The 128,722-nt window shown below is 33.7% G+C and overlaps 8 protein-coding genes and 2 long non-coding RNA genes across 10 annotated transcripts in view; 6 read left to right on the plus strand and 4 right to left on the minus strand.

Moving 5' to 3' along the window:
- The first annotated feature begins 16,130 nt into the window (after positions 1 to 16,130).
- LOC133180084 (uncharacterized) lies at positions 16,131 to 23,542 on the plus strand. The gene is made up of 3 exons (XR_009720272.1): positions 16,131 to 16,174; positions 18,986 to 19,001; positions 23,479 to 23,542. It is a non-coding gene; the product is annotated as an uncharacterized LOC133180084 (long non-coding RNA).
- Positions 23,543 to 23,756: 214 nt separating this feature from the next.
- On the plus strand, positions 23,757 to 29,649 carry LOC133179716 (homeobox protein 2-like). The gene is made up of 4 exons (XM_061314408.1): positions 23,757 to 23,784; positions 25,004 to 25,189; positions 26,196 to 29,481; positions 29,622 to 29,649. Exons 1-4 carry the CDS (start codon positions 23,757 to 23,759, stop codon positions 29,647 to 29,649), a joined length of 3,528 nt encoding a protein of 1,175 aa, XP_061170392.1.
- On the plus strand, positions 29,628 to 34,729 carry LOC133179819 (putative mediator of RNA polymerase II transcription subunit 26). Its single transcript, XM_061314497.1, has 2 exons — positions 29,628 to 32,792; positions 33,123 to 34,729. Exons 1-2 carry the CDS (start codon positions 29,657 to 29,659, stop codon positions 33,422 to 33,424), a joined length of 3,438 nt encoding a protein of 1,145 aa, XP_061170481.1. The 5' UTR covers positions 29,628 to 29,656; the 3' UTR covers positions 33,425 to 34,729.
- Positions 34,730 to 37,352: 2,623 nt separating this feature from the next.
- Positions 37,353 to 47,892, minus strand: LOC133179821 (uncharacterized). The gene is made up of 9 exons (XM_061314500.1): positions 47,659 to 47,892; positions 47,328 to 47,405; positions 46,206 to 46,313; positions 45,655 to 45,793; positions 45,120 to 45,173; positions 44,160 to 44,255; positions 39,733 to 39,867; positions 38,180 to 38,216; positions 37,353 to 37,621 (listed from the first exon to the last, which is right to left on the minus strand). Exons 1-9 carry the CDS (start codon positions 47,807 to 47,809, stop codon positions 37,487 to 37,489), a joined length of 933 nt encoding a protein of 310 aa, XP_061170484.1. The 5' UTR covers positions 47,810 to 47,892; the 3' UTR covers positions 37,353 to 37,486.
- A 647-nt stretch (positions 47,893 to 48,539) lies between these two features.
- On the plus strand, positions 48,540 to 63,511 carry LOC133179823 (CDC42 small effector protein 2-like). Its single transcript, XM_061314502.1, has 5 exons — positions 48,540 to 48,657; positions 60,492 to 60,794; positions 60,990 to 61,091; positions 61,450 to 61,557; positions 62,403 to 63,511. The coding sequence occupies exons 2-4, from the start codon at positions 60,735 to 60,737 to the stop codon at positions 61,555 to 61,557; spliced, it is 270 nt and encodes an 89-aa protein (XP_061170486.1). The 5' UTR covers positions 48,540 to 48,657; positions 60,492 to 60,734; the 3' UTR covers positions 62,403 to 63,511.
- A 4,994-nt stretch (positions 63,512 to 68,505) lies between these two features.
- LOC133179822 (uncharacterized) lies at positions 68,506 to 81,821 on the plus strand. Its single transcript, XM_061314501.1, has 16 exons — positions 68,506 to 68,577; positions 68,899 to 69,002; positions 70,301 to 70,510; positions 72,182 to 72,415; positions 73,608 to 73,771; positions 74,559 to 74,681; positions 74,874 to 74,985; positions 75,732 to 75,889; positions 76,364 to 76,462; positions 76,612 to 76,686; positions 77,669 to 77,792; positions 78,059 to 78,168; positions 78,750 to 78,929; positions 80,077 to 80,173; positions 81,095 to 81,203; positions 81,650 to 81,821. Exons 2-15 carry the CDS (start codon positions 68,906 to 68,908, stop codon positions 81,175 to 81,177), a joined length of 1,866 nt encoding a protein of 621 aa, XP_061170485.1. The 5' UTR covers positions 68,506 to 68,577; positions 68,899 to 68,905; the 3' UTR covers positions 81,178 to 81,203; positions 81,650 to 81,821.
- A 33-nt stretch (positions 81,822 to 81,854) lies between these two features.
- LOC133179717 (uncharacterized) lies at positions 81,855 to 98,857 on the minus strand. The gene is made up of 13 exons (XM_061314410.1): positions 98,854 to 98,857; positions 97,377 to 98,363; positions 96,893 to 96,976; positions 94,498 to 94,531; positions 93,936 to 94,057; positions 92,731 to 92,825; positions 90,116 to 90,215; positions 87,747 to 89,863; positions 87,091 to 87,233; positions 86,300 to 86,448; positions 85,323 to 85,645; positions 84,745 to 84,847; positions 81,855 to 83,131 (listed from the first exon to the last, which is right to left on the minus strand). The coding sequence occupies exons 1-13, from the start codon at positions 98,855 to 98,857 to the stop codon at positions 82,932 to 82,934; spliced, it is 4,461 nt and encodes a 1,486-aa protein (XP_061170394.1). The 3' UTR covers positions 81,855 to 82,931.
- Positions 98,858 to 100,041: 1,184 nt separating this feature from the next.
- On the minus strand, positions 100,042 to 101,970 carry LOC133180085 (uncharacterized). Its single transcript, XR_009720273.1, has 3 exons — positions 101,887 to 101,970; positions 100,742 to 100,836; positions 100,042 to 100,115 (listed from the first exon to the last, which is right to left on the minus strand). It is a non-coding gene; the product is annotated as an uncharacterized LOC133180085 (long non-coding RNA).
- Positions 101,971 to 108,301: 6,331 nt separating this feature from the next.
- Positions 108,302 to 115,430, minus strand: LOC133180086 (gastrula zinc finger protein XlCGF29.1-like). The gene is made up of 5 exons (XM_061314672.1): positions 115,285 to 115,430; positions 112,447 to 112,545; positions 111,720 to 111,846; positions 110,684 to 110,878; positions 108,302 to 108,987 (listed from the first exon to the last, which is right to left on the minus strand). The coding sequence occupies exons 1-4, from the start codon at positions 115,382 to 115,384 to the stop codon at positions 110,686 to 110,688; spliced, it is 519 nt and encodes a 172-aa protein (XP_061170656.1). The 5' UTR covers positions 115,385 to 115,430; the 3' UTR covers positions 108,302 to 108,987; positions 110,684 to 110,685.
- Positions 115,431 to 127,279: 11,849 nt separating this feature from the next.
- Positions 127,280 to 128,722, plus strand: part of LOC133179825 (uncharacterized) — a 7,471-nt gene continuing 6,028 nt past the window's right edge. Inside the window, exons 1-3 of the mRNA XM_061314503.1 lie at positions 127,280 to 127,344; positions 127,431 to 127,710; positions 128,269 to 128,364. Of these exons, the coding sequence (XP_061170487.1) occupies positions 127,288 to 127,344; positions 127,431 to 127,710; positions 128,269 to 128,364 (433 nt within the window). The 5' untranslated portion in view covers positions 127,280 to 127,287. The remainder of the gene's footprint in view (positions 127,345 to 127,430; positions 127,711 to 128,268; positions 128,365 to 128,722) is intronic.

A 128,722-nucleotide genomic window follows, 5' to 3' on the forward strand; every position in this document is an offset into this window, starting at 1 on the left:
TAATATCTAAATGTCAGACAGATGTAATTCTCTGGTCCCTATTTCCTGAGCCCTATAGCTGACTGGTCCCTGTTTCCTGAGCCCTATAGCTGACTGGTCCCTGTTTCCTGAGCCCTATTCCCTATTTCCTGAGCCCTATAGCTGATAACCTTACGTAGTGTACTTTTAAAAAAAAATCTTGAGATCTGGGAAACTAAAACAAACTTTATGCATGATGATTATAATCCCCCTCCCCCTAATCGTTGAAAATCGTTCATTTGTTGTAAGATTTACTTCTTTTCCATTGTTAACTTTCCTTACTTTTGTCTTAATATTTCGCTATCATCTACATACGGGGTTACCTCTCCCAATTATTCAATTCTCAAGAACATGCTCTCAGTACGATCAATTTTTAAACCGAGGCAAGCTACTGTGAGTGAAGTTGGTGTTACAGGAGTTTCAACACCTCGTTTAAAGTCAGTATCTATGGTCGTTAATGACCTCGATAACTAATACATGGATCGTATTTTGGCTGAGGTGTTTCAAACCAATTGTTAGGCCTTGTTTTTATACTAAATTTGACTAGTCTAATTTTAAAGATGTTTAAAAGTTTTATTATTTATTTATTTATGCATTTATTTATTCATTCATTCATTTGTTGATAATGAACATAAAATAGATATATTTTTGTTTATAACAAAATATCGAGCTCCTCCTAAAATTGTAAAATTTATATTACATAGGTAAAGAGTTTTTCTTTAGCTAAGCAGGAACTTTTGTTTAAATGTATTTAATTTTTAGCAGTCTCCCAAATTACAAACAAACAACTCGCTTACAATGATTTATGAACCTCATCTTAATTTTGAAAGTCATGTCCCCTGAGTGTAGGGTTCAGGTCTGAGGATGTGGTTAGATTTGAAATGGTTTTAAACATTCAAAAACCTCTTATTCATTGCGCCCAGAAATAGAGAAGACAATTTTTTGTAAACCAGTGTGGAATTTTGGATTTTTTGATTGATTGTTTAACGCCGAGTCGGCAATATTTCAGCCATATTTCGGATTTTTTGATGACTTAAATGTAGTATTTGATACTTGTATATAATAAAGAGGTGTCATATAGTTTTATAAAGCAGTATTTTAGGGATTAATAGATTTCCTACTCTGGGAGTCTCCAAGCCTGTTTTGTCAATATATCACATTTTTGTTTCCACCCTTGCACACATGAATACATAAAGCAATTTTGAAGATGAACATATTTTTGAAGAGTTTTTTTTCCCTGTTTATTCTATTTTCAAACTTGTTATATATTTTATAATTATTTGTTGCAAATTTGAAGTAACCTTGAAAGTCTTATGTATTGCAAAGTTAAAAGATGAGCTTGACTATTACTCTCATTTGTGTAATACTATTAAACAACACTTTTACGACAATATAAACTTATATATTAACTTATATATTAACTTTTTGAAGCGTTGGGAATCTTAATAAGTTCAAGAACAGGCTAAAGGAGTTTAATTCACGTATTAAATTCTTTAATCCTTCAAATATTTTAATAACATTCTAAATATTCAAATCATATTACCATAAAAAGGAAAACAAAAAACGTTGGACGTTCTCCCTTAATTTTCTGATTAATTTTTTAAAAAGTATAAAAGAAAATTGAAACTATCATAAAATAATCAAATATTTGAAAGCATTCCAGAAAAGTTATTAAAATCATCTTACCGTAAAAATGGGAGGGGGCACAGTGTTTTAAACAGTGTGATATGAATTAGAACATAACAGAGTCTCTGCGGGAATGAAATAAATAAAAACCCACTTAAATGTATAGTACAGAAATGTTTCTGTTTGAAAATTCTATAACATATAAATCATTGTAGACTGTCTTTATAAATAACCTCTACAATATGTCTATTTGCAAAATAACATAAAATCTTATTTAACTAAAATATATACTTTTAAGAAAAGTTGTTTTTTCATAAAACAAGAAGTCTGTGCGCCAATGCTCACTAATAATACCCCCGCTCTGATGTGAATACACAAGTTCAGTTATGGACAAACACAGTGATAATCAGGAAATTGACATCGGATTTGTAAAAAATAAATTCCAACATATGGCATGCCTAAACAAAGATTGTGCTAAAATTTCAAGCATCTGTGATGAGTAGTTGCTGAGAAAACTACGACCAAAATTTGCTATGTATGGTATGGACAGACGCATGGATAAACAGGAAGTTGACATCGAATTCCTACAAAATTTAATCCCAACATATGGCATGGCTAAACAAAGAGTGTCTTGAAATTTCAAGCACATGCGATGAGTAGTTGCTGAGAAAACAGCAACCAAAGTTTGTTATGTATGGTACGGACAGACGCACGGATAAACAGGAAGCTGACATCGGATTAGTACAAAAATTAATCCCAACATATGACATGCTAAACAAAGATTGTGCTAAAATTTCAAGCATATGTGATGAGTAGTTGCTGAGAAAACTACGACCAAAATTTGTTATGTATGGTACAAACAGACACACGGATAAACAGGAAGTTGACATCGAATTCGTACAAAAATGAATCCCACCATATGGCATGCCTAAATAAAGATTGTATTAAAATTTAAAATACTGCACTGAGTAGTTGCTGAGAAAACTGCGACTAAAATTTGTAACGGACAGACAGACAGACACACACAGACAGACAGACAGACAGACACACAAGGGTAAAACAGTATACCCCCTCTCCTTCGGAGCGGGGGTATAAAAATGGTTGACTTTAATGTAGCTTTTTTCTTTTTAACTTTTATTTTTAAACCATTTCACTGTCATTTTCCAAAGACGTAAAATAAATAAAATCAGAGTTAGATATGAAAGTTTTGCAGAACTACCTGAAATAAATCAATATAAACTTGCAAATTTGACTGTTTTTTTTTATATTCTGACACAAAGTGGCAGTGGGACTATTTTATGAGTTAGCTTCAAAGTGTTTAGGCTTTTTAAAATAAGCTCTTCTTGATTTGGGGAACATTAAAGTCGTCATAATGCATTTGATGAGACTTATGTCATATAAGAGTAAATATATATTTATATATAAGAACAAGTACTTTGAGTGTCAGGCATATGTAATGTTGTAATAAAAGTTTAAGAAGTTTATACTTAAACTTATCAGCAGATTACAGAATAGACAAGAAAACTCCACATTCAAAGAAATGAAGAATACTATTGCCAAGGTTGACCACGAACAAAAATTTAACATTTCATTGACACTATTTTTTTTATTACCAAATTCTAGTCTAAGAAAATAAAACAACTGCAATGGTAAATTGGGTGTTTATAAACGTAAAATAGTACGCAGAGAGAGAGAGAGAGAGAGAGAGAGAGAGAGAGACGTTCTAAAATTCATATCTTAAGTTATGTCAACCCGAATTGTGTATCTGTTCTTAAACAATTTTTACTTAATGTTTATGAGTGACTCTTTCTTGGAATTATATACAATGTAATGGTGACTCTTTCCTTTTATAATGTACACATCATGCGTTTAAAAATTTTTAAAAGACAAATTTTAGTATTTTAAAAAAAAAAATTAAATCAATATGACAGACATAATATGCCCCTTTGAAACAGTCTTGCCCTGTAAGAAAATTCTGTTTCCAATATGAATAATTCATCTATAACTTTTTGGGGAATTAGATGTCATATAAAGCCTCGTATTCGACATGCATACACGATTTTTACAGATATCTATAAATAAAATGTTGAATGTGTAACTACAATGTTAAAGCTAGTATTCGGATTTCAAATCTTTCTCGGCAAGCTGAAGAATAATCAGGTTCGTATGAAAAGACATCACATTTACAATAACGTCTTGATTATGATTGTTCATTAATTTCATTCATTATTTAAATCAATATTCATCATTTTGCACCATAGTCTATTATCTCTCTCAAATGAATCTAAAAAGGTATATTCTGCAAAAGGAATCATATAATGTAATTTTTTGCGTTTTGTTAAATTTTTCATTTAAGCAAGCGCAATCGTTTAGAATTTTTATAAGCTATTCTCTAAGTAGGAATTTTCTTTTCAAAATGCATCCAGTATAATAATGTTGAATGTAAAGTTGTATTTATCTATAGTCTTGAATGATAAAAATGTGATGCAACAATCAAAGTACATGTTTGCATAAGAGAATGATATCAGCTATAGAGATTTTTTTAATGACAAAATGCTTAACGTAATATAGGCTTGGCTATTAGATATGATATTGATGCTTTGCCACCACAGAACTATATTTAAAAAAAAAAAAAAAAAAAAAAAAAAAAAAAAGACAACAGAAAACGTCGTGTCATACGATTAGGAACTTAGCTCTTTAAAAGCTTTATATCGTTAAATTGAAATATTCAAATCACAAGTCTTTATAACAGTTTTCATTTCTTCTGCGTGCCGTTACCATATGATTAATGGTTTTATAGTTAGCTTTTACTTCCGCCGGAAACTCTAATCTTTTCAACAAGAGTAGAATAAAGTTCTACTGGCTATCGTATCTGACTTGTATTCTGCTTTGTGAATTCTGCTCTCTTTGGTTTTGACAAATACTTCTACTAGCTGACGCTCCTGTAACTTTCCAGTGTTAATTACATGTTAGAATTATTTAATGGATTATAATGAGCACATTACGGTTTAAGATATGTCAAAACCTGTAAAAAAAAAAAAAAGTATGGTAATAATGCTTGCCATAAATTTAACCATGTTATACCACAAGACAAGTCATACCTCTGAGAGAAAAAGGAGGGATATTTCTTTCAGGAATTCCAATATGCATACTTCTCTCGGAGACATGTCACCTTTATGTTAAACTGATAAAGGATATACACATCTCCGCAAATAAGATTTCATTCTGAATGATTAAACTTTATGATAAATTAAAAAATGTATTTTACTTAGCGACATTCAATGACAAGTAAGAACGTCAGATAGTACTGTATTTCTCGATCATCGGAAAAAAAGTTGAAATAAATCAAATCCATGATAAAACACAAAGTCAAATGGAAACACGTCAGAACTTCATTACTGTACTGTCTTTAATTCAAGTGAAATACATGGAGATAACGAATAGTATTCAAGCTCAAAAGTCCATTGAAACAAATACAAATCAGGAGCAGAGGAAACACGGACCTTTAAAACATAAGAGGTGGGATCAGGTGCCATGGAGGAGTAAGCATCCCTTCCGACCCGTCACACCGGCTGTGTGCTCCCTGTCATGACCGGGAAATAACAGAAAAATTTAAAAATTCATTGGTTAAAATATGACACTCTTTAGTTTTGCTTTACTTTTCCTGCACTTTAATGCATCCAAACAATTACTTATAATCCTTTTATCTTGCTGTGATTCAAATTTTACTTATTTCACAGTGTGAAAATAAACCAGTGTGAAAGTAAAACAAGTGTAAAAGTAAACCATTCTGAAAGTAAACCAGTATGAAAGTAAACCATTGTGAAAGTAAACCAGTGTGAATGTAAACCAGCGTGAAAGTAAACCAATGCAAAAGTAAACCATTCTGAAAGTAAATCAGTATGAAAGTAAACCATTATGAAAGTAAACCAGTGTGAATGTAAATCAGGTGAAAGTAAACCAATGTAAAAGTAAACCATTCTGAAAGTAAACCAGTCAAAATATCAACTTTATTTAACTTAAAAAATTACAGTATTTCAAAGTAGAAAACTAATGAATATGATTTCCTCTCTTCAAGACAAAATTATTTTATGAATAAAAAAAAATATTTTTGCACAAAAGAAATCCTCTTTTTTTATCTGAGCCCTTTAAATATGGATTTGGCTCCTGGTGTGAATTTGCTAAAATAGAAATAACAATTAAAATATGTTTTATTAAATTTATATTCTTTATTTGGATTCTGATTGTCGCAAAACATTAACGAGTCCAATGTTGCTTTAATTTGAATTCCGTTCATTTTGCAGCGATAAAATAGTATAGTGGAAAGTGTTTCAAAATAATTGCTTGATAAATGCACTATGTATTTAAATATTCCATACATAAAGTCAAGTTTCAGACCGAATAGAAGCTCAAACAGCCCTCCAATCTTTCTTCCATTTTTTTTAAATCCATGCCTGTTTTATTTTTAGCATAATGAAAAACAAACAATTTAGTATCATATCGTACCAGTACTTCAAAGTTATCAAAAAAGGTCTTGTTTATCACTCTTTTTAAAACATTTCCTGACATTTAAGGGTTCTAACACGGAGGGCGTTGTCAGTATGACATTTTACATATGTCACGACTAATTACCCGATTGTATGAATGGTCTCAGACAGGTGAACTACTGTTATTATTTAAATAAGGCACATTAAGTTCCATTAACTTTTAACTTTTAAGATTTAAGGAATCTTTTTTTATATTATATAGGTAGCTAAGGGTCTCTGTCGTCTTTTTGCTTCTGTGAATTTGTTTTAAAATGACTAATGAAAAGCATTTAAAAAGTTTACATTTCCTACGATAAGCCGACTTTTTCCTTAAGTACTGCTGGTAAAATTTAACTATTGATGGGACGGATTTCATTGCATGTTATATTTAGTGTAAATTATCAAAATTTAGTTTCATTTAGTAATTCCTTCTAAAACAATACATTTTCAGCCATCTTTAAATTGTTAAATGAAGGACTAAGCAATAATCGCATTTTTTCTTTTTAAAAAAGAATAAAAACTTGCGGTATGTTTCAATTTTTTCAAAGATTGTTGTGAATCTCTTTTTAAAAAAAATAATATAACAAATGTAACATTTTATTTGGTCAATCCATTGATATATCGGCCTAACAGAAAAAACATATCGCATCGACGGTGCATGATATGCTTTTCTGTTAGTCTTTATATCGATATATTTATGGATCGACCTCATAAAAAGGCTTTATTTGTATAATATGCGTACCACTTTCGCATAAAGTTCTTTTAACCTAAAATAATTAAAACATGATCAACAAAAGGGACAATGCGCAAAACAAGGATTAAATTAGAAATGAAGAATGATAATTTTTAAGTTCTAAAATGTCAAAAGAAAATTATGCTTATGATTTGAAAAGGAAGAACTCTTGAGGTTTGTGAGAAAATGTTGGCTTTTTGCATAGTCTTTGTATGACTTCTGTTTGACCTTCTTTGACATAATGAGATTGGATAATATTTTTCATGCAGCCATTTTGACAGATGAAATGTATCATTTGAAAAGAGTGAGATGTCAAAACTATTAGCACAGTCTTCATTTTTATCTGAAATGCAGAATTAGCTGTCTAATCCAATAACATGTATAAAATGAAGTCAATTTTTAAATCATCTAGATCTTACTTAAAGATGACTTACTTTTGACATATTTTAATACATGACACAGATCACCCCGGTCAAAACATTGACATTTCCATGAACTGAAATTTAGATGAATTACAGTATTCTGCCTAAATCCAAACTAAGTTTCTGATATGATTAATCATAATAGAAGAGCAAATTAGGCATAAGTTTAACAAAAATAACCAAAAAAAAAAATGAATTTTTTAGATCATTTTGTTTCTTCATTGTCAGTTATTCATGTGATATGTCTATCATCAGGAATGCAGTTGCGGAATAATCTCTCTCTCTCTCTCTCCATACAATTTCACATTTTACGTTTTAAAGGCGTGAAAGTTCGCTTTCTCTCTCTCTCTCTCTCTCTCTCTCACACACACACACACACACACACACCCCCTCACACACACACACACACACACACACACAGATAATTCCACATTTGATGATACTAAAAGGTTTGTACATGTAACTTTTGATTTTTTTTTTTTTACGATTTTGTAAATCCTAGTATTAGTAATATCCTTGATAGAAGTATAGAAGAAACAGTAGAAATGATGACCAAGTCCCTCCTTTAGAAGATTTACACCATTTTCTATTTTTCTTAACTTTTAATTATTTTTGTACGCATATGCCTTTCTTTTTTATTTTTTAGACTTCTTTTTATCTCATTCTTACTTTAATGATCATTGCTTGCAACACTTTATCTAAAAACCAACATTCTATCGTTATTCTAAAGTTATTGTACTCAGAATCAAAACCTTATGAAAAGAATTAATTTTAAACAATGTATGGTTACTAAATTTAATATTTTTTAATTCAGATGATAGAATATATGTATCTTTGAACAACATCTTGACCTCATAATAATAATGCTTTCCTCTATACACAACAGGAAGATAATACTTATATATGGCTTTTGAATATTCGTAGAAATCATTAAATGTGACTTTACTGGAAAAAAATAAATAAAACCCATTAACATGAAGACTTATGGCAGAAGCATTTGATGTATTATTGTATGAACTTATTCTTTCCCGTAGTATTAACCACAGCAAATTAATTAAAACGAAATCAAATCAAAACATTTTGATTACCCTTTTTTTAGATTATGAAACAACTGTTTGTTCTTAGCAAAAAAAATCACCTATTATGATGAACTCCTTAATGACTATTTACGCAGGTATGTTTTGATTTCCAATCACTAAAAAACTCCTTTCTCTTTTATATAGTTGACGGTTTTTATGTGAATTATGACAGCTGAGGTATTGAGTCTGATTTATTGGAATAGAACATTTTGTGAAGACACACAAAGATATTAATAAACAGACCATAGAATGTTGGCAAATAAAACAAATATACTAAGTGACACCGCAGGCACATTAACTGTTTGTTTCCTTCTTCTAACAATTCAACTGTTAAGCAGTTCTAATGTTAAAGATATTTGGGAAAAACACATTTTTTGAAGATTTTATTATAGGGACAAGATATTATCTTTTAAATATCTGACTTTTTTTCGTTTAAGTAATGTTACAAACAGAAAGGCAAAAGACGTATTTTCCACTTTTCCTATCTAACATTTAAAATCATGTTTAATAAAAATGTAACCAAAATCTCATTCGATTTTCCCCTAAATTCATGAGTTACTGAAACTCATATGACGGTATCCCCCAGAAGTGAAAAATGAAAATTCTCATTATCTCGCATGTCTCTCTCGCGCATCTGTCACAGCCTTGATTCTCCTATGCATGCAGTGTGTTTGTCCTTCTAATAGTGATATTGTTTAACCCTTTCGAGAAGGCAGTCTGTATTTGATTGAGACCAGCTTGGACATTTTAAAACCCTGTCGTCCACGTAGTCCCACAGACGTTTGATGCGAAAAAGATGGACTTGACGGAAACCAGTCAAGTGGATAAATGTGATCCTTGACAAACCCTGGCAGCATCAGGAGGGGGGTTAACATGTCCCCAAAAATAGGCAAACGACGAACGCATGCGCGAGAAAGAGGAACACTAAGGTAAAGTTGACGGGCTCTCAAACCAAAATCGGGCTATCGATTTCCTTCAGTTTTGGGGTGAATGTAGCAATTAACAGCCTACTGTAATAATAGCAGTTTTTTTGGGGTAATATGATGGTGATTATACAGGTGGCAGGATGAATAGCCCGATCTTGACGTGGCGCTGTACGCGTCAACGTCATCGTCACGGTTAGTTGGAAACCTTTCTACGCCCTCTCTGAGGACGGGTAAGACGTTCTGTTGTTGAAAAATTCACAACAAACTGCACAGAAATCTGTCGTTGCCTTTGTCCTTACTTAGGCAATGCAATAGTCAGACCCCATGGTACTTCCGTCAACCGTACCTTGATTTCAGGAAATAAAAATTGACTGTAAATGTCGAAAAACGATGTGTATAACTTAAGCGCAGCAAATGGTACTACGAGATGTGTTGAGAACATGTCGTCATCGATATGCACATGTATTCGGCTTTTTACCACTTTCCTTACATGGCGTCATACATTTCACGGTTGAGTAGTTCTGAACATTGATTTTAATGCACAGTAACCAAGATATCGCTCTGAACAATTTTCATAATTTTCGGTAATACAGTCAAAACATTTTCGCATATTATGTTACCCTGCGTTTCTTTTTCCTTTCAGTATAGTTATATTCCTCCATGGCTCGTGATCCCACCTCCAATGCTTTTTGTGTGCTTTACTGACTATAGATGATAAGAGCCAACTTACAACTTAATTGTTTAACAAACGAGATGACCTCAGCTTTTCTGAAAGTTCCTATCTCTTTTCCTTATTTATTTATAATATCCCGCTATCACCTGAACATGGTGTTTACGTCTCCCAACTTATTTGATACTCAAGAGCATGCTCTGATTACAATCAGTTTTTAATCCTATAAGCAGGCTAATGACAGATAAGTTGATGTTACAGAAATTTCAACAACCTCTTTTAAAGTCAGCATTTCGTAAATTCTATGGTCTTTATAATGACCTTGTTAACAAATATAAACTATCACTGGGTCGTATTTTGGCTGACGTGTTTTATACTAATTGTTCAGATTTTGTTTTTATATATTGTACTAAATCTGTCTATGGAATATTCCGTCTACCTGATCAATACATATAGGGCTCACGGCGGGTGCGACAGGTCAACAGGGGATGCTTACTCCTCCTGATCCCACCTCTGGAATTTCCGGAGTTCCCTGTTTTATGTCCTGTTCAAAAATTCGCATTGTTTGTAGATTGTAATTTTTGTTGTTGTTCATTGTTCACTGTTCCGTTATCTTAAACTTTTTTTCATTTTAGAGAAATATGTTTGGTGTGCTCCCAGTTCGTATATCGTTGAGGAAAATAGCAAGATCCCAGTTACCCAAGCCCAGAAGTATGTCCCGCAGCAAAGCTCCCTCAATGACCTTCTTTTAAAAAGAATTATTTTATTCTAACGATGCAAATTTAGAAGCAGAGATTAGCTCACTTGTCTAAAAAAAAAATCAGTAGAGTTATAATTTTAAAAAGTTATATCTTTGACCTATGAAGTAAAGATGGTACTTTGCATTGGTTCTTTGTGTACGTTTTCTAACTGTTCATTTCCTAAAAGATTAAACTAAAACATGAGGTAATGGATATTAACTTCAGGAATTAGCAATCATAAGTGACAGTAATACCCACAGTCAAGTGTTAGACTTGAGGGTTTTGTCCATTAAAAGTATTCTGATTTATATCCATTGTCCAATGAAAGTTAATTTCTGTATGCAATACAATTTCGTAACTGAATAATGTAAGACTTGCTCGGCTTAAAGACGCATTTAAATAAAGCCCTATTAAAATTGTTAACCTGATTTTTCATGTGTTAAATGTTGTACGCATTCAGCATCAGAAATAAGAATACTAATATGCGTCCCTATATTCATCACTTTTTAATGCTACACTAGGTTCATGTGACTTTAACTTAGTTGCAACATATCTATAAAGGTTCATGTGATGTTTCCTTAGTTGCAACATACTAATAAATGTTCATCTGATTTTAGTTGCAACCTATCTGAAAAGGCTTGTCTGATGTTAGCAGAGTAGCAACATATCTATAAAGGTTCATCTGATGTTAGCTTAGTTGCAAGATACCTATAACGGTTTTTTCGAGGTTGCCACAAGAGAATAAAAAAAAACTTCCAAACTCTCTCCCCTATTCATTAACGAGTTGATATAACGAATACTTCGAAACTTCACTATTTATTTAGACTTTTGGGGACCATTCGGACACGTATAGAACTTAAAATCGTATAGGAACTTAAAATCTTATTATTTATTGAACTTGAATACTGTTCGTTATCTCCATACATTTCATTCCACACCTACATCATATAACCAGATTTTGGCGACACCTTAAAATGTACAGGAATGATGCTTATAAGAAATTGAGAGAGACGAAACAATTGGTTGTGATGTGTAGAGCAATATGAGCATATGGTACATATACATTACACTGGATGAAACTATGTCATTAAGTTAACTTAAAGGTGACTAAAAGCTTACTGAAAGGTGACCAAGTTGCAGAGCTCTGTCATTAAGCCACCTCCTCAGATATTTCAGTGAACATTCAGTTGAATGCCCCATTTGCATCCTGTGGTAGGTTATGACATGTACAATAGGTTATAATATATTCAGTATGTTATAATTGATTGATTGTAAGTTGTTTAACGTCCTATTCGATAATCATTTCATTCATATAGAGACGTCACCAAATACCAGTGAAGGGCTTCAAATTTAGACCTATACTCGACACTCAGGGTCATTTGACCAGTGAGAGTTTTTTATCGTGCCAACGGCTACCGTGACACGGGACTTCGGTTTTTAAGGTCTCATCCGAAAGATCTCTGACTCTCACTTCTAATGACGGGCGCTTGGATAAGGAAGAGTCACTACCTATGTTTACGTCTTAGGTTTGACGCGGTGCGATGAACAAGGATCGAACCCAGGCCTTCCGATAACGCCCTACCACTAGGCCACCATGACCGGCTGTGATATATGTACAGTGGTTTATAGTAAACAAAATGAACAGTTGATCGCGATATCTGTACAATTGGTTATGAAACGTTTTTGGTGAACATATTTTACCTTTTCCCAGTACATAGGTATTTGTGACTGAGTGATTTTTCATCTCCTTATATGTCAATGACACTATAAAAATGCTAATTAATTGTTTGCTTGTGACTTTTGTTACCTGTGATTATCAACATTGTTAGAGAAGATTAATGAGGCGTTTAAGATTTCCAGTCATGAAAATAAAAATATTTCATATTTTCTTATTTAGTTCGTATGATAGTTTTTCTTATTTTTTTCATTTACATCATTGATATATAATATTTATGTCAATCTTGATGGAATTCCATATTTTTGAATAGTATTTATCTCAAAAACATTAATTAGTACCTGAAAGAAATGAAAGACTTATGAACAATTATGCTTTACGAGAAAAATAGGAGCCTTTACCTGATTTATTATGGATATTTACAATGCCTCATTATGTCTGTCATTTCATGCATCTAATATTTGTATCTTACAATTTATAGTTATACACAGAATTATAATTAATTTTCATTTAAATTTACAAGTAAATTTACTCTTAACTTACACTTAAATAGGCAGAATCTACTGTACTGTCTCTAATTCTTCTCACATTAATTGGTTATGAAAATGTATAAAATTGACCAAATAATTAATAACAAGTTCACTTAAAAAGTTCTTTCCTTTAAAAGTAGTATATTTAGTCTTTAAGTCGTTTTAAAGTGACTAGACTACTTCTACTTAGCTTTGTTTATCCGTCATTAGCTTACTAGAGATTTTAAGGTACATTTTATCTATTTGTATGTGCAGATTGAAAGAAACCGTCCTATAAATGCAAGTATTTTTTACCAAAGTCAAGTGATGTTCTGGGCCTCTTTTTTCTTATTTGCACCATGTGTTCTTTACTAGTAAACAGAAAAACCACACAAAAATAAGTTTGACATATTATGTCAATTTCCTTTCTTCAGAAAAGTTCATGCGTAAAATGTGAAAATAATCTTCATTATTGACAGCTAAACTACCGGTGTTTGTCAAACTCTTCAAAGACAATTAATTAAGATGTGTTTTGATTTCCAATTAACAGAAAAATATATATATAGTTATGTGTGTGTGTGTCTTTCAATGATAAGATTTTGATTTCAATATTCTATTGATGCAATAAAGCCTTAAACTATTTACAAAAGAATATATGTACATTTTTTCAGTATTCATAGATACAGTGTATACAGTTCGGTATAGTTTTTACGTAATATATTTGTTTGGTCTTCTCTTTACATTTTTATTTCGCGTTCTGTTCGATTCCTAATTCAATGGCAATTTATGACAGAGTACTTTACAACAAGGAAATTGATGTTCTTCAATTATTTGTCTGTAACTGACCTATTTCTTGTATTCAGGATGAAGTTAAAAACTTTTACTCATCAAAATTACCATATGCAAAATTGCATTGCAATTGAAAACAAATGTTAAATTAAAAGAAATCAATCCGCTGGAATGTTTATTCAAACTTGAAAATTATTCATAATTAAACAATCAAACAATCCTGGTGATTCTGATGAATTATCACATTGGCCCCTTATTACTAACATTAAGGTCATGGGAAGTATCGAATTATGTTGAAATTCATCTTATGACAAGCTTACCTCTTTCACTTTTAAGGAAATTTTCAAAGATATCGATTTGTAATTTAAATTTTGCTGGTCTCTCTTGTCCAATTTTTCTAGATATTATATACATCCTGAATATGTTAAGACAGTGTTAGTAGTATTTTAATAAAGTCCGTATTTTAATCATCATAGCATTAAAAATGACATCATTCCACTAAATTTGATAAAGTTTTACATAAATGAAGGAGTACTTTTCTTTAAAGCTAATATAGTGATCTTTTTTTATGATGTGTCACTCCAATTTATATCCTGTCCTGTTTACGTGTAATATTATAATGATTTTGACAAGTTAAATCAATTTCCTTCTCTAACTCCTGATAAATGTATATATACCAGCAAATAAGTAAAATATAAATGAAAAATCATTCGAGCGTTGTAGATGACGAAAGTTTTGTTCCAATAAATCACGTTATAAATAAATTCATAAGCTGCCTCCACCTTCTACATATGTTTGCAGAATTAGAGTTTTAACTGACGACTCTCTGACGGGAAGACAAATTATTGCAGTTCCCACTAGTTGTATCACAATTAGCTTGATGAGAACAACTAATTAGAATTTACAGATTATAAAAACACCGGCACTTGAACGTGATTGATAAAAACTAGTGAGACACTAACAGGATACTTCAATATATTTTTATCAGGAATTTTGATTACATCGGTCAGGGGGTGCCAGTTTTTATATAAATATATGGATTTCCACTTGGAATATTAAAAGTCACAGTTCCTTCTTTCTGGATTCCTCTGGTGAATTTTTGGCTGCATGAAACATATAGTGAAATGCTTAAAATCTGTTTAAGAAGAAAACATTGATGATTTTTTAAGCGTTATATTCATAATTGGTTTACCTTCCTTTAAGATAACATATCCCAATTTGAAATTCATCTTTCATAGCAACTTTAATTTGCCGAATAGAATAATATCCAAAGGATTGGAGTTGTGATATTTTCTCCCATTTCTTAATCCACAGAGTCAACGCATTTGATTTTATTCCGTCCAGTCTCATTTCAATCCAAGAAAGAAACGAGTCTCAAAAACACCCGACAATTCAATCTAAGAAAGACCTGAGTCTCTGATATATACTGTCATTGATATCAGAGTGTGACGATTAATTAGTCTCTGTAGTCAAAGGATTTCATAATTAAATTCAGGAACTAGACATCAGAAATATACCTACCATAACATCCCAATCCCAGGAAGCTTAAGATTTAGTGGTAAATTTTATTCGTGGTCGTCTGTGATGTTACTTCGTTTTTCTGTGAATGGAAATTAGGATTTTACACGAGTTTCGCCGACGCCCCTTTTCAGTCAGAGTTAGGAATCATTAGACAGACTTGATAAATCTGAACGTCAAAAACTAGACAGTAATCTGCTAAACAGAAACAGGCCTCTTATCGGGATGGATATCTGTAAAGTTTACATGTAGACTGGAGTGCTTCTTAATTATTCCACCTGTCTTGGAGTTAAGAGGTAATTTGTCCTTTTATTTTTTTTTCTTTGAAAATTTTGCAGAAACGGAAGTAAACATTTTTGTCGTTATGCCTTATAGTGCATACAGTCTAAATATTCTCCGATACATGCATCTGAATTTCCTGATATCTTGTGGCAAAAACATCGTAGTGATGCCCTCTGCACTAAAGTACCTGTACGGGTTTTTCATGTATGTTTTGTTTTTAATTCTTATATTAGTATAACTGTATGTTTTTAACCTGGTCATGTCCTGTGGTGTTTACTGTCTGCGTTTTGAAAATTCAGTGCATAATCAAAGGGAATCTGCCTTTTTGGCATGAAATAAGAAATGACCTTGACATCAGCAAACTCTTTTTTGTCACACTGATTGCAGAAGAGCACTTAATACTTAACCAAAAATGATAGTTAAAGATTATTTAGTTTAAGATGCATGTTAGAATATTTTATGGTAATCAAAACTGAATGCTTTAGTTGATATTGTATCATTATTCAGTATTGTATATCCTTCATTAATGATCGAAAATTTTATAATACAGAATCCCTACAATGATCCAAAATAAAAAGTTTCCATTCTTTTCAGATTAAATCAGAAGAAAGGAAACAAGATGGGGAGAATCGTTGCCACTGTAGCTTGCGTAATCTTCCAGGTAAATAACTACTCTAACATTAAAGATTAAAATTTTACGCAGTTGCAATTAGTTTTCAAAAAATTTTAAAAAATCATGCTCATTACCATAAATGTTTATTTGCTTAGGAGCATCCTTATATTACTTTTTTTTTGTTTGTTAAACTGTTTGAGTTGCCTCAATGGTCTTTGATAGTAGGTACTATATTTTTACTCGCAATCTTCAATTGTCGGCTGTTCATACAGTATCTGGTTGAATTCCTTAACAAAAGCTAGCTATTGCTCTTTGAGCAAGGCTTTCTATTCCTGTGTATGGTTAACCGAATCAATTCGTCATGCCAAATGATTTAGACCACAGCTTCTTGGTTATTTTTCATTAACTGCAAAATATGATGTTGGTTGGCTTGAAACTATTATAACTTATAACATAAAGTGAAATACAACGATAATGAACAGTAATCAAGCTCAAAAATCCATTGGAACAATACAAATCGGGAGCAGAGCAAGCATGGACCTCCAAAACCAACAGAGGTGGAATCAAGTGCCATGGAGGAGTAAGCATTCCCTGTCGACCGGTCACACCCGCCGTGTGATAAAGATAAATTTATTAAAGAAAATGCCATCACGGTTTGTTAAAGATCAAAGTATGGTTATCAAATAGTTATGTGGGAAACTTTCTGTAATATTTATCCTAAGCAATGAATTAATTTAAATTTTATTTGTTTTCACATCGCTAGAGAGCATAATTGCACGTGGGTAAATAATGTTTAATGTGACATAGAGATAAAAAGTCCAAAAAAATATTTATATTCTTAAATTCTTCAAAAGTTGTAAATACAACTTACACAATTCCTTTTGATAGTAGTTCTCTAACTTTTTTGTGGGACAAAAACCCATTGTGCACTTTTCATCCTCATCCGAGCAAATTCATTTGTCAAATTGTTTTATTCATTATAATTTGCATGTCCAATGTCCATTACATGCTGCAAAATTCCAATTAATGTGATTTATACAAACGTCATATACATAAGTCTTTTTATAAGCTTCATAAAGATTAATTCATGTATCTTTCTAATGTCTTTACCATGCCGTATAGAAGTTGTCAAAATTAAAAAGCAATAAAAAGTGTACTACTTCCATCTAGTATGTAAACAGAGACTAAGTAAAGAAGTGTTTTGCATGTACATATAGCACTATAGTTTAATTACACTGCAAACATTGAAGTAAAGCTGACAGGTAGAACGTGATGTTTAGAAGATGTTAATGTTGACAAAAATGTTATATTTAGATAAGTAAAATACTTTTCTCTTCTTCGTTTCTTTCATTTATTTGAGATTAATTTTAAGGTGCAAAAACTGCTTTTCCTCGACAGAAGGTGAAGTAAGAGGAAGGACATATATTACAAAACGCCATTAAATCCAGTACGATAGAACGTATTTAGCACCTTCTATTTGAAAGCTTGGTACTTTTCAAATAAGGTTAAACACCACTCATTTTATAGCAGAGGGATTTTTTTTTTTTTGCATATTTGCATGCGATCATTTAAGCATTTGAATCTCAAATACAAAGCACTATGACAATGTCAATTCCATTTGTAATCATATCATTGTCTTTTATAAATCTATATGTCAAAACAGATTCATTATATATGGCCCTAGATTACATTTCTCTCCAACATTAATACTTTGCTATTATATTGTTTTTGTTGATTTGTCTTTTGAACAACAAATTCACGTCATTGAAAAGTTAATTACGAGAAAGGTCCTTTCCTGATAATACTGATGATATTACTGGGGACAGTACTGATGATAAAACTGATGTTGGGATCAGTCTGGTTTAAGCTACAAAATCTTATTTTGACACATTAAATTGATACGTGATTTCTACTTTGTTGTTGCATAAATCCTTATAGGGCATTTTCAGAAGACTAGTTGGTAACTGTCAAGACTTCACTGATTTAACATTGGTTTGTGGGTGGTTAGTTTATCCTCTGTTTTAACCTATTGTGAAAGAGCATATTTAATTAAAACCTTTAAAATCATAATGAGACGAAGAGGTCTCCATTGATATGATAATGATATAATTAGTGTTGAAATAAGTGTTTTAGGTTATCTCCATTGATGTAATAATGATATAATTAATAAGGAAATAAGTGCTTTAGGTGGTCTTCGCCATCAAAATGAATTGTGTTCATGTCTGAATGAATATTACCTACTGTTTAACGTACTGATGCCATTTTCATAAGAGTTTACCAATAACTGGGAATCACACATACCTCCAATGTTTTCTTGTTAGGCTATTATTTATACACTGAACTGTCTACTGATTTTTCCGGTTTTGGGTTTTTTTCCGATCATGACAAGGAGCACACGGTGGGTGTGACCGGTCGGCAGGGGATGCTCATTTCTCCATGGCACCTGATTCCACCTCTAAATTTTGAGGTCCGTGTTTGCTCTGCTCCAAATTTGTATCGTTTCATTGGACTTTCGAGATTGAATACTGTTCTTTATCTTCAAATTTCATTCTTGTTTGTTGCAGCGGAAATTGAACCCGAGTCTTTATCTGAAAATTAAGACTGAAATTGACAACACGGTTTAGTAATCTTGTCTAAATGACTTTTTATATACCTTATGTTTTGATTTTGTTTTCTGCCAGAAAATAAAATGGAATTTATACTTCCCCACAACTACTTCTAACAAAATGTTCATTTTAATCCTGCTAATCCCTTTTCTTTTGTAGTAGATATGTATGATCTTTGAATTTGCCATTCAAACAGAAACATTTCTTCAAATGTGAAATAAAATATCATATCCATTTTCTTTATTCATTTCAGATAAGTTATGCAATTGGTAAGTACATGCAACGAAATAGCACTAAATCTATGTATCTAATATGATAAAATAATTTAATAAATACAATAGAATCTTTTAAAGAAACTAAAAACAGATGCACGTTGCAATTTTTTAAATATCTTTTACATTGAATACATATTTATTTTAGACAAACAAGCCTGACAATTCACAAATTATAATTGATCATATGTCAGTATATGTTCTGGCATCAAATAACACGGTTTATCGTGGTCTAACCATCTATCACGAATTTTCGCCCCTTTTCTTACATATATATAACTTATCAACGAACAAAATATTACATAGTGTAAATTTGCAGAGGTCAAAACAGGTTGAATATAATTAATTTAAATGTGGTTATCAATCAATTTTTATTAGATCACACACTTAATAAGCATAATCTATATTGATAAAACATAATAAATTCACCCCAATGACGTCTTTATCAAATAATCTTTCAAAGTTGTGATTAAAATGATAGAATATTTCTTTTTCATCCTACATTAGCGAAAACTCTCTCTCTCTCTCTCTCTCTCTCTCTCTCTCTCTCAAGAAGCACCATTTAATAACTACTCTCATTTGCTAATATTGCTTAAGATGATAAATCCTATCATAATGCTTTAATCTAAGACCAAACAATTAATTAAGTAAAACATTTAAGTTACAGGTAACACAACATATATTAGGAATACATATGAATCCGGAAATTCAAAGTAAAAAAAAATGAATGACATGTTATCTTTGTCCTTAAAATGTTTCACTTCTCAAAGCGTCACACTCTGAATTGAAATAATTTAATAAATTAATTGTCTACATCTGAAGACCTACTTTAAATTTTTGTAGGTTAAATTAAATACCAGATTTTAGTATAAGTAATGGAAAAATTCAAATGTATGATTGAAAGCATCGAAAATTCACGTGAAAATGATCGATATTTTCTAGGATTTCCATTTATTATTAATCAGAATTAATGAATAAGTCTTTGAACCATATACTGATTATCTTTAGATTCTCGAGTTCAATATACGTTTGATGCAATATCTTTATTCAAATTCAATTTTAATAAAGAATACATTAATTTTCCAAAAGGGCGTGAAACTTATCAGAATGGCATTCTATTTGACATTAAAATTAACGGCAAAGACAATATTTATCTTAATAAAATACACCAAAAAAAATTCAGTAATGTTGATCCCTATCTTAATGCCATATTACAAGTAATAGTGAAGCCAATTCCTATCTTAATACCATACCAAAACTAATATTGAAGCCAAAGACTATTTGAGTAAAACTTACAGTGATGACAATCACTATTTTTATACCATACCAAAACTAATACTGAAGCCAAATCCGTATCTTAATACCATACCAAAACTAATATTGAAGCAATGCGTAACTTAATACCATACCAAATCTAATATTGAAGCCAAACCCTATCTTAGTCACTTACCAAAACTAATATTGAAGCCAAAGCCTATTTGAGTAAGGTACCAAAACTTAAAGTAATGACAATCCCTATTATTTTACCATACTTAAACTAATACTGAAGCCAATCCGTATCTTAATACCATACCCAAACTAATAATGAAGCAATCCGTATTTTGATACCATACCAAAACTAATATTGAAACCAGGCCCTATCTTAGTAACGTACCATAGCTAATAGTGAAGCCAATTTCTATACTAATACCATACCAAAACTAATAGTGAAGCCAATCTGTATCTTAGTAACGTACCAAAACTTATAGTGATGACAGTCTCTATCTGAAAACCGTTCCACAACTAATAGTGAAGTCAATCCATATCTAAATACCGCACCACAACTAATAGTGAAGTAAATTCCTTTCTTAATACCTGACCAAAACTTGAGTAATAGAGGGTTTTCCATCTGTAACCAACATTTTCTCGCTCCATTTCTTGATAGTATCATATAATGCGTATCATTATTTTTTTTTTAATCAGATGTAAAATTAAAAAATAACAATGAGTTTATAGTGTTCTATTAATCTTGGTAGATATGACTTTTTCAACCAGTACATTTTCATATCAAAGAACGTTGAATTTTGTTAAGAAGTTCCAATCTAATTATGTGATAAAATATATCAGTTAATTCCTTGCACTTCCTTTAGAAAAAAGCTTCTGTTTAATTTTCCTGATCAACCAATACAGATGCATATCTTGACTTGATAAGATTAACTTTGCTTAAAAATTAATAAACGACATCTCTGACAAGCAAATAAATTTCCTCTTAGATTTCCGTGTCGTAAAAACTTTAATTCAGAAAAGTGATTAATTACTATATGTTAAAAGGCATGTATTCAATAAGAAGACATGGACGATTTACACAAAAGATGCACTTGTTTAATTTACATCGTTTTAACATGAGACTGTCACCGAGCTAAGATACTGAGGAAGTTTGAAGCAGTGATAGCCAGAGATGATCCGACTTTAAATTGCAAAGACAGTTTTTATGAGTATTTAAATTCATTTATGCGTTTCCTGAAGATATTACATTTCAATAGAAGTTATAAAAATGAGAAAATTATTGTTGTTAGGTGTTCGTCTGCTGCAATAAACATAATATATTTGAAAATAAATTTCAATTCATTTTATATGACCTCTACAGAGTGTATATATCAACTCAAGTTCTCTGTTACTCTGTTATCAAACTAAGTAGTGTCATTGCAAATTTGATATTAAACGGGATCTAGCAAATTCTCAAAATTACAGATACATGTAGTTGCATATTATAAAATTTGTATCCATTCAAAATTTACAACAACGGTGATAAGGCAATGGCTTTAATTCTGAACACTGTTTTCCTTGTATACACTTTGTATGCACCGTGTCATTGGTAAGAAATAAAAAAATTGATTTGAAAATCAAGACTGACTTGTGAGTAAATTAAGTGTAAACAGACTTGCATTTTATATAATGTGTCATATTATTTAGGCTACAAAATTTTGGAAAAAAAAACGTAAAGGTGAATCTTATGCTTTCTTTGTTTTTGATTTTTTTAAGAATGTGGGGTATTTTTTCCTTAACATTTCAACCAAATAACTTTAATGTGCACAAAACACAGAAAATTTCTGGTGACAAATTGACTTTTTATGCATTGCATTCCTTCAAAAACCACGAAATCGTGCTCAGCATTATATATTGATATAAAATTAAACATGTTAGATAATTTCAGAAGGAAAAGATATTTTTAGTCATTCAACATTGATAAGCTTTTATCAGAGAATGCATCTTTCATGTTGCATTTAAATACTTATAACCTTCTTCATTGTTTGAAACGAAACAATGCACAATGTATCCCTTCATTCCTATACATATCTAACACTAATTAATGCAAGAACAAATGTGATATTGCTAAAACAAGGATATAATACGATAACAAAGAGGTCCTACTCGATATTTGGGATTTAATTTGTAAATTCATAATTTTTGAATTTCTAGATTCGAATCTTGCATTTCAAACTTCAAAGCTCGAGTGTCTAATGAGTCTTCTGAGCTTTCGTAGATAAATGGTGACAATAGATAAAATGGATTTCTGTAATCATCGAAAATATAACAGCTGTACGTAATTAAATTTTTGTAAAGGAAAAAAAGAACTCACTTCCTTGGGTGTTCTCAAAAAGTTAATACTGCAGATAAATCCATCATCTTTATTAAACACAGCAGAACTATTAAAAATAAGTAAACTAGATTCTGCAAATAAACCAACTTAAGTTCTTTTTTTGACATATCTACTTAGTATTTTTAGCAACGCAGAATGTAATACTTAAACAGGCAAAACATCGGAGAAAAGATTAAACAATCTGCTTCTTCAAAATAAAGTTTGGATGACAAAAACATACATGTTGTATGCTGTGAATTTATATTTAGTGTGCTATTGTCCATTGAGAACACAAGCCTTTTCTTCTTTTTGTGTTTCTATCCTTAAGAACATCATTTGGACTAAATGATAGCTGATACGTGACGAGACTAACAAATTAAGTTTCTGTCTGTTAATGAGTAAATGTTATGTGAAATACAGACACCTCGCATAATGTCATTAACTTAAATTGTGCAGTTATGCTTTTTTTGTTAGCTACGTCAAAATAACTCGTTCTTGTATTTGAAAGATGAAATATTCGTGTGCTTTCCAAGTGGAATGATTTTGTTGTTAATATTAAACGGTGTGGTGAAATAATTTGACATTTGTTTAAAAAATTCATTTTCAAAGGTGAATGTCTTTCGCTTTAAAGTTTTGCTCAATTAAACATTTGAAAATATAAATCTTCCTTCTATTAAATTTTAAAGTAAATTAGTTAAATTAATGTCTTTTTAAAGAGTCATCAGATGGAGAATTGTGTATTTTGAATTATGCATTACTCAGTTAATCAGTTTACATATGGCATGTTCTCTTACATTAACCACCCGTGGTGAAGGATATTAAACTGTTCTGTTAACCACCCTTGTACATTTGTAGGACAGTTGCAGCCATTTTGTGAGGATCCAGCAGACCGAGGGCCGTGTAACAAGCTAGAACTGCGCTACCGCTTTAACGAGGACAGCGAATACTGCGAGACGTTCTTATATGGAGGCTGCGGCGGAAATAGAAATAATTTCAAAACCGTTGGCGAGTGCGCGAAAGCGTGCGTGGATGGTAAGTGCGCATGCGTCGAAGTCAAATGATGTACATGTACATGGTCCCAAATTTTTTATAAACAACAATTATGTCTTCCATTTAAAACGATAAAATAGAAAATGCTTGATAAGGCTTTCAATCCAAGAGGTTAACGAAATAACCAAAGTATATGTATATACAAAAAGAATTCTAAATTGAATGGTTAAATTTTTGTCTTTGGGCAAATATTATAACTGACACACTTACGACTTATCTTAATCTTGTCAAATTGATGGTATATAAGATATTTTTGTTTAAATCAATCTCACTTCTCTCCTTTAAAAGAATCATAAACTATCTTTACATTAACTATAAAAAAAAATTGGGCGGTGCTTCGAAATTCAAATTCGTAGAAAAAATTAAAATTGGAATGAAAACGCTAAAAGATATTAATAAATTGAGAAATAACAAACTCCATATATAGTACTTTCTGTGTTTTAAATCATTAATTTACATAAAAGATAGAAACTAAGAAAAATAAAAATGTCATATTTACACGTGAAGTCTTTCATTCAGGAGCTCATATGTGAAATTTATTTCAAAAATACATGAATTCTATAAATGCACAAAGTCGTCAATCTTAACAGCAAGACACGAATGTATCAAAAAAGTAAATGAAAATGTGATATATTTTCATCATTGCATATAAAGGACTCCATTGTCGACAAAAATTGCATTTGGTAAAATCATGCACTGCATTTCCCCTATTGATTTATGGGGGAAATGTCAACATTTTACACAGAATGTTTTCTTCATATGTGACTAAGTTCATCGCTAAATGACATAAAATGTGGAATAAAATATGATGAATTGGAAAGAACATTGGAATAAAATACAATAAAACATTGGAAGAAAATAATAAAACCTTGGAATAAAACATACAACATTGGAATCGGATATGTATAACATTCATAGGATACAATATAAAACGCATGATAGAAGGCTGGGTGGTTAACAAATAACCTAACCGATCCAGCTAAAAATATATAATAATTTTTCTACCCATAAACTATCGTCAAATGATGAAGAGAAGCATATGTTCAAGCTATAATATTGAATCCAATTTCCTATACATATTTTTATTCAGAGCTCTTCTTAACCAGGAAAAAAAAAGTCTAAAGATCGAATGACCATCCAGCTCTCCTTTTATACATATACTTACAAGACAATTTCTGTCCTTTCCAATAAGTAGATGCTGTAATATATCGTGGCCCTTTACAAACCTGTCAAGAATTGACTCCCTGCATGTGTTATATGCATGCACTCGACCAATCAGATCGACTGTAATATTCTGAAGGATAATAAAACATATTATGGCCCTTTACAGAACCAAAGGGATCAATATGCGAGCTACCACCTGACGCAGGCTCATGTTTCCACGCCACTCTTCTACGCTATTATTATGACGAGGAGACAGAAAGCTGCAAGATATTTTATTACAGCGGTTGTCAAGGAAACGAGAATAATTTCGTCTCCGGAGAGGCCTGCAAGACAAAATGCGAGGCGTTAACCAGTAAGAATTGCACATAGTTTAGGCAACAATGCGCACTTGAAATTCACGGTTTTTATTTCAGATGTTGGTGCGTGTATTCACCTGAAGATTGATATACTTTGGTAGAAAAAATTATCAACACCTGTTGTACATTCAGGGATTGTACCTGGCGAACTGATGAAGTGGGACAACGAAGATGTTGCGCATTTAGTTTTGCAAAATTTCTTTAATAACACCATTTTTCAGATATTTCATTTCAAAATCATTGCATTTTTGCGCTATTTAATTTTTTTTCTTCACTTTTACGAATATTATGATTGAACATTGCAATTAAATTGTGATCTTTACTGAATCGTTAAATTTTCCTTACTATATTTCTATTAACTTATAACAAAAAAACAAAATATGTATCAACTAGTCCTTTTAATGAAATATGTTTTGAAATTGTATATGTAAGAAATGTCTCCATGCTGCAATTAACGTGTCTTGGAAAATTGTGCAAATTTTATGACACTAATTACGTGCTGACTTGAGCATTGTATATGCATGCTATTCTGTGCACTAACTAAGTATTTTACTGCCTTTTTGCACTATGTTGATATGCTGTCTATATTTATACATGTAGTTTGTTTATTGTCTGTGTTTTAAATGTTGTATTGATTCTTACCAATTAACTTTCTTTTTTAATTTAATTTCCATGAAACCTTCTTTTCTTCTCACATAACATTGCACTTCAAGTTACAAAACGTTTCTTATGATACGAACTAAGACACTGGTTAGGAAGTTCCGTTAACTTTAACTCTAATATTGCCAGTGGCAAGAGCAATGCACTTTGTCGGCATTTAAAAATAAACAGACAAAATGAAAAATTTTCTACAAGCTTAATTCTTCAAGTATAATATTTCATTCACGGTTAACTTTAAATCTAATAATAATTTTTAAAAAGGGAATATATGATACGACCTATAGTTCTGCCACAGTTGTCTTTGAGATATTGAAGTATTTAACTTTCTAAATCATTTTACAGTTGAACCGTTACCTGCCGGATCCAACCAAGGATCAGGATATCAATGGAATGATCCAGGGACCGGAACTAGCCCCGGAAATAGCTGGAACTCTCCAAACTCTCCAGCTCCTACCAAAAGTGTTAACTGGAATAATCCTAGACCCACCAACGTAGTGAACCGAGGGTGGGGCAGTCATTACAAAAATAACAATAATAATCATCACAATAATCATCCCAATAACAATAGACCACCAAACAACGCACCACCAAGGCAAGGACCGCCACAACAGTATGACTTCAACAGTGGAAATCCACACAATAGGAACCCTCACAACAATCACGATCACCACCAAAATAACCATAATAACAATCCGCAGAGATACAATACACCAAATCATAATTATAATCCAAACAACAATAACCAGCATTCAACTCACTCTGCTCATAGTGGGGGAGGGGGTAGCTCATTAACCTTTGTTGAGAACGACCCAAATAATCAAAGACCCAACAACCTTCCACCCGGGGTAAAGACTCCGGAATTGAGAGAATACAACGGTAATTCTCCCTGGAACAGTGGAGGTTGGAATAAAAATAATGGATGGAATCCAAACCATAATGTCAACAGTGGAAACAATAACAGTGGTGGAAGTTCCTGGCGATCCAATGAGACTAGAAATCCTCCAAACCAAGGCAGTGATAATAATAACGGATGGAACAATCCGGGCAACCAAGGGGGAAGTGGAGGAGATCCTTGGAATCACTCGATGTCGTTTAAAAGAAGAGTGGGAGCACAACATAATAATCGTCATTCTAATAATGCTGATCCATCAGCTGCAGGCTCTGATACAAATCTGCCGAACAACCATGCGTCATGGCAAAGACCATCAAATGGATCGCCATGGGGTACATCCCAGTCAAATAGCTGGAATTCTCATGGTGGAAACAACCAAATGGGCCCGATGTCTCCTGGTGCTCATCTCAGACGACCATTTGGGGACAATCCCTACGGGTTTCAAATTCAGACAACCACATTGGAGGATGATATCATTCTCACCACTCCAACTCCCCCGGAAACAACTCCGCCTTATAATTACAACTATAATCAACCATCACAAGCAAGTGATAAACACAATCATATCTACAACTGGGATAGCCCCCCAAATCAACCACCCACTAACAATCCTCCTAACACTGTACCCAAAACTCATAACAGGAATGACCCTCCCTACTCTCTCCCAAACAATGGTCAACCGTTTCCACCAAAGAAGAGTAATAACTTCCAAAATCAGCGTGTCAAACCGCCTCCACCTGAACCAAGTTATAACTATCAGCAATTTGATCAAAGCAATACAAACCAGAAAAAGTCATCCAGAAGAAAGTTTGCACCAGACTGGTTCCAGCCTGACGAGAGGTCTTCCTTTAATCAGCAGAGTCCTAATCCCCCTACAACCACTCCATCACCCCCACCCCCTCCTAGTCACAATCTTCCTCTTCCAGAGAAAACATCCTGGGATAACATGTTTCGAAGAAAAAATGAAATGACAGCAGACATTAAGCAGGCAGAACCGACACAGGTAGCGACGTATGATTTCGAAGTTGGTTCACCTGCTAAATCAAATGTCGACAGTGGAAGGCACCAAACTCATAGTCATGAGCAGACAGCTAGAACAGAGAAAAACACACCAAAGCAAATTGAAAGCATCGGTGCTTCAAATCCAAACGTGAATCAATATGATTTTGAAGCAAATGCCGGACCAGTATATGAAGACGAAAGTAAAAGGCAACATCATCAAACAGCAAATATTCCTCAAGATTCCAATCATAATGTAAACAATTATGATTTCCAAGCTAATTCAAATGTTGCATCAGAAGAATCAAATTTCCGCAAAGTAAGGGGAAATACTAAATCAAATCAGGACTTTCGACGAGAAAATGCCAAAAGAATGTTTGATTTGCACCTACAGAAAGGGGATACAACCGTTGATAATTCTCAGAAGCAAAAAGAATACGTTCAGCCCACGAACTCTCCAGTCAATTCTCGAATGACCTCATTCAATAACGTGCAGCAACCATCTCATGAAAATCAATCAGGTAGACAGGAAATGAGTGGACATAGCGAGAGAACAAATAGTAATTTCGATAACTTTGTGAAATCAAAACAAAACAATCTAGAAGCTTCTAATAACAATGGATGGAATAATCCTGTTAGTAGTTTCGATTCTTTCTTGAAGCCAAATCCTCATGGATCAACATCTAGTTCATCTTCTGATAGAAATTTCAACTCTATCTTGAATTCTCATAAAAATGACATACCGACATTTGATAATTCTCAGGGACATGAGTTAAAGAGGACCAGTGCTGAACATAATCCAATTCAAAACATTAATTCTAACAACAATTTCGACGGTTTTCACAGAAGAAATACAAATGATATACCGAAATCTGAAAGTTCTAATGGACGTGAACTGAACAGAAACAGTGCTGAACATAATCCAATTCCAAACATTAATTCTAACAACAATTTCGACGGTTTTCGCAGAAGAAATACAAATAATATACCGAAATCTGAAAATTCTAATGGACATGAACTGAACGGACACAGTGCTGAACATAATCCAATTCAGAACAATAATCCTCACAACAACTTCGACGGTTTTCGCCGAGGAAATTCAAATGATGTACCGAAATCTGGAAGTTCTAATGGACATAAACTGAACAGAAACAGTGCTGAACAAAGCCCAGTTCAAAACAATAATCCTCACAACAATTTCGACGGTTTTCGCCGAAGAAATTCAAATGATATACCGAAATCTGAAAAATTTCAAAGACATGACCAAACCAGAAACACTGCTGAATATAATAAAATTCAAAACACTAATCCACACAACAATTTCGACAGATTTCGCCAAAGAAATAAAGCACATGATCCCAATTATAAAAACCACGGAGACAAATCATTGATGCAAAATGAGCACCATACTGCAGAGTTCAACACTGTTGGTGACAAAAAGCAGCAACTAAAAGTCATGGAGCATACAGGAGCAAATAGCAACTCACATTCGCATGTACAGCAAAGTCATACACAAGTACCAGTGCAGACTGAGAGACATGTTGATCATAATAGCATGTATCAAATAGCCAGTTCTCCTCAAACTCAGTCGGAAACAAGTCAGGACACATCACGTCCCAGAAACGTATTTGATTTATCGGGAACTCATACTGCTCAGTATCGACCAACACAAGCACCTACCAGACAAACAGTATTGTCAGGTGGAAATCATTATGCAGAGGTTTCACCTTCCCTAGGGCAAGGTCAAGCACCGACTTCAAGACCTGGATTTGGAATATCTCGTCCTTCAGATGAAAGCGTGAGGGACTCTACAATTCAAATCCCCAATACAGAACCATTTAGTTTAACGACAATAAAACATCAACCACATTTCTCAGGGCACTCAAACGACCACTTGCAGAATAATGATCAAATGATTCGTCATCAAAGCAATTCGTGGAATGATCAAATAACTCCTCTGGACTCTAATTATCCCCCTCCAACTGAAATTCCTGTTGACTATATTGAGTCAACAAAACAACCTGTCACGCAGTACAATGATCCTGGTATTCAAGACACAATAGGGGTAAATGTAAACGGTAGCAGTAATTTGGAGAAACTACTCGGCCAAATGATGCCATCAAAAGGAAGTACAAAAATTCCTATAGGATTTATTCTTACACATAAACCTTTTACCGATAGCATTGAAATGCAAAAAAGGTTCCCTTTGTTGTATGAAAAAGTAATCAAACCTCTGAAATCAGGAGGAATGGCAGCAAAGAATTTTCAAACTAATAATAAAGCAAATGAAAACTATCAGCAACCCAAAATAGACAAAAATGCTGAACGTCATTCAAGAAATGGTCAAAAATCGATACATATGGATAACAATGGAATACCAGAAAGTCAAATAGTATACAATGAAGGGCCTTCTGATCTTCAACAAGATCTTACGCGATTCAGCAGAGATAGGACTAATGAGCAAAATCAGCAGCCTTCCAATCAACATATCAGCAACCACCATCAGAGGGCACACGGCAACCAAAATATACAGCAGCAGCACCAATCGCCTCACAAATTTGCTAAACATCAGTCCTGGGAAAAACAAAGTCATCCAAGGGGTAATCATGATCAGCAGCAACATTCAAATCAGCACGCTGAGCGACAGGTATACAGGCAACAGCAACAACAACAGAAAGAGCAATTGAACATGTTTCAACAGCAACAAAAAGGATTACCTGAGCAGAGTCCCCAAGGTCGACGACAACAATTTATGGAAGCAACACGTAATCAACATCAACAATTTGAAAGACGTCAACAACAATTTAATCAACTCGAAAATCAAATATACCAAAAAACAACTGCAATTCCAATACAACCCACTACACAGGTGTATACTAAAAATACATATCCACCAATATTTAATATGCTAGTGAGAAATTCAATGCCTCCAACACAGACACCTCAACCGGAAACAATGCATCACAAGCAATCAGAAAATTTACAACCAGTTACTAAACATACTGAAGTTACCTACTCAACTAAGACCAGCAATAAACTTGACACACCAGCGGCATCCTTTGTCAGGCAAAACTCTCTAAGACTTGGTGGTCCTTCCTTCAACCCTGTACAAGAAAACATAAAATTCGGTAATCAAATAGGACCAATTTTGGACAGCGTACCAGAGCTTCAACTTTATGAAACAAGAGAACCTGTTATACCATTTGCAATGATCTCTAACAACAAATCGAAATTAGCAGATGGTAATGTACAGCATTCCCAGAATATCATTATGGACAAGGAAGAAAGGAATTCGATGAAAATGTCGAGCATTGACCCATATTATTCAAAAGATATTATGTCTGGGACAAAAGTAGAAAGAATATCCACATTGACACCAGCAAAGACCGAGGCTACTTATTCAGTGGTTCCTACTACTCCAACAAGAAGTCCTCCGCTGACGGAAAGGATGCAACATGCCCCGAATAATCACCGAAGTGTTCAGACTAATCATGAATCTGCCTTCGGTCGATTTGGTGATGTAAACCAATACAGACAGCAAGCAAATAACTTGAAAATTGATCAAAAGGTAAACACGGGACATCATAATCAAGATAAACATGATCAAAGTAATCTAAGTACACACAATAACAATCAACAAGAACAACTAAGCAATGTGCCGAACTCCCATCAGACTGATCAGGGAGATAATACGGGAAAACGTTTTCTACAAAATAGGCAACATCAAATTCGAAAAACGATGCATATTACTGTGTCTCTTAAGAGTACACAGTCACCATCTTCAACTGTTCTAGGAATCCATGATCAAAGACACTCTTCCGATTCACAGGGTCAGAAATCTCCCGCTTCTAATTCAGCTGAGGGTCAAAGATCTGTAAAAGATATCACATCAGATCAACACCCGATTAGAAATTTCCAGAGAATGTCTCACCATCGATGGAACAATCAGAAATCAAATTCAGGATTTGCCATAAGCCCTGTGAAACGCATGCGAGATAGCATGCTAAATCATAAGTCCCACCAAACTCACCAAACAAAAACCTCAGAATCAAACAATCGTCAAAGTCTTTTGTCTCAATCACACGATAAGGTTGCTTCTTCTGCAGCGCTGAATCAACAAAACGGACAATTCAAAGATCAGGTAGCTCAAACACACTCTTCGGTCAGAACACAAGATCTGCCGAGTGTAAATCGCCAACAATCTCAATCAAATGCCAACCAAGTCAGGAGAAATTTTGATCAAAACGCAAGAGACACACATAATAACGGATATATCGATCAACAAAAAATCGGAGTGCCTCCAAAGAAAGATCCTTCAGCAGATACGGGATTTTTCATTTCGTCTCCAAGGCATCGTGGGACCTCTTTAACGGGATCAGGAAGACAAACCAATAATGAAATAAATAAATCCATTTCAAAATCTGAGTCCTCAGTAGCAAAAACACCTGCTCCAGTGCCCACACAAGGGTATCTTAATTTTATGGCTGACTTTGGGGGTATGGAGAGAATTTTAAATCAAGGTAAGGGAGCTATAATAAACAGTGGGTTGTCGTCAGAGAGAAATGTACAAAATCATAAAGCTGATACTGGACCAAGGGGAACGTCCTCCTCAACAAGACAAACAAGCAGCCTGGAATCTACACAAAACACGGGTCAAAACGATCACCGAATATCAGCGTCTCAAAACCGTCCCTCTGTTAATAGTAGACAACAACTTTTCAGTCGATTTCAAAGAAGACAAGGTTTATTCGGAAGTTTCCAGAGAAGGCAGATGAATGTTCCCGCCAAAACCACTACAACGACGACGACGACAACAACAACAACAACAACAACCACTGCTGCTCCTGTACCTCACCAACAACAAACGTCCCAGACAAGAAATCGTCAGTGCTATCTTCCGAAGGCTGAGGGTCACTGTCGTAGATATCAGATGGCTTATTACTTTGATGTAGCGACCAGTCAGTGCAAGACCTTTATGTATTCGGGTTGTTACGGCAATGCCAATAGGTTCAACACCAGAGCCCGCTGCGAGCAGGCGTGCCTACAAAGTAAGTTACATGTATAAAATGTTGTTCAAACTGGAAATCAGTGAGTTGAAAAGGGATTACAAAAAATTCTTTTATTTCACTTTTTTTGGTCCTATCTCGAATGTTTTCTATCGATCTATATAAAAAGGGAAATACTTTGATTTGAACTGGTCATTTAAGATGTTGCAAATATCATTGGGCTTTATAAACATTCCTTAAGAACCAGAAATTATTTTTTAAAAAAAGAAAGAAACAAAGAAAAGGAAAAAGAAGCAAAGAAAAACAACAATAAACAAAAAACAAAAAAACCCATTATTTTAATTCCAAAATGTTTTTTTTTTTAATTTTTAGATCAAGTCTCGTCAAGCTCCCAGACTGCAAATTCTCAGATTACACATTCTCAAACGTCAAACTCTCAGACTGCAAATTCACAGATATCAAGTGCTCAGATATCAAATTCTCAGACATCAAGTTCTCAGACATCCATTTGTAAAATGGCGCAAAACCGGGGCACGTGCCGGAAGTGGACGACTAGATACTACTATGATCCTAAAATACAGAATTGCCGCTCCTTCTGGTATGGGGGGTGTGGAGGAAACGAGAACAATTTCTCAACAAAGACGGAATGTCAGCGGCGGTGTTACGGGTCCTGATAAAAATGACGATGTTAATTCAGACTTGACTTTGTGCAATCAATATTTACAATCAAATACATCTCTCAGCACATTTCGGTCGATCCGTACCTCTTGCTTGATATAGGCGACGGAACTACCCGAGGTTTGCCGATTGTCACACATACTAACTGTCCGGCTGTTTCTGTATTTGGATTGGAGAACAGTCGAATTCTGGGGAAATAAGATACTCGATCATTTACATTTGCTACCTCATAGAAAACATATTACATGTGTCATCATATATCAAGAAGTATCATGATAAAGCAACAATGAAGAATTTAATATGCCATGAAGTATAATTTAAATTATTTAAACTCATTTAAACTAAAGAAAATTGAATATATTACATTTAGCAGGTTTTATCTAAAAGTTGCTATGAAACATTGAATTGGAATTCACGTTCATTGGACACATGACACAAGCATTTTTTCGAACAGTGAATTTTTATGTGTCTCATAAATCATATAATCAGTCATAATTCATCTACATACATTTAATCCTTAAAAATTGTAAATTACTGAAAAAAAAGTTAGAAAAGGTATTGTGAGTTCTGTCAATTAAACGTAATCATTAATGTAAAACTGAAAGTTTTTTTCCCAAATGTAACTGCATTTCGTCTTTTCTCTAAGATGTCATACCACAGAGAAAACAAACGTGTCGCAATATTTAGGACTCTGTTATATCTAGGGCAAATTTTTCTCCGTCAGTATTATTGATGTAAATCAGGCTGATTGAGGTTTTATGACATTTTTCTCTAAAATATAAAAAAATCAATCATATAGTTATAGATCTCTTTCATTATAGATCTGTCTTGGATCAGAGATGTTTTATACGTTTTTTCGAACTAAGTTTCTTTAATGTCAACAATATGATTAAAGCACCTGGTTTCATATTCTGCCACTAAAATTATAGCACAGAATATATTTTGATTGATGCAAATCTCACACAATTTTGATTTGTATATGAGTATAAGTAAAAAATCAGATGTTTAAATGAATGCTGTGATTTTGCCTTCATGATTTATATAGCAAGAAGCAGACAGTCTATTTTGCGAGGACAAGAATCATGAAAAATGCTTTGAGATTCTTTTCTGAACTTTTACATGCGTCATCATCTTCAATTTCAGGTGAATTTGTTTGCTTCTATAATTTTCTATACATATAATAGATGAATGGCTGACATTATAAATCACGTGTACATTGTTGATAATTTATTTTGTAGCTTTTTCAAATTGTTTTGTTGGTTGAATTTGTCCTCAAAATAAAGTGAATTTAATAAAAAGAATTTTTTTTTAAAGAATGCATATCTCTAAACTGGTAATGAAATTAATTCACATACCTATACTTATATTATTTTGTTTCTACACTGTCTACAGTATCATGTTGTAAATTTTGAATTTACCAGGGGGAGGTAAATGCAAAATTTACAACATGATAACTTGTAAATTTTGCATTTACTTCCCCAGAGTAAATTCAGAATTTACAACATGATAGCAACATATACTCTTCAAAAAAAGAAACACATAATAGGAGTAATACAATGAAAAATGTAAGATGGTTTTGTGATAATTTTGTTTTAGATGGATATGATTCATTCGAGTAAAATGCGTTATTTTTAACGCATTTGTTAATTGTACAGCTACTCTACAAATCTCACAGACAAAAAGACCTGATTTTGCAAAATGCTACAAAAATCTTTTTTTTTCTCTCAATTTTCATTTGTTGGTTTTTGATGCAATTGCTTCAGGCACCAAAGGGCTATCAAAAACAAGGGTTCTCGATATTTTGATTGTGGTTTTATCTGAAAATTGACGCTATTTCAAAACGCTGCATCTGAATGTTGCATATCGCAAAAAGGAAAATGCGCAACTGGAAGCAGCTGTACCACAGTCTACAATTGCAAGAGGTTTTAATGTTACACACATGCAGCTCCATATCTAACCTATAAAAGATATACCATTACCTTGGAACACCCAATGTTCCCAAAAAATATGGCAGACCACACGTGACATCAGCAGCACAGGATCGCTTCAGTGGTTTACTTAATTTTCATGAATGTTTCACAATGACGTCATCTACAGCATGAGCTATCCCTGAACTACACAGAACATCTAACAAGACCATTGCTGTTGACTATGGAATGCTGGGATTATTGCCAGAGGATTATTCATACCATTATTCTGACCCCACAACACCGCAATTATCGACTCCAAAGATCTCAGATCAACAGAGTATGGCCACAGCAACACCACTGAACATTTTTGTTTAGCTACTATTCAGAATGTTTATCGCAAAGCCTGTTATAAGTTGAGTGCATAAGATTCGTAATGAACGTTTTACAGAAAACTGCCTGCAGGACGTAGATAGATTAGGTGGTGGTAGTGTAATGATATGAAAAATGGTATTACATAAAAGTAAGACTGATTTGGTTCATATTAAAAGGACTTTGATGGAAAATGGTACTCCAACGATGTTCTACCTGCATATGCCTTTCCAATATTGCAGCATTCTGCAGTTGTACTTCAATCTGACAATACAGAACCACATACGGCTTGTTTGACAATCGCATTCTTGCAAAGTTACAGCATTTTGTTTCTGCCATGGTCATCTAAATCGCCAGATTTAAACCCAGTTGAGCATGCAGGGACAAAATGGATTGCATGATTTGCCAAAGACAATCGCGTCCCCAGACTCTTAACTGTCTTTGATTTCAAAATTCTTGAGCAATTATGACATTTAGATTGTAGACCTATTGTTAACCACATTTCTTTATTGTCAATACATCATTTTACTAAATAATCTTTATGTTCAATGTGTCAATGAAATTCTATGTGTTTCTTTTTTTGAAGAGTATATATCAAAAATTTGTTTCAACAAGCTGGATGTCCCTCCGTTTGAGGACAAAATAAGGGGACACAAGACCTAAAAAAAACAAGATGAAGAAAGAAGGATTGACCTTGACCTTTCATCTTTTGGCTTCAACTTCAGTACGGGTCTTTTGTAAATTAGAAGGATTCATTACCGAAATGTTTTATTGCTTGAGTTATTGGGGAACTAAACGTTATCTGTAAACTATTTGATTCAATACAGTAAATAAATTTCTGACCTTGGCCTTTGACCTTTCGACCTTCAAATCAATAGGGGTCTTCATTAAGTCATAGTGAGACATGATAAAAAATGAAGTTGTCAAACATCAAAAAGAACTAAAAGAACCATCTGGAAACCATTTTTTGCAATGTGTGAGCTTCTGTTCTTGGCTTTTTGATCTTAAAATTAAAATAGGGATCTTCTTTGAGTCACTACGTGCTACGCAAACAGTTAATCACAATTTCTCAAAGAGAACTAAAAGAACCATCTTGAAACCATTTTTCGCAATATATGAATTTCTGACATTGATTTTTGTCAAAAAGATTAATTGACAGACAGAAATTAATATACGCCTCTCCTTTTCAGAAAAATGGCACAAAAAAATCTCAATCAGAATGGCAGCAACTAGGTCAGAACACAAGTAGGTCAGATTATTGGGTCACACAAATATACAAGATACCAGACACTGCTGCCTTATATGTAAACATTTTGCATTCAGCTGTATATTCTATTTAGTGCCTTTCACAGAAAGCAACCTCCAGTATATCAAGTAAATAGCTAATTTTTTGTATACATGTTCATATAAAGCACTTTCAAAAAGCACAAAATCAAATTTATCCTAACTTGTTAAAAATTTAATTTCCTCTATACATGTGCCAAATAAAATACATTTACAGTAAATTATAGTTTAGTTGTATTTCTACATGATAGCTAGGTCAGCCATCATCTCTGCTGGTAAATAAATTATTCTCAAAATGTACTTTTCCAGATTTATTTCTATTGCAGTTTTTCATACTCATATAAAGAGAGTTAATGCCCCACAAAATTTTATGTTTATTGCACATAGATATAGCACAGTTATCTTTCACTTCATCTTACATTCAATCATTCAGAAATATAAAAAAATAGAACAGAAAATTTAACATCTGAAACAAAATTAAGTACATGATAAAGGTTATTCCTCTTTGCCATGCTTTTTGGCATTCCTTGAACATGTCGCCACAACTACTGCCAAAACAAAAGCCACCACTGCCATCACAGCGCCACCTATCAACAGGAAGTTGCTTCCTTTTGGGTTTTGTAATTTTTCCTGAAATGTTTATACAAAGTTGTAAACATGACATTTTGGATGAATAATCATATTCCACCTTTGAATTCATAATTTGAACTGATAATTCAATGTTTTGAGAGAAGCATTTTGTTTATAACAGAAATATTGTAAACCAACTATTACTCACGACAATTTTTATTCGTGATTTGTCAGTTTGAAATCTATCAGTGACAGCTAATTTTTGTGACTCGGGAATTATTCTTACATAAATAGGCAATAAAATAAATAGTTCATGCCAAGAAATATTTGCAAGTAGGAGGTCGCTAAACTTGTGGAATTTTCATGCATGCCAATAAAAGTTGGTTTACAGTATTACACAAATGGCATTTGGAACCATTTTTTCCTCACAGTAAATCTAATGATTTTCTTAATGGAAAGTATATTATTCATTATGAGAAATAGAAATATATTAACCAATTATTTATGCTTTATTTTTCATAATCTTCATCCAGTTTCTATTCATCTGAATCTTTTGCTTTGATAAAATACGGATATTGCAATTAAAAAAAAAACAAGTTCAACAAGTCACTAACTTACCTTTAAATAATCAGCAATAGACTCTGTCAGTTTATCACTGAAAATTTAAAAGAAAAAAAGTAAAAGCAAATTATACTTTATGCAAAATCAATGCTACTATTTAAAAAAATCTTTTCACAAACATTACTTATGATATAATTAGACCAATCTGAGTCTTTGTCTGTCTAAGTCGTGAGAACTTTTTGCACTCACAGAACTGTAATTTTTCTATAGTGGTCAAAAGATAGGGTTAAAAATGAAAATCAAGCAAAATCAGTGTATTAATACAACAGAAGGTATAATGTTTTTTTTTTTTTAAATCATTGACATAGATAAAAATTTTGAATGGGAAAAGGTTGTGAGTATTACTGTTATATTACTCTGTAACTTACAAAGCTGTGGGTATTACTAGTACTCTGTAACTTACAAGTCTGTGGGTATTACTGGTACATTACTCGTAACTTACAATGCTGTGGGTATTACTAGTACTCTGTAACTTACAAGTCTGTGGGTATTACTGCTACATTACTCTGAAACTTACAATGTTGTGGGTATTACTGGTACTTTACTTTGTAACTTACAAGTCTGTGGGTATTACTAGTACTCTGTAACTTACAAGTCTGTGGGTATTACTGGTACTTTACTCTGTAACTTACAAGTCTGTGGGTACTACTGGTACTTTACTTTGTAACTTACAAGTCTGTGGGTATTACAGGTACTTTGTAACTTACAAGTCTGTGGGTATTACTGGTACTTTACTCTGTAACTTACAAGTCTGTGGGTATTACTGGTACATTACTCTGTAACTAACAATGCTGTGGGTGTTACTGATACTTTACTCTGTAACTTACAAGCCTGTGGGTATTACTGCTACATTACTCTGTAACTTACAATGCTGTGGGTGTTACTAGTACTTTACTTTGTAACTTACAAGTCTGTTGGTATTACAGGTACTTTGTAACTTACAAGTCTGTGGGTATTACAGGTACTTTGTAACTTACAAGTCTGTGGGTATTACTGGTACTTTACTCTGTAACTTACAAGTCTGTGGGTATTACTGGTACATTACTCTGTAACTTACAATGCTGTGGGTGTTACTGGTACTTTACTTTGTAACTTACAAGTCTGTGGGTATTACTAGTACTTTGTAACTTACAAGTCTGTTGGTATTACTGGTACTTTACTCTGTAACTTACAAGTCTGTAGGTATAACTGGTACTTTACTCTGTACAAGTCTGTGGGTATTACTGGTACTTTACTTTGTAACATACAAGTCTGTGGGTATTACTGGGACATTACTCTGTAACTTACAAGTCTATGGGTATTACTGGTACTTTACTCTGTAACATACAAGTCTGTGGGTATTACTGGTACTTTACTCTGTAACTTACAAAGCTGTGGGCATTACAGGTACTTTGTAACTTACAAGTCTGTGGGTATTACAGGTACTTTGTAACTTACAAGTCTGTGGGTATTACTGGTACTCTGTAACTTACAAGTCTGTGGGTATTCCTGATACTCTGTAACTTACAAGTCTATAGGTATTACTGGTACATTATTATTATGTAACTTACAAGGCTGTAGGTATTACAGGTACTTTACGGCCCTCTACATTTTTGTACCAGGATGTCACAAAGGAGACAAGGGACTTAACTCTGTATACATCTGGTTTATCAGAGATGTAGGAATACATTTTCCCATGATGAAATCTGAAAAAAAGTAAATCCTGACAGATAATAAACCATGAAATAAGAACAGCTTGTGATAGGCTTGAAAAATATGATTGAATATCAGTTAAAACATTATTTTGATTTTGTAGCAATCTCTTTATACAAATACAGATAAATGCATTATGTAATATATGAAGCAAAATATGAAACATAATTTCTTTTAAAAAAGAAAAACCCTCTACTATATTAAGCAAAATTTACCACAAGTCATTAGGTACATGTATATAAAAACATTGTTTTAAAGTTAAACTGTATTAAGTGTAATTGATGTGTCTGAAATTTTCTAGTAATTTCACACTTCAAATGAACAATATGTCTTACAAATCTAGACAATCAATCAATTTTTAAGAATTTAAGAAATTTGTTAAAATATCTGTGATTCTTTGTTTTTGGTTGAATATCACACACTGGAGAATCACTCAAATGTTCTCCTCCACGCGGCTAGGATAAGGCTGTCCGAAGAATGTCACAGTGTACCAGCCGTAGTAACTTCTCTGAACTACCTAGATATGATGTCATAATGGCATATGACGTCAAGTCACTGCATACTTGAGCTGACATGACGGGGAAAGTGTCATAACTTTTACATTCCTTTAACATCACATGTAGAATTTTTTTTACGTTGATGTTTAATTCATGTGCCTGGATTGTTGTTTTAAGGCTGTTATGATGGTGAATATTTGCAGTATAATATCATTATTACTTTTTCTTATCTAACATGTACGTATTCAAACAATTAAAAAAAATGTGAAATGCCCCCCTTACATGTCTGTAAACAGAGTTAGAATTTATAAATGTTATAATTTATATATTAGACTGGCACAAGTGAATAATAAGGATTAATTGAATATATTCTGTGTGAATCTACTAGAGAAATATGTCCTCTAACTGAATTTTGCTGGGGGATTGTATGTAATTTATCCTATTTTGTATAAATTGCGATTAAGAGTGGAAAATGACCCCTTGTATGTGGGTAAGTTGAATTTCTCGTGAAATATTTTCTTATGAAATAAAATTCAGACTTGCCTCCAGCACTTTATATATACCCAAGAATACGTTTAATTGATTTATGTAACAAGCCGTTCACAATAATTTTGTTTTTCACTTGTACCGATGCGATTATTGTGCAACATTTTAGAAAATTTATATAAGTGTCGGTCACGTGATCAGTACAGTCATATGACATCACAAAAATGCTTTTTTATAATACCTTATTCAACTTTCTTTACAACTTAACTGTTTATATATACAAAGATAACAAATTGACATCAAAACATAGCTCAATATAAAATAGTATATATTTAATGCATATTAACGTAGAACCTACGTTGTATGACGTCATATTGAGTATATGAGTCTAGTCCGTCTTTTTGGTGCTAGATCCATTATGACGTCATAATTAATTTAATGTTACTTTTTCCCGTACTTTACGGCTTTAATCCAAGACTGTCTCATTAACCAAGTTAAACAACTGTGTTAATGTGAATAGCATGCAACTATCTGAAGAAATGCAAAAAAAATCCTAAGAAATCTAAATAATACAATATTTTGATGAAATGTGTCTGAGTCAAAGATTTGTTAAAGATTGCTTGTAAATTTTGTAATGTCTATCATGGAATGACGTGCATTCCTTTTCATAATTATTTGTTAATTATTCATAATGGTTGGTGTATAATAATAATAATGTTTACCTAAAATATTATCTTTTTAAATAAAATAAAATTACATTTTTTGATAAATATTCACATTGTAAATCTGAATGTAACCCCAAAACAGTCATTTAATAATTATCCTGTGTAAGTGCAAAAAGGTCAACAAAAGAATTATTAATAAATAGAGTGTCTCTCATTAGTTTGTGGGGAAAGGTTTATATTTTAATCACTTTTTATAATTATTTGGGTATGTACTTCATCATATTAAAAATTGAAAACATTCTGACAAAGACTTTTGAAAAATATTTACAAATTTAGGTGGTATATTGACTCAAAAAAATATTGAGCACATTTGCCTATATCAGTTGAAATGTGGACTTAATCTTTTATGTCAATTGAATAAACAAGAGGCCCAGGGGCCACATCGCTCACCTGAGCACTATGGCTAGGAAAAAGCAGAAATCACTTCAATCTTGAAAGGTTGAAAAGTTTAAATATAAAAGTGGTTGGGGGGGGGGGGGTGTCATGAATTGAACAAATTTGAATCTACATTATCTGAGGATGCTTCCATTTAAATATGACCAATCATGGCTTTGCTGTTCTTGAGTAGAAGATTTTTAAAGATTTAACCTATGTATTCCTATGTAAAACTTTGATCACCCATTGTGGCCCCACCCGACCCCCAGGGGTCATGTTTGAACAAACTTGAATGTACACTATCTGAATGCTTCCATATAAATATGACCAATCATGGCTTTGCTATTCTTAACAAATAGTTTTTTTTAAAGATTTTTACTATGTGTTCCTATGTAAAACTTTGATCGGCCATTGTGGCCCCACCCGACCCCCGGGGGTCATGATTTGAACAAATTTGTATGTACACTATCTGAGGATGCTACCATATAAATATGACCAATCATGGCTCTGCTATTCTTAACAAATAGTTTTTTTTAAGATTTTTACTGTGTTCCTATGTAAAACTTTGATCGCCCATTGTGGACCCACCTGACCCCCGGGGGTCATGATTTGAACAAATTTGAATGTACACTATCTGAGGATGCTTCCATGTAAATGTGACCAATCATGGCTTTGCTGTTCTTGAGAAGAAGATTTTTGAAGATTTTCCCATATATTCCCATGTAAAACTTTGATCACCCATTGTGGACCCATCCGACCCCCGGGGGTCATGGTTTGAACAAATTTGAATGTACACTATCTGAGGATGCTTCCATGTAAATGTGACCAATCATGGCTTTGCTGTTCTTGAGAAGAAGATTTTTGAAGATTTTCCCATATATTCCTATGTAAAACTTTGATCGCCCATTGTGGCCCCACCCGACCCCCGGGGGTCATGAGTTGAAGAAACTTGAATCTACACTACCTGAGGATGCTTCCATGTAAATATGACCAATTATGGCTTTGCTGTTCTTGAGAAGAAGATTTTTAAAGATTTTTTCCTATATATTCCTATGTAAAACTTTGATCGCCCATTGTGGCCCCACCCGACCCCCGGGGGTCATGATTTGAACAAACTTGAATCTACACTACCTGAGGATGCTTCCATGTAAATATGACCAATTATGGCTTTGCTGTTCTTGAGAAGAAGATTTTTGAAGATTTTCCCATATATTCCTATGTAAAACTTTGATCGCCCATTGTGGCCCCATCCGACCCCCGGGGGTCATGATTTGAACAAACTTGAATCTACACTACCTGAGGATGCTACCATATAAATATGACCAATCATGGCTTTGCTGTTCTTGAGAAGAAGATTTTTAAAGATTTTTCCTGTATATTTCCTATGTAAAACTTTGATCGCCCATTGCGGCCCCACCCTACCCCCGGGGGTCATGATTTGAACAAACTTGAATCTACACTACCTGAGGATGCTTCCACATAAGTTTCATGTTTTCAAGCACAGTGGTTCTTGAGAAGAAGATTTTTTAATGATGCCATTAATTTTTCACAAATTCTCAATTATCTCCCCTTGGAAGAAGGTGTGGCCCTTCATTTGAACAAACTTGAATCTCCTTTACCCAAGGATACTTTGTGGCAAGTTTGGTTGAAATTGGCCCAGTGGTTCTTGAGAAGAAGTCGAAAATGTGAAAAGTTTACAGACGGACAGACGGACAGACAGACGGACAGACGGACAGACGGACTACAGACAAAATGTGATCAGAAAAGCTCACTTGAGCCTTCGGCTCAGGTGAGCTAAAAAGAATTTATTCTTGAATACTATTGCCTAATACGGTACAGTTAATATAGTCTATAAACGACAATGTTTGAAGAAGTATTTTTATGATTTTCTATATTCTCTCTATGACCAGTACCCCTAAAAATAGCTGAAAATATGTAGTCGCAGTGTAAAATTGTCATTCCAAGTTGCACAGGCTGCACTACATTTAATAACAAGGAAACATACCATATATTTTTAACTGATTGATAAGCGAGTGCTAATTTATCATTTTGAAAAGTTTGAAAATCTTGTGACAAAGACTTTTCCGACATGGGTTCTACCTTAAGCCTTCGGACAGCCTTAACCTAGCTGCACATGCTAGATTACATCTTAATTTAAATTTAAATTTGGTTGATTAAAACAGGTAAAATAAATTGACTTACAAATAAGTTTCAGGACAATTCTTTATATTAAATCTTTTGGCAGTTTCAGGACTGTCATCTACATTTACTTGGGCTACATTCATCTTCTGTCTGACTCTAAAATAAAAGCAAACAATCCCTGATCACAAAAATAGATTTTTTTTCTGTATTATGACAATTTTAAACAGGATGGAGATAAAGAGAAATCTGAGGATACAAGGCACAATCTGAAACAAATCTTTGTCAAAGATGAAAATATATTAGAGAGTTATCTCTCTTAGAATAGTTGCATATAACTCTTTAACAAATAAATCAGGTAATTTTATGATGCAAAGGAAATAACCAAAATATGATGATCTTGAAGAACATACATGTTTTAAAAGATAAACTTCAAAATATATCATTTAATGCTGGAATTTCCACTACTGCATCAGATGATTTACGTGTGATTTACCCTGTTTCACATAGTTTTTTTTCAAATATACTAAAAATATTTTTTCTCTAACACTCTTACTGCTTCCCTATTGTTTATTTACATATCCTATAAGCAAAATATATATTTACAACATTATTCAGGGTTGTCACTAAGAATTGAAATAGCAGGGTACATTAAAGAAGTAGAAGGGGCATTGGGGTTCCTCCACTAACAAGGAGTCTAGGGGGAATATCAGAATAACCAAGGGATTAAGTCATTATAGGTGGGGAAATTCCCCAGCCCCTGGATCTTAGGAACAACCCTGTTGTTGAAATCAGGGCTTTCAATAAGGGGTGGCAGGAGGTGACTTATAGCTGTTTCAATGATTGGAAATTCGATGCGTCAATTTCATAATTGGCAAAATACACTGTTGGAAATAATTAAAAAATCAAACTATTCAAATGTTCAATTCACCTCTTCACTCCAAAATTACTGAAAGTCCTGGAAATCCATTAATGTTTGACATGTAGCATTTAATCACAGGACCAGAGAATTATACTACTTACAGGACCCCTGTGCCCTCTATTGCGGGTAAGTAATCTCTGCAGGAATCTTTGTAACTGTTAAGAAGAGAAGGTCAATATTAATACATGTATATAATGCATATTTCATCAAGTTTGTCATAAAGTTTGTGGCAGTTGAAGAGTTACGCCACCCATACTTGACCTTAAATCGTGTGTATTCTCCATTTATAATAGTAAAACATGGTTGTAGGGAACATGCTTGATAAAATAAATTCATGCTTAAAAGTACAGCAAAGCAATTCTCAATCCGTGTAGTATCAAAACGTGTAATAAACTTAATAACAGCCTGAGATTATTTCAAGTTTATAACGAATCAAAATTGTTCCTCCCTGGTACTTCACTATAAGCAGGTTTTACTGTACTTCACTATAAGCAGGTTTTACTGTACTTCACTATAAGCAGGTTTTACTGTACTTCACTATAAGCAGGTTTTACTGTACTTCACTATAAGCTGGTTTTACTGTACTTCACTATAAGCAGGTTTTACTGTACTTCACTATAAGCAGGTTTTACTTACAATATGACCAGCCAGTCACCAGTTGTAGCCCCTGTAGAGGCCTGGGTTAAATGTTCAAAAGAAGAATCATCCAGACTTTGCAGATTTATTTCCCTTGCCTGTTCTACCCAGATCTGTATGGCAGGGGCTGTCAGGTCACCTACAAACAGGATTCACATTAGGAAAAAGCCAATTTGAAAACAATATTGTGACAGACTTACTTTAATAACAAAATACCTGAAAAGTTAACATACATGTCTATATTGATCAAATATGTGTATTTAAACACAGTCATGTTTAATACAATCTGTTACCTATTTTCAAAATTAGACTAATGCTAAGTACATTGAATACATCAATTTGTTTCACATATGTATGGTTTTTGTTTTTTAAATTTTGTTTTGTTTTGTTTGTTTGTTTGTTTGGGGTTTTTTTTTTGTTGTTGCTATTTTAATAGTGTTTAGTTTTAATTTTTGTTTCTTAATTTGTTAATTTTGTTTCTTTGAGTGTGTGTTTGTGTGTGTGTATTTGTATGTGTGTACAAGCCTACTTTGTGTGATTGTGAGACTTACCATCATACAGAGCTGGAATCTTGCTCCGGTAGAACACCAGTTGTGGTGAGGCCTTTATGCCGAGGCTGGTAGCCAAAGTCTGGTCATTACATGTTACCTTTAATACCTCTGGTAATGAGAATTTGTATACTCTTTAGAGAGGAATACACATTATCCCTGAATTTCACAATAGATAAATCAAAATCTCAATATATCACCTGCCAGCTTCCAGATACTCAAAGTTAAAGCATTGATAAAAGTTGAGTTGAAAGTGTAACTCATAATATATAATAAGATCCACAGACTCTGTTACTTTGGCATTATATGCAACATATTCTTATTATTTCTTATATCACTTGTGTATTGCTAAATCTAAGACAATACTATTGAGAGATCTAATGTAAAAATGCCTACAGAATCTAGGGATCTAAGATTTTTATGTCTAAACATTATAATTGATTATGATATGTTCTTATAAAACAGTTGCTTCTTCAGGTCATTCTTTATGAAAGAAAATTCATATTTGGATAAACATTGTACATGTACAGGGCCATGCCCTAAGCATGGGGGAAAATTAATGTGCCTACAGTACACAAGACCCAGTGATGGGACATTGGTTAATTTTCATAATTGATCATCGGTTAGAATCAGTTACTGCTTCCGATGCGATTTTACCGATTATAATTAGATGTCATAGTTTTGTATATAAAAAGCAGCTAGACTATTACAAGTATTTCATAATATTTCTTTCACATGAATATATAAAATATATAATATATGGTTTTCTTTGTTGTTTTGCTTCTTTTACACTTTCTACATATGCACCATTTGGTTCTTGATCACCTCTGCTTTGTGCAAGTTGGTTTTGTAAGACATAAGTATGATGCATAAGCCATTTTCTTTTTTTTATGGGAACGGATAATTCCAGAATGCATTTTATAAGATAAAGAAGTATGTTTCCGAAGATCGATTATGAAAAATTTTTTCATCAACAATCGATGTTCTCTGATTATCGGTACAACACTAACAAGACCTTTCTTGTACAACAATTTATTGTATGTAGCACTATGTAGGTCTCTATGTTTGATATTTTTCTCGTTTTTTTTTTTCTTGTATAACGATTAACACCTGGTACCTTCATACCTTGATCGTAGAGGTCTGGTGTCTGTATCTGTTCAAATTCAGCCACTGCTCTCTGAGTGTCTTCTTTATTTCCATTAACTGTAATGTAAAAATCAATCTTCATTTCTCCTCTATGCAACAGCTGTACAAATAATTCATATACATATGGAGTGTAAATATCTACAGAAGTTATAAGTAATTTATATCTAACATTACAATGCTAATAAACAATGTTACTAAACGAACAAACGTTATTTAGCAACAAGAAATTGTAAATATATTTTCTTATATATAATAAAATAAATATACAATACAGATAGACCGCATTTCCTCAATTTGAAATAAACCTTACCAAACAGGACAAGGACATATTTATTCTGCTCCAGGTCTTTTTGCAAGTCTAACGCAGTCTTCTCAACAACTGAGTTGACTTTGCCATATAGTACAGTTAAACCAAGTAAAACATGACACAGAATCGGTCCCCACATACACGTGTCTCTCATTATTTCTGTTTATATCGTGATATAAGCGGCCTCAGCTATCGGAGCACCTCTAAACAATTCTCTGGCTTTTACCAATTATAACTGCCTGAATACATTGAGCATACAAATGCACATAAATATATTCAAAAGCATTTAGGGTTGATCATAAAAATTATTTCACTAATGCCAAGTAAGCCTAGATGTCAATACAAAGTATAAATCTTTCGTTCGTATTTTTTAAATTTCCCTGAAATAATGGCAATATTCTCGGGCCTTTCCGACGAGCGGAAAATGGCAAAGCGAGCGAACATCGGAACCAATGATCAAACTTCGGCGGAACAGTGTAAAGACCTGATGAGTGTAATGACCTGATTGACCTGATGAACATATTTTCAAAAAATAAATAATGATAAAATACCAAATAAAGTTAACTTTTATTATTTAATTTTAAATTTTATGTCATTTTCTATTTTAAAACAAAAGTCATTTATGTGCATGAATGGAAAGTTATTCCAATCAAATTAGTGTAATGACCTGATATTTAGTGTAATGACCTGATGAACGTTTATTTTGTTTTGTTCAATATATATCCATTTAAAAACTTTTTTTTCTTAAATGTTAGTTACTATTTGTATAATGTTTTAGTAAAAACATAAAATTTTGCTTATATATAAATCTTCGGCAGATTCCGTAACCTGCCTGTAAGGTTGGCCGAGTGCAAGCAGACACTGATTCGTTGATATAAGCGGTCCTGAACTCTCTCAACTTGTTCCTATTTCCGGGGTAATAATCTGAATATTTCCTTTTGTCGTTTCTCGTGATCTACCTCGATAACAGATTATTTCCCTCTCCAGTGAGTAAAAGTTAAGGTAAGCCATTTTCAATTCATGAAGTTTACGGTAGTTGTAAGGGAGATCATCTGTCAGACTCAAAAGGCAGAGGAAAGGTGGTGCTCTATGTCGCCATTTTGGGTAATAGCGGTTTGAAAGCAGGTTGACTCATTCCTATCTCGTCAGTCCAGTTATTGGGTCAGTTAAGCTTGTGTGTATTGTTTAGTTTAATACACGCCCTTTAAAAATTGCTACTTTAAAAAAGCTAGGCGAATGTTTTAAAGGAGTTGTGGGAAAATGCCGGTGTAAAAATATATGGGCGGATCTACAAAATTCTACTCAGGTTTCCCATAGGTATTTTGTATACTTGCGTGGGATGGGGTTTATTATGTAAGACATGTTTCTTCATGAAAGTGTCCTTTTATCTGGGTCTCAAATACACGAAGCTTATACCTTAACCATTTAATGTTAACGACACTTATTAATTAAATAAAAGTTCTTCCACCAATCAGGTAGGTGGTCACCGGTACCTAGTTTAAGAGAAATGGAACTGTGTCTCGGAATAAGCGCTCATTACAGTTAGAATAATTAGCTGTATAGCTGCAATGAAGCAAATCTGAGCAGATCCACTCTAGACAAATTTTGAAGAATACAAAAGGAGTTGCACTGAAAATAAACACCAAATTATCATGATCATGATGATTATAATCATAGCAAACTTTTAAACTTATATATGCCATCTACAACAAAAATATGATACATAGAAAGAAAAAAAAAATAACATTTTCTCCACACTTTATTCTCATTTTCAAATGCCATGTTGATATTTGGAACTTTCTGGATTGTTTTGGTAACTGTACGATTTACATCATGTACATTGCTACATTGCCAGTGAACACAGAGAATGAACTCTTTCATTAAACTGGACTATATCATTTAATATTTAAAAAAAAAAGCCACACACACACATTCTATGTAGGTGTTGTCATAATCTTGATAATCTGGACGTTTCCAAGAAGAGAGGTAGCTTTTAAATAACACTTTTGTTAGTGCAATTTGACATCATTGTGTAACCATGCTAAGTTGTTTACTACATGAACGTGTCAAGGAGCATAATGATGATCTTTTTGAAGAAGTTGTACGTGAATTTAGAATTAATCTGTATAGAGAATACATACACAAGCCTGTACTTCACAGTGATCAGAAATAATTATCTATACAATAAGCTTATTTTGCTTGGCATGTACATGTAATTGTTGTACATTAGAAATACAGGTCAAAATTTAATTAGACTAATTTTCAAGACCCATAAGCATGGTTAGACAATACATGTATACAATTTAAATAAAGCCCCCTCCCCCCCCCCCCACCCCCCCCAAAAGGCCCCATTTTACAATTGTCTATGAACATGATGAAAAGTCAAACAATTTGTTGAGCACACATTATCTGGAATAAAAAATATTAAAATCTTTCTTACTGAACAACTGTTACAGATGAAAAAAAACCCATTGGTGTTGCAATTATTGGTATGCAACTTGGGCACTTCTTAAACAGTCTCAAATTTTCATTCCTTGTAATAATTGTTTTTGTTTTTCAATTGAAGTTTTGGCAAAATGTTGGTTGAACAAATTTATCTTAAATTATCTTAAAAGAGTAGTATTTCTGATCAGTGAAATGCTTGCATACTTCTTTTTACCAAAGCATTTTTTCAAAACAATGAAACAAATACAATGTATTAAGTGCAAGATCCAAGTTTTAAAGGCATTCAGTTTTATAATACAAAGTCAAGTTAAATAAAAATGTTTTGTTGTTATTATATATTGAATGTTGACAAGACTGTAGAGTTTCTGGATAAAAAACAGTTAAATCATGGTAAAACTAATATTTTACTAGACTGAAAATTACTTGCAGGACTTGACATTAATGCTTGTCTGGTACCAGTGAAAAAAAAGTAAGGACAAGTATGTATTTCTGGACACTTGTCCAATCACTCATCCAATTGGACAAGTACATTTTAATGGACAGAAGTCTCCAAATAATAAAAAGAATGACTGTTGAAAGTTTATCGGTAGTTTAATGACGGAAACATTACATAAAAACCAAACTTTGATCCTGATATGCATTGCTATGTAATTGAGTTCACACTCGATCAGGATTGAAGTTCACTAATTGCATACTACTGCAAAGGCATGGAACTTACATCGTTAGGAAGTTTGGATTCTGTTTGATGTTGACAGTTTCACTTGTGAAGATGTGAACATTTATGTTGTCAGGACAAGAAGTCTAGGTGAAATTTTGTTTTATACATTTGTTGTATTTATCAATAACACCATGAATCGATGAAGCACATCTAAAGGGCTTTATTTTAGTTTTTATGTTGACAGTATTAGATCTTTATTGAAAAATTTTTCGGACAACTGAGGTTGAAGTTCGGACAAGTAAATGTCTTGGACACTTGTTCAAAGGGACAAGTAGGGAAAAAAGTTAATGTAGAGTCCTGACTTGATGTCATTGATATCAGCGTATGTTTCCGTGTTTACTTACAGTTGATCTCAAATACCATGGAAATGTCAAAGTCATCAAGAAGTCCCAATCACTCTTTCTATTTAAAAAAAATGTCCTTGGTATATCAAATTCTTGGATATCTCGTAAGTTTTTCCTAGGTCCCATTGAGTTCCAGATAACAAGGTTTGACTGTAGTTACATACTGTCAAACCATTTGTCAGTTTGTGTGCAACCAAAATTTTACTCGTTTGTGGTCTGTATACTGTCAACAAATACACTGACAAAGTTGTTGTTTGTGAGAATGTAAATTTGTGGGTAAGGATGACCCACAAGATCCAGGAACATTGATCTCCCCCCCCCCCCCCCCCCCCCCCCCGAACAAAAATGATTTCACAGCCCTTTCCACAGTATTACCATAATTACTAGTATAGTGATGTAATAGATGGAGTGTCATATATAACCATTTCCTGTGAGATGTAACTATTTGGTGGGGTAACTGTAAACAAACAAATATTTTTCTTAGGCCTATAAGCTTCACCACGTGTGGGTGTTTTCTGGATTGGAATTTTAATAACAACTTTCTTTCGGTATTTGATATCCATGATTTCTGAATAAAATGCCAGATCAAAAAAAAAGTGCAGATTGAGGCAATGGCTTTTCCTTCAAAATTGTACATGTGCATTGAAATCTTTTTGCAGCTGATCTTCTTTTTTAACGTAAAGTTGCACATATCGGTGCTCATGTTTTGTTTAAGATATAATCAGAAAAAAATGTATTATCAGACAAAAATCATACGTAACCTTGCTAGGAAATTTGATTGCACAGTACTATAAAATTTTTAAGTGAAATGATTCTTCCTCTATAATAGATATAAAGTTCAAGATTTATGATTTAACAGCATATTGTTGACAAAGTAGGAGTCATTTAAATCGTTTAGTGTGGGTACAGAGTTCATTGTCTTTAACATTTTAAGTTGATTGATTATAGTACATTACAGGTAGTTGTGGGGATGTGTGGGTTGATTGATTATAGTACATTACAGGTAGTTGTGGGGATGTGTGGGTTGATTGATTATAGTACATTACAGGTAGTTGTGGGGATGTGTGGGTTGATTGATTATAGTACATTACAGGTAGTTGTGGGAATGTGTGGATTTTATTGGACTCAGTGATCTTGACAATATGACAAAATTCTTGTAGATCATGTAGATGTAGAGGATTGAACATGTTGTAAATTCAGGTTTTTAGTTTATTTTACAGTTATTTGAAATGTCTAGCTGATAATGTTAATAAAATAAATGGGAAGACATTTATTTTTGTAGTGATTTTTGTGCTGTTAAGGTAGCTATAATATTCATTCATTGAATTAAATTTCATGTCTAACATGTCTAAGTACCTGATAATTGATAAATACATGTAGACTCCTGCCAGTTCGGTGTGGCGTAATATTAGTTTTTAGCTGTACTGGTCAGAGTCCAAAAGAGCTTAAAATGCAATGGTAAGATGTATGTTGTCCGTCCATCTGTCTAGACTATCCTAATAGACTGACAGTAGGTGCTCTACCCAGGGTTGTCCCTAAGACCCGGGGGCCGGGGAATTTCCCCACCTATAATGACATAATCCCCCGGTTACTTTGGTATTCCTCCTCAATCCCCTGTTAGCAGAGGAACCCCAGATCCCCTTCTACTCTTCTAATGTCCCCTGCTATTTTAATTCTTAGGGACAACCCTGCCTACCACTAGTTAGATATTCCCCTTATATTGTTGGCAGGTGCCCCTTAAAATTAGACAATCCCTGGTACTTATGACAGGTGCCTTAGCACTGGACTATCCTCTGGGACTGATGGCAGGTGCCCCAGCACTAGAACTAGACTCTTTCCTGGTATTGATGGCAAATGCACAAGCACTAGACTATCCTCTGGGATTGACATTAGGTGCCCTAGCACTAGACTATCCCTGCTACTGTTGGCAGGTGTCCTAGCATTAGACTACCTCCTTGTATTGATGGCAGGTGTCCTAGCATTAGACTACAGGGTTCTCCATCATTTGAAATTTTACTGTGTTGCAGACTTTATGTAAACTACTAATATTTGCGGTATTTCTGCGATCAAATTCACAACCAAACCACTATTCATTATAATTACAAAAACACACACACACACAACTTTTTTGAATCACCAATTCGTTATACAAATGGTATGATCGTACATATTAATAAAAAATAAATGAATGGAATGGTTATTTAAAACAATTAGAATTTTTCCATATAATAATGTACATACAATGTACTATAAGACAAACCAACTGTAACCCCCCCCCCCCCCCCCCAACACACAACTTAAAAAAATAAGTATGATTTTAAAAAAACTTAAATAATATACTTGTATCACTGTCTACAAGTTGTACGTTTATATCAAACCTTGATATTTTTGTATATTCAATGTATATGTAACTTCATATTTTACACATGCTCTGAAGAGCAGAGGAAATTCTGGTCGATAAAATCGATCTACTTCCCCACATTAAAAGTAAATTTGCTGTGATTTTATACGAATCTTAAAAAAGAAACTTTAGAATAGTAAAATACATTTTGGGGGTGCCTTTAAATTCTTCAACAGTGCATTTACATCAGTGAAATAATTACGGTACCATAACGATGTTTGACTCACAGTGCTAACATAATTCTAGAGACGTGGTTCTGAAGTATAAAGACATATATTTGTAATAAATTTTTAATTTTTAAATAATATTTAAAAATGCAACTAGCAGTTATACAGTTACATGGAAGTGTGAAAACAAATTATTTGTCTTTGTTCCTTCATGCGTAAAGTCCAGCGAGGATCTAGGAGATATGCATGGTGAAGCATGACAAAGTGCCCTAATTAAGAGATAATTGAGTGCTCTGCCTTAAAAATTGCAAGACGGTAGATTTGTTTGAATAAAATTTCAGTTAGAAAGAATTTATGTCCTGATTATCACAGATCTTACTGTGTCGCAAAATTTTTACTGTGTCGCACGCATAAAATTTGAATCGTTATTGTGTCGGGGAAAATTTTACTGTGTCCGGGCCGTCACAGTAAAACAGCTCATGGAGAACCCTGGACTACCTCCTTGTATTGATGGCAGGTGCCCTAGCTTTAGACTACCTCCTTGTATTGATGACAGGTGTCCTAGCATTAGACTACCTCCTTGTATTGATGGCAGGTGTCCTTGCATTAGACTACCTCCTTGTATTGATGACAGGTGTCCTAGCAGTAGACTATCTCCTTGTATTGATGGCAGGCAGGTGTCCTTGCATTAGACTACCTCCTTGTATTGATGGCAGGTGTCCTAGCATTAGACTACATCCTTGTATTGATGACAGGCGTCCTAGCATTAGACTACCTCCTCGTATTGATAGTAGGTGTCCTAGCATAAGACTACCTCCTTGTATTGATGGCAGGTGTCCTAGCATTAGACTATTGATGGCAGGTGTCCTAGCATAAGACTACCTACTTGTATTGATGGCAGGTGTCCTAGCATTAGACTATGTCCTTGTATTGATGACAGGTGTCCTAGCAGTAGACTACCTCCTTGTATTGGTGGCAGGTGTCCTAGCATTAGACTACATCCTTGTGTTGATGACAGGTGTCCTAGCATTAGACTATTGATGGCAGGTGTCCTAGCATTAGACTACCTCCTTGTATTGATGGCAGGTGTCCTAGCATTAGACTATTGATGGCAGGTGTCCTAGCATTAGACTATTGATGGCAGGTGTCCTTGCATTAGACTACCTCCTTGTATTGATGGCAGGTGTCCTAGCATTAGACTACCTCCTTGTATTGATGGCAGGTGTCCTAGCATTAGACTATTGATGGCAGGTGTCCTAGCATTAGACTACCTCCTTGTATTGATGGCAAGTGTCTTTGCATTAGACTACGTCCTTGTATTGATGACAGGTTTCCTATCAGTAGACTACTTCCTTGTATTGATGGCAGATGTCCTAGCATTAGACTACCTCCTTGTATTGATGGCAGAAGTCCTAGCATTAGACTACCTCCTTGTATTGATGGCAGGTGTCCTAGCATTAGACTACCTCTTGTTTTGATGGCAGGTGCCCTAGCATTAGACTACATCCTTGTATTGATGGCAGATGTCCTAGCATTAGACTACCTCTTGTATTGATGACAGGTGCCCTAGCATTAGACTACCTCCTTGTATTGATGACAGGTGTCCTAGCATTAGACTACCTCTTGTATTGTTGGCAGGTGTCCTAGCATTAGACTACCTCCTTGTATTGATGACAGGTGTCCTAGCATTAGACTACCTCTTGTATTGATGACAGGTGCCCTAGCATTAGACTACCATCTTGTATTGATGGCAGGTGCCCTAGCATTAGACTACCTCCTTTTTTGATGGCAGGTGCCCTAGCATTAGACTACCTCTTGTATTGATGACAGATGCCCTAGCAGTAGACTACCTGTTGTATTGATGACAGATGCCCTAGCAGTAGACTACCTCCTTGTATTGATGACAGATGCCCTAGCAGTAGACTACCTCCTTGTATTGATGACAGATGCCCTAGCATTAGACTACCTCCTTGTATTGATGGCAGGTGTCCTAGTGTTAGACTACCTCCTTGTATTGATGGCAGGTGTCCTAGCGTTAGACTACCTCCTTGTATTGATGGCAGGTGTCCTAGCATTAGACTACCTCCTTGTATTGTTGGCAGGTGTCCTAGCATTAGACTACCTCTTTGTATTGATGACAGGTGTCCTAGCAGTAGACTACCTCCTTGTATTGATTGCAGGTGTCCAAGCATCAGGGCTTAATTAATATCCTTTGCATGCAGGTCTGGTAAAAGGACCCTGTCCCAATTGACTCTTTTTTCCCAAAATTAAGATAAAAATTTCCAACTGACAAGCAGTTTGAATTTTTCAGTAATTTTATCAATGATCTTGAATATTTTGAGCTTATATAAAGATATGCATGGAGGAGAAGCCTACATTCTGTCTCTATTGTTCACTAAAAAAAATATGTCAATTTTAAATTCCCAATTGAAAGGGTACAGGACCCTGTACCAAAAAGGGGTCAATTAAGCCCTAGCACTAAACTTCCTCCTGGTACCCATGGCAGATGCCCTAGCACTAGACTGTCTCCTTGTAATGATGGCAGATGCCCTAGCACTAGACTATCTCCTTGTAATGATGGCAGATGCCCTAGCACTAGACTGTCTTCTTGTAATGATGGCAGATGCTCTAGCACTAGATTATCCCCAGGTATTGATGACTGATGCAGTAACATGAGAGTGCTAAGTCCTGATGCCCTTAATCTAGATTATTCTGTCATGAAAAGGGCTTAGCACTTAAATTATCTCTGAGGACCTATTATACATATAAAACCAGATCAGCGCTAACTGAAGGATATACATATTATTTTAAAGTATTTATTTATTAAAAAATTTAATTGACATTATTCTACTTTTATAATTTTACAATTTTCTGTCCTAATACAAGGTGTATTAATAATAACATTAAGTAACAATATAATCAGGATTTTTTTCAGTCCCCTACTGGTGAAACCGGAGGGGACTATAGGTTTCCTCTGAGTCTGTCCGTCCGTCTGTCTGTCTGTCCCTCTGTCTGTCTGTCAGTCTGTCCCACTTAGTTTTCCGCACTTTTCTTCTACACGCTTGCAGATATTGAGCTGAATTTTGGTATGTAAGTGTATCTTGATGAGTTACAGATCAAGTTTGCATTTTGTTCCGCTTCATTGATTTTTGACGGAATTATGGCCTTTTCAATTTTTAAGGGTTTTCCACAATTTTCTTCTAAACGCTTTCAGATATTGAGCTGATTTTTGGTATGTGACTTTACCTTGATTAGTTATAGACCAAGTTTGCATTTCGTCCCGCTTCATTGATTTTTGACGGAATTATGGCCTTTTCAATTTTTAACGGGAACCAGATTACACTTGCCGGTAGGGGACTAGTATTGCTAATGCAATACTCTCAGAATCCTTGTTTTTTTACAGATGACTCAGGTAACCAATCATAACAAGCATTCTGAGAGTATTGCATTAGCAATACTAGTCCCCTACCGGCAAGTGTAATCTGGTTCCCGTTAAGAATTGAAAATGCCATAATTCCGTCAAAAATTAATGAAGCGGGACGAAATGCAAACTTGATCTGTAACTAATCAAGGTAAAGCCACATACCAAAAATCAGCTCAATATCTACAAGCGTTTAGAAGAAAATTGCGGAAAACCCGTAAAAATTGAAAAGGCCGTAATTCCGTCAAAAATCAATGAAGCGGAACAAAATGCAAACTTGATCTGTAACTCATCAAGATACACTCACATACCAAAAATCAGCTCAATATCTGCAAGCGTTTAGGAAAAAAGTGCGGAAAACCAAGTGGGACAGACTGACAGACAGACAGAGGGACAGACAGACGGACAGACAGACAGACAGACGGACGGACAGACTCAGAGGAAACCTATAGTCCCCTCCGGTTTCACCGGTAGGGGACTAAAAATATCTATTTATGGATTTTTCAGAGTATCCCTGGAAATGTGTTCTCATAAAATCTATGAACTTGGTAAACTGTCCAAGTGTTATTGTAATCCAAGTTTATACCAGGAAATGTTAGTCATATAGGGGAAGTCTTAAGTGTTAGTATTGTACATTGTGTGTTTGAGCTGGTGTCCATGTGTGTACAGAATGAGATCGGGAAGGATGTTACCAATGTTAAATGTAAGAAATGTTTATTGTTAGTTTACATGGTCTGTTATTTCTAGTCTGAATTGCTCAACAGATAAGAATTCTATTGGAGTACTTATAAGCATAGTAAAAAATTGTTAGTCTGCATGGTCTAACATGTAATTTCTAGTCTGAAATGCCCAACAAATAAGATTTCTATTGGAGTACTTATTTATTTAAGCATATTAAAAAGAAAAATCCTATACTTTCACTTAATTGTTTCAGAAAAAATGATGGGAAAAAATATGTTATTTAAAGCTTGGAACAATGGTATGTGGAAATGTGTGCATTGGATATAATTGTATGATGAGTTGCAAACTGTTTTTGTATTTGATTTTGACCCCAAATAAATATTGTACTTATATACATACATTGACATTTAAACATGCAATTTTACTGACATACATAAAACTTGATGATGTTGATCATAATGAACATGTAGCTGCCCTAACTATGGTTTGTACCTACTTTGCCTTCCATCGTGTTAAACAGATGGATTCACATCTAAGTGTTAAGTACAGGATATTAAATGTAAATATTGATCATGTTGATGCACATGTTTCAATATCTGAAAAATTATTTAAAATGATTTTATTTTCATTTTCCCTTTATTAATTAACAAACAATTGCTTCAAAGTCTAAAAAAAGAGTAAAATATCAAATTGAAAATTACATTGCATGTCATGAAAAAGAAAATCAGATTATAAGGATATTACAATGTAGATAGTTATATAAAAAAACCATGACTGTCTGACTTAATTTTTACAATCAGTTATTAAAAAGAACATACTTAGTACATGATATATAAACTACAAAGGAAAAATTCCAATTTTGCTAGATGAATGAAATTTGTAGGAGAGTCTATGATCTGTATATTGTGTTATCTGTCAGAAATCACTGTAAAATTAAAAAAAATTCCCCCTGCGTCCCACAGCATAACATATGGCAGAATATATTTTATCTGTGTGGAGGATCAGGCTGTTTTGAGAAAAAGCTAGTAGTTTCGTTATAAAGTTTTTACTATGAAAACTCTTATGCTATTTAGCCTTTTTTTTTTATTTCAAAGCTTCCAAAGAATTTGCAGGTGCTTTCAAACTATGCAGAAGCAATATTAAAATTTGAAATTCACTCTTTGATACTTTGTAACTTTATTGTATTAATTTGAAATTACCATAAAGATATATAGGCAGGATTGACATATAATTTCCTATTTTCAATTTTCATATAAATTTTGTTTCCTGGTTGGCTTATATATATATATATATATATATATATATATATATATATATATATATATATATATATATATATATATGTATATATATATATATACATACATACATATATATATATATATATATATATATATATATATATATATATATATATATATATATATATATATATATATATATATGTTAGCTGATTTTGTATGCATTATTTTCTTTGCCTATTTGTAAATGATACGTATTATGACACTAGCATATCTATGCAATGATTGATCCCCCCCCCCCCCCCAAAACCTACATGTAGTAGGCTTTTTGCATGTGTATAGTAAAAATTAAAAAAAATTAAAAAAAAATGCACTTTACATGATTTCAATTAAATTGGAGATTAAAACAAAGCTCATTATTTTATTTCTGAGGTAATATGTTATCTCTGCATTTAATGTTGTCCATACCTCAGCAAGGAACAATAACTCTGGATATTTTTGTAAAAATCATTTTGATTAATTTAGTCATAAAATGTAGATTGAACTTAAGTGTCAAGTGTATCAAATTTTACTTTCCTGCTTCTTGATATGATGTTTTCAACTCATGAAAATCATGTAAATTTAATATTTTTGAAAGGTCTTATGATTGGCTCCATGCATAGAAAGTAAAATAAAATGACAAGTCAAATTCTTAAAACTTCCCTTTTATGCAGGAACATGTAATGTATACCAATGTTATTTGGAATAAATTATAAATATCTAAGTGAGATGTGATCTGTTTGAAAGAAAGGACGTTATTTCATAAAGTGAAAAAAAAGTTGGTCTTTTGAGGGACTAAAATACAAAATATGAATTTAATTTTCATAATAAACATGAACCTTGCCTGGATACCTTTTTTTCAACTATGATGAAATATATATTTGTTGATCTTTTTTTTTTGTTTGTATAATTTTTTAATACAGTTTGACTAAAAATATTAGAAATTTTGTAATTTTTCACTGTAATGTGTTTATTGATAAAACAACTTGACAACAGCTTCACTGTTCATCCTAACTCATTTCCAGTTATAACTGGTCTACTGTAAGAGGTCAGTATACATGTATGTTTGTGCAGTTGTTACACTCAAGGATATGCAGTGTTCGACAGTCATCCAAAATTTGGGCAACATAGGTACTGTCTACTTAGAAGTGAGATGTGTGGAAAGCACTAAAATACTTAGTCAATAAGTGTGTATACCGTATTAAAAAAAATTGGTTACTAGATGTACTAATGAGTGATAGGATACAAAGTTTATAAGGAAGTTGTGGGGGGGTAGGAGTGGAAAATGATCTCTGCCTTAGGTATGTAGGTATGTAAATGTCACGTGTGTTTAATTTTAATACTGATTAAAGCATAAGATATTTTTATTTATTTTACAGGTCCATTCAGAACAAAATGGAAGCTAAACTTTAATCTCAGAGTGATCTCATCACCATGGTAACATTCCCATAATGCTGTTCACATTTCCATTTGAAAATTTTTGTAAAAGTTTGCCAACTAAGAATTAAGGTCCAAGTGGAACATCCCAGTGTCATTCATTATCAGTAGAAAGGGAGAGAATCTACAGAAAGTGTAGCAGTTGACATCAGAGTCCTTAGTCTTTAGATCCCAGCCAATACAATATGGGGGATGGATTGTTTTCTTTGATGACTTGCTGTATTGCAGAACAACCTCAGCCCACGGTGAGGATTTTTTTTTTTAAAGTGAAGGTGGATCCCGAATTTTTAATTTATATTTCATTTTTCAATTGCAAGTGCCTAATAATAGGCACATTTCAGGATTTTAAATATCCACTTTTCTTCTTGCCTGCTTCTTGATTTTTTTCCCTCTTTTTTTCACCAAACTATTGCAATTTTGTTTCTTTTCTTTCCAAGAAGAGGCGACGAAGAATTGATGCCACCATGATAGGAAATCCAACAGACTTCAGACACACAGGCCATATAGGGTCAGGGGAGGTGGCCTCTAAACAAAACGTCTGTGTAAGTAGGAGAGAGAGATGGGGGGAGAGATGATAGGAAATCCAACATACTTCAGATACACAGGCCATATAGGGTCAGGGGAAGTGACCTTCAAACAAAACATCTGTGTAAGTGGAGAAAGAGAGAGAGACTTCAGACACCCAGGCCATATAGGGTCAGGGGAAGTGGCCTCCAAACACGTCTGTGTAAGTGGAGAGAGAGTCTGAAAGTGGAGAGAGAAAACAGTAGTGTAAGTGGAGAGAGAGGGAAAGTCTGAAAGTGGAGAGAGAGAAAGTCTGACAGTGGAGAGAGAAAGAAAACATAAGACAAGTGCAACACTAATCATAGAATATTGAAGACTTTCTTCATTTTACTTCAGCTTGCTTCCATGCAAAACCAGATGAGTTCCAAGGGTGGATATGATCATGTATCACCCGTTAATGAACATCTAAATGTTATAGACCTCCCAGCAAGGAGAAATACATAGGTATGTAACAGGAAGGAAAATCAGTGGTCTAATTTCTGTAAACATCTAGAACATTCAGTTCTAAACACCTGGGACATTCCAAGTCACAAAATGCAATAAATAATGTAGAAATATCATTAGTTGACTCATAGTGCATTAACCAATAAGGTACAATCATGCAAGACATTAGTGATTAGTGGGAGATAGAATGATGTTGGACATCAGGATAGCAGATTAAAGAATTCAAAAATCATATTCCCAAAGAAGGGTGAATAAATATGATTTGAAATGGTAGGGCATCAGTGACATCATATATAAGAAATAAAGAGGGCAAGATGAAAACTGATCCAGTTGATTCAAAGAATATGATTACCTGAATAAGACAATATGAAAACTGAGAAAATTAAGATGATCATGACTTGAAAAACAAATGGCTTACAACGTTTTCCTGGCTAGGGAGAAAAGTCATGAAAAATGAGAACTAATGAAAAAATTGTTCTTTAGAATAAGGAGGAGGGGAGACAATCTATTTGAAGAAAGAGTTTTCCTAGTTTTAATTGAAAATTGTTAAACATATATGTTCTAAGTGAAACAAAATTTGGACTCACTGATTTTCACTTTGGACCAATTATTTTGATTAAGCGAGCCCACTGGACCCATGATAACCATTTTTAAAGTAAGCCATTGTAGATACATGTAAATTTAAATTTATAAGTGTATAAAGTTAAGTTTCTTTGGTAATGTCACCTCAGGCTTAAGGTAAATTGGATTCATTTAATACTGTAACTGTTTATTATTGTACAGAGAAACAAAAGAAATTTCCATAGGCTGTGATAAAATGCAGTTTTTCTTGTTTATATTTTCAGATGTTAAACAGTCAGGCTTTTCATTTTCCTGTATATAGTTCATCTGTGATCTCATCATAAAAGAGAATGTGGATATGTAAGGCCAAAGGAAGTGATGCAATGTATGGTTAAACATTCTTGTATGGTGCAAAGAAAAACTGACGTAATTCAAACAGAAAGAATGATTTTCATTGGTTGGAAATGTGTTGCAAGAAAGTTTTCTATTGGATGAAAACAGTGATTTATTTGAAAGGATGCCTTCCATTGGTTAGCATTGGGTTTAAATTATTTCCCTTGTGTTTGTAAAGACATGATGTTCATTATGATTATCCCTATCATTTTCTGACAATATTCTTTGGGATGAGATAGTTTGGATAAGATTGCCAAAATTTTTCTTTTATTGGTATACATATTGCCAAATGAATGTAATATCTGAATTAGAATGTATAGGGGAAAACAAAATAGACTTGTTAATATATTGTTGTCAGTGAGTATGAGCTGGTGTTACATTTTTCTATTTTATTACGCGTTATACTGTACTTTTTCTATGTAATGATATACAGATGTGTAATTATAAAGATTCCATAAGAGGTGCTTTTCTTAGTTTTTGTCACAGTATACATGTATTTATAAGATCTGGAGCTTGTCTGACAATGAACTTAAAGGATATTTTTCCGAGTTTTTCACTTTTGGCCCTAAATCTTTGTCATTGCATAATTTGATAGTTAGAAGAATTTCTGGCAGTTAGACTTGGGAATATTTTGGTGGGGTCTAATTTTTGTGGATTTCATGGATAACATAAAAAAAACCTAAGAAATATTGAAATATAGTTGATCATTAATGTCTTATAACATGACATTCATTTATGAAGCTAGGTTCCTACAAAGCTGATTATTTAAGCAATCCATGAAAATTTGCCCCGACTAATTTAAAATCATTCCACAATATAAAGGTCTGTGTGATCAAATTAGGAATTCATTCTGTGTTGAACAAATAAATGTGAAAGTGGAATATTTTCAGTGTACAACATTAAGAAGCCAAATTTTGGCTTAAATAGCTTCTTTACAGTAATGTCTCACTATATTTATGTCTTATAAAATTATTGCCATAAATCAAAGTTTAAATTTGGAGACTTCTTTTAAGTTGATTTTTTATTGTGAAATCTAGTCTTCAATGATTTGGGTAATTTAAACTATACAATGATTTATTTAACAGTTAAGAAGTTTACATATATTTATATATTGTAGATATGCCTATGACATTTCAACGTACTGGTTAATGAATATAATTATTTTAAGAAGTGTATTTTTGACTGTAAAATAACTTTTATCAGAGTTAGTATCTTCCTTTAAATTCATGACTGACAGTATAATCAGTGATAATGTTATCATACTTTCCACGAAGGGCAGTTGCTCAATGATAATATTCAAATTGTTATATCAGCTTGTGCTTCCCTATTATTCTGCTATCAAATGGATTGTCCTGAAAGTGCTTCTGAAACATGTAGTTACTGTAAACCAACTATTATTCGCGTCAACTTTTATTCGCGATTCGTCGGTTTGAAATCAGTCCGTGACGATTAATTTTCGCAACTGAGGAAACATTCTCTACAAATACAAAGCAAAATAAATGGCTCGCGGCAATAAATATTCGCCAGTTAAAGTAGGTCGCGAAACTCACGAATATTTCTCGCACGCAAATAAAAGTTGGTTTACAGTATATGATTTATGCAGAATTGCTAAGAGTATAGAATTTCGATGGAGATTTTACAACCATTATCATAATATAAGGATACTCATCAGATAATGGAATAGATTTTAATTCTCAATATCATTTTGAAAATATCAGAATCATTATTTTTTGTCCAGAGTTTGAAGATGGGGGAAGGGGTATGTTATATCACAATTTTAACCTCATCTGAGCTTTAAGAACATAAAGGGCTCCAAGTCATATGAAGGAATCAAAGGTTAAAGGTTAAACACCTCTTTCATTTTCGTAATGATACACATTACAGGCGCAAGTTTCAACTTTATTTTGTTTATTTTTTTCCTGCTCTTGTATACAAGTTATAACATCATATCTAGTCAGGGACTCATGTCTTTATGAAATTTTTATCAATGGATTTACAGACAGATAACTACACAATGATATCGTCATACATACAATAGATCATTTGAAATAATGCCATTAACAGTTTTCATTGGTTGATTGTATCCTATACATTTGTATCAATGATTTTGATTGGTTAATGAGATTAAGTGTTATAGGATGCACAATTTTCTACATATATATGTTATAAATCTTAATTGTTCCAGAGCAAGACAGTATACAGTTATATACATATTTAGTTGTTTTGCAAATTGTTCCAAACATGTATAAATATCTTTGCTAAAAGAACCAAGCAGTGTTGTTAAAAGTAGGGAAATATACCAAGCAGTGTTATTGATATTAAGGAAATATGCTATGTATAGCAAACCTGAAATCCAAACTTGTACTGTATACAGGGCTATTTTTGCCCTTGCATGCTTGAAAGTAATTTGCCCAGTTTTAAATTCACCTAAACACAGTTTTACTAGAGAGATACTACAGTACTGTTTTCTTTGAATTCGCCCCGTTTTAAATTTGCCCTCTTGTGAGAAGGGCGATAGGGATGAAAATAAAACAGGGACGAAAATTGCCTTGTATACAATATTAAAATGTTGATATTGTCCAAAGTGAAATATATGATACATTTATTAAATGAATTTGGAAAGTGATAACAATGACTGCACAGGGAAATATGTAATGTATAAATAATCACTTGTAAATCCATTGTTTAATTTAAGGGGGGGGGGGGGTAATTTAGTCATTGATTGATTACTGGCTTAGTTAAAATTATACTGGTAGATTGTTAATTAAATAATCATGCATGTTCTTTAAGTGTCCATAGATGGAAGTTTGAATTCCAATTCATTTTTTTCTTTTCAGCAAACTGTGAATACTAGTCACAATATCCATAACCTCCTCCCCCCAGTTAATCCTCTTCTCAAAATTAAGAATCATTGGTAATTCTGATGAAGCCAAAGAAAGCCACTGAAGAAATTCCTAAAATTGTTTAGTTAAATGTTTAGAAAGCCATATGTATAAGATTTTTTCATTCAGTATTTTCCCCTGTGACATACTTGACACAATATGCTACAGTTGAACTCAAAGTTTTTTCTCTGTCCCATCGAGTTGGAGATAAAGGGGTTTGACTGTATAAGCAAATTAACTGGTTCTTGCCAAGCTCATATTTTTCCGTCAAAGAAGTTTCAATTTTTTACACTGATTGAATTTATTGTAATCTCTCACCCTGCAAAGCTTCATGAAATATTATGTGATTGACCTCATGTTTTGTAACCTAGATTTTTCTCTATATCCAGCTTTGGGCAACTTTGTCAATTTCATAAATTTAAAAATAATTTCACATGTGTACACAAAATGCCAAAAAATGCCTCTTTGTCAAATAATGATTTTTAACACCTTATTTACTTGTTAGGGGTGATCCAGATTTGAAAATGAGAGCTACTTTGGACATATTATTGTAAAATATTTTAACAAATGGTATATGCAAATTCTCTCAGACATTTTACATTAGTTAATATATTATCCAATGAAAAAATCACATTACATTTTGTGTATTTTTCTTGGTAAGCATATATTTTGGTATGTAGATTTTTCAAATAACTGTTATTTAATGTTTTTGATGGCTAAAGTCAAGAATTTTTGAAGATGTATTGTTTGAAAACAAATATTTGTATCTTAATTTATTATACAGTAGCAAAACTTTTAGAGGAGACTGTAGGCGTCTTGTGGAAGTGTCATTTGAGATGACCTGTAGCATGCTTGATTAGATGCCTGTTATTATACATGTATAGACGACGTGATATATATGAATAGTTACATTGTATATTTTTTCCTGTTACAGTAATTACAAAGTTACAATTATCATGTTTATATTTGTCAGAAGTTGAAGTCTTTCTTATTGCTAGAGTAATATTGCAATTCTGACTACAATAAATTTAATGTATTTTATCAAGAGAACCATTTTGCATTGTTTATGCATTTCTCGAAAAAAAACTGAAGGCATATACATGTAACTTATTAGGTTAATCATCCCTCTGATTTATTGAACAGTCTCGTTTAAATCATCATTTCGTAAGTTTTATGGTCGATACAATGGCTTTGTCAGCAAATACAATCTGTTATTAAGTTATATGCTGACTGACGTTTTTCATACTAATTGTTAGGCCATTATTTAAACACTGGATTGTGTTTGGATCATGACAATGAGCACACGGCGGGTGTGACCGGTCGACAGGAGATGCTTACTCCTCCATGGCACCTGATCCCACGGTTCCCGCCTCTGATGTTTTTAGAGATTCCGTGTTTGCACTGCTCCCAATTTATATTGTCTCATTAGACTTTTGAGCTTGATTACTATTTGTTATCTTCATATTTCATTTCAGCTTACTTAGCGGTGCAAAATAGCCGCTTATTAAGAAAATGTCAGTAATTCCCGTAAGTTCTCTTTCTTTTCAGAAGGTCAATGAAACTCCAGGATGTCTGGTATTTAGTCTACAAATTACACCCTGGTTTTAATCCTTTATCCTTGTGTATTTGCTGGTTTAGATCTATGTACATATTTGGTCAAGAGGAAAGGTCCTTCGCCTAGGTTAATAAAATGTATGCCGTATCGCCCTAATAAGCGCTCAGGGTGCTTTGAAAACAGAGAACACGCAGTCATTAGATCCACCACTAATAAATTATGATGTAATGAAATATATGGATTTAACGAACAGTATTCAAGCTCAAAAGTCCATTAAGCAATATAAATCAGGAGCAGAGCAAACACGGACCTCTAAAGCAACAGAGGTGGGATCAGGTGTCATGGAGGAGTGAGCATCCCTTGCCGACCGGTCACACCCGCCGTGAGCTCCTTGTCATAATCGGAAAATAACAGACGACATTTCAGTGTTCAGACAAATGTGTTTCGTCGCCAGCTGGATATTGTTTGTTACAAACGCATGTTCCTTCTGTCAATTTGACTATTTGACAACTCAGTCTCTCACGATCGAACATAGGATTATCCTGAAGAGTTACCCAGAATGTCAAAAATTGCTCCCTAAATCCAAATACACTTGTACTAGTAATTCATGGTCAACTTCATCTATTAGAACTTTCCTCTATTGATTAATTACTCCTAATAATTAATATATATACAGTGGAGCCTCTTTAATCCGGAAATTTGTGTTCCCAAGCAAATCGTCCTAATTAACGAAAGACCCGGATTAACGAGACGCCCGGATTACTGAAACATACTTCGTTCACCACAAGTTGTGGGATGGGATTGGTAAAAAGTTCCTTGTAACCGAGATTTTGTAAACGAGTTCTTTATAAGCTTTACATGTAGTATCTTTTGGGATGCTTTATAAGTATGAAAATTTACTATAATATGTGTGTAGAATATATATTACATTTACGAGAAATTAAGTTTGCTGTTATCTGTCATACGTCGATACTCAGATGTCAATATCCCATACAGAGTGTTATAACAACACCATGCTCTCAGCGTGAGTTCTGCATGAGTAGCATATATAGAAAGGGAGGGGGAGTGGGATTCCGAGAAGAGAAAAAACTCTGCAGATTTGAATTTTGGAATTCTTTTTTAGGATTGAAGAAGATGCATAATTGCATGGTTAAGTTGGAGTTCATAAACACATACTGACATGTACAGTTTGTAATGTAAAATCGGATTTTCGATTCAGGTCGGAAGATGAGAAAGCAAGCTCCTATTCACCCCCCCCCCCCCCGACTTTGTTGAGATTAACGTAGTGTATAATGAACGCATACTTAGTAGCTTAGTAATGCATGATATAGACTGAAAGTCCCCCCTCTCTCTCTCTCTCCCTCTCTCTCTCTTTAAATACTTCTATTTTTAATTTCTACTTCTAGTTCATCAATTCAAGTGTTATATAAACAATTAAATACATATAAAATTTCCTTCTGATAACGTGTTAGAAACCCCAGTACTATCTATTAGATCCGCTCCCCGTTATCTTTGCTATCAGTCACAATCATCCACGATATACCAGGGTACACTATGTTGGACTCGCGCGATATCTCGTTATAGGTGTCATAGGAGGGGCGGACATTATTAATTTATTATATAAGGTAAGTGTATAATTAACATTAAAAACAAATACATATATGAAATAATTACAAAACAATGGAATTCAGATAGCTCAAACTGTAATATTGCATCTAAAAGATGACTCGAATGAGCACAGCGTTGTACTTTATCAATTCATTTGATACCTATATATTCATAAATATAAGTGAGTAAAATTGATCAAACAACAGTGAAGAGAAAAACCTACCTATAAGAAGTTGATAAATTAATGTGTTTTTGCGTCAATAGCTGATAAATATTGCTGCTAAGATTAGTAAAGTTCAATTATTATATCATTAAATATTTTTTCTCATTATACTATTCCAGATTAAATATGTTTCGAGTATTAATACACTTGGTATCCATAACAACAGTTTTATCGGTCCACGGGAAGGACCCATCAATATGTAGCGGAGATCCTGTATCTTCAGGTAAAGCAAAATGCAAAAATCTGGAACGGTGGAAAATTAAATTACGATTAAAGTTTATATGTCGTCATATATACTCATTGCTCTCCGTCATATTTTGTTATTATACCCATAGCTGCAGATCCGTAGCAGGTGGTCTGGAAAAAAAAGATTGGTCGTCCAGAGAGCTACAGATCTGCTGCTAATATACTCAGTGTTGTAATAATCTGTGGTAAACACTGCTGATATGACATCCGCTACTGATATGACATCCACTACTGATATGACATCCGCTACTGATATGATGCAACATTAGTTGATGATCAGTTATAAAATCATATTGTTATCATCTACTATTTAAACCACTTTATCATCAACGATTAAAACCATTGTTTCATTAATCACCAACATGTTAACCACATGCAGTGATTACAACATTAATTATCCACCATGTTAACCACTGTAACATTAATTATCTACCATGATAACCACCGTAACATTAATATCCAGCATGTTAACCACTATAACATTAATTATCCACCATGTTAACCACTGTAACATTAATTATCCACCATGGTAACCACTGTAACATTAATTATCGACCGTGTTAATCACTGTAACATTTATCATCCACCATGTAAACTACCGTAACATTAATTATCCACCATGTTAACCACTGTAACATTAATTATCTACCGTGTTAACCACTGTAACATTTATTATCAACCATGTTAACCCTGTAACATAATTATCTACCATATTAACCACTGTAACCTTAATTATCCACCATGTTAACCACTGTAACATTAATTATCCACCATGTTTACCACTGTAACATTAATTATCCACCATGTTAACCACTGTAACATTAATAATCTACCATGTTATCCACTGTAACCTTAATTATCCACCATGTTAACCACTGTAACATTAATTATCCACCATGTTAACCGCTGTAACATTAATTATCTACCGCGTAAACCACTGTAACATTAATTATACACCATGTTAACCAATGCAACATTAATTATCCACCATGTTAACCACCGTAACATTAATTATTTATTTACTTTGTTTACCGCTGTAACTTTAATAAAACAAATGTATCAATAATCATACAAAATATTAACCTCTGTGTCATTCAACACCCATCAAGATATTTACTTCCGGGTCATTAATATCCACCATATTAACAAATGTAGCAGTCAATACCCACCATAGTAATGAATAAATTTTAGAAGTCTCTTCTAGCAAACGGTCATGCACTTCTTAAGAATAAAATTTGTTAGAGTGCCTGTCACTTTCTTTCTTTTTTTTTAAAGTTACCAACAGACCCCGCCCGAATGTGACAAACGCTTTCTCTGCACACATTCAGTGTATTATTATGAATAAGAACGAGACCACTGATATTCACGAGTGGTTTGATGACAGCCAGAACACCGGGAGGGTAAGGCAACTGGCCCAGGGGATAGAGCTGGACGCCTGGTACAGCTATAATACTAACGAATTCATCGCATACGTACCCGGAGGAGGTGAGTATTAATTATGACGTCATTAAAGGTTTTAGTAAAGAGTTAGTGTATGCAGTAAGTATAGTTACGCTCAAGTCGCAAAATTAAAAGGGACTAGAGTATTTGATAAAAACAGGTATTAAAACTATACATACAGGTTTTGAATCGTAACGAAAACCCAACATTTTGAATAAACAAATATTGTTTTAAATCCAGAATCAACCAAATTTTATTCCAATAAAATTTTTTTCTACTACAGCATTTATTGTCTTTAAGGATACACCAAAGGCTTTTTTCAAGATTTTCAACAATTTTGACATTTTTGGCTAAGAAAAAGAAGTTAATCACTGCTTTATAATGCATGTAAAATTCTTGGTAATTATGAAATGGTTTTCTAATTATTTAACATTAATGAAACATAAACACTACCACATGTGAATGTTCCGTTATTGAAGTTTCTGATTTGATCTGTGACTGTCTGCTCATGAATGACGCAATAAATCACTGTGACCACTTGGGGAATTCTTCACTAGCCACACAGAGGTTATCAGTAATTAAACTACAGGGACTCTAGATTTAGAGAAGGAGATCTAACAGATCACTGATGACCATAAAATAGGAGGTGGAGCTTAGTTTTTGCCATCTTGCCGGAAAATCTTTCTGATTCAGAATTGAACCTATTTTACTTAATCAAAAGCATCTAAATACAGAAAAGAACCTCCCATTTTTGTGAATATGCATAGGAAATATGGCTAAGTGACAGGTATCCAAAGCTGAATCTCCAAGGTGTCATATATTCCTAGCTTTGGCAGATTTTGTTGTGTAATGGGTTTTTGCCCTCTACTGTAAAGTAAGATCAGACAGTTTGTGGTATTATTTCAAAGGATTCAGCTCTCTTATTTATTGACCAATTTCTCTGAAAATTGGATGGGTTGTTTCTCAATTGTGTGTCCAGAAAACTGTATCTCAGATTTTTTATATCTAGCTTAGTTTTGGAATTACTGAGGGAAATGTTAAATTAGGCTAATAAATTGGTAACACTGAAGTGCAAATGGCTGTAACTTTTGAATTACAAGATTTATCAAAAATCTGAGATCATACCGTTTTTAAGTTCAATCTTTAATCTTTTAGGGGTTAAATACAAAAAAGTTGATTTATAAAATATTTATACACTAAAATTTACGTAATATTTAAATATTTTGTAAATTGTTATCTTTGATAATGAAAGAACTACATGCAAATTAATTCTGGCATTTGAAAACCTTTGGTGTATTCTAAAATGATAAGTTCAAAATAATAGCCATTTTCGATCCATATAATTATGTAAAGTTTGAAGGACATATCGCAATTGCTATACTATAAAAAATCGAAGTCATTTCTATACAGTTGCTTAAAGTATTACGAATATGTGTGTGTATATACAGTCAAAATGCGTTATCTAGAACCTGATGGGACTGTGTATCCGAAGATTTGAGATATTGAGGTTTAAAAAACATCGAGAAAATTATAGTGGTAAGGACTCAGAGCTCGTTTGGACATATCTATGGTATTCGAGATATCAAAGTTGGAGATAACGAAGTTTAACTGTTTCTTTCTCTTATTAAATTATTTTAAATAAGTTTTTGATTTTGAATTTAATTTCTTCAACAAGATGTTTAATATCCTAACATTAAAGAATACATTTATTTACAGGCTGTGTGGTGCAACCGCTGAGCACATCCAATCAGCGCTTCCTCCTGGGTTACACTGCCAGTAATGGCGGGAAAATCTTTTCGGCGGCTCAGTCCCTCCATATGTCTGGTCAGGGGATTAACGAGATTTACATGGGACTAAGTAGCGTGAGGGGGATAGCGGTAGACGTGTGGCAGAGCTGTCAATATTGGCAGAGCATGGACGCCACGATGAAAGTATTTTGGTATTTTTCTGGTACGTAGAACAAGTTATAACACAAATTCAATTAAATCAATATTTTATCTTCTGAAGGTTGACCATGCATATTCTTTAATAACAGAATTCCATTCCGAATGAACAAGAAAAACTTTCCATTATAAAGGAGTGTGTTCGATGTGTAGTTAAAGGACTTACCGCATGTTTCTAAATTATTTGAAATTAAAAGCGTAAAACGTTCCCTATGACTACAGTTAATAAATTTTGTTTTTACTGCGGATAAACCGCGGTAATTAACCAATTATTGACTCAAATGAAAATCCCTGAATAAAAAATCTAAATTAATTAGATAGCGATCACGTGACCCTGTGACGTCAAAGGTGGCAAGGCTGATCAGCTCTTCACGTTAATCTTACTAAAATATACGTGATACAACCTGAATTTCCTGCGTTATGGACGACCAAATCACTGATTTTATTGATATTAATTCAAATATCCGACCATATATTTTAGAATTGTCAGCAAGAAAAAATCAGAAAATCGGATTATTATTGTAAAAATAGACGATAGCGAGGGAGACGCGGCGAAGACGAAGAAACTCGCCATCACAATACAATTTGATTTGTCATCTTATCACATGTATTAACTTATTTGATTCACAAATTTGATATCATATAACTTTGTTATCCTTTGTTTTTAACATAATATTAATTCATGCAAGTATGCCTTCATATGTTTTGTAACAGTGTAAAGGATGGCGGTCTTGAGAAATATTTTCCTATCACGAAACATTGCCGTAATCAGACCTACAGATGCTAAATATTTGGAATAAATTGGAATGAAAAACGAAAATATCTCAAAAGTCTTATACCTTTGAACTAGTTAATGTTTCTATAGTAATTGAAAAGTACATTAGGAATTGATTTTTTCAACATTTTTCATAATTAAGCTGCATATGTCGTTAATCCGTAAATAGTGTGCAACTTCTCATCTCTCTATCACTGAATTGTCGCATATGACGTCAGGGAAGTATTTCGCCCAAATCCGACTGAAATATGCATATTGCTGTATTTGAATTTCAACTCTCAATATCTCTTAAAATACGCTTTCAACAAAGGTTATCGTATTCAGTATTTCAATAAACAAGGTTCTAGATATTATTTTTCATTAAGTTAAGATTTTTGAAAAATCATGTAATAAGTCCTTTAATGCTTTCCCTGTCTTTTTTTAGCGGCCAATCCAGAGTGGGACACCGCCGTCGGCGTGACAGTGCCGATTGCCGCACGTGTCACTGGCATTATCTATGACCCGGGCGCGACGACCGGTAGAAAGTTCGACCATTGGTATGAAATGTTCCATTACAGACAAACAGTGAAAGACCCTAAAGTATTTGAGGTACAACTTATGCTAATCACTCACTGTCCTCTAATATTCACACTTGATAATATTTTTAAGTAGGATAAATTTATAGAAGGAAAAAGAATTGGTCTAACTTCTGATAGACTGACACGTGACTAATTGGGTGTTTCCTAAATATAATCCAGGGATTAATCTAGGGCATATTTACTACCGATATTCGGTATTTTCCCCAAAAGAAAATTTACCCTGAATATCCCATTTCCCTCTTTTGATGAGTAAAAAATTCCCCTGACAATGATAAAAAGCTCAAATATTTTTTTCCCTTCATAAAAAATGGAAATTTAAAGTAAAAATGTTCAGAAGATGTGAAGTATCGTTTTACTTTGCTATTTTATGCACTTTAAATGGTTATTAAAATGATGAAATTCAGTTGGGACCCCCAATTGTGCTAGCCCTACACCCTAAACATGTTATAACATAACATGTTATTTCATATTCATTTAAATGTAATTTAAAAAAAAAAATCTCTATAAGTTTCAATATCTTTAAAATAATTTCAAAAAAAAAAAATCGTACTGTATATCCAAAATTTGAAATTCATTCTAGTTTCTTTTTTGTCCAGAGAGACCACAAATCTACTTATTGGGCACTCTATATGCATGCAGCGCAACGAAGTGCGAGAACAAATATAGTGTTAGGTCAACTGAGTGACTCAATTGACCAAAATAGAAAAGATGCCTTATATAGATGCATAAGGTGCATGAAAAAGAACATTTAGGTGTTCCTACAAATAAATTTGATGTTTTGTTCTCTCTTTATTCAGACACCAGCTGGGGTTCAATGCCCAGGACGGAAGAATACTAAAAACCTACCCACAATGCCCCCTGCCTTCAGCTTTATGTCAGAATACGTCGACAAGACAAGGAAAATTGTGTCTTTCATGAAGGTTCTATGATTTTTTTTCCAAAGGTCATATATGTATCCAACACAGCGATTTTTGTTTATATATTCAGCAGAATTTTAACGCGATATTTCTTGATTATACATGCAATTGAAGGCTGAGTTTGGCTATAATTACCCTGAGTTAGCTATATTTATCCACCGTGATAAACCTTTGATCCGCCTCTGTATTTCACAGGAGTACTATTCTTTTACTGAGAAGATGGTGATGTACTATTCCCGTCCACTGCCCTCCGACATGAGTCCTTATGGTGTCAACGATCTGCGAGAAATCCATGACTTCAACACAGGTGACAGCTAACACTTTAACACGCTACTATAAAACAATACAGGTTACAGCTAACACACTAAAAATATTACTGTTAAGCAACACTGGTTGCAACTAACACACCAACTAATATTAATGTAAAGCAACATTGGTTACAGCTAACACGCTACTGTAAAACAACACAGGTTACAGCTAACACACTAATATTACTGTAAAGCAACACTGGTTACAGCTAACACACAAACTAATATTACTGTAAAGCAACACAGGTTACAGCAAACACACTAACACACTACTGTAAAACAACACAGGTTTCAGCTAACACTTTAACAAAAATTGCTGTAAAGCAACACAGATGACAGCTAACACACTTGAACAAAGATTACTGTGAAGCAACACAGGCTACAGCTAACACTTGAACAAAAATTACTGTAAAGCAACACAGGTTACAGTTAACACACTAACAAATATTACTGTAAAGCAACAAAGGTTACTGCCAACACACTTTAACAAAATGCATTACAAAAACAACACTGGTTACAGATAACACACTAGTAAATATTACTGTAAAGCAACACAGGTTACATCAGACACACTAACAAAAATCACTGCAAAGCAACACAGGTTACAGCTAACACACCATCATAAATTACATGGCGACAGCTGCCTTTGACCGCAAAGTACCTCTTCACCCACTAGGCAAGACTGTCGGCAGCTAGGTCATCGATTAAGGCACACCTGCAAAATGATTTTTTCAAAATGTTATAGGTGTGGCTTACATCATTGACACGATGTACGGTAACTGCACCGTGCAGCCTATCAAACAGACGTTCGACACGCGGTTTGTGGACAAAAACCACCTCAGAATCAGGAATGCCCAGGAGTTCTTCTACTTTGACGTCATCCAGTACACGTATGAAGGCGTGGTACGTATGTCACGTGACGTGCATAGAACTTTCATCATGCAGCACTAGTAACTTATGGAGAAAGAATTGTTCTAGTATTCTACGCAATATAAATTTTATTTTTCATATTATTGAATAATTCCTAGCTCTCTGATTGGCTGAGATGCAAAAATACTGCAGAAAAAAATACTGAACTTCCAGGTGAACATAGGGATTTATTTTTCCTATATTGGACTAAAAAATAAATTGAGAAGTTCCAAATTGACATAAATAGTTCTAGAAATTTATTTCACTTGCTCCATACTTCCACTCAGATGAACATAGCATTCAAGCACAGAGAATCTGGAGTGGAGATTTGGGGGGGGGGGGGGGTTGCAGGGGGCCTCCCCCTTTTCATGATTAATTTTTTTTTAAGTTTACACATTACATGCATTATGACACTATACTAATGTCTTTCAAACTGATAAAAAAAAATAAGTAAATTTTTACTTACAGAAAACGGTCCGTAACATCGATTGTGACAGCTGGGTTGGGGTGAGGGCGAACTGGCCGTCACCCGGGGTCAACTCCACATGGCAGTGGTACTTTGCATCCGTATGTATATTAATACACTATGGATGCAAAATCAATGACCTGAAAGCACTGAGATTCTTATTTCCTTTTATGTACATGTAAAATGAATTTATTATTATGAAACAAGTGAATATTGCTTATTCTGAATATTGCTGTCTTACTTCATTCAGAATCAGTGGGCCGAGGTTAACACAGGCGCTGCACAGGGTGGTACCCCCATACAACTGGTAATAGATGCCCCCTCGGTAAGTCATGGTTTGTTTGTTTGTATGTATGTTGTTTAACGTCCCTCTCGAGAATTTTTCACTCATATGGAGACGCCACCACTTGCCGGTGGAGAGCTGCAAATTTTGTCCTATATTCGGCACTTACGGCCATTGAGCAGTGAGGGATCTTTTTCGTGCCAGCACCTACTGCGACACGGGACCTCGGTTTATACAGTCTCATCCGAAGGACCGGTCTCTACGTCCCACAGTCGGATTCGAACCCGCGACGTAAGGATCAACTCCTTACTCCGCGACTCTAGAGCAGACGCTCTAACCACTGCGCCACGCGGGCGACGTAAGTCATGGTATACTTACGTCATATATAAATTTAGATTGTGGGTTATTTCAAATTCTTTACTGTAAACACGTATATTTTTGTGTCATATATGTACGCAAATTAGTAGCAATTAAAGACAATAGACATCAGGATTGTCAAGCAAATAACGTACTTGATAATACAATGTATGTCTCGAACTCTTGAAAGTACGTTGAGCCGAAATCAACAATTAAAGTACATTTACGATGAACCATATGGTAAATTAAAATTTTGTCCTACTTCATTCATGAAAGATTGTTATTGGAGTTTTGAAAGATTATTTTTGTGTACTATAATTCTACAGAAAAAAGAAATTCAAAAGTCTTAAACTTTGACCTTTATAGTTAGCTGACCCATCACAATAAGTATACTTTTATATTTAGGTGGCCTATCACAATGAGTGTAACATTTTTTACCTATGACTTATATATTTAGTTGGCCTATCACAATGAGTTTAACATCTATATCTTTGACTTATATATTTAGGTGGCCTATCACAATGAGTTTAACATCTATATCTTTGACTTATATATTTAGGTGGCCTATCACAATGAGTTTAACATCAGATTCTATATCTTTGACTTATATATTTAGGTGGCCTATCACAATGAGTATAACATCTTTAACTTTGACCTATATATTTAGGTGGCCTATCACAATGAGTATAACATCTTTAACTTTGACGTACACACACCGGACGTTCTGAAGTTTGACATCAGTCAGTGTTACGTTAATAGAAACAGAAGGAAATTCCAGCTCACTTTTTCAGGTAAATTGTGGTTTAATGTCTTGACGAAAACATTTTGGAGTCTCAAGGAGAATTATGCATGTTTTCCCCCTGCTCTTTGGTGTTCGACTTATTTGTTTTGACTGCTTGAACATAATGTAAAATTAAAACATGAAATGATTTTAGCGAAAATAAGTGATGAAATGGATAGCTGTCTTATTTACTTCAAAAATTAACCCCATCCCACCCCAAGTTTAAAGTGTGTCACAGCTGAATGAAAAAACGAATTTTCTAATCCCATTGAATAGGTGATTACAAATCAGCAGTTGATGGAAACTTGGAAACATTCAAGTATAACATTCTCAAAAGCCTTGTCTCCACTCTTAGTGTATCTGCCATCAGGATAGCTAACCTAAATGTAAGTACAGCATAAGCTTTTTTAAAGGGATATCTAAGTGAAAGTTTAAGCACAATATTGCAGTCTGTACTTTCAGTATTTCTGCTATCGGCAAGTTCAATATTGATAATTTAATAAAGTTTTTAGTTCTTGCCAAAGGATATTCTAGGTTTAAGAACAGGATTTCTAAATAGATTATAAGGAGTTAAAATACTGTTCTTTTTCACAAAGGACGATGGGCGATTTCTGAGATACTACATTTTTTCAGCTTATGCACTCTTCCTGTTTTTTATTGTTTTACAAAAATAATGCATACTTGTATATTGTGTTTCCACTATTGTAAACCAACTACTATTCTTTTTTTTATTCACTATTCATTAATTTAAAATCCATCCACGACAGCTGATTTTCATGATTGGAAATATTCTACATAAATACATATATAATTAAAAAATTGCATATTTATCCTCAAATAATAATCATTTGCAAGAAAAAGGTAACATACCTCGCGGAAATGCAAATAAAATTTGGTTTTACAATATTTTGAAACTGCAGCAGAGCATTGATTATAAAACTAATTGTTATACTTCCTCTATTGACAGGTATATTATAGTCCCACAGACATAATAGTTTCCTTTGAAATATTGGACGTCGCTCCAGTCGTGGGCGATGTTCAGAGCATCGTCAAAGAGACGCCACTAAGTGTCGCTGCGAATACTCTACAGACAAAGGTCCAAAACGCCCAGTTCGCCATCGCTCTAGATAAAACGGCCTTCCCAAATGTATGTATTATGTTTTCATTTCAATTTGATGTAAATAATTTTATGTGTTCTTTTGTTTCATTCATTTTGACCTATGCTAATTAAAGTTGGTGTAACTTTAAAGGACTAGACACAGATTTGAAGTTAATATTTTCTCAAATTCTCTGTATGATATCATGACTTGTATGTTGCTATAGCATTTCACACCTGGTGAAAAGTAAACTGTTTTTGTAAACAGGGCATGAGCTCTGTTATTGTTAATGTTTAAGTTTCACCGGGTGTGTTCAGTTTGTTAAACTCTGCACACACAACTGAGCACGGATTGACAATACTGATGAGTTGGTTTTGCTTTCTTATATTTCTACTCTGAATTTCCTGGATTATAGTTTTTAATATTTTTCATTAATACACAACAAAATTCTACTTTTCTTAAGTATTAAGGACAGAGTTTACTTTGTGAAAGTGCAAGGATGTGTCAATCAAACGCATTCCGAAATTCGTAGTTTCAATAATATCCAGATAAAATAAGTTTTTTTTATTATATTTCCATGTGAAATGCTATAGCAACATATGTCATGATATTACAGAAAAATTTGAGAAAACATTAACTTCAAATCTGTGTCTAGTCCCCTTTAAAGACAATATAAATACCATCATAACTTACTCATGACCTACTTATAATGACCTTTACCTTTGACATCAGAGTCAAATTGCATACGATAGTTAACCATGCAGTATTACTGAAAAAGGTCATTTTTCTGTTTGATTTGACACATTTTCTGTACAAATTGTTGGGCTATTATTTTCAAACCTAGTTCTCCATTCATCCAATCATGACAAGGAGCTCAAGACGAGTTTTACCAGTCGAAAGGGGATGTTAACTTCTTTATGGTACCTAATCCCACCTCTGTTTTCAGGTTACAAGGCCATAGGTCACTTTTGATCTCAGTCTTACTTTTCTTCTTTAAATTCCTTCAGTAAAAGTGAGCTCATCAAAGTTTTATGGCCCCGGAGCCAGAGGTTCGAGTTTGCTTTGCTCTCAATTTTGTCCTGATTAGTTGGACTTTTGTGCATGATTAGTCTGTTATTTTAATATTTCCTTTAAACCTATTAACCAGCACTCCATACGACAATGAAATCAATCTCTTGTACTCTCCTTATTTTACAGATACCTGCCATGGTGCCCATTAAACAGTCTTTCACAGAAACAACTTATCTAAATAACAAAGGACAAACAGCAGCAGCCAAGACAGGATACAGTCCAGGTAATTATAAAGTCATGTAAACAAGCTCTATAGAATCAAAGCTAAAAAAAATAGAGAAATCGCCAAACTTTCCACCTTTCATTATAACCATTCTTACAATATCTTAAGGGAGCCGACTGGGGTTTTATTGTGTGAAAACTACTATAGAGAAACTCTTTAATTTTATACCATATGTACCTTACATTGACTTCAGTATACATACCAAGTTTAGTGAAAATCTACCGTCTGGTTATTTTTTAGGGACCATCTCAAAATACAAGTACATTTACTATAGGATTATATAGGAAAATACCATTTTTTCGCACTTCTGAGCAGATTATATAAATGCTACTATAGACTTTTTGCTCAAATTATATTATTTGATTGGTAATACTATATTGTACATTTTTTGCAAGAAACACAAAATTCTACCGTCTGGTTTCCAGAGGGGGCATCTCAAAATGTCAAAATTCATGATATTTTCCTGTTTTTATGGAGTACAACAAAACATGACAGATACCACAGATTGACATAAAAAATAACAAAAATGATTGTTAGATTCTCAATTTCCTATGTTAAAAATTTCAAGAGCATGTATTTTATACTTTTTATTTTATGGCATAATTAATGACCCCGCTTCAAGAACTTCGGTTATTCATAACGTCAAAAACACACTATTATGAGGTCTATCTACCCATCATTTGAAAAATCGTTTAAAAAATCAGTAATTTAAAAACTTAAATTAGATATTTTAACCTGAGATTTCCTAAATTTGTTAATTTTTATAAATTATGTAAAAATAGTTGATTTAAAAGGGTAAATACGCTTTATTTTACTATGCTGCGCGAAGTATTGCGCAATGAAAACCCCAGTCGGCCCCCTTAAATGGATTCATCCAGAATGATTGTTTATGGTTCTATAATGACATTATTTGATTGACAGGTGCCATGGCTGCTGTAGGCATCACATTACCAATAGTAGGCGGAGCCTTAGGAGGAGTGTTTGCTTATTTCTTCTTCAAATAAACATCCAACAGATATCCTTAAGCAAGGTAAATGTGGTATACTTATGAGAATTTTTTCCCTTCACTTTCTAGACATTATCTTATTCTTTCTCTCAAACATTCTGTAGCCATTCTACATGTACAGTTACTATCCCATATCACCATGAACACAGATAGCCTAAATCACCATGAACACTGCCTAAATCACCATGAACTCAGCCTAAATCACCATGAAAGCAGTTAGCCTTAATCACCATGAACACAGTTAGCCTAGATCCTCATGAAATCAGTTAGCCTAAATCACCATGAACTCAGCCTAAATCACCATGAAGGCAGTTAGCCTAAATGTTGACAGAAACATTGAAATTATTTCACTATAACATAAGTAAGGCATAGGGGGAACCTCCTCCCCCTTCCTTCCCAAACATGGGGTATGTTAAAAATGCTGCTTATTAGCCTTGTTGTCAAATACAGCTGGAGTGATTTTCTTGCAGGTTTCTGAGTTACATAAGCTGAGCTGAGAAAAGGAACAGAGGATGTACGAGACACCATCAGAAAAAAATAAACCTCCAGTCTCTTGGTGAAACTGACTCATAATTTATACAAATCTCTTTTTTTTCTTTGTATTTTACATGTACTTGTATTAATATGTGTACAATATTGAATAAATACTCAAAAGGTAATAAAACATTGTCTGTGTTTGAACAATAAAATTTTTATTTTTAATTTTAAAGATTTTTATCAATCACTTTATCTGTTGTCTTTATCTTATGTATGGAAGAAGACTGTTATGCAATTTCCAAAATCTAAATGTCTATACTATCTCTGTACATCAAGCACCATGATTTGATTGAGATTTATACATCCCAACAACACAAAAACTGTAAATACATTAATATACATTCTCCTCCAAGTGGCCACTGGAATTTTCTTTGAAGCTTAAAGCAATTGTTGTTTTTCTTTTCATATATGATCATAATTTGTAACATGTAATAGTATTGCATCATCTCCCAAGTTCTTGATGAGGACTTTCTTTTTCACTTTCATTTTCTACAGCTGTCAATTTTTTCCCAGAATTTGATCCATGCATAGTGTTGATATAGACGGGAGTGGATTAAAGTGGGACACCAGTAGAGAGTTCAGAGAACACAGGTTCTGTCTTGATCTATCTGTATGTTGATATTAAGGTGGGACACCAGTAGAGAGTTCAGAGAACACAGGTTCTGTCTTGATCTATCTGTATGTTGATATTAAGGTGGGACACCAGTAGAGAGTTCAGAGAACACAGGTTCTGTCTTGATCTATCTGTATGTTGATATTAAGGTGGGATAACAGTAGAAAGTTCAGAGAACACAGGTTCTGTCTTGATCTATCTGTATGTTGATATAGACGGGAGTATATTAAGGTGGGATACCAGTAGAGAGTTCAGAGAACACAGGTTCTGTCTTGATCTATCTGTATGTTGATATTAAGGTGGGATAACAGTAGAAAGTTCAGAGAACACAGGTTCTGTCTTGATCTATCTGTATGTTGATATAGACGGGAGTATATTAAGGTGGGATACCAGTAGAGAGTTCAGAGAACACAGGTTCTGTCTTGATCTATCTGTATGTTGATATAGAAGGGACTGGATTAAGGTGGCACACCAGTAGAGGGCTTAGAGAACACAGGTTCTGTCTTGATCTATCAGTATGTTCATCATAGCCGCCTAATACCTCTGTAATTCGTAGAAGTCTGTATTAAGCTGCTGGAAGACTGAGAATTCGTTGGACTGTTCTATGAAGGGTCCGATTCAGAGTATGGTAATGGCTCCAGTTTAAGAGATATTGGAGACTCAGTCTCTCTCTGACCTGTTTGTATGGTAGTTGTTAACTCTGCCTGGTCATTTGAAGGTTGTTCTGTTTGTATGGTAGCTGTAAATTCTATCTGGTTATCTGTAGGTTCTTGCTTGATGCTAGTTACCTCCAGAGATGTTCCTGTAAAAGATCAGGGTTTGACATTAACTTTTATGAGTACTAGACCAGTCGGGCTACTTCCAATAATTTTTACTAGCCCTGACCATAAAATCACTAGCCCTGACCAAACTTGAAAATTCACTTTTTATAAACTGCTAATTATAATGGAAAAAAGTTTTGAAACCATACTTCAATGAAGATACCGTCTCTCACTGTTAAGATATATTTTGACAGACTCTTCCATAGGTCGCTAGCCATTAAGTCGGGTTAAGCGTGACACACAGATATTATATTAATAAGTCTTAATTAAGGAACAATCAATGAACTTAGTATAAAAATAATTACCCTTAATATAAATACATTGTGAATTAAAGAATATATTATTCAATAACTTCATACTAATTTTAGATATTGAATGAAGCTAGTTCCCATCGCAACTTGTCTATTACAGCTGGGCTAAAAATAGTACTTGTGTCATGAAGGGAAGTTTTCTTTTACCGATGGGTGATGTTTACTATCAGACAAATAAGAATTTAAAAAAATAATAAAATAAAAAAACTGAAATGTGGGTTATCATTTATTTCATACACACGACCAGTCGGTCTAGTTCACGAACATATTACACGACTGGACCACTCATTTACTAGACTGGGTCGGTCGGACGTGCCTTAGTGTCAAACCCTGAAGATTTCTCTATTTATGGAAAAAATAAACTTCAGTACACTGTTCTTGAAGTCTCCCCCTGTTTCTTTCAATTTAATCATTAAGGATTTTCTCTAAAATTGATCAGCAATGACCTATGGTTTGTATAACATTGTAGATCACCATATTTTTATGATATCTTACTGAGATAGGTACTGTAGATCACCAGATTTTTTCGATACCTTATTTTCACGAATTATAGAATTGGTATTTAAAAGCAAAACAAAATTTTCAAAAATGCTGGTTTTTGCTGTATATATTCTATGCTAATACAGTCAGACCTCGTTATCTCTAACTTCAACATGTTCAAGGGACCAAGAGAATACTTCGAGATATCCAAGGATTTGAGATATCAAGGGTAAAATAAGGAATAAGCACTCTGGACTTCAAAATCCATGGTATTTGGAGATATCTATGTTCGAGATACAGAAGTTCAACTGTAATAATATATGCAAGAAAAAAATTTTGCAAGCAGATTGTCACGCGTTATAAAGTGAAAATAAAGTACTCACGAATAAAAAGTGATTTACAGTATTCAGTATTTATAAGCGTGACAAAAATGTCAAAAATTCAGGTTTTTTATTAAAAACACAACCTAATAAAAAATGTGAGAATAAAATTTTTGTGAGCAGATTTTCTTGCATAAGTTCATGAAAATAAAGTTCTAGTGAATAAAAAGTGATTTTCAGTATACCATTTCATCACTTTTATAAACTGAAAATCAGTCAAATGATTACCAATAACTTGAAATCATTTCAACCTTGCTGCAAAGCAGAGTATAATTATTTATGCAATGGTTTGGACTGCAGATAGCCTGGATAGCTTGACATAGCACCTGGCTAGTTATGCAGGAGTCCCGGGTTTAATTCCGGGTCCACCCACAGACTTTCTCCTTTCCTGTTATGTTTAGTTGGAATACAATGGACAAATACCTTGTTGCTCCATGGGGGAATCGAAGGCTTCTAGATCTAAATTATCAGGGTCAGGTGCTTCTCCTAGGTCTATCGTCTGTGTGATAAGATTCCGAGAAAATGACTGTAACAAAATACATTATATGTAAAATTGTAAATTGGTAGATTGGCTAGATACCACTGTTAAGTGTTCTGACATAAATAAAAAAACCCATAGTAGAATACCCTTCTTTTTTAAATGTTAATTTTTTTACATCAAGAAAGTTAACAACCTTCTTTTGACCTTTATGACTGTACACATTCAATTTCATTTCAGAAACAAGCATAATCAGTATAATTGTTTGATCAATGTGTCATTATGACCTACTACTAGTATGTTGTTCTGCGATTCACCCCCTAGAAATTGATGCAAGAGTGCTTAACTCTGTATTTCCTTGAATTTAACTTGGTAATAAATGTAGACCTGAAATATGTTACAAAATCTGTGTGGGACAGAAAAAGCACATGACACGGTCATATCCAGCTCAAAAACAAAACAATAAACTCAATGTAAAATTTCTGCTGACCTGTAAAACCTTTTTAACACATATATTTTATACCTTAGAAGCAGTCTGGGACACACTGGGTCTTCCAGGACAGGACAGCAGTCTCTCCCAGTCACCTCTTTCCTTTAAGTGCATGAGTTTTTTGGTTGGGGGAGCGTATTCTATGTGGCCTGTGATATCAGACGTATCCCTGAACTGTCGCTTCATTATCTCGGTAGGGATTAACCCTCTGTTGTAATCGTCTACAATCACCCTCCTCTTTTGCCTTTTTCTCTTGTATTCAACATCCTCCTCTGGAGTTCCCTGGTCAGTAAGAATCGTCGTCGGCTGATTTGTGGCAGATGCTGTGTTGACTGATTCATTCTTTTCTCTTTGTCCTAAAGCCACAAAAACAGATATAACAAACTTAATAAACACAGAATACAAGGTACAAGAAACTGGTACAGTAAATCATGTCTAAAGCACACATGTTTATAATGACTTCAAGCATACACTGTGATTTTCATTCCCTGTTGTTTAAAAACATAGTATGAACAGAACTGATATTGATGAATTATATTAATTTTATAACCAATCAAAATTGTTCTTCCCTGGTACTTCACTGTAAGTATGTTCTACTGTATTTTTATTAACTTCTAAATTATATTTCTATTAGAAAAATTGTTATCATTTAGACAAAACTTGATATGAGTTTGTTTGTTCATTGTTTAATGTCCCTCTCAAGAATTTTTCACTCATATGGAGATGCCACCACTTGCTGGTGGAGGGCTGCAAATTTATACCTATACTCGGCACTCAGAGCCATTGAGCAGTGAGGGATCTTTTTCGTGCCAGCACCTACTGCAACACGGGACCTTGGTTAATATGGACTTATCCTAAGTACCGGTCTCCATGTCCCTAAGTGGATTAGAACCTGTGATGTAAGGATCAACTCCTTACTCCACAACTCTTAGAGCAGACGCTCTAACCACTGCACCATGCGAGCAACTTGAAATGAGTGAACAGATGTATAATAAACACTGCTGCAGTACCTTCATGAATTCTCATGTGTCTCTGTAAATGTTGATGGTGGAAGCCCTCACCACACTTTGTACAGTAGGAGAGATACTTGTGTACATGCATCCTCATGTGTACCTGGAAACTCTCCTGGTGGAAAAAGCTCTCATCACATTTAAAACACCTGTAATAAAATAGGTCAATTTAAAACACCTGTAGTAAAATAGGTCAATTTAAAACACCTGTAGTAAAATAGGTCAATTTAAAACACCTGTAGTAAAATAGGTCAATTTAAAACACCTGTAATAAAATAGGTCAATTTAAAACACCCGTACACTACATTGTGTTGACCAGGAAAGTGATGTCAAGTCACACTGTCATGTGATTACACAAAAACAAAAGTAAAACTGAGAGATACACATTGAGTATAAAAGTATCTAAAATATTGCTTAAATTAAAAGGACCGTCAACTTTCAGTTATTAAATGAAGCCAAATTAACTTTTTACTTAAATGTTACACTACACCATATTCTATGAACATTAAACTTCATACCATACTGTGAACAAAACCTCACATCCTAAACAGACTCAGTCTTATACTCCCATTTTTTACTGTATTTTCTTATATTCCTATTTTTGACTGTATATTCTAAATAAATACTCCTTTTTGGACTGTATTTTCTTCTGCTGGGAATCTGGTGCATTAAAAACAACAAAACATCTAACCTAAATATATTGAATTTTTCTACATCATCGAGTTTTTTCCTTAGCCCCATGTAGTTCATAATAATGAAGTTTGATTTTACACACAGGAAGATCTACTTACTTGAATGTGTTTTCAGACTTGTCTGTCGGCTCTTTGTGTGTCCTCATATGAATTTCTAGGCTCCGAGCAACTGCGCAGGTTCTTCCACAAATGTAACACCGATGTTGTTTCACCTTCTCTACGGCATGCATTCGCTCGTGAACCTGTAAATATAGTACGGTAAAACAGGCTTATATTGAAGTGCCGGAGATGAAATATTTTGAATTACTACATGTGTAAGCATAATTCATTACATCAGAAATGTTCATTTTTGAAGCTTTTAACTGAACAGAGTTCCTCCCCTAAACCCATTAAATTATGAAATTGAGTTCTCACAATATGGGGGACCTTCAATATCAATGACTATAATGGTTTTGTTGTTTTGAGAAAAGATTTTACTTATATATTCCTATCTAAAATTTTGATTCCCTATTGTGGCCCCATCCCATCCCTGGTATCCATGAATTGAACAAAATTTCTACCCCTGGGGACATGATCTGAACAAATTTATAGCTACACTATGTCATCAGGAAGCTTTTAGTTAAGATTAGTCTTTTCTGGCCCAGTAGTTCTCAAGAAGATACTGCAAAAAATCCACTATATTTTTGCGTTTTTCTTTATTAAATATCTTGACATAGGTTGTGATTTGATCCACAGAGACCCCATTAAACATTTACCTCTAAGGAGCTGGCATATTTGAAGGATTTCCAGCATGTTTTACAGTTGTGTGAGAATGTCACAGTGTGATCTTTTTTTTTCTTGGGAACAGAGTCCATTAATAGAGCATATTCGTATGGACACTCTACTATCTTTGGAGTTTGCCCCTTGGTGATCGGCCTATCCTTCCTTTCTGGATTTTTATATTTGTTGATGTTTGTATTCATATGATGTGATGATATACTCAGTTCCTCTGGTTCACTTTTCACAATGATGTTGCCTCCATCCATTTCACTGGTTTCTCTAGGAGAGATACCACTCTGGTTTTGTGAATGAAGTGAAGTCATACCACTTTGGCTTTGTGAATGAGAAGCATTGATACCACTCTGTTCTTGTGAATGAAGAGCAATGACACCACTCTGGTTATGTGACTGAAGAGTAATTTGAGAAGATTCTTCAATTGGCTCACATTTCACAACAACACCTTCATCACTCTCTTGTTCTGGGAGAATGTCCTCTTGGGTCTGTACGTCTGTGTTAGAAATAGGTACTTTATACATTTTATACTCCCCTGTATCAGTTTCCTTTTGTAAAATAATGGAGTACTTTAGCTCATCTTCTTCTGACGAACAACTTTCTGTGACCGAGTCAGACACACACTCGAGTTCACGTGAATTCTGAGCATTAGCTGCTGCCAAGTCAGAAACATTATTGAACTGAGTTGAGTTCTTCCGAGCATGAGCTGCTGGCAAATCAGAAACATTACTGAACTGAATTGATTCCTTTTGAGTGTTAGCTGCTGGCAATTCAGAAACATTATTGAACTGAGCTTTAGCTGCTGCCAATTCAGAAACATTATTGAACTGAGTTGAGTTCGTAGTGTCACTTTCAGCAGCCAGACTTCCAATCTTGATAGGTGTAGTAATGATTTCTCCCGTGTGGTGGTTGATAAAGACTGAAACAGGGAGAACTTGGGAGTGACCCCCAAAGCTGACTGCTGAAGGAGGAATTACAGATTTATTTCCAGTGTTTTTCCCAAGTTGTGGCGTATTAATGTTTGCCACTGTTCTGAGGGCAACTGGAACTATTGGCTGCTTTAGAGGAAATCTTTGTGTCTGTAGAGGAAATCTTTGTGTCTGTAGAGGTAATGTCTGTGTCAGTAGAGGTAATGTTCGTGTCTGTACACTTATGACTTTCTCCGATTCCTTTGAAGAAGAGATAATTGCTTTGTTGAAATTTTCAGTTGTTTTTCCTCTAACACTGCTGGGTGATTTCTGTAGATAAAATTTAGGAGCTTTAGCATTTGGAGAGTTTAATGCTAACTCTACTTGCTTTTTCAGCTCTTCTAAAGAGATTATTTTACCATCTTTCACACAGGTCAATGTGTCTCCCTGCTTATTTTGGAAGAGGTTGTTTTTCACTTGGATAGAAAAAGCCTGTTGTGGGAGAGTCTCTCCCTGTTTACTTAGGGTACCTTGAGAACAGCTGTCATTCACTTGCACATTAGCTGGTTTTGGGAGAATCTCTCCCCATTTATTTGGGAGGCCCTGAGAACAGTTGTCTTTATCTTGGACAGTAGGAGCTGGTTTTGGGAGAGTCTCTCCCCGTTTGTTTGGGAGGCCCTGAGAACAGGCGTCTTTATCTTGGACAGTAGGAGCTGGTTTTAGAAGTGTCTCTTCCCCTTTATTTGGGGAACTCTGAGAACCGTCTTTAACTTGGACTGAAGGAGCTGGTTTTGGAAGAGTCTCTTCAAGTCCTCCTGGGGTACCCTGTACACAACTGTTTTCAACTTGAATAGGAGCTGGTTTTAGAAGTGAGGTCATTTTTACCCTTTTAAGGAGAACATGTGGGCTTAGCTCTGATTTTCGGTACTTCTCACTATTACTCCTTTTCCTAGTTGTATCTTTTCCAGACACTTTATTTTCGTTCTCTTTTTTCTCTGAATCTCCATCTTTATTGTTTTGTTTACATTGATCTGGTGTTTGTAGTGAATTTTCTTCTTTCTCTTTCCCTACTAGTCCAACACTATTATCTGTTCCCTTTGATACATTGTCTACATTATTTCCTACTTCCGGTTCTGATGTTTTGTGTTTGGTATTATCTTCTACAGACAGACAATTTTCTTCACTTCCACTCTCTGAAATAAAGTAAAATATTTTATATTCAATTTCAATGTGCTCAAAGAAGCAGAAATTCTAATAAATGATGTATAAAATTATCTCAAATAAAAAGATGAATGGACATGTATATGTCCAATGCATTTACTACTGTAATAACATAATCTTGTCAAAAACAACCAAATTACAAATTTATATATATATTATATCTAAGCAGTGTCCACCCCTTTTTATAAAATTTTTCTATGTTATGCCTATCAAGATGAAGTTACCAGCAAAATTTTGAGAGGAATGACCTTCATCTGCCTGAGAAGATGTGGAGACACATTTATCACCATGGTTACAGCAGGGGGGACTCAGGACCTTTGCGACCTAAATTAATATACAGATAGCAGTAATAAGTATCAGACATATGTTCTGAAGTTGTGATATGAAATACCATAAAAGTACCACAAAACAATTTTTCTCACAATAGTCTAATTTCCACTCTTTTGTATTTTTTGATTGCAAGAAAATACAATTGCATAAATTTTCTCACCCATGCATAAATAATCTAAGAAAGACAACTCTAAGAAAGTATGGGAATAATTGCTAGTTAGGACTACACAAGTTGACACAACTGTGTTTTGGAATATTTTCACTAAAATTGAGATAGCAGGACCTTATGGAATATTATCAGTAGTTTTCTATTAATCTCTCTGTAAGATCTTATTTTAAGCAGAAGGTTTTCTACTTTTAATGCAGAAAATTTAAGGAAATTCAGATAAAACCAATCATAGTTCTTGCAAAGATAATGCTTTAATATGATACTTAAAAAAGACAAGACACTGAGGACAATTATACAAAAAGCAAGGTGCAAAATTTTTCCCATAATTCCTGTTTTTGTGTATCTATTTGGGCTTTGTTAGTCGTTGTCATCTTAACACTGGAAAATTGCATGACAAATTTACTATCATTCAAGCATTGATCTTCATAAGCTATATCAGTAATAATGGTCTAAATCTGGAGATTCTGGAACTTAAATCATAGATTGTGGTCAAAAACTTTAACAATTACAGTAAAATCTGAAGAGCAGGCAGGCCTATGTTAAGAAGGAAATATAAAATACAAGGCTACTGCTTGAAATATAAGCAATATTTGGGCGAGGGTAAGAAAATGTGATAGAGGGCGAGGCTTGCTGAGCCCTCTATCATGTTTTCGACCCGAGCCCAAATATCGCTTATATTTCAAGACAGTATCCATGTATTTTGGTATCTTGCAACATGTTTTTACATCTGACGTCCAAAAACGAGCTATTTTCAACCGATTCTGCAGTTGAAACTAAGATGCCACTGCATAAACATTGCAATGTGTATGACGTCACAATGCTTTTAACGAAGGTCGCGGGTTTGCTGACATCATCAAAACTGGGTACACAATTTATATGATTTGGGCGACTTTCTTGTGCACATTTGATTATGACGTCACAATGAAAGAGAAATCTGCGATGATTTTTGTTTTATTAAATTCTTCAGTATATCATTATTTAGCTATAACTTTTCTTGGAATTGGTAGTTTAGGGTTATATTATTTGAGCAACAACTTATCACAAATAATGAAGGCTTTTTACGATTTGTATCGTCGATACAATACTTAGATAAAACTTTTGTTGGAATTGGTAATTTAGTGGAGAACGCTTATTACGATTCGAATGATCGACACTGGAAATATTTAAAAAAAAGTTTAATTATTTGTTATCAATCGCATCTTCTCAGGCCTTTCCTGCAAGCTTGGAAAAACAAGTGGTTGTTTTCGGCATGTCGGAAAGGCCCGAGAAATTGCAATTGATTTGTTTTCACTTGGTATCACGAAACGATATGGAAACAAGGTTCAACTGACCTTTTTTCCTTTGATCGTATTTGAACTATCAGTTTGTTTTATTAAGAAAGAAGCCATTATTTAAAGAAACAGATGTGGTATGTAAAATAAATATTTTGTTTAAATATATACTGAAAATATATTGTATATAGTGATATTTGGCAGAAATTCGTAGATTTAAGCGCCTTGCTGAATGGTCTAAATAAAAACATTTTACTTGAATTAAAGGATACCATTTTCCGCCAGCACGCTTGAAAAGGAAAATACACAGCCAAATAAAAGGACGTGTCTAATAAAAGTAATAATCATTCCATTGATATTGAATTATTATGATACGATTCACGGGTCACTTACAAGCAGATAGACGTGAATTTCTTTTTTATAAAAATTATTTTAGCTTATTTTTCTGCACTGAATATCAGATAGATATTCACGACGTCAAGCATGACGTCGCGATATTTTATGACGTCTTTCTTAAAAATGTTATATTTTGCGATATAAAAGCAATTATCTACATTTAAATTACGCGAAAACTAACTCGAAGATATATTAATTTTTTCACATTGATTTATTTCAAATCAATTCTTTGTTAAAATACCAAAGGGAAAACAATTTCGTCTGCACCATTTAAAAGTAATTGATATTTTTTGAAACAAAATCTTGCCTCAAAACGAGCCGAAAACGACGTTTTTCTTATATAATTCAATAGAATAACGTTGAAATGGTAACGACAACAATGGCATGTTTGGGATATAATTACACAAAAACGATGCAGACAAATTTTATAAAATTTTCAGAGAATATAAATCGAAGGTAGAGGATTCATATAACTAATTTTCATGGTATGTTTTCGGACACTTTTAAATTGCCTGCAAACCCGCAACCTACGTTAAAACGCAACCATGCACGAGGCTTTATTAAGGCACTGACGGAATAAAGAGCTTTGGTTTATTAGGTTACCTTTATTAGGTCAATGCAAGGGGTAGTTGCAGGATAAAAAACAGTTATATGATAAGTGAAGAGACCGTACCTTTTTCAGTAATGCTTTATTGCCAACAGTCTTGATAGAGCTATTCCTTTCCCAAACAACAACCATGCCCAGATAATAATCCCCAATATCATATGCTGTAAATGAAAAAGTCAATTATCATATACTTTAAAAAGTAAAGACACTGATTCCCCACTGTACATTACAAATGATGACACAATATCTCGTATGAATGACCAGTCTGAAAACTCATATATCATGTATGAGACCAGCATGCAAAAATCCATAAAACACCAGAGCCCCTGACCCTAGGGCCACAAATTTCACAAAATTGGAAGAGGAATCTTGCTCATTATAACCATTGCACTTAGTTTGTCTACTAAATATCTAGAAGCAGAGAAAGTTTTTGAGAGAAATTAATAACCAATAGAGCCCAACTCAAATACCTGAACCCCAGACCCAGGAGCCATGAAATTCATAATTTTAGAAGAGGCATCCCTGCTAACAAAAACTATGCACTTTCTTTGTTTATTACCCAGGAGCTATGAAGATTTTCAAACAAACAGTGAATTTAATTATATAATCAATAGAGCCCCCACCAGATGCCCTGATTTTTGTGCCACAAATTTCACAATTTTGGAAGAGGTACCCTCGCTCATCATAAATATGCACTTAGTTTATCTGCAAAGTAAATGGGGAAGGGGGGGGGGGGGAGAAAAGAAGATTTAAAAAAAAATTTATGCATTTTTGCTATATAATCTTTAGAGCCCCTCCTAACCTTAGAACCCTGACCCTGGGGCCATGAATTTCAAAATTTTGGTGAGGGCTCAATGCTTAATACAATCACGGTATAATGTTTAATGTCCAGGAGTAAAGAAAAATATTTTTAAAGATTTCATTAATTATGATGGTTTAGTTCCACACATCTGGCCAAAGGGGGAGCAGGTACCAAGAAATTCACAATTTTTGTTCCCCTTTAATTATAGAAGGTATATGCCAAAATTGGTTGAAATTGGCTCTGTGGTTTCAGAGAAGAAGCTGAAAATGTTCAAATGTTCAAGACAGACAATTCACCACAGATGAAGAACAATGATGGCCAAAAAAAAAAATAGCAATAAGTCATCTGAGTGACTCATGTGACCTAATAATTAAAGTCAATTTTTTCAAGACAAGACACAACAAAGATGATTAATATTAATCATAACTATAAACAGTAATGATTTAATAAGTGATTATAAAGTCCTTACCGATCTCGTTCAGTTTTTTGCAGCATTTGACTGCCTGGAATATAGTTCTTCTGATGCTTCGTATGAGATTTGATGCATTCGTTCCATACTTCAGCTTGGTTTTCTGTAGCTCACTAAACTCACTGGAGAAAAAAAACACTGCATAAGAAAGCTATATGTAAAGTTAATCTGGGTTCAAATACAGCCTTTATACATGTAGTCTAAAATATAGCAGAATTTTCTCTCTGCCTCTTGTTACTTCATACAAACTGAGATAAGTTCTAGGTATAACTTTTTGAAAAAATCAGTGTTTTATCATTTTTTTCAATGGTCAACCTGATAGAAATCGCAAGTGATAAAGTAAATTGCTAAAGCAAAACATACCAAAATAGAGTTCTGGCTTGTAAATTTTTTTAAAAAATAACCCATTTTTTTAACAAATACACTTATCACTTATGAATTACCAAACAAAAGAGCTTCGGGATTCTAAGTCACTGAAGTTTAAACCATGTCTACACAAAAATGAAACACAAAAGTGAAGACACAGAATTGTTTGTATATTGGTTACCATAGTAATACACACCTTACTGTGTATGATGTCTCCCGAGATTCCTCACCTGAAAAAAAGGGGGTCAAACCTTAAAAACTGGATACAGTCAAACTTTAAAAAGTGGGTACACTCAAACTTAAAAAGTGGGTACAGTCAAACTTAAAAAGTGGGTACAGTCAAACCTTAAAAAGTGGATACAGTCAAACTTTAAAAAGTGGGTACACTCAAAAAGTGGGTACAGTCAAACTTAAAAAGTGGGTACAGTCAAACATTAAAAGAGGGAACAGTCAAATCTTAAAGAGTGGGTACAGTCAAACTTAAAAAGTGGGAACAGTCAAACTTAAAAAGTGGGTACAGTCAAACTTAAAAGTGGGTACAGTCAAACTTAAAAAGTGGGTACAGTCAAACATTAAAAGAGGGAACAGTCAAACCTTAAAAAGGGGGTACACTCCAACTTAAAAAGTGGGTACAGTCAAACTTAAAAAGTGGGAACAGTCAAACTTAAAAAGTGGGTACAGTCAAACTTAAAAGTTGGGTACAGTCAAACCTCATTATCTTAAAATCTCATTACTTCAAAATTGACAGGACTGAGAAAAAACTTCTGAATGTCCAAGCATTCCAGATATTATGGTGTAAAAAAGTATGTTTATAGTAGCAAAGTAACTCCACATGTCCAACTGACTTTTCAATAACCATCCATATTTTACAGAATCCCCATGTAAAATGTATATCCTATGGAGCCCCACCCTACCCCCAGGGTTATGATTTGAACAAACTTGATTCAACACTTCATGAAGATGCTTGCATATTAGTATGACTTCATATGAGGAGTGGTTTCACATAGTAGCTTTTCTCATATCTAATGAATTCCACAATCTTTGCTGCCATTTTTGTTTTATCAAGGCCAAGTAACTCTTTTTGCAATACTATACAGGATATCAAACCCAGTTTCATAAAATCACTTGAGCCTTTAGCTCAGGTGAGCTTAAAATTGGATGCTTGTGTTGTAATATATTATTAGATTTTGATGGTAAATAAGCCTTAGGTATAAATATGCAAAATTCTAAAATATTATCATGACCAAGAAATTGTATTGCTTTCTAAAATGTTCAAAATTATTCCTTTTTCACTTTTTTGCAATCACTCTTATTGTATGTAAATATATAAAATATTTATCACTTCATGATAAATTACTGAATGAAAATTAAAAGTGGCTAAAATTATTCATTTTGAGAAAATAATGGTCTGAAACATGTATGTGTCCATAATAAGAAGACCCATAAAGCCAATCACAACTTCTCGCGCCTTTCCAACAAGCAGAAAAATAACCTCAAATGTGTTATTAAGTAGGTGTCCATCACAACCCCCTTCTCCTAAACTTTGAAATAAATGAAGGGAGACCTCTTACCTGTACAGTATAGAGATTAAATTCATTGAATGTAAAGATATTACCTAAAATATACTCCATGAGGGACTTCCAAGTCTGTCTATCCAGTACTTAAATAAATAGGAAGCGACTCCATTTTGTATAAAGGAGATGGGTGAACATGACGAGCGATAAGCCTATAGTGTGACAAACATGAAGATGAAAAATTAAATTTCACTTATATCAAAATTTTCCTTGATATTTCATCTAACATTAAAATATACTTTATGTAAAATCTCTACAATTTGCAAAAATCCCTCAACGATTGAAATTATTTGCCTGTGAAATATTAGCTACACACTAAAGCGGGCAAAAAGAGTCATTTTATCATATTATAACACTATTTTTTTCCCACCTTTTTGAAAGTTAATCCTCAAAGATTGCATAAAAATATACATTTTTTGGTTACCAAAAATATGGAGCAATGACCCACTATACCTTAAAAATATACTTTTATGACATAACATTCGCATCTTTTCGAGAAATACTTGAAGTCCATTAAGTCAAGGGTCATATCACAAACATGATTTAAATGTCACTGTTCGTCAGGAACTTGTGTAGTCTAGTGGTTAGCGTGCTAGTCTAGAAAGAAAATGATACTCAGGATTTCTATTGCTAGGGTTCGAACCCCATGAATACCACATTATTTTTTTTTAATAAAAGAATAAATTTTGCCAAGAAAATTTTCCTCAGAAAAGTTTTGTTTATCACAATTTCATAAATTTCAATAATGAGAACTTTACTCTAAATATTAAATTCACAAACTGAACATGATTTTTATATTTCTGAAGCTATAGGCTTTCTGCATGTTATGTTCGCCCATCTCCTTTTAACATCTGGTGATGTAAATACATTTGAGGTGTTTTTCCAAACTTGCCAGAAAGGCCCAAGAAGATGCAATTGCTCATAAAGCCTGTTATATACTTCAGTACAAAAACAATTACTGAAATAAATGTCAATGGAGCATTTATGCAAGAGATGAAATATGGAAAAATCACGCACCAAGATTTGAACTGAAATCCTCTAACATTCTCTCGATCTCTGATTCTGTAACCTCTTTTCCTCTCTTTGACATTCTGTTAACTTCTGAAAATAGCAGATTTGATGTACATGTATATAGCATTTCTGATGACATGCTTTAAAAGAAAACATATGCATTTACATTTTTTAAGGATATGCCATCCCATTTCTCTCACAGTATCCTTTACAGACACTGTAAGCATGGTTATACATAGCTAGTACCTCATTATCTATGCAAGTACATGTAGTTTTTAGGATTCATTCATCTTTGTCCATGTTAATTTTTAGATTGACAGACTGGTTTCCTTTGCTTGCTTATTACTTTATGGTAATGATAATATATTTTAAGTATTTTTTGTTAAAATAGATCTACACAATAAAGTTTGATTAAATTTTTATCAAAGTGTTTCATAGATAAAACTCAAGAGCCTTTATCATTCTGATAGTTTAATACTAATTAACTCACTGTTTGAAACTTTCAGCTCTTCTAAAGCGATTATTTTGTCATCTTTTACACAGGTCGATGTTTCTCCATCTTTACTTGGAGTTTCCTGACAACCACTGTCTTCATCTTGGACAGTAGCTGGTTTTGGGTGAGTCTCCGAGTCTCCCTGTTTACTTGGGGGACCACGAGAACCGCTGTCATTGACTTGGATAGAAGTAGATGGTTTTGGGAGAGTCTCCAAGTCACCCTGTTCACTTGGGGGATCACGAGAACCGCTGTCATTGACCTGGATAGAAGGAGATGGTTTTGGGACAGTCTCTCCCTGATTACTTGGGGGACCACGAGATCCACTATCATTGACTTGGATAGAAGGAGATGGTTTTGGGACAGTCTCTCCCTGATTACTTGGGGGACCCTGTGAACACCTATCATTTTCTTGGATAGAAGTACCTGGTTTTGAAAGTTTCTCTTCCTCTTTATCTGAGGGAGCATGAGAACAGCTGTCTTCTGCTGGGGTAGTAGGAGCTGGTTTTAGAAGTGTCTCTTTCCCTTTATTTGGGGAACTCTGAGAACCACTGTCTTTAACTTGGACAGAGGGAGCTGGTATGGGGAGAGTCTCTTCAAGTTCACTTGTGGTACCCTGAACACAGCCGTCTTCTACTTGAATAGGAGCTGGTTTTAGAAGTGAGGTCATTTTTACCCTTTTCAGAAGGACATGTGGACTAAGCAGCTGCGAGTCTTTAGATTTTTGGTACATCTCACTATTACTCCTTTTTCCAGTTGTAGCTCTTCTAAACACTTTATTCTCTTTTTTCTCTGAATCTCCATCTTCACTGTTTTGTTTACACTGATCTGGTGTTTGTAGTGAATTATCTTCTTTCTTTTCTAGTTCAACACTCTTGTTTGTTCCCTTTGATACACTGTCTACATTGTTTTTAACTTCCTGTCCTGATGTTCTATGTTTTGTATTATCATCTAGAGACAAACCATTTTCTCCAATTGCACTCTCTGAAATAAAATAAAAGTATTTTTCAACAGATATCAAAGAAGCAGAAATTCAAATTGATGACGTATAAATGTTATCTCAGATGTTTGATTTGCATCATAAATGAAACAGAATGAAATATAAAAGAACCTTTATACACAGTCAAATGCATGTATAAAGACTGATCAGTAATTGTTAAACAATAAGTGAAATAAATTTTTACTCAGGACACAGAATATATGAATCTTTATATGTTATATTTTATTGTATTTCCTTCAAATGTTATACTACCCACAATTTGCTGACCAGAAGTATAATGATATGTAATAAATTTATTGACATATAACATGTAGTTGCTTGACATTAAACTGTCCATTGTTTAGGATAAGCATGCAGCTTTTCCTCAAAAAAAAGGAAAATCAAAAAGTTGAATATTTACAAAGAGGTAATTGTTGTCAATATCATGTTAATTTGATAAACTAAAACCTATGTCAGTCTCGCAGACCTTTTTACCCATATTGTTGTCTCTCAATATTTTTTAGGCCAAACAAAAAAATATGTGTGGTTCCGGTTACACCTCCAAAAAATTAGGGTAGGTAGGTGGGGATTTTTTTTTTTTTTTTTTTTTTTTTAAATAAAATGATTTTCATAATTTTTCTAAATAATACCTTTCACTGCTTTGCAAGTGGCATTTAGATGTGGTGTGATAATATACTAGTCAACATTGGTAGGTGACACCTACATACTAGCTTGCTTTGGATTTAACACTATTAAAACTTGCACTATATGTTGAAATGATGTTTTGCAAGGAGACAGCCATTGCTGAAACAAACTAATACTGGAGCCAATGATGGAAAAGGGAGAAAATTCTGGAAAAATTATGAAAATTGCCCTAAAAAAGTTTAGGGCCGGGGTTATAAAATAGGGACGGCCGGGTAACCGGAACCACACATATTTTTTTATTTGGCCTTATTAGATTTGTCAGTGAGATTTGGCATTTGCCAGTAAGATTTCACTTTCCATCGACATCTACATTACTGATTACTTTTCTGTCATTTTTTAAACCACCGCGATTTGGCAACCCAAATGAACAGATTTCTGATTTCCATATTTTCATAATAGCAAAACGTGAGATGTATTGTGGACTTAAAATTCATACAATATATAGCGAAAATGTAAGAGTAAACAGGTCTGGTCTTGTTTTTGTAAGCTTTAAAAAATAAGCCCCCAATGAAAGGTCAGACCTTCTACATTCATACATTCTTTCAGCTCTTATGCTTATTAAGGTCAGACGACACATTCCTCAAAAATATATCATTTTCCCCAATAATTTGTCATTGAAGTATAACTACTTAAACAAGTTTCCTCACCAAAAATTGAGGTACCTTACCAGGCATTTGGGCAAGATACCAGAGGGTGATATTTCTTATATAATCCTTATGGGTAATCTTTTGAATTGCCAGTGTCACAAATTTTGGTGTACTTATATTTTTGAAACATATTGATTGATATTGTTTAATGCCGAGTCGGCAATATTTCAGCCATATATCGGCGGTATTGAAAACAATTTAGAAATTACAAGAGAATGACAATATGAATATTTTTTTTATATAATACCAAGGTATACAAAACATATATTTGAGGAACATGTTGTCTGACCTTAAGACTAAGTTACCAGTAAAAGCTCGAGACAAATCACCTTCATCTGACAAAGAAGACCCAGGGACACATTCATCACCATGGTTACTGCAAGTCTGACTCATGACCTTTATGACCTGATATATAGATACCAGTAATAAGAATGAGTCAAGTGTTCTGAAGTTGTATTTCATCATGAAGTAGCTGAAATAGTGTAGCCCTCTCCATTTTTTTTTTTTTTTTGGTTACATTATGGCAGCTAATTATTTAGATATGAAGTACAACAAAAGTACAGTACCAGATAACAATTTTTCTCACAATAGTCTAATTTCCACATTTTTGCCTTTTTTTATAACAAGCAATAAAATACAATTGCATTAAATTTATCACCAATTGGGCAGTGTTTGTACTCATCGTTATAACAAAGCTAGAATGAAAACTGCATGACAATATTTATCACTCAAACATCAGTTTTGCATTAGCCTTTTCAAAAATACATGTACTCTTGAATCATAAATTGTATTAAAGGGGTGCAGAATTGCAACAATTACGGGTAAATCTGAAGAGAAGAAAGCTCTTTGATATGCAAAAAAAGGTTATAAGGTAATCACTCAAATATCAGTTTTGCATTAGCCTTTTCAGAAATACTCTTGAATCATAAATCGTATTAAGGGGGTCCAAAATTGCAACAATTATGGGTAAATCCAAAGAGAAGAAAGCTCTTTGACTTGCAAAAAAAGGGTTATAAGGTATGCATAGAGACCTTGTTCAGTAATGCTTTGTTGCCAACAGTCTTGATGGAGCTATTCCTTTCCCAAACAACAGCCATACCCAGACCAGCATCCCCAATATCCTGTGCTGCAAATGAAAAATCATTATCATGTTAAACAACGACCACCTCCAGATAATGATCTAAAACATTAATTATCATACTGTAAAAGTAGTTACATGTATATTTTTTTTAAAGTTGAAAGTTTGATGATTTAGATATTTTAGAAATATGGCGAGTGAAAACTTTGATGATGTGTTAGTATTTAACAGTGCTCTGTAACAATGAAGTGAAAGTTGATGAGTGGAAACTCTGACATAGTTCAGTTATTCATCAATTTTGCTAATGTTTCCATGTCATCAAAATTCCATTGTAAACAGTTTCAGTATTAAAAGAATGACCATTCCCAAGCAATGATCGCCAATATCATACACTGTAAACAAATTACATTATCATATCATACACTGTAAACAAATTACATTATCATATCATACACTGTAAACAAATTACATTATCACAACGTACACTGTAAACAAATTACATTGTCATATAATACACTGTAAATAAATTACATTGTCATATCATACACTGTAAATAAATTACATTATCAAATCTCACATCAAACAATGATCATGCCAAGCCAAAAATCCAAAATATACTGTAAACCAATTTTTATTCGCATGTGAGAAATATCTGTCAGTTTCGCAACCTTCTTTAACTCACAAATATTCATCACCACGAACCAGTTATTTTGCAGTGTATTTGGAGAGAATATTTTCTCAGTCACAAAAAATAATCATGATGATCAGGGATTAATATGAAACTGTCAAATCACTAATGAAAGCATCATCGCAAACCAGGGTTTTAAGTCCACAAGCCCTTGGGTTACCAATGATGTAATGAAAGATGATGCAAATATTAGCTGGTTTACAGTTCTGTGCAGAAAAAAATCACATAAAACATAATTCAAATAATTTTTTTTTTTATGAATCTCCCATAATTTCAACCTCAAGATGCTAGTCTCCAGTTTTTCTTTGTTTTGTCAAATAATTTTCTTGAAACAAGACCCAACAAAGCTACCTGTAATCACAATTAAAAATATTAATAAGTGATTTAATCACCGAGTATAAAGTCCTTACCAATCTCGTTCAGTTTTTTGCAGCATTTGACTGCCTGGAATATGGTTCTCCTTATACTCCGAGTGAGATTTGATGCATTTGTTCCATACTTTGATTTGGATTTCTGTAGCTCACTAAACTCACTAAAGATTAAAAAAAACACTGCATAAAAAACTACATGTTTGATGTTCAAATATAAAAATTTGGATCTCTGATTTTGGCCCAACCCTAACTCCATAGCTCATAATTTAAAAAAAAAAGACAAGATGTCTTTGTGAAATACTCATGCCAAAGTATATGGCAGCTCAAGACGAAGGTTAAAGTTTTTTTAAGTGTACATGTAGGTCAAATCCAAGGTCAAGAGTTCAAAAATGTTCATATCCAGAGAAACATGAGAAAGGTCTTGTGCAGTGTTTGCCAAAATTTTTTTTCATCACTAGCCCAGTCCGGCTAGCATTGGCAAAATTTTATTGGCCTGAGTCACCTGTTAGATGTAGAAGCCCCCTTAAAGTGCCTGAAACACCACATATTAAAGAACATTGCAGGCTTGTAAAAGAGAACCAAAATTTTTACAAAAAATATACACATTATGACATGCAGTGATTTCCCTTTATTTCAAAGTGAAAGGTTAGAGATTAATTGTAACAGGTTTTGGGTTGAAGTTTATGACAAATCTCTGTGGACCTTACAACAATCTAATTTTGATTTTTTTTAAATTTATATATATATATATTTTTTTATTTCGAAGCGGCATTTTTATCAATTGAAGCTGTCAATCTGGCCGGTAGCCAGTTCTTAGGGAAATTCTGGATTTTAAGCCACAGAAGTTTAAACCATGTCCACACAAAAGTGAAAACACAGAATTGTTTGTATACTGGTTACCATGGTAATACACACCTTGTCGTGTAAGATGTCTCACCTGAAAAAAAGAGGGTACAATCAAACCTAATTATCATAAACTTGATTGCATTCTGAAAAAATAAAGATATCAAAGCATTCCGTATATTGTCCATGGTATAAATACATAAATAATTCCAACTGCCCCCCCCCCCCCCCCCCCCCCCCCCCCCGAAAAAAAATGAATTGAATATTTAATAAGTTTTACAGTATACATGGTATAACCTAGTTTGGGGCAGTGAATTCTTCATTTGCCCAAGTTGTTTTTAAAAAAAATGAAAAAAATTCTAAGCTGTTCTAATCCAGGTCATACAATTATGATATAAGAAGGAAAACATGTAAAATTGCAAATTCCCTATACAGTCAAACCTTGTTAACTCAAACTTAATGGAACTGCAAAAAACTTTGAGATATCTGAGGATTTTAGATATCGGGTAAAATGCTCAACATGCTAAATATCATTGCTTATATAGAGGATATCTATATTGTGTGATTTGATATTTGCTTTATCCAACGAGTTGAATGGTGTATATTTGCGAGGCTTCCTGAGCAAATATACACCACGGCGCCATTTCAACAAGTTGGATAAAGCAAATATCAAATCACACAATTATAGATGTTCTATTTATCTCATACAATTTTCATTTATAACAAAACTTTGAGATAATTCCTGTGAAACTATGAATGATTTCAACCCAAATTGATGACGCATAAATTGATGACATCACACTGTTGACGTTGACATGCCGAAAGAAAGTTACTTGTAGATCATGACCAAAATATGAAATCTTAGAATGTTGCGTCTTTCAAAACATATGTGACAATCTGTTTGAGATTTATTTCATACAAACTTTTGACAGGAAGTTGTAAGAACTGAGGAATCATAAATTGTTCTCTGAAATCATTCTGTATACGGCAACAGTGCTAGGCTACTTGTAGATCTATGGTAAGTTATCTTAATAGTATTATAATGTAAGGGGGTGTTGGAAGTGGCTAGACTTTCCTGCACGGTCAAAGAAATCCTCCACAAACTACTCAATGCTAGACTGTAAGCCTAACGTTTTCTATGAGAACGATGGGGTGAGGGTTGACATCCGTCATCGAGTACTTAGCCAGTACGATACATTTATTAAATTTGACATTTCAATGAGGTATAATGAGTCTTTTCATGTTTTAAATGAGCATTTTTGCTCATTAGCATTCATATGATAATGCAGAACTTTCACAAATTTAAATTTCAATGAATCTACATCTTTGAAGCAAGGGACTGTGTCAAAACCGAAAGTGCTATTGATAAAGCATAATTACCCATGGATAAAGCATAGATTTATCTTATTGGTAGTATCCACTACATGTATGACATAAATGTGTGCCTCTCTCACCAATGAACATATATAATTAGTTTAGTTTTGAACAACTTAATTTTTTTTTACCATGCCACATAATTTGGTGAAAAGTGGGGAAATTTAGTTCAATTTTTTTTTTTTGAAAAATTTTAGATATGTATGAAGTTTTTGACTGTAAAGTTACTGGGAACATTTTAAGAGTCTTTTTTCACAACTTATACCAAAATACAATTATAATTTTCTAATAAGTTTTCAATTGCAAGAAATATTGGGAAAAATTTGAATGTAAAACTTTCTCCTGTAATGGAGATAAGAAAATTAATTTGTGGTATCTTTAATAAGACCCATAAAGACTGTTATATACTTCAATACAAAACTAATAACTGAAATAAATGTCAGTGGAGCATTTATGCAAAAGATAGAAAAAGTGAAAAAAAAAAAAAAAAAAAAAACACGCACCAAGATTTGTACCAAAATCCTCTAGCATTTTCTCCATTTCTGTGGCCTCTCTATGTGAAGGTCTTCTCTTTGACATTCTGTTAACTTCTGAAAATAGCAGACTTGATGTATATAGTATTTCTGATCGCATGCTTAAATAAAAAAAAAATTACATTTATTCCAAGTCGACTCTCTGACATCCCATTTCTTTGAAATACTATACAGACTCTGTTAGCTTGGTTACTTGTACAGTACCTGGCCATTAGTGAGTCATAATTTTATTTTTCCACTATATAATTCATTGAAAAATGCATTTTTCTAAAATATTATTGCAGTGTTATTTGTTGATCATTTTTTATGACTAAAACACTATAAAATGAAGAATTCTTTGCAGTTTCTTGATATAATCTCAAAATAATTTTATCTGTAGGCACTGCGGTGATATCACACGTCAAATGCGAATTAAAAATTTTACACCTCTAATTTGCTAAGAAATCATAGTAATTTGAGGTTAGAAATTTTTGTCTTGACGATTTAATAAATTACACTCAATGATAAGTGTAACATTTCGTTTAATAGCATTATAAGACAAGAAAATTTGAACAATTCTGCATGATTTAATGAAAAAATCATGGAAATTGGACTAAAATTGACGTCACAATAAGTTTTTATAAAAATTGGTTTTTCAATAAAATATATATTATGACTCACTTATGGCCAAATACTGTACATGTAGTTTGTAGGAGTTATCCCTCTTTGACCATGATATCGATGTCACAATCATTGTAAATTTTTAGATTACAGAGTGGTTTCCTTTCCTGATCAAGTACTTCATAGTAATGATAATATCTATTTTGATTATATATCGCTCAAATAGATTAAAGCATTAAATTTTGATGAAATTTTAAGTATTTTATTGGACGGAAAACAACAAATGAAAGGGAGAAAGGAGTTCGAAATACACATTATGATTCAATGCACATATTTGTCTAGTATTATTTAATGAAATGCACAAACATTTTATATTCAAAAAAATCAGACAGACTTACCGTGTGCAACAAACAGCAGCGCGTTGTCCTAGTCAGGCTCGATGCTCCAGACTCGGATCGTTCTTTGTACAATCGGAATGTTTGTAATGAGACTAAAAATAAAATTTAAAAACACCGGAAAAAATTATTCCGGAATATTGTTAACACAGACTATCCCACGCCCATCCACCTGTCTGCATGTTCTCTCTCCGTACCACCTCTTACGTTAGACAGGAAGGTCTTCAGAGAAAATATTTCCAACCAAAATCTAATGTCAAGCTTATTTTGCGACAAATAAAAATGCAAACAATTTTTAAAAATGCCTGCAAATTAATCATGAGAACATAAAAAAAATTCTTGAGTGTTCGTGTGCCTCCAAACCAAAAAAGTAGAATGCATGAATTTTTTTTTGGGGGGGGGGGGGTATGTCAATATTACATTTTATCACGGTTTTACAGAATTTATATGCCATTTTGACATTCTCAAGTGAAACTATACTAACCAGATCATCTGTTAACACTGGAAGTTACCCAAGCAGCTGCATCTTATTATCGGCCGCAGCGCAGTTGTGTTAGAATGCGCACATGGGGAAATGAAACGCTATTTTTCATAGCTTTATTGATAATACACATAAAAGTTATGAATAAAAAGTTTTAAAATTTGCATAATACTAGGTCACTCTAAATGATTGTTAATAATTTTCAATGAAATTTTCCATAAATACAAATTAACAACAAAAATAATTCTTGGGGAAAAAAATAGCCCCCCCCCCTCCCGATACAAGTCTGGGGTAAACAAGTCCCCTTCAAAGAGCTCTAGTTGCCTAAAGCTAGCTTCAGAAGATTGAATGCAAATTTTTAAAATCAACGTTATTTACATGTTAAAATTAGAAGCCGAAATATAAAAAAGAAGTCTACACAGAACCACTTAAAAAATAAAGGAAAAAATTGACAATTTCAAGAGATTAAAGGCAAGGATCAAATTACAATCCAGGTTAACATGGCCAACTTTGAGGTAACATAAATAAAAACGCCTCATCTTGATTCATCTGTGAAGTTACATGTACAAGATCAACAGTGCTGACCATTGTATCATTGACACCTACAACAGTTTTAAGGACGAAATAAACTTAAAAGCTAGGTTAGATTGAGTGCAATTTAATTTAATGCTGAGAAATCTTCCCAACTCCATCCATGTAAAAGACCCCTCCCTTCTAAAAAAAAATTGTAGGTAACATTAAAATGCGCAAAAATTATTAGAAATGAAAAAAGAAATCATGAAGCATATACACGTACTTTTTCAGCAGGCGGACTTACTTTTTCATTATTTATTTAGTACACGAATAACTTTCCGTAATTTTCAATCCTCGGTTTTAAAAAGTAAAGGTCGTAATCTTTTCACCATTATCATGGTTAAGATGGGAAAGTATTGAAATTAAGACCACTTTTCTTTTCCCTTCAGCAATATTTTTCTCCATTAACAAGCATTGGGAACCAGTAGGTCGTCAGATAGTCTTTACGTGAAGATGTTAAAACATTACTATTTACCATGAGATATAGTGCAACAAAAAGTAATCAAATTAAAGAGTTTAATAATAAATGGAAAAATTGGCTTTCACATATGTAAGACCCTGCGACTAGACACTTAAAAACATTTTGCAATGCTTGGAGATACATTGTACTCTTACCAGTACTTTAATGAACAGATATTTCTCTATGATCAGGCTTTTTTTTTTTTTACCTTTCTCAATCCCCTCCCCTCTCTCTCCTTTCTTTCTCTCTCCTTCTCAATTGTCACTATTATAATATTTTTTTTTGTATTTGTTTATTATACTCATTAATGACATAATGTTGTAATGCCATATTATAAACATGTATGTGACAACTGGTATTAATAATAATAATAAAAAGATAGTCTTTGCACACTAACCAAATTACCTCAGTGTTTCAATTTTCTTCCATGAGGGTTATAATTGATCAGCGGTGACTCTATAAGAACTCGAAAGCAGGGCTAGAGTATACGTAGTCAGTATTCAATTTGCCTTCAAAATGGACAGTGTTTTTCAAAAATATTGCAGATCTGTTTCAATCAAGACAAATTCAACCAATCGTAAAAACTCGGCCGTTTCAATATATCTTACGGAAGACGGAATCATTCCATTGAAAATCACCTTGACATTAAAATTGACCTTGACACTGGTAATAAAATTTATTTCTGTTGAGTATGGCCTAGTTTTATTGAGTATGATTTATATCAAACATCACAAACAGGTCAAGTGAAGTAATTTAATTAAATGTAAATTACACCGTCATTGATGTTACCTTAGCCTTGACCTCTAACTCCTTAATAGTAAACTGACCCAAATATCGCCAGTTCACGTTCCATTCTTGGCACTTTTAAAGATATTTGATGTGTCCCTAGACAGGGCACTTTATCTACATTGTCTTGGTCCACCCAGCTGCACTTATGCTGGGGGTTAACCTGTGATGGACTGGTGTCCCAATGATTCTTATCTGCTTAACACCCAGAAACCAGGAAGACGCATCATTCTTACAAGACTTATTGCTTGTCACAAGTTTTGACTTATTTAATCAATCACATTTACCTCGATTGTGAATTTCATTATCTCAAATTCTAAGACTTAAGTGAGCAATCTATCCATATAATTTTTTTATGTCATAACATACTGAAATTTTAATAATATTTTTGGGGAAATACACTTCTTGTTTCTATATGTACATTTAAGTATTATATATTAGTAAATTTACAGTCATATTTTCTTCTCTCCTGCCACTCACTGACTCACAAATACATCATAAATGTAATAAATATAAAACAAAACTTATAAAAGCCATCAGATATACTTTTGACTAGATACTCTCTTTAATGTTACATTGCATTAAATTATACACATTAAATTATACACATTAAATTATATTAAAAATAATTTTTATATATTATGTTTCCTATTTTTTTTCTTTGACAAGGCAGATATTTGTCAAACTAGTTCTGCTAAGTTTCTCAATTTTCTCAGAACCATTCCTCTCCATTTGTACTTTCAGTTTACTCATCTACATGTACTTTCATTTTCATTATGCATGCATCCACTTTTTTTCACAGTGTCAATCAAGCAGGTTTATTTTTTGGTCAGCAGAACAACTGACTAGGATTCAATGAGCCTGAGTAGGTATCTCTTTGTTTTGTCTGGTACAATAACTTTTTGGCTATTGTCATTCAACTTTCACTGAAACTGAGGCAAAATCCTGATTTTCATTTGGAGATTTCTGTCTGTTTCAAACTATTTTTTTTTTTACTGCAGGATCAACAAACCAATCTCCCTGTTGAAATCTTCCTCTCAATTTTATACTGTTTTCTGCTAGAATATTGTTTTCACCATGGAGATTTTGAGACACCTAAAGAGATAAAAATACTGTAGTTTAAAATTTTTCTGTAAATTTCACAGATCTAAATCTTGATATTTTTAACGTTTGATAAAAATAATTAATGCTAGTTTTATTAATCTTGAATACTGTTTTTCTAACAATAAATCTTCAAATATGTAAAGAAAAATCTCAGGCAGTCATTTAGTTGTTTTTAAATAGACCCATTCTGTTCCTTATTTTCAAACTGTAGTAAACATAAAATCTTTAACGCATGCAAGGATGGAATTAACAATTCAAAACATCAAATTTTACAGTTCCTTAGGCCAACTTTAAAATAAAATTTTGTTTGCCTTTTCCCAACTCAGGATGAAAAAATTGGGTTGGTAGGTGGGTGAGAATTTTTTTTTCTCAGAAAATTTCAATTTCAATGCTAAATTTTTAAAATCTTTTGTCCAGAATACATAAAAAAAATAAATAATTGCTTCCAGGAGCGCAGGTATGTTAAGGCAGTACCCAGATCATTTTTTGGAGAATTTAGACTTTTTTCGTAAAATGTAACATTGATAAATTGGAAAAGCCATAGATAAATTGTTTACTATTATTATCCATTGTATAGACGACATTGAGTCTTAGGCTAAAAGAAGCACTCCACTGTGACGTCATCATGTGATGTCTATTAATAGAAAAATTGCCTTAACGATAAAGTGAAAAGTTCAACACTACCCCGGGAATAATTTATTTCTTTTTGTGAAAATAATTATATAAAAACAACATTTGGCCATGAAAAGTGCTGCTAGAATCCTACTCACCCGACACAGAAAAAATTATTCCAAAGTTTTGCATGAAACCTTACCAAAATTTTTATATTTTGTACATACAGTCAACAAATTGTCATCAATTCATGTTAACCACATGATTCTAGCAGCACTTTCCAAGTACTATAGAATACAAGCTATTTATGTTTCAAAAGTATGTGGCATAGTGTTGAACTTTTGCATCTTTATTGTTAGAACGACAGAAGAAAGGCTAATCTGGATTTCAAAACACTGCCTGTGTTCATTATAAGAAAACATGATAAGAATAAATCAGCATACCTGATTCTTAATCTTTAATTCCTTACGAATCACAGAAGACATTCACGGTTTATGCTTTAAAACTCCCATTTTGTATATTTGTTTACATGAATTCTCGTCACGTTTAATTTTCTCGATCAATAGTTATGACGTCATGAGTTTGGTATTTAACCCCCGTGATAAATACTTAGCTATTTATACCACCAAAAAAACAACAAAATTTAGTTTATATTCTGTTTTTAAATGATTTCATTCAGTTTTTGGACCTGAAATTAAACTTTAAATATAGATATTAAGAAATCATTATTTCTAAAGTTCACGTCACACAGCTTACTATGACGTCATATTGTATAGGCAAATAGGATATCTGAGTGTAGCCTTAACATACCCGCAAGGTAAAAAAAGTTTTGAGTCGGGCAATTTTTAGCCCTTCAGTCAGGAGAGGGCAACCAAGCATTTTTTTTAAAAAATGGTCTTATATCTCCTAACCTGTCACATACTGTATAGACTGAAGAATATACAGAATGACTGGGAAACTGTAAAACATAATATTTTCATCAATGTGAACCCTTTCTTTGCCAAAAATATTTTTTAACTAATATACATTCTTTATGACCAAATCCACAATGTTTCACTGTATTCTCTTCTCTTACCATCATCGTCTTTGATTGACCAGACCTCGGACTGCACTAAGTACATGTGAACTGGCCCCCTCCATCTTCTCCAGATGTTTTTTCTGGTGACAAGTTAGCTCTACTTTAGAACTAAAACCATGGCCACAGACAGGACAGATGAACAGGGTGGCTAGCTCATGTTCCCTTAAGTGGTCCTCATAAATAGATAAATTTCTGTAAAGAAAATTGTGTAACAATCAAGATCAATAAATCTCTATTACTGATCAAAAGGAAATGTGCACTAATTAGGTCTTTTAGATTTTTTTTTTCAAGGCTTTAAACAATCAAAATTGCTTTTTAGAGACTGAAATTAAAAAATACAGTCCATAAAAATACAAGACCAAGAAGAATGCTATTATGAAATGATAAACTTCAAACAAACTTGCATCACACTAGGCAAGTGCTTGTGGAGAAGGGGTAATGTAACATATCTATGTTGTAGACATTGAGTGTAATGTAACATCTCTATGTTGTAGACATTGAGTGTAATGTAACATCTCTAAGTTGTAGACGTTGAGTGTAATGTAACATCTCTATATTGTAGTCATTGAGTGTAATGTAACATATCAATGTTGTAGACATTGAGTGTAATGTACATGTAACATCTCTATGTTGTAGTCATTGAGTGTAATGTAACATATCAATGTTGTAGACATTGAGTGTAATGTAACACCTCTATGTTGTAGACATTGAGTGTAATGTAACATGTCTACGTTGTGCAATATTCTCTGCAAAGACAAATAACTATAAATTAGATATATTACTATGTTTTCTTTACAGAATTTTATTTTCAACATTAAGTCATCCATAATAGATTGAATTTTATCTCTATTTTCATCCTTCACGGAAAAGTTTCAGAAGTTTCAAGAAGGTCCCCCTTCCTTAAGTTTCAAGAAGATTCCCCCTCCCTTAAGTTTCAAGAAGGTCCTCCTTCCCTTAAGTTTCAAGAAAGTCCCCTCTCTTAAGTTTCAAAAAATAACCCAAGAATGCTTAGAAGATTAAATTTTGAACTTACTTCTTAAAAACTCTGTCACATATTGGACAATTAATGGTCTGTTTGTGTTTGTTGTGAATGTTGAGATGAACAGTCCTTCCTATTGATGTAGAGAATTCTTTGCCACACTCCTCACAAGGAAACTTTTCTGTCAATCAAATAATACTTGTTATCTATTGGCTCTCACTATTTAAAGGGAAACGCCTCCACAAAAGAATACAAGTTATTTATTGGTTATAAATATAATCTTCTCTGTCATTCAAAAGAATACTACTTATTTACTGGCTGAGTTATTACAAGGCTCTGGGAACACCTCTGTCAAGACAGCGTTTTGTAAATTCTATGGTCGTTATAACGACCTTATATACAAACTATCATTGAGTGGTCTTTTGGTTGACTTGTTTCTTACCAATTGTTAAGTCTTTGTTTTTATACTAAATTTAATTATGGAATGTATCCTTGATCAATACATAGGGTGTGACCGGTCAACAGGGGATACTTACTCCGAGGCACCTGATCTTACCTCTAGAGTGTCTGGGGGTCCGTGTTTATGCCCTGTTCACAGATTTGCATTTTCAGATTAATCACTGTTCATTATCTTCACTTTTTTCAATCAAAGAATATTGTAATGATTTCTTTTAGAAACTTATCAAAATTATTCATGGAGACAAAGTGTATACAGATTTGATAACACCTGTTGGATGATAAATTATTCATGGAGACAAAGTGTAAACGGATTTGATAACACCTGTAGAATTGGTTTGTTTCTCCTTGTGACTGTTGAGATGAATTGTCCTTCCTGCCTGACTGGAGAATTCTCTACCACACTGCTTACAAGGGAACTTCCCTGTCAATCAAAATAATATTAGTTATTTATTGGCTGAATATTCACAGGAAAACAACTCCTCTGTCAATCAAAAAAATACCAGTTATTCATTGGCTGAATATTTACAGGAAAACAACTCCTCTGTCAATCAAAAAAATACCAGTTATTCATTGGCTGAATATTTAGAGGGAAACACCTTCTCTGTCAATGAAAAGAATACTGAAATTCTCTACCACAACTTGTCAATAAAAAAATACTTGTCATGGAAACACTTTCTAAAAGGAATACTATTTAGTATAAACCTTCTCTGTCAATCCAAAGAATATTATAGTGTAACCACAACTTGTCAATAAAAAAAATACTTGTCATGGAAACACTTTCTAAAAGGAATACTATTTAGTATAAACCTTCTCTGTCAATCCAAAGAATATTATAGTGTAACCAAAATGCACGGGGAGACAACTGTTGTTTCCAGATAGACAGAGCCTCAGATAGCTCAGTGTAAAGAACATGGAAAACAATGAAATGGGAATTTAGAAAAGGGTTGAAATACAGAGTGATACAGATTGTACAGGTATCAGATGAGACAGTTTTTACTGTAGATATTAAGATTCCTTTAAGAAACTGAGCAAAACAAGAAGTCTATGAGCCAATGCTCACTAGTAATACCCCTCACTCTGATGTGAATATACTCCCATGTAAAGATACACAAGTTCAGTATAAAGGTGAAATATTGTACTTACTATAATTTTTTTTATTTAAGGTTTATCTTTTTTTTTATAACCATTTAAGTTTATCCAGAAAGTCAATGTCCAAAGTAACAAAACATAAGAATCAAAACATCTTGTTTGAAATAATAGGTATGGACAGATGAAAGGATCACAGGAAGTTGACACAATTTGTACAAAAATGAATGCCACCATATGGCATGCCAAAACAAAGAGTGCGCTAAATATTTCAAGCCTCTGCAAAGAGTAGCTGCTCAGAAAACTGCAACAAAATTTTTTTTTACGGACAGCTAGACAGATACACAGAGAGACAGACACACAAAGGTAAAACAGTTTATTTCCTATCTAGCTTGTAACACGAGATTTGATTGGTTAGCAAAGCGGGTGTAAATTTCCGTACACCCGACTTGAGGCGGGGGTAAATAACATGACGTCACAATACATAGTTTCTCTATCGCAAAAAGCAAATAACATGAGGTCATGATGCATTATAGCACGTGATAAATCTTATTGAGAGCTGAAACACAGTAGATTTGACTTTTATTTGGTTACATAGGAAATAAATTTGTTATCCAGGTCCAATCATGAGTGTAATATGGGGATATACCCCAGGTTGTATTCCATACACCCTTCAGCCTTTGGTCTCAGGGTGTATGGAATAAAACCTTGGTCAAATTCCCATACACCCTTGATTGAACCTGGATAACTAATAATACAGCTAAACTTCGAAATCTTGAACACGGATATCTCGAATACCCCGGATATGTCGAAGTAAGGCTGCGGTCCCGACGAAATTTGCTTTATAAATGATTAAAATAAACCCCTTTATGTCGAACACGGTAATGTCGAATACCCCTGTTATCTCGAAGTAAAATTGTGTACCCATTCATTAAAATCACATGCGTTATCTCGAAGTCAGGATAATTTTCCGCTCTGATGATCAAGTTCGTTAGGTAAACTGAATGCTCTATTGATAACACCCATCTGTCTGTCACGCACGGGTTACCTGTGTTCCTGTGATCAACAGATAATAGCGCGATAATTATACAAAGTGTATGTATGGCTTACCTTGATTTTAATTATGCAAGCCAAGGTTGTGTGTATTTGTCTTATGCATATGTGTGGATGACACGTTGTTTTGTGGCTTGGGTACGTTTATCTTGATAAATATTTAATGCTATGAAATATGCGCGCATACATAGTTTATGCATATGAAAGTGAAAATCATTAACATCGAAGTAAAACAAAATTCTGTAATTTAATGCAATTAGAATTTATTTTTCCTATATGAGCGTGCTGAATGTACAATCTTCCGTACACACCATCATGTTAGCGTGTGTCGCAGTGAAACCTTGTGCTATAGTGCCCTAGCTGTGATTCAGTGTTGTTCTGTTGTTAGACAAAAGTGCATGATTTTTCTTTTGCATTTGATTTCATTATGGTTAAATAATTTTCTTTTCACTGGTTATACATGTATGAACATGTTTTTCTTATAAGAGAAAATGTATATTTCGTTTTCGTTATTCTGACAGCGACTGGTTTTAAATTTACAATGCATAGACGATATCCGGTTATGTATACATGGGAAACGATACTAGTGGTTGACATGCCGCGTTGGAAGAAAGATTATACTTCTGTGCATATTATACAAAGTTTTTTTATTTTGTGAATTATAAAGAGGATGTAAAAATCTTTTTATTGCTAAATACATGTACATGTTTATTTAAGAAATTGTATACAGAATTTCAAACAAGAAGGAATTTGACATGTTTTTTACTATTAAGTACATGTTCACTGCACTAAGTTTATTTGAAGTTCATTTGAATTATAACCCTCGATATGTCAAACCCCTGGACATCTCGAAGTTCATCAACGGTCCCGTCAACTTCGAGATAACAAAGTTCAACTGTATCCCCCTCTCCTTCTGAGCAGGGGTATAGTTATTCATAGTGATAAAGAGTAAACACATTTGAGAGTTCCTATTGATTCTTATACTAAATTCAATCTATCCACACATTGTATATATTATTACCTGCGTGAGACTCCATATGTCTGTCTAGCTGGGCTTTGCGATAGAAGCCTTTCCCACACTTGAGGCAGTAGGTCAGCCCCTTCTGAAAGTGCATTCTCATATGAGTCTGAAAATTCTCTTCGTGAAGGAATCTCTCATCGCATTTAAAACATCTGGAATTAAACAAGAAATCTGAATCTCAACCAACCATCCCAATTGTATGTGTTTTACTTTAAACATTTTAAATTAAGTCAAAAGTTTGATTCAACCAAAGCAAACAGTTTGATAATATATGTTAAGAATTCTGAACATAGAGGTTTTTTTTGGTATGTGGTGATAAGGTGATGTAAGCTATGTATGCGACAGTGTGACATAATTAGTAATACAGTCAAACCTCTTTATCTTGAACTCAATGGGACCAAGAAAAAACTTCAAGTTATCCAAGGATTTGAGATATCAAGGGTAAAATACTTAAAGAATAAGGGTTTGGGACTTCCAAATCACTTTGACATATCCAGGTATATGAGATATCAGTGTTTGAGATACCGAAGTTCAACTGTAGTGTGAGACATCTGGTAACAGTGTTATACATATGTGTGATGTATGTGGTAATAGTGTGATGTATGTGGTAACTGTGTTGTATAAAGTAATAGTGTGATGTATGTGGTAACAGTGTGTTGTATGTGGTAACAGTGTGTTGTATGTAGTAACAATATGTTGTATGTTGCAGCAGTGTGTTGTATGTTGTAGCAGTGATGTATGTGGTAACATTGTGATGTATGTGGTTACAGTGTGATGTATGTGGTAACAGTGGGATGTTTGTGGTAACAGTGTGTTGTATGTGGTAACAGTGTGTTGTATGTGGTAACAGTGTCTTGTATGTTGTAGCAGTGATGTTTGTGGTAACAGTGTGATGTATGTGGTAACAGTGTGATGTATGTGGTTACAGTGTGTTGTATATGGTAATAGTGTGATGTATGTTACAGCAGTGTGTTGTTTGTTGTAGCAGTGATGTATGTGGTAACAGTGTGGCATATGTGGTAACAGTGTGTTGTATGTGGTAACAGTGTGTTGTATGTGGTAATAGTGTGATGTATGTGGTAAAAGTGTGTTGTATAAAGTAATAGTGTGATGTATGTGGTAACAATATGTTGTATGTTGCAGCAGTGTGTTGTATGTTGTAGCAGTGTGTTGTATCAGTGTGAATTCTACTTCTGCAATAGTTCTCTTTCCCTTGTCCTGATTTTGGTGGTTTTAGTTCATATTCTACTTACTCAATCTTTCTCGGTCCTAGGTCTGTTGGCTCCTCTTTATGTGTCCTATACTACTAACTCAATCTTTCTCTGTCCTAGGTGTCCTATACTACTTACTCAATCTTTCTTTGTCCTCAGTCTGTTGGCTCCTCTTTATGTGTCCTGCACTACTTACTCAATCTTTCTCTGTCCTCAGTCTATTGGCTCATCTTTATGTGTCCTATACTACTAACTCAATCTTTCTCTGTCCTCAGTCTATTGGCTCATCTTTATGTTTCCTATACTACTTACTCAATCTTTCTCTGTCCTAGGTCTGTTGGCTCCTCTTTATGTGTCCTATACTATTTACTCAATCTTTCTCTGTCCTCAGTCTGTTGGCTCCTCTTTATGTGTCCTTTACTACTTACTCAATCTTTCTCTGTCCTAGGTCTGTTGGCTCATCTTTATGTGTCCTTTTCTACTTACTCAATCTTTCTCTGTCCTCAGTCTGTTGGCTCCTCTTTATGTGTCCTATACTATTTACTCAATCTTTCTCTGTCCTCAGTCTGTTGGCTCCTCTTTATGTGTCCTGCACTACTTACTCAATCTTTCTCTGTCCTCAGTCTATTGGCTCATCTTTATGTGTCCTATACTACTAACTCAATCTTTCTCTGTCCTAGGTCTGTTGGCTCCTCTTTATGTGTCCTGCACTACTTACTCAATCTTTCTTTGTCCTCAGTCTGTTGGCTCCTCTTTATGTGTCCTGCACTACTTACTCAATCTTTCTCTGTCCTCAGTCTATTGGCTCATCTTTATGTGTCCTATACTTCTAACTCAATCTTTCTCTGTCCTAGGTCTGTTGGCTCCTCTTTATGTGTCCTGCACTACTTACTCAATCTTTCTCTGTCCTCTGTCTGTTGGCTCCTCTTTATGTGTCCTGCACTACTTACTCAATCTTTCTCTGTCCTCAGTCTATTGGCTCATCTTTATGTGTCCTATACTACTAACTCAATCTTTCTCTGTCCTCAGTCTATTGGCTCATCTTTATGTTTCCTATACTACTTACTCAATCTTTCTCTGTCCTAGGTCTGTTGGCTCCTCTTTATGTGTCCTATACTATTTACTCAATCTTTCTCTGTCCTCAGTCTGTTGGCTCCTCTTTATGTGTCCTTTACTACTTACTCAATCTTTCTCTGTCCTAGGTCTGTTGGCTCATCTTTATGTGTCCTTTTCTACTTACTCAATCTTTCTCTGTCCTCAGTCTGTTGGCTCCTCTTTATGTGTCCTATACTATTTACTCAATCTTTCTCTGTCCTCAGTCTGTTGGCTCCTCTTTATGTGTCCTGCACTACTAACTCAATCTTTCTCTGTCCTCAGTCTATTGGCTCATCTTTATGTGTCCTATACTACTAACTCAATCTTTCTCTGTCCTAGGTCTGTTGGCTCCTCTTTATGTGTCCTGCACTACTTACTCAATCTTTCTTTGTCCTCAGTCTGTTGGCTCCTCTTTATGTGTCCTGCACTACTTACTCAATCTTTCTCTGTCCTCAGTCTATTGGCTCATCTTTATGTGTCCTATACTTCTAACTCAATCTTTCTCTGTCCTAGGTCTGTTGGCTCCTCTTTATGTGTCCTGCACTACTTACTCAATCTTTCTCTGTCCTCTGTCTGTTGGCTCCTCTTTATGTGTCCTGCACTACTTACTCAATCTTTCTCTGTCCTCAGTCTGTTGGCTCCTCTTTATGTGTAGTATACTACTTACTCAATCTTTCTCTGTCCTAGGTCTGTTGGCTCATCTTTATGTGTCCTATACTATTTACTCAATCTTTCTCTGTCCTAGGTCTGTTGGCTCATCTTTATGTGTCCTATACTATTTACTCAATCTTTCTCTGTCCTCAGTCTGTTGGCTCCTCTTTATGTGTCCTATACTACTTACTCAATCTTTCTTTGTCTTAAGTCTGTTGGCTCCTCTTTATGGGTCCTGAGGTGAACTTTAAGGTAACTGGCTGCGGTGCAGATTCTTCCACAGATAAAACACTGATGCTCCTTCTTTTCAAGGTTATGAGCTCGCTCATGTACCTGAGGAAAAAGATTTCAGTCCATACATGAGTGTACCCATCATCGAAAACCCAGGCTGATTGCACTTCGTGCATCTCTCCATCATGATGGAGAGAGGAACTAAGCATAATCAGCCGTGAGTTTCTAACAATGGAGTGTACCTTAAAGTAAGCAAGTTGTGCTCTTGAAATGTCTATGGACCAAACTGTTCTCTATGTTTTGGAGGCAGTATCATCATATACGTGTGAAACTTTTCTTATATAAATGTTGTCTATTCCAAAATCTTGTCTAATTCTATGTTACCTTTAAGACCCTTTCAGTAAATTCTATAGTTTAAAATGTCTAATCTGAAATAATGTCTCATCTGGCCAATTTCAATAGAACCAGTGGTGTCCGGATTAGACAAGTTTTACTGTATGAACATATTTTCCTGCAGAACCTTGAACCCTCTACTGTAGCCCCAGAGGGCCATGATTTCAACAGAATTGATTCTCCAATGTAAAGCCATGCTGTAAGAAGTCCATGGATGCATGAGTTTGGAATCTTCAAATATCAATTAGCAAAGTTCAAATATGACCCATAAATTTGGAATTTTCAAAAAGTTAATTAGCAAAGTTCAAATAAGACCCAACTATATTTCACTATTCCTTAATGATTTTTCTTATGAGAGCTTTAGCCAAGGGTGAAAACTCTTATGTGGCAGTAATTTCGGATAAAGCTGATGAAGCAGCAGCCTTGACAATGGCACAATCTCCCTATGAATACTTAATCTCCCTATGAATACTTAATCTCCCCATGAATACTTAATCTCCCTATGATTACTTATAAACAACCAACATATAGTAATCATAGGTCAGAATGCTTATCACTCTGACACCCTAAAAAACTGTGGAAATATAAGTTATGACTTTAACCTGATATGAGTATGCAGATGATGTTTTGAAATTATGTCTTCATTAACAACTTTTTAATCAAAATGTCATATTCTGAGATACATCAACACTGCTGTAATTTGATATAAATCATACATAAGATACTGTGAAATCCCTTTTTTCATGAAGGTTAAAGTTTTGTTGTTTTCATGGTATGAATAGACACCCATAAAATCATGTCCACCATGAAATGTAAAAAAATTCAAATTAAGACAATACAACACTTCTGAACCATGAAATCAAATCTCCTTGAACCTAAATTTTTTCCACAACCAGGAAAATTCGACCCCATGAAAATTTGCAACATAAGAATAGAAAGAATGATTTGTATAAAATAAATGTCCAAATTTTCTAATGGATGGACAGACATATGAAATTTAGCTCATACAAATAATAATTTTTCAGAAGAAATTTAATTTATATTTGAAACAATGTAAAAATTGAACAATTTCAGTATATTTTGCAGTGGAAAATTACAAAGAAATTACTGTGTAACTTGACAATTTTTAAAATAATAATATTCATTAATCCCAGTGAGATTTACCTCCCTTACCTGAGGGTCAAGGAACCTTAAGAGACTTTAAAACTCACCATTAATGTTCCAGCATGTTTAAATTTCTTTCCACATGTTTTACAGTTGTAGAGCCAAAACTGTCCAGTATCCGGGCCAGACATTTTTCCTGATTGTAAATTCTTCTCCACCTCCTTCTTTACACACAAGAGTTCTGGAGGCAGGCTAGAATTCTCTAGTCCACTGTTTACATTAAGGAGGTTCTCATTCTCTTCAGCAACTTGTGAATGCAGAAGATCATTCTGGTTTTCAAAATAATATGCACTTAGCTCAGAGGAATCATCTACTGGTTCATTTTTAACAGTGGTAATTTTATCATTTTCTTCTTCAGTGACTTGGGAATTAGGAATATCATACTGGTTTTGTGAAGGGTATATACTTAAATTAGATGAATCCTCTTCTGGCTCATTCTTAATATTTGTAAAGTTTATACTCTCTTCAGTGACTTGAGTATGAGGAATGTCATTTAGGTTTTCTGAATAACATGCACTAAAATTATATGAATCATCTACCGGCTCACTCTTGATAATGGTGTTTTGACCCTCTACACTATGTTCAATATCAGTATCTTGTGTTTGCGGAATATTTAACGAATCCTCGTCCATGGGCTCTTTCTTAAAAGTGGTAATGATTGGTTCCTTTTCAATGTCTGGGGTGTGTGGATCATCATACATATGTTCTGAATGATACATACTAATATCAGATTCATCCATTGGATCACTTTTAACACCAGATTCATCCATTGGTTCACTTTTAACAACAGATTCATCCATTGGCTCACTTTTCACAATGGAAGCGTTTAGATCCTCTTCACTGAATTGGGAATCGGTACTATCTTCCTGTTGTGATGTCCTGACAGGGTCATTTGTTCCTGTTGATAATGCTGTCACTGAAGTAAAGTTCCTAGACAATGAGTCGGGATTTAGCTCAATTTGAGGGGAATTTGGAACATGGCTATTTGGTAATGGTGAGAAAACATTATTACAAGGTAGTAGACTAGTCTGTAAGGCATGTTGGTTGGTATAATTAGTTGGAGGACTAGACAGAAGCTTAATTAGAGATCTATTGTCTTTGATGCCTTTTGGCGGAGTTGATTCTACAGGCTTAGATTTTCTGGAGTGAATGAGAGAGCTGTTGCTTTTCACTTCTTTTGATGAATCTGAAGTTACCAGTTTATAAATTTTATATTCTTTGCCAGAATTTGGGAAGGTAGATACTCCTAATTTCTTAAAAACTAAATTGGCCTCAGAATGACCATTCCCTGCAGTACTTCTACTGTGTTTACTATGCATTGCCTTATCATCTGATGAAACTTCTTTCTCATTAGACTCTATTAGTGGAACCTCCGGTACCTCTGAATGAGGTTCACTTTGACTGTTTGGAACCTCTTCAGAACTCATTGTCAATATGCTGTTTTTGCCCAACTTGGTGATGTCTCTCTCACTGCTAAGTTTCACTGAATTGTCCATGTCTCCTTCACTCTCCCTCTCTGGATTACATGTTTTTATTACCTCAATTTTCTCTCCATCCTTCTTTAATTTAGACTTCCTATTTACCTGAGCACTGGTGCTCAGGATCCTTTGAAGCTCAGATTCCACAACCTTTTCCACTAAACTGCCCCTGGTCATCTTCCCCTTGCCCTCCACACCAGCTATCTGATTCAGAATGACCTTACTCAGAACTACCATTTCTTTCTTGATGGCCCTACGATCCCTTCCCCAATTTCTCTTTCTGACTTTTGTTCCAGTGTCCCTTTTCTCTCTTGTTGCAGAGGAAGACTTTTGTCCTGTTTTATTCTTCCCTTGGAGAACCCTTGTCTCCCCCATAACTTGTTCTTGAGAATCAAAAGTATCTTCACTCTCTGACGAACTTCTCTGCTGTTTTTGAGAATCAGAAACATTTCCTGGACCTCTGACATGCAGAGCACAGTCATTATCCACAGAAACGTCAGTCATGCTGTCATTCATACTCGTATTTCCCTCCATGTCTACCTCATCATCCAAACTTTGTGGACTGTCTGCTCTCTCCTCTTTCTTTACTTTTTGTAGAATCCCATCACTGTTTTGTTGACTTGAGGCAATGAAAATGCTGGGGGTGTTTGTGTGCTCCACTATTTCTGCAGACAAGCCAAATTCTTCCCCATGTGAAGTCTCTGAAATAAGAATTACTAGGTTTCTTTTAAACAGCAAAGAACTTTTTTAAAATTGAAACTTGAATATTTCTAACTTTGTTATTATGTTTATGATGAAAAGAAACTAAATTTATTTATTTATTATTGTCCTACATTTTAATTTCTCCTGGTGATACAAATCACAATACACAATAATGCCACATTGGTTAACCTATACTGTATATTTAATACTGTGTGTCCGTACAACATGTACAATGTACTTATTTTTATGGAGTTCAATAATGCCTTAGTGGTCTTATTCATGACATAGTTGGCAGATATATCAAAAGTGGACCTTATACCATGAAAATAACACCTGCTTTTGATGTAACAATATGAATTCTTGTAATTTTGGGGTCCCAAGACTAAGTAAATATAAATGGATAACTTTTGATCTACAACTTACAGTGGAAAATCAGAAATGCTTGCCTAGTATGAAGCACAGGTATTTGTTGACATGAACCCCCCTCCAAAGTTCAACCCCTAATGAAAGCTCATTTGACTTTTTTTCACAAATTATTTTAATTACACTTATTTATCATGTATACCATAGGAAAAACTGAAGAAAACCCCAAAAATTGTTCCATACCAAAAGTGCCCCACAATACAAAATAAGAGAGAACATTTCTCTCTCATAATGTATAAATAGGGTATTTTTTGTGTGGACGATTATTTTGGAGCATTTCCTCATTTTTCCTATGTTTACATGATAAATAAGTGTAATAAATATCATATGTAAAGAAATATCCAAGCCCGGGGTTGAATATTCGGGGAAGGGGGAGGGGGGTCCTGGGCACAAGTACCTATGGTATGGAGTGATTTAGTGCTACTGAACATAAGTGCCATTTCTACATACTCACCAACAGGTCCATTATCACCTGTACTGACAGATGAAGCCTGACAGGATGTACATTCATGTGATTGAAACTCATCACAATTCACGTACAGGTGTATACAGTCACAGCACTGGTACAGCATCTTAGGTGTACAGGTGTGAGTCACATATTCCAGGTAAGAGCTGAAGGTGTTGGTACATCGTGTACAGTGATGAGAGTTCATAGTCACACAGGTACACACACTGATTGACTGCTGGACTGTCAAAAGTACAGGTGAAATATCATTAATTTTAGGATATTGCAGTTATTGATGTGAGAAAAAATATAATTTTAATTTGTAAAGTGTAAGTAAAGTTTGTTTCTTACCAATTTATATACATAATTTCAATAAAATACAGTTTATATGTAATAGGTAAGGGTACAGTAGGCACTAGGCAGCATATAAAACTGTAAAAATGACTTTCTTTACTTGTGTAACAGTAGAGGAGAAGAATGCCATTAACCAGACTGTGATTCGAACCAGGGCCCCATAAATCAGGTTTTCTACTAATCCGAGATTCCTCTGACTCTAACTGCACATGTCACAATATAAAAGCAGGAGATAGAGTCATAGAGTCAAAGGAATCTCGGATTAGTTTTCAACCTATTGAGCTATCTGGCCACCAGTGATTGAACCCGTCTGACCGCCACACTTATATTTTTTTAAACTGAATCAAAATCCTTACATATTATTCTGTGTTAATTTGTTTATGTGTTTGTTTGTTTGTTTTTTTTTAAAGCATTTAATAACCTCTATAGTTTTAAACTTTTTATCTTTAAACTACATACCCTGGTCCCAGTTTTCATCAATTTTCCATGTTCGTTTCCTTTCCCTACTCGGTTCCATTGCTTACAGGTAAGATGCTCTCTGTCTCTCTTGTCACTTGCTTTTACCTGTTGTGCACCTGAGTTGAAGGCGTAAAGACAGCTGGATACATGTAGTTCCTCAGGTCTGGCACAATCTCTTGATATAACTATATAGCTTGATTTAGCTATATAGCTTTATTAAGCTATTCAGAATAGCTTGATTTAGCTATTTTATCACACTTTTTTCCTAAACATGTTATTTTGTCAGCATGCACAAAAAGTCGCACCTTGGTGCAGTGATAATATTCAACCTTGAGCTCTTCTGAAAATAATGCATGTAAAAATCACTCATCAAATTCCGTCTCCTTAAAAGACTTCGTACTCAAAGTTCTAAAAGTTTTGGGGCTATATAAAGCAATTGATACAGTTACTTCTTCATTGAAATTATAAAAGAGGTCAATTATGGTCAACATGGTCAACAAGATAATTGATTGGTAATAATTCAGTACAATGAGAAGCAATCATACTTATCCATGCCTTAACGCACACAAGGTAGTGTACAGTTTCTCAAACAATGGAAATTCATCTTTTGCTTAAAAGTATTCAAATACTGCAATGTTAGAAATATCTTTGATTTCGGTTGTTGTTTTGATACGATAGCCCATAGTACGTACATATATGAATAGTCAAATACTTGCGACTTTTTGTCTATTTCTTACAAAAAACATTTTTCTGAAAAAATGCACAAAAATAGCTTTATCAAGCTATTTTGAATAGCTTAATAAAGCTATATAGCTTTTTCAACCTATATAGCTAAATCAAGAGATTGTGCTGGACCTGTTCCTATACATGTGCAATAATTTTAAAAAATATATAAAGTAATTTATGGTCTAATCATGAATATTAAAACACATTTGCATATATCACTTGGCAAAGACCGCTATTGGAAATGCATTGAACGTGAACGCTGCGGCCTAATTTTCACAAGGTCGCAAAAGTAGGTCAGCAAGCTACTAAGTCATCTAATCGCATTGTGAACTCAATACTCAAAAGTTTAGTGTTTTCAATAAATTTCTGGGTTTTCAAAGAAACATACCTGTTTATTTTATTTCCATAAAGTCAGGACCTACACCTGGAATACGCCAAAATCTTATAAATTTTGTTGCCTTTGTGGAGCTTTCCAACTTTAGTAAACATTGATTTTCCTACCTTCGTTTACAGAAGAGCTCCTTCTGAGAGGAGGATCCAAAGGGTCACTGTAAGAGCTGTTTGCGGCCAGCGCAAAATAAATAAGTGTTGAGGAAGCTCTAAACACTAAAGAAAAATTGTTTTTGAGACTTTGAGAAACTTATATCATATAAAGGTAAGTTTCATTTAATAAAATGTTAAAACCACATCATATGTAATGATTTCACCACTGCATATAATGATGTAAAAACTGCATATGATGATTTCACCACTGCATATACATGTAAGCATGCGACCACTGCATATAATGACTTGACCACTGCATGTAACTAACTAATGATTTAACCACATCATGTAATGAAGTAGAAGACGAGTGCCACTTTTTATTACATTGTACTAAATATCCGAATTTCAGAACAGATTTATTTATTAGCATTCAATGCAATCCCACTTTGTCAATGTCAGATCTAGAAAGTGTAATTTTCCTTTTAGCAAATTTTCCTAGGCAGACCTCAAAATATTTATATCTATCATACATGCACAGGCAATCTTTGTTGTACAAAAAACGCTATGCGTAATATTTGTGTATATATATACATTTCATTTATTTTTGTTAAAAGTTTGTTTGTTACTTACTTACTTACTTGTAACAAGTTAAATTGATGCAAAGCATCAAATCGGCTGCAAAAATATATTTAGCATTTTGAAGTATTTCCACAAGGAAGAGTCCAAAGAAAAAAAAAATTCCAAGTAGAAAAAGTAAAATATGATACATTTTAAAATTTGCTTTACTTTTCCGTGTAATTTTAATATTTTAATTTTCCAGTTTGTTAAATATTAATCAAAATAAATAAATTCATGGATATAAAAATAGGACTGAGATCAAGTATAGGAATGTTTTATCATTAAATTATTTGATTTAAAAATATCTAAATGCTGACAAAAATGACGTTCAAACTTCACGTGCTACCTTTGATCTTTGTCACGTGATAATGCTGATCAGTGTTGTGATACTCATAGATATGTATAGTGCAAAACAAAACAGTTCATTGTATTTTTTGCAACTGTAGTGTATTCAAAACAAAATTCCACGACCAGGAACACGTTAAGTTCCTAGACAGTACCGATGTCAGAAACCTTTAAAGTTAAGCACAGTAAAACTGGTTCGTTGTCATGAAAATACAGGTGAGGTTATGTTAAATTCCGTCCGGTGTCATGCAAAAGATAGAAGAATGAATACATAATGCATAAAATTTAACGTTTTTGACAAATTCTAAGATTAAATTTGAATTTTGGGAAACAGATACAACATTCAGTATTCCACACTGTAAAAATGATGTATAGATTTTGAACACAATATATACATGTTTAGGTTTAACATGTTCAAGAAAATGTTTACATGCTAAACGCGAAGGGAACAAAACGCGTTTAAACTTCACATGTTTAGGATCTAAACATGTTGATATAGATAAGAGTTTGGAGTTACCAAGTAACTAACGTTTCTGTGCTAAACATGTTTAAGATGTAAACACAATCACAGGATGATGCAATTCGCGCCACTTTCTGAGGACAAAGGAATTGGTCAGTAATCAAGCGACCACATGCAGCCATGTTGGAAACATGATTGAGGGATCTTATCTTGGTAATGTTTATTTTCTTGTTTTTAAATGTTATGCCTGTTTTATGTACAAAAATATTTAATATATTAAGGTGAAAACTTTATTTGTTTCAAGATAATTAAGCATTTTTATATATAAAAAAAGGACATATTACAATATATAGATTTTGATTATATGGAGATTATGTGAGAAAGGATATTGTAATCAGACTCTCCAAGAGCGTCATTCCCTCATCCTGTTCATATATATATATTGTCTGAATTCAAGAAAAAAAATGTACAGTATATCAAATCAGAGCCGTGTTACTCCCATTATGCAGTCAAATGATAAATAAATATCAGCGGCTTGGTCGACGAGAAGAATGATGACATGCTCTTGCTTAAAACCCCTTTTTGTATTCCTATTGCTACGTAAAATTATTTGTGAAAGTTGACATGAATAACATGTTCAATGATTAATGAGTAAAGATACTATAATTTTTAAAATCATAAAAACGTTATTTAATGAAAATCGGGATCGGTATGCATCTCACAGGTCGGGTTTGGACGGCACATTATTTTATTCGTGTAAACATGCTCCTCGATGGCAAAATGTTACCTCTTACCAATCTCCTGTCCATTTTCATCATCGTACGTGTAATCAGTTACTTTTATTTATAGTTAAAAGTGAGAGTTGAGGGAATCATATGAAAATTAGTATATATTTTTTTTTCCAGTTTATTCAGATTATGGACCAATATGCTGCATCAATAAAAGAAGATATAGAACTGTTTCTTTTAAATCATGTGCCATCGAAGACATTAATCCGTGCCAATAACACCGAGGTACTGGGTTCCTTGAAGATAGAGGCAGAGGACCTATCAGAGGAAGAGACAGACAGGTTAATTTATTACTTAGTGGGAACATTCCCACAATTGAGAGATTTGGGGGCGTACGACATCTCGGAATTGGTCCATGACACTGTTAAATTTGTGATAAAAAGAAGCAAAGAAAGAGGTATGTGTATTTCTTTCTTTGCAGTTCTCTGCCTTTAAATACTGAAATCTATTATATATGTACAAAGATTTCTTGACATAGTTATTAATATATAATTATTATATTGTCTATCAGTCAATAGTGACTTGAATCTTCACCATTTGCATTTTGAACATACAGTACATGTAGTTCTACCAATTAAAAATAGGCAAAATATAGAATATGGGTACAGAATGTTCAGGTCAAGTTGTATATTTTATGGAGGGGTTGCTTTCAGTTTTATAGTCACCCTTCATAACATCAGGATTCATTTGTAAATATAGTGCTGGTGTGCCAACATGTTGATTCAAATTTCATCAATTCTTGCCAAATGAGAAATGTGTATAATGTTGATAAAGTCGCATGGTGTACATACATTGAAAGGACCAGTATTTGAACATTCATTTAAAAGCTGTGATGTGGCTTCAGTAAATGGAATACAAATACTGTAAAAAGGCCAAATACAAATTATCATAATTTTTGTAAATTGTTTATATTTTTTTAAATGAAGTCATTAATTTTCTTTTTTCATTAACTTAGGAAATATGTCTATTGATGAGAAATCTTCACTGGATGATGTTTATAATTGGCTGATTGGGAATGGTATCAGCATTGAGACAAGTTCCATATTCAAAGGTATATATTTAATTCAGTTTTATAGTGCACATTTAAAGTTTTTGTTCTATATTATCAAATTCATTCTATTTTCCCTGCCAATGCAAGTTATTAATCAAGTTTAACTAGTCAACAAATTAACAAAACATCTCTTTTCTTAAAAATTACTTAATCCTATAGTTAGTAGATTGTGTTGTTTTCATGTCCCCAGATGACATATACAATTTTGTATTTCTTTTTTCTTTAGGTTCATTTTGATGAATGCATGTGCATGCCAATTAGGGAAATATGAGCTTGCAAAATTACTGTAGCATGTGCCCTTTTTTCTGCCACAGCAAAGATAGGTTATATGGACATTTATTAAGAAGGCATAAGTTTG

Source organism: Saccostrea echinata, unplaced genomic scaffold (genome assembly GCF_033153115.1).
Source record: "Saccostrea echinata isolate AGI-Se365-2 ecotype Australia unplaced genomic scaffold, CSIRO_AGI_Sech_v1 ptg000005l, whole genome shotgun sequence".
Taxonomy (NCBI): Eukaryota; Metazoa; Mollusca; class Bivalvia; order Ostreida; family Ostreidae; genus Saccostrea; species Saccostrea echinata.

Coding starts and splice junctions, on each gene's coding strand:
- LOC133179716 (XM_061314408.1), top strand. CDS start 23,757: ATGCTTGATAAGGCTTTCAATCCAAGAG. Junction 25,190..26,195: donor AAAATGCGAGGCGTTAACCA/GTAAGAATTGCA, acceptor ATCATTTTACAG/TTGAACCGTTACCTGCCGGA. Junction 29,482..29,621: donor GAGGTTTCACCTTCCCTAGG/GCAAGGTCAAGC, acceptor CACATTTCTCAG/GGCACTCAAACGACCACTTG.
- LOC133179819 (XM_061314497.1), top strand. CDS start 29,657: ATGATTCGTCATCAAAGCAATTCGTGGAATGATCAAATAACTCCTCTG. Junction 32,793..33,122: donor CGAGCAGGCGTGCCTACAAA/GTAAGTTACATG, acceptor TTTAATTTTTAG/ATCAAGTCTCGTCAAGCTCC.
- LOC133179821 (XM_061314500.1), bottom strand. CDS start 47,809: ATGAGAGACACGTGTATGTGGGGACCGATTCTGTGTCATGTTTTACTT. Junction 44,256..45,119: donor ATAGAGGGCACAGGGGTCCT/GTAAGTAGTATA, acceptor CTTTTATTTTAG/AGTCAGACAGAAGATGAATG. Junction 38,217..39,732: donor CCTGTAATACCTACAGCCTT/GTAAGTTACATA, acceptor TTAAATTTTCAG/TGATAAACTGACAGAGTCTA.
- LOC133179823 (XM_061314502.1), top strand. CDS start 60,735: ATGGGGGATGGATTGTTTTCTTTGATGACTTGCTGTATTGCAGAACAA. Junction 60,795..60,989: donor CAGAACAACCTCAGCCCACG/GTGAGGATTTTT, acceptor CTTTCCAAGAAG/AGGCGACGAAGAATTGATGC. Junction 61,092..61,449: donor CCTCTAAACAAAACGTCTGT/GTAAGTAGGAGA, acceptor ATTTTACTTCAG/CTTGCTTCCATGCAAAACCA.
- LOC133179822 (XM_061314501.1), top strand. CDS start 68,906: ATGTTTCGAGTATTAATACACTTGGTATCCATAACAACAGTTTTATCG. Junction 76,687..77,668: donor TGGTAATAGATGCCCCCTCG/GTAAGTCATGGT, acceptor CTATATATTTAG/GTGGCCTATCACAATGAGTA. Junction 78,930..80,076: donor ATAAAACGGCCTTCCCAAAT/GTATGTATTATG, acceptor CTTATTTTACAG/ATACCTGCCATGGTGCCCAT.
- LOC133179717 (XM_061314410.1), bottom strand. Junction 86,449..87,090: donor AAGTCTGAAAACACATTCAA/GTAAGTAGATCT, acceptor ATTTTATTACAG/GTGTTTTAAATGTGATGAGA. Junction 84,848..85,322: donor TGTCCCAGACTGCTTCTAAG/GTATAAAATATA, acceptor ATTTTGTTACAG/TCATTTTCTCGGAATCTTAT.
- LOC133180086 (XM_061314672.1), bottom strand. CDS start 115,384: ATGAGAATGCACTTTCAGAAGGGGCTGACCTACTGCCTCAAGTGTGGG. Junction 112,546..115,284: donor ACATATGGAGTCTCACGCAG/GTAATAATATAT, acceptor TTTGATTGACAG/GGAAGTTCCCTTGTAAGCAG. Junction 110,879..111,719: donor TGTGACAGAGTTTTTAAGAA/GTAAGTTCAAAA, acceptor TTTTCTTTACAG/AAATTTATCTATTTATGAGG.